This window comes from Zootoca vivipara, chromosome Z, assembly GCF_963506605.1.
Source record: "Zootoca vivipara chromosome Z, rZooViv1.1, whole genome shotgun sequence".
In the NCBI taxonomy this organism is placed as follows: Eukaryota; Metazoa; Chordata; class Lepidosauria; order Squamata; family Lacertidae; genus Zootoca; species Zootoca vivipara.
In genome coordinates this window covers 47,711,335-47,855,513 of record NC_083294.1, presented here as the reverse complement: position 1 = coordinate 47,855,513, position 144,179 = coordinate 47,711,335, and positions in this window count along the sequence as shown.

Here is a 144,179-nt window from a genome sequence, read left to right as displayed (position 1 = left end):
ATTTTGCGCTCTCCTCTTTCACCCTCATTAAAAGGTTCTTTAATTCCTCCTCACTTTCTGCCATCAAGGTTGTGTCATCTGCATATCTGAGGTTGTTGATATTTCTTCCGGCAATCTTAATTCCTGCTTGGGATTCATCTAGTCCAGCCTTTCGCATGATGAATTCTGCAGATAAGTTAAATAAGCAGGGAGACAATATACAACCTTGTCGTACTCCTTTCCCAATTTTGAACCAATCAGTTGTTCCATATCCAGTTCTAACTGTAGCTTCTTGTCCCACATAGAGATTTCTCAGGAGACAGGTGAGGTGATCAGGCACTCCCATTTCTTTAAGAACTTGCCATAGTTTGCTGTGGTCGACACAGTCAAAGGCTTTTGCATAGTCAATGAAGCAGAAGTAGACGTTTTTCTGGAACTCTCTAGCTTTCTCCATAATCCAGCGCATGTTTGCTATTTGGTCTCTGGTTCCTCTGCCCCTTCGAAATCCAGCTTGCACTTCTGGGAGTTCTCGGTCCACATACTGCCTAAGCCTGCCTTGTAGAATTTTAAGCATAACCTTGCTAGCGTGTGAAATGAGCACAATTGTGCGGTAGTTGGAGCATTCTTTGGCACTGCCCTTCTTTGGAATTGGGATGTAGACTGATCTTCTCCAATCCTCTGGCTATTGCTGAGTTTTCCAAACTTGCTGGCATATTGGGTGTAGCACCTTAACAGCATCATCTTTTAAAATTTTAAATAGTTCAGCTGGAATATCATCACTTCCACTGGCCTTGTTATTAGCAATGCTTTCTAAGGCCCATTTGACTTCACTCTCCAAGATGTCTGGCTCAAGGTCAGCAACCACACTACCTGAGGTGTACGAGACCTCCATATCTTTCTGGTATAATTCCTCTGTGTATTCTTGCCACCTCTTCTTGATGTCTTCTGCTTCTGTTAGGTCCTTACCACTTTTGTCCTTGATTATGGTAATCTTTGTACGAAATGTTCCTTTCATATCTCCAATTTTCTTGAACAGATCTCTGGTTTTCCCCATTCTATTGTTTTCCTCTATTTCTTTGCATTGCTCATTTAAGAAGACCCTCTTGTCTCTCCTTGCTGTTTTTTGGAAATCTGCATTCAGTTTCCTGTATCTTTCCCTATCTCCCTTGCATTTTGCTTGCCTTCTCTCCTCCGCTATTTGTAAGGCCTCATTGGACAGCCATTTTGCTTTCTTGCATTTCCTTTTCCTTGGGATGGTTTTCGTTGTTGCCTCCTGTATAATGTTACAAGCCTCCATCCATAGTTCTTCAGGCATTCTGTTCACCAAATCTAAATCCTTAAACCTGTTCCTCACTTCCACTGTGTATTCATAAGGGATTTGATTTAGATTGTATCTTACTGGCCCAGTGGTTTTTCCTACTTTCTTCAGTTTAAGCTGGAATTTTGCTATAAGAAGCTGATGATCTGAGTTACAGTCAGCTCCAGGTCTTGTTTTTGTTGACTGTATAGAGCTTCTCCATCTTTGGCTGCAGAGAATATAATCAATCTGATTTCGATGCTGCCCATTTGGTGATATCCATGTGTAGAGTCGTCTCTTGTGTTGTTGGAAGAGAGTGTTTGTGATGACCAGCTTGTTCTCTTGACAGAACTCTATTAGCCTTTGCCCTGCTTCATTTTGAACTCCAAGGCCAAACTTGCCAGTTGTTCCTTTTACCTCTTGATTCCCCACTTTAGCATTCCAATCCCCTGTAATGAGAAGAACATCCTTCTTTGGTGTCATTTCTAGAAGGTGTTGTAAGTCTTCATAGAACTGGTCAATTTCACTTTCTTCAGCACCGGTAGTTGGTGCATAAACTTGGATTACTGTGATGTTAAAAGGTCTGCCTTGGATTCGTATCGAGATCATTCTGTCATTTTTGAGATTGCATCCCATTACAGCTTTTGCCACTCTTTTGTTGACTATGAGGGCCACTCCATTTCTTCTACGGGATTCTTGCCCACAGTAGTAGATATGATAGTCACCCGAACTGAATTCACCCATTCCCTTCCATTTTAGTTCACTGATGCCCAGGATGTCAATATTTATTCTTGCCATCTCATTTTTCACCACATCCAGCTTACCATTATCCATGGTTCTTACATTCCAGGTTCCTATGCAATATTTTTCTTTACAGCATCGGACTTTCCTTTCGCTTCCAGGCATATCCGCAACTGAGCGACCTTTCGGCTTTGGCCCAGCCGCTTCATCAGCTCTGAATCTACTTGTACTTGTCCTCCGCTGTTCCTCAGTAGCATGTTGGACGCCTTCCGACCTGAGGGGCTCATCTTCCAGCGTCATAACTTTTATATGCCTGTTGTCTTTGTCCATAGAGTTTTCTTGGCAGGGATACTGGAGTGGCTTGCCAATTCCTTCTCCAGGTGGATCACGTTTGGTCAAAACATAACTTCTCTAAGTTATTTAAGCCCCTTTGCCATGACAAGGCAGTGATCCATGAAGGGGACAATAAAATTAAAAACAGTAAAAAGTTAATTGCACATTTATTCAAAATCCAATTAAAACTATTTAGTTTAATTAATTGAACCCAATCAATGAACTTTATCCAGGGACACCTGTTTTTCTAAGCCTGATAGTCATGTATACCTCCAGCTCCCTCTGCTGCCTCTTTGCCTCTTAGCAACCCACTTTTCATACCAAGTGGTTCGTAAGAGTACTTTAACACGGAACCTGTGGGCTGCACACTGCCTTGTTGCACAGTGGGAGATTGGGAAGGGGGAGAAGCAAGGCCAAACTTGATGCCTTCTAGGGGAGCCCAGTGAGACCCCTTTCCATCTTTTAGTGCCAATCTTGTCAGTGCTGGACGAGGTGAAAAATTGTTCCTAAGCCCAGTTGCTTCTTGCTGCTTTAGATGTTAAAGTTTAATGACACCAGGTAATCACTGCAATGACTGGCAAAGCTTTGCTCTAAAGTTTAAATCACTGGAGCTCTTGGCATCATGATAATTACACCTCTTTATTGTTGACTTACAGCCAGCCTTCCTGCTGGAATAGAAGAACTGGGCTTCCCCACCGCCAACACTCCTTTCTCCTGAGCAAGATCCATCTGACCCTTTGGACCATCTCTCACTGTGCAGGAACATAATCTTTATTAACTTTATGAAATAATCACTGTTACAAATCCATTCATATTATTATAATTTCCAGTTATTTTCTTATAATATGTATGATATCAAATATATTTTCATAGTCTAAGAAAAATATAATAGACAGAGTAAATCACAATCATAAAACAAACCTAAGGGGGAAAAATGGAAAAAAGTTCAAAAATAAATAAAATTCTGCGACTTCCCTTCATTCTTCCTACTGTTTCTTACAGTCTTCCTTTTTTTGGCGTTGTATTTTTCATTTTCCATATACAATTTTTATTTTATATTTTATGAATATGCCGAGTTGGAATATTTACCATATTTTAACATAAAATTTCTTAAGGTCTTTATGACACTTGACATTGCTTTGGTCATAGATCTTAAGTTTTCTTCTTCCTCACATTGACTCTTAACGATTCGTGGTGCGGTTTTGGTCTATTTTACTTCCAATTGATTTAATCACAAATTTTATCTATATATTTCATAAATTTACTCCATTCTTTCAGATGGGTTTCATTGCTCTGGTATCTGATCTTTGCTGTTAATTTGGCTATTTCCAGGTATTCTATCATTTTTTGTTGCCATTCCTCTAGTGATGGAAGTTGCTTTTGTTTCCACAACCTTGCCAGGAGAATCCTAGCCCCGGTTGTTGCATAGAGAAAAAATTTGCGGTCGTTTTTCTCTATATCCTCCCCAACCATCCCCAATAAGAAGGCTTCTGGTGTTTTTTAAAGGTATACCTTAATATTCTTTTCATCTCGTTGTAGATGCATTCCCAAAAGGTTTTTAACTTGTCACATTTCCACCACATTTGAATAAAATCCCTATCCTTCTCGCCACATTTCCAACACCTTTTATCTCCTGTCCTATACATCTTTGCTAGCCGGGTCGGGATGAGGTACCACCTGTACATCATTTTGAATAAGTTTTCTTTCAGCATAACACTTGCTGTAAATTTAATGTCTGTGTTCCAAAGTTTGTACCATTTTGCAAGTTCAATATTATATCCAATATCAATGGCCCAGCGGATCATCACAGATTTTACTGATTCATCCTTGGTATTCCATTCTAATAGGAATTCATAGATCTTGGTTATCGTCTTGGTGTTTGATTGGATTACCATTTTGTCCAGTTCTGAGGCCCCACTTTGGAATCCTTTGCTATTTTGTAATCTAGAAAGATATTTTGTCCGACTTATTTTACTGCTATTTTCTGCCTGAGTCGAGTCTGCAACTTTATGTAAGCAAACAATATTTTTATACTCTTACATTGTAGACTTCTGTGTTCTTATTTTGTTTGGAGGGATAAATAAAGGGGAAGATGCTGTCTGCCAAAGGCATCTTGCATAATTATAGAAAGCTGCACAGCTTTGTCCCAAGTTTCCGTGTTAATGCTGCAAAGGATGGCATATTTTTAACCCTGCTAAACTAGACACTAATATTACTGAAGTGAGCAAGAGGAAGGATAATAAATAAATAATATATCATTTTCTACCTTCAAAATCCATCCCAACACTTACAGTCAGTGCCGGATTTACGTATAAGCTAAACAAGCTATATCTTAGGGCCCCACTTTCTTGGGGCCCCCAATTGTTTTTAAAGAAAAATAACCCTGGATGTACATTTCCAAAATATAAGATAAAAAAACACACAAATAAAACCTATCATACAGCAGCAGTGTTTTGTGTTGTGTAGGCTCCTATGATATAAATAATGGGCCCCGCCTGCTAGCCTGTTCCCTAAAATATCACTGGTTTGCTCATTTCTATATATAGGGTGCCTAGATTCTGCATATTTTGTTATGTGCAAATGGCTTTAGATATCTATTAGGTCCATAAATTACCACATCTTCTTTCTTCTTTGGCGATCACTCATAGCCGAGTAAGATTGTCTTCCATAAACACGATTTTAACAATGGGTCCGTAAGTGACTGTGGAGGCCAATTCTGGATCCACACGTCCTTCCACAGTGGGGGCATTGGTTTCCAGGTGGGAGTTGATCACGGTGTGGATTTGCCAAGCATGCCTTCCTCTTAGCATGTTTCTCCCTTGCAGGGGCATAGCCAGGATCAAAACCAGGGGGGGGGGCAAGGGGTGGGGCCAAGGCACGGGAGGGGAGGGGCCACAACAGATGTCAAGGCGACAACAGACAATCCACCAGGGCCATCCCAAGCCCATCCAGCGCCGCGGCGCAAAGGCACCCCCGACGCCCCCTCCCCGCATGGGAGAAACGGAAGAGGGGCGCCGACGAGCGCCCTGACGGGCGCGGCATCCCCCGGTATCCAAAGTCCGAAACGGAGCCTTCACTGGCGCAGGAGCCGCCGAGTGCGCAACTCGCCCCGCAAAGCCTCCCTCGACGACCGTGGCACCCCCGCCAGCGATGCCCTCTGCGGCCCGCAAGTGGCGATCCCGGGCGGCGACTCCGGAGCGGGACCACAGCCCCCCCCAAGCGCACATACCCCCAGCGCAAACCGCGCGGCGGTCGCCCCGCTGGAATGCCAGGCAGCGGAGCGGGAAGCCTCTGCCAGGAGGGCTGCGAGGAGGGCTCCGAGAGAGCGCCCCACCCGAAAGCGCCGCCCAGCGCACGCTCCCTCTGCACTCCCCGCCGAAGGCGCCCCACGAGCCTCCCGCCGGGAGGAAGGAGCAGCGGCCGCCCGGACGCACCCCTCCCAGCTCACAGCAGGCCCACGCCACCCCCCCACAGACAGGGTTGCCCGGGCCGCGGGGGGGCAACCCCTCCCCCACACCCCGTCGAGGAAGGGGCACGAAGAGAGGATGAGGACGCCGCAGCAGCAGCCACCCGCGGGGAAAGGAGCTGCGTCTCCAGGAGAAGGAGGGCAATTCAAGGGAGCAAAACGCAGCAGGGCGACAGCAGCTCGGCTGCGCTCCCTGGCTCCCCGCCCCGCCTGGCCCCGCCGGAGGGCGCGACGGGGAGCTGGAGGGAGGGCGCGGAACGCCGAACCCGCGCTCCGCCGGCCTGCGCTCCGCCTCCGCCCCTGTCCACCAGCGCCGCTCTCACCCACTGGCCCCGCCTCCAGGGGGGCAACTGCCCCCTCCTGGCCCCCTGCCTATGCCCATGCTCCCTTGCATCCTGAGATCGAGTTTCTTCAAAGCCCACATCACCTTTGGTAAAGGCATATATTCAACACATATAGCAGCAACGATTTGTTGTCAACAAAGGACAGCTGGACATATAAACGGCCCCATTACCTTCAGTCTTTACCTTGTTTGCCTTTAGTGCTCCTGCTCAATCAGAGCAAATGGCAATTCAAGTTTTCCTTGGATTAGCATTTGTTCTGATCTAAAGAGTGGATTTTCCCTAGGAAAGGAGCAGGACAACGGGGAAACCGCTTGAATCCATGCTTTCTAGGCACGGCACAAGTAGAAGTGTGGCATAAACATAGGCATAAAGAATTTGACAGAAACAGAAACCCAATTTTGAGTTCTTCTTCTGGCAGCGAGGAGGGCACACTAGTCCTGAGTCTTGTCTTCCCTACTCTCTGGTGTGGGGTGCCCACTGGCAATATGCTGTGCCTAATATAATTTTGCTTACAACTTTACCCTGCCAACTGGCTGAAACTTTGTCCCGGGGCTGGTCTGGCCACAGAAGCAAATGGCAGCTGCTCAGGGTGTCAAAGTTCCAGGGGGGCCTGCCTTGCTCATGCAAATGTTTTGGAGAGAAAGGGAGAGGTGCTGTCTTCAGTTTTTTTTAAAAAATAAAGTGCACAGAAACAGCTCCATACAGCTTGCTGGCAGGATGATCTCCTTCCTGTTCCAGGGAATCCTATCTTTTTGATTCTCCACCAGTTGCCCAAGCCACAAACACAGATATAGAGAGGAGGGAGTAATCAAGCAACAGGCTAAAAAGGAAAGAATGAAAAAAGAGAGAAAGAAATCAGTACCCCAGCCAACTCTGGCTAATTTGATGTGCTAATGCCATCCATGCTGTTCAGCACACAAGAAGATTCAGTGGTGCATGGGGCTGGGTGCTGAATTTTAATTTAACTTAAATCTTGGCTGGCCCTCCCAATGTGGGCTCAGTTCATGAGGCTAGGGCAGGAGAAGGACTAGCTAAGGGAGGAGTTTTGGGCTGACCGAGTAAGGCTTTTGTGGACTGTTCAATGGACGTTTAATGCACAAGACAGAGGAAAATAGGAAGTTGCTTCATAGAGTCAGCTCAGTGGCTGATTCAGTTCTGTATTGTCTGCACTGACTGGCAGCTGCTCTCCTGGGTTTTCAGGCTGGGGATACTCTCAGCTCTAATTTATTGCTGTGGGTTGAGGACTGGAGCCTTTTTCATGCAAAGCAGGTGCTCTACAACACCTGGGTTACCGCTCTCCCCACCTAACCTTTTTTAATTTGGATTTTGCACCACCAGTGCTCTCTCTTTTTGCATGCCGAAGGTCTCTTTGAAAAACAGGCATTATAAGGTGGCCTACAGCTCCAAGACTCTGTGTGCTAAGCTGCAGGGGGAGTGTATTATTACAGGTTGCAGTGCTACATAATGTGCAAAACTGTTTTAGATGAAAGGAGGGTTTGGGTTTTCTCTTTCTTTTGGTTAAGAGCTTGCGCTGCCTAATTATGTTCCATCATAGCCTACACTGTGTCCATACATCTCTTTCTTATCCGAAACAGAAGCCACTGCCAATACAAATTAAAGCCTTCCAGCTGAAGTAAACACACACACGGCGTGGTCCATATGCTCTGAAATTAAGCCCAGCTCTGTATCTAACAATGCACGGCTTTTTCCACACTTAGAATTTGAGGGGGGGGGGAAATCAAAGCAGCACATTTGCATTTTGGCAGGGTGGGCGGGGGGCCAGCAGCGAATCTCTGGGGATAGGCGCATTGTGAAGACACCTTTTACCATAATGTATTTTTTTCTGGTCCCAGCCTTTGAAATCCAAAAGGCAGAGATGTTGTGTCACAAATCCCTGAATAAGAAGTGGAAAGGAAGATTAAAGGGGCATTGATACCTAGAGTCACAACAGCCACCCATGGTTATTACTTCTAGTAATGATGGGTTATTCAATGATGGCATTGCAGGAAAAATGTAAGCATTTCATAGGCAGGGCTGGCCAGAACATTTTGTTGCCTGAGGAGAACCACAAAAGGTGCATTCCTCCTCAGCAGGGAAGAAGAGGTGAGCAAAGATCTACACCAGGAACAAGGGGGTGGGGTAAGGGACGCAGATCTACATCAAAAGCTGCTGCCCTGTGGATCCTGATGCCTCAGCTTGCCTCGCCTCCTGAATGGTCCAGCTCTGTTCGTAGGCAAGAGCAGCAAGGCCCCTGCCCCCAGTATCTTACAACCTGCATTGCAAGTGAGAGTTCAATTCTGAATCTGTATTTGTTGGAACTCAGTCAGCAGTACATAAGTGAAGCTTTGCATGGCCTCCTCCTGCCCAGTCTAGCATTTCGAAATAGCCCCAGTTGGACCTGGACCTGGGGCTGATCTAACCAGGCTCTGGATCCTAAACAATATTGGGGCCCTTGGACAGTATTATGTTTGGGTTTAAAAACCTGATTAAACATGCAGTGGTGTGGGGCAGGGGGAGTGAAGGAGAAAGAAGGCTGCTTCTCCCTCTCTTTGCCAGCTGAACCTCCCACTTTGGCTCCACTCAGAGTGATCTGCAGCTGTCAAGTCTGATTCAGGGTGATCCAGAGACACCTCAACCTGCTCTGGACAAATCCCCTTGGCTCAGTTTGGTTCAGGACCCAGGACTGGGCTGCAGACCACAGTTCAAGTAAGTACATAAGGAAAGTGCTGCTGGATCAGGCTGAAGTCCCATCTAGTCCACTATCCTGTTCTCACAGTGGCTAACTGAATGCTCCAGTGGGAATTCTGCAAGCAGGGCTGAGGTTCAACAGCCACTCTCCCCACCTGTGCTCCCCAAGAACTTGTCTTCAGAGGCACATTGCCTCCAACAGTAAAAGTAGCTCACCTGGGCATTAAGCATCCCTAAGCAACCACAATATGCTTCCTTCCCTGCAAGAATTAGCAAAAGGCAGATAGGCAGTTGCTTTGTGGAGGGTGGGAGAAAGGTGCCAATTGCTTGTCCTGTGGTCCAGGTGCCCAGATGTGGAACTTGCTATAAACCTGCATCCTGCTAAGCCACAGGGCATCATCCTCTGAGCTATGAAGTTGATGTGCAGTGCCTCGGAGTCCCATAATTAGGGTGAGAACGGGTGTGCTGGCAATCATGCCAGACGTCTAATGAATATAGCAATGCTTCTTCCATCTCTTAAGAGGGAGAGCAGTTAGTGCAGCCAATTAGGGAATAGACAAAACAAAACACCCCACAATGACCCAGCTCAAACCAGTGCCACAGGGGCGTAGCCAGGATCAAAACTGGGGGGGGGGGAAGCCATGGCCGTTCAGGGGCGGGGCCAAGGCATGGGAGGGGAGGGACCACAAAGTGGGAATGTGGGCGGGGCTACAGGGCCAGCGGGCCCGAGGACATTGTGGCGGCGGCAGCGGCCACCTTGTGCTTCTGGGGCTGGCAGCGTTGGTGGCTACCCTGCTTGGCTGGAGAGGACGGGAGGGTCGGGCAGGCGAGAGGGGGTGGCAGGGCGGGCAAGGCAAGGCTCCGAGGCATTGCTGCATATCAGCATAATATTTCAACCATGTCGTGGGTTCAAGCCCCACCTTAGGAAAAAAGTCCTGCATTGCAGGGGGTTGGACTAGATGACCCTTGTGATCCCTTCCAACTACAATTCTATGATTCTATTGATATATTACCATAGCATATGCATCATTCTGCTTTCTTGAATTGTCCTACTCCAAGGCATAGCAGCCAACTCCTAGAGGCCTAGGTGCCTCCCCCCCCCATTACTGGTAAATACCGTATTTGAAAGAGTCATCCCCCCATGTTGATGGGCTTTCTATGTGGGGCTTATCTGCCCCCCCCAGTATTTTATTAAGGATGGAAGAGGGAGGGAAGGAAGGAAGAAATAGAGAGAGGGATAACTCATATTTGTGGGTGCCTCTGGGTGACGCTGTGATGCTGGAACTCTGCAGCAAGAGGAAGATACCGGTACGCCTGTACAGGAGCCTTGTAAGCAGCTTTCTCTCTGCTTGATTTACAGCAGGCACATCCAACAGATAGATTGTGATCTACCAGCAGATCACTGGATGTCTGTGGTAGATCACTGGTAGGTCACTGGCACCCCTAAAAAAAGCTCACCCAAAATTTTCCTCCTCCCTAAAGAAGCTGAACTATGACCTGAAGCCCTAAACAAAAATGGGCCTCCCTCCCTCCTAAAAGAAGCTCAACAAGTTTGACCTAAACCCCCCAAAACAGGGCTTCCCTTCCTTAAAAAAACTCAACAGCTTTGACCTGAACCCCCCACGGGGGTAGATCACTCCCAGTTTTAAACTCTGTGAGTAGATCAGAGTCTGTTGGGAGGTGGCCACCCCTGATTTACAGTATACAGATGCAGGAGGGGGGGGCAGACTGGAACACCACTGCTTTTTATAAACATCACTGTGTCTGTCAAAGCTACAGCCCCCCCTTTCTTATTCACTTCCTTTTAGCCTTGCAGAGCCACCTTAGTCAAATTGAATCCTCTGCACCCTCATTAAATCGCCAATAGAACTCTTAATGCGATTCCTGAATGCTCATTAACAACTCCCACTGAAGAACAATAGGGTGAAGTGGTCAGCTATCGAATAAAGCAAAGCCCATTCCACTTCAGTTTTTGGAGGGGAAAAGTGCTGGTTATGGTCTGTAAAATACATTAATTTTTTGCTTCTAGGGGGGGCAGCTGCCCCTCCTGCCCCCCGCCTACGCCCATGACCAGTAGTGGTCTTAATTCTTGTAGTGAGATGGCCGGCAAGATCCATCTTTACTTGTATCGATGTATCAGTATACAATGTTCTGATAAGAAATAATAGACAGCGATCTATATTTGTCTTCCCCAATTTCTGCCACAATGCGTGTCTCGGAATCGTATCAAAAGCTGATTTTAGATCAATAAAAGCAACATACAGTTTTTGCTTCAAATTATGGATGTATTTACATAGCAGAAAGTTCATCACAAAGCACTGGTCCAATGTGGATTTCCTTCTTTGGAAACCTGCCTGGGCTTCAGATATCACCTTATTTGTATCTGCCCATTCTTCCAGTCTCCCAAGGAGGAGTCTGGCATATAATTTAGAGGCTACATCTAGCAAACTAATAGGTCTATAATTAGTGGGAATTTTCTTATCACCCTTTTTATATATTGGGGCAATTATGCTCAGCTTCCACACTTCTGGTATGCGACCTGAGCTGTTAATATATGAGAACAGTTTTGCAAAAATGGGTGGCCAGAAATCCAGTCTTATCTTATAAATCTCCGCTGGGGCTTTATTGGCTAGTTGGTTTATGATTAGCCTCTTAATCTGGTTGGGCGTGACGTCTGGCCAATCTGGCAGTTCTGATAACTGAATGTGGCCAACTTGTGAGGGTGAGTCGGTTCAGGGGCCATATATTCCTGTAAAATATGTAACCCAATCCTTTCCTTGGACTGATGCTTCTAGCGAGTAGCCTAGCCCATTTGTACCTTGGGCGACCAGATGCCCAAATTTCCGTGAATACTTTTGAAGTGCTGCATCTCCCAATGCTTTCCACTGTTGCTCATAATATATTTGTTTCTTGCTTGTAAGTAGTAATTTATAATCATAACGTAATTGGGCTACCTCAGCTTGTATAACAAGATTGTGCTTATCATGTTTTAACTACAATTTTCTGAGTTCCCTAGATAAGCTTTTTTTTTTTTTTACTATTCTGACACTCCTTATCAAACCAGGTATGTCTTTTAAACTTTTTATTTTTTGTCATACTAGTTGTGGTCATTAATGGGCACATTCTGTCAATTATGTTCTCATACAGACCAATTATGTTTCCTGTTTCTAAGAACAATTCCCCCTTTAGTGAAACAAATTCATGGGAATCCAGGATCTGAATCATTTTTTCTTGGACCTGTGCATTCCATTTTCACCTCTTATTTCCAAGTATCAGATATTCCGTTTCATCCAATAATTTAGGAAAAGCAGGAGAAACGAATGATATCAGAGATAACTCAAGTGGGAAGTGGTCACTTTCAGCTCTGGGAATTATCCTAAAGGTGTCTCGGTTGCTGTAGGGGAAATGGTTGGCCGTGCCTGACCCTACAATGCTGCTGCTGCATGGGGAATTCTGTTAAAGGAATTCTGGGGCTGGCCATGCTTTCGTCCGTACCCCCTACAAGGGGCTAGGGCCATGGAAGAGCCCCTGAGAGCAGTTGAGGAGAGGAGAGTCTCTGACCCCCGTCTCCATTCTCTCCTCAATTTCTATTCCTCGCCCTGACTTCCGCAGGCGGGCGGATGTCAGATAGTTGTAACTAATGCCTAAGCAACCACTCACATTTTGTATTTGAAATAAAGTTGTGGCCAAAATTATGCCAAAACCCTCAAACTTAAATTTCTGTTTGAAGTGTGATTTATTGGGGGGTGTTTTGGAGACCTCTACACGCAAAATCGATTTTAAATCACGGACACCTTGGTTCTAAAAATGGTGTTGCCTGTATTGGTGTGACTGATGGGGTCCCATGGCACAAATTTCATGTGGTCCCAGTGCAAAGGAAAAGAGCTAAGATCTTGTCCCTTACTATAATGTCCAAACAAGTTGTGACAGCCAAGAAGAATGATAGGTTTGTAAGGAGTCTTCAATAATTTTGCCAAGGAAATTCTGATTGTTCAGGGCCTAATGCTATTAGCCTCTCTTGTAAATGGAGATCCTTTATGAAATGCATGCAGGACCATCAAGCAAATCTGTACTGAGATACACCAATCACATTTTTACTCCTGGAACTGCTCTGAATCTGACTTCAGGAAGAACGTGTTTGAATTGCACAGTGTTCTGGAATAGACCCTCTGCATTTGGAAAGAAGGGAACTGAGTTCCCTCCCATTTCCCACTTTCCTGCTGTTCCAAATGACCAGTACCCTGGAGTTATGATTTGTCTTGCTGTCAGGATTCTAACTGGACTGTAACCGACCTAAGAATTCTGCAGAGCAGTTGCTGCTGTGGCTGGCTGCTCAGGTGAACGTCAGCCCAGTGGCCAGCAGCTGAGTCTTTTTGAGGCTCAGGAGCACCTAGCAAATACCTGTTCTATTCCTGGCCTGCTAGACTCTAGCTGAGGAACGCATTTCACGTAAGTGTAGGGATTAAACATTCCTCACTATGCCATCAGGTGTGTTTCTGCTCTGTGGGAAAGGATAGATGCAGTAAAAGGTAAAGGGACCCCTGACCATTAGGTCCAGTCGTGACCGACTCTGGGGTTGCGCGCTCATCTCACATTATTGGCCGAGGGAGCCTGCGTATAGCTTCCAGGTCATGTGGCCAGCATGACAAAGCTGCTTCTGGCAAACCAGAGCAGCACACAGAAACGCCGTTTACCTTCCCGCCGAAGCGGTCCCTATTTATCTACTTGCATTTTGACGTGCTTTCGAACTGCTAGGTTGGCAGGAGCTGGGACCAAGCAACGGGAGCTCACCCCGTCACAGGGATTCGAACCGCCGACCTTCTGATCAGCAAGCTCTAGGCTCAGTGGTTTAACCACAGCGCCACCTGGGTCCCGGATAGCTGCAGTAGCAGATAGCAAAACAGCGAAATCACGAGCAGATTCCCATCCACAACAGGTTGCTGTGGTTAGGGCCATTTTCACAGGAACAATGCAACAGTATATTCAATCAGGAGCAGTGTGCTGGAAGAAAGTACCGGTATGTGTGCCGGCTTCTCTGGATCAGATGTCTATACCTAACCAGGCGGTGGGAGAGAGCAGGGGAACTCTTTCTTTTGCTGCTTCTTTCTGGCCAGTAGGGAGGATGTCCTTCAATGACTAGACATGCTTGTTATTCCTCACTGTATGTTGTCTTCCCTTTTGTTTCTAGGATGTCTGCCAAAGTCTCCCTGGGTCCTCTATTCTCCAACCCCCCCCTGCGGGTGAGAGAAGGCTCCCTGGTGGGGAGATTGCTGAGCGTAGTTTCTTGCCTCCAGTTCTGTGGGTTCTTGATGAGTATTTTGGCTTGCATTCTGTGCATTGCAACCACAGCCAGTGTCAACTGGAGAGTGTGGCGTGGAGAGAACGGCTCTGGAAACATCTGGATTGGAATCTGGAATGTCTGTTTTTGGAGAAACCCTTCTGACGACGGCAACTCTTTTTGGCATTGTGAAGGTCTCACTGAGCAATATCCAACCCTCCCAAGGGAAATTTTTATTGCTCAGGACTTAATGGCCTTAGCTTCCACTATGAGTTCAGCCGCCCTAGTATTAATATCATTTGCCTTGTGCAATGTGTTCGAGCCCGGAAAACACGAGGATTTCCTCTTAACCTTTTTAAGGCTTGGAGCGTTCCTGAACATACCTGCAGGGATCCTTGTCCTGATTTCTGTGATATGGAACATGTCTTCTGTCTTGCAGAATGGGAAAATTGACTTCCCAGAAACTTTTGAATTGCCTCCAATTCCCAGCGAGCAGCATATTGGACCTTCTATTTATCTTGGCTATATCGCTGCGGGTTTCCAGCTGCTGAGTGCAGCATTGGTTGGGATGGAGAGATTTTGCATCAGGACCACCACAACAGATCCATATTGAATAGAGATTGCAGTGGTGATTACCCCAGGAAATTCGGTAAAAAGCAAGAGTCTAACTATTTGTGCAAAGTGTGGTTCTCTGCTGGATCTGGTAATTAAAGAGAAATCCTCCACTGTTGAGATACAGGAAAGCCAGGCAGAAGATCTTGACACTCGAAACCAATCCTGCATCGTGGATATACCGGAAAACCAGTCAGAAGATCTTGACATTCAAAACGAATCCTGCATCGTGGATATAGAGGAAAGCTGTGCATCTCCAAGCCCACCTGAAGTTCCAAAACATACTATTATACATGTGACTCCCTGCAACATGGAATAGCATCAGATCCAGATCCACGCAGATCACTCCCCCCCCACACCATTGGGGTGTGGGTGGGTGGGTGTAGAGATCTGCGTGGACATGGATCTGATAGTTTACTATTCCCTGTTGCAGGGAGTCACATGGAGGCCTCTTTTATGTGTTTTCTAGCATTTGTGTCCTTGTTCCCATTAGCTTCCTCCTCTTCTGGATATCTTTCCTGTGTCTACTCATAGATTTACATTTTTTTTATCAGCTCTTTCATTTCCTAAGCAACCACTCACATTTTGTATTTTAAATGAAGTATTTTAAATAAAGTTGTGGCCAAAATTATGCCAAAAACCTCAAACTTACATTTCTGTGTGAAGTGTGATTTATTGGGGGGTGTTTTGGAGACCTCTAGACTCAAAAGCAATTTTAAATCATGGACACCTTGGTTCTGAAAATGGTATTTCACTCCTTGCATTTATTTAATATATGGTTGATTCATCATCACCAGGGGGCTTGCAATTCCTGGGAACTCACTCCTTGCCTTTATTTAATATTTGAAGATGCCTTCTTGCTCCAGCTCTGGGTTTTTTGTGTTTTTATTCTTTATACAAGAAAAAATTGCAAACCCACGGGGTCACAATTTCACGCAAAATCTGATGTTATCCAATTCACTCAAAAATGGTGCCAAACATTGCAAATATTCCCCTTCAAGGTTTGCTGGTGAAAAAAAGGGTTTTTTTAAATCATAGACCCAAAAAAAATAACCCCTGGTGTCTTAACACACGGGGAATTTTTTTTTATTAAAAATCCCTAACCCATGGGGGTCACATTTTCACCAAAAATCTGATGTTATCCATTTCACTCAAAAATGGTGCCAAACAGTTGCAAATTCTCCCCTGCAATTTTGGGGCTGGAAACAGAAGGATTTTTATCAGAGGCAAAACAACAACAACAAAACAAAACAACAACAACAAAAAAAACAAAAAACCATTGGTGTCTTAATGCGCAGGAAAACATTTTTTTGAAAAAATCCCTAACCCATGGCTTCACAATTTCACCCAAAATCTGATGTTATCCAATTCACTCAAAAATGGTGCCAAATTCTCCACTGCATGGTTTGGTGGTGCAAAAGGCATGTTTTATCATAGGCCCCCCAAAATCAGCCCTTGACGCCTTAACCCACAGAAAAAACTTTTTTTAGAAAAAATCCCTAACCTTCCCAATTTCACCCAAAATCTGATGTTACCCAATTCACTCAAAAATACTGCCAAAGTGTTGCAAATTCTTCACTGCAAGGTTTAGTGGTGGAAACAAGAGGGTTTTTTTTTATTATCATAGGCCAAAAAAAATCAGCCCTTGATGCCTTAACCCGTGGAATTTTTTTTAAAAAAAAATCCCTAACCTGTAGGGTCACAATTTCACCAAAAATCTGATGCGATCCAATTCACTGAAAAATGGTGCCAGACAGTTGCAAATTCTCCCCTGCAAGGTTTGGTGCTGCAAAAGTCACGTTTCATCATAGGGGGTGGGAATAAACCCTCAACGCCTTAACCTGCAAGTAAACATTTTTTTGAAAAAGTCCCTAACCCGTGGGGTCACAATTTCAGCAAAAATCTGACGTTATCCAACTTGCGTATTTGACGGGGTGAGCTCCCATTGCTCGGTCCCTGCTCCTGCCAACCTAGCAGTTCGAAACCACGTCAAGGTGCAGGACAGTAAACGGCGTTTCCGTGCACTGCTCTGGTTTCGCCAGAAGTCCTGCTGGCCACATGACCTGGAAAAACTGTCTGTGGACAAACGCCGGCTCCCTCGGCCAGTAAAGCAAGATGAGCATGCAACCCCAGAGTCGTTTGCGACTGGGCTTAACTGTCAGGGGTCCTTTACCTATACCCTTTGAAAAGCACTGCAGCCTGCTTTTAAAGCACGGACACCTTGGTTCCGAAAATAGTGTTTCACTCCTTGCATTTATTTAATATATGGTTGATTCATCACCAGGGGGCTTGCAATTCCTGGGAACTCACTCCTTGCCTTTATTTAATATTTGAAGAATATTTAAAAGGCTTGCAATTTAATATTGGACAGCTGTGCATTCCAAGATGCCATTTCTGAATAAACCAGTCCCAGGTATTTGAACGTCTTTACTTGGTTTATGATGTGTTTGTCCAGGTGCCAAACATGCTTTTTAGGGCGCTTCCCAAATACAATGACCTGCGTTTTATCGTAATTTATGGATAAAGCATTCCTCTTGCAATATGAGCTTATTTTTTGCAAGCAATCGCCTCAGGCCCAACTGGGTTCTAGATACAAGTACTAGGTCATTGGCGTACATTAAAACAAGAGAGTTTCTGATCAAGAATTGTGGCAGGGGCAAACTGCAGGCCCTCCAGTTCTTTAACTATGTCATTAATATAAAAATTAAACAAGAAAGAGGCCAAAATGCATCCCCGTTTAACACCAGTAGCAGGGGCGTAGCCAGGATCAAAACTAGGGGGGGGGGAAGCCATGGTCGTTCAGGGGTGGGGCCAAGGCATGGGAGGGGCGGGGCCACAAAGTGGGAATGTGGGCGGGGCTACAGGGCCAGCGGGCCCGAGGACATTGTGGCAGTGGCGGCGGCAGCGGCCACCTTGTGCTTCTGGGGCTGGCAGCGTTGGTGGCTACCCTGCTTGGCTGGAGAGGACGGGAGGGTCGGGCAGGCGAGAGGGGGTGGCAGGGCGGGCGAGGGCGAGGCAAGGCACGGCCGCAGCCACGACGGCTCCGAGGCGTTGCTGCATATCAGCATAATATTTCAACCATGTCGTCCAGGTGCCCAGATGTGGAACTTGCTATAAACCTGCATCCTGCTAAGCCACAGGGCATCATCCTCTGAGCTATGAAGTTGATGTGCAGTGCCTCGGAGTCCCATAATTAGGGTGAGGTCTAATGAATATAGCAGGCGAGAGGGGGTGGCAGGGCGGGCGAGGCAAGGCTCCGAGGCATTGCTGCATATCAGCATAATATTTCAACCATGTCGTGGGTTCAAGCCCCACCTTAGGAAAAAAGTCCTGCATTGCAGGGGGTTGGACTAGATGACCCTTGTGATCCCTTCCAACTATGATTCTATTGATATATTACCATAGCATATGCATCATTCTGCTTTCTTGAATTGTCCTACTCCAAGGCATAGCAGCCAACTCCTAGAGGCCTAGGTGCCTCCCCCCCCCATTACTGGTAAATACCGTATTTGAAAGAGTCATCCCCCCATGTTGATGGGCTTTCTATGTGGGGCTTATCTGCCCCCCCAGTATTTTATTAAGGATGGAAGAGGGAGGGAAGGAAGGAAGAAATAGAGAGAGGGATAACTCATATTTGTGGGTGCCTCTGGGTGACGCTGTGATGCTGGAACTCTGCACCAAGAGGAAGATACCGGTACGCCTGTACAGGAGCCTTGTAAGCAGCTTTCTCTCTGCTTGATTTACAGCAGGCACATCCAACAGGTAGATTGTGATCTACCAGCAGATCACTGGATGTCTGTGGTAGATCACTGGTAGGTCACTGGCACCCCTAAAAAAAGCTCACCCAAAATTTTCCTCCTCCCTAAAAAAAGTTGAACTATGACATGAAGCCCTAAACAAAAATGGGCCTCCCTCCCTCCTAAAAGAAGCTCAACAAGTTTGACCTAAACCCCAAAAAACAGGGCTCCCCTTCCTAAAAAAAACTCAACAGCTTTGACCTAAACCCCCCCACAAGGGGGTAGATCACTCCCAGTTTTAAACTCTGTGAGTAGATCAGAGTCTGTTGGGAGGTGGCCACCCCTGATTTAAAGTATACAGATGCAGGAGGGGGGGCAGACTGGAACACCACTGCTTTTTATAAACATCACTGTGTCTGTCAAAGCTACACCCCCCCTTTCTTATTCACTTCCTTTTCATAGCTGCCAAGTTTTCCCTTTTCTCACGAGGAAGCCTATTCAGCATAAGGGAAAATCCCTTAAAAAAAGGCATAACTTGGCAGCTATGTTCCTTTTAGCCTTGCAGAGCCACCTTAGTCAAATTGAATCCTCTGCACCCTCATTAAATTGCCAATAGAACTCTTAATGCGATTCCTGAATGCTCATTAACAACCCCCACTGAAGAACAATAGGGTGAAGTGGTCAGCTATCGAATATTGCCTGGGGATATCTGCTCCATTGTCTTAACTGCTTAACTACTGGTAGCCACTTTGGTTTATTTATTTGATGTGTTTTAGTTACAGCTGTGCCCCCCCCCAGGAGACTTATCTGCTCTTGCTAAAGCAAAGCCCTTTCCACTTCAGTTTTTGGAGGGGAAAAGTGCTGGTTATGGTCTGTAAAATAGATTAATTATTTGCTTCTGGGGGGCAGCTGCCCCCTCCTGCCCCCCTGCCTACGCCCATGCAGTGCCAACAGCGGATTTGTTGAATTAACAAATAAACAATGTCACTTATTTGTTGCTAGCTGAGTGGCAGGTTGTCTGTTGGAGTCCGTTCTCCCTTCTGCTCCCTCATCAATCCACTACAGTACCTTCTCTTCCTTGATGTTCTTCCTCAAGCCTCTTTTCAGCTTCTTCTCAACTTTGTTCCTTTCCCTTCCAGCATTCTTCTTCCAGCCCCACCCCAGCAGCCTCTCTTTAACTGACACATGGCTCCCTCTTCTGGGTGAATCTACACACAGGAAAAAACCCACTATAAATAAGTCGGAAATTAAATTGTTGTAACAAAACAAAACAAAAATGCTGTGGAAAATCATGTGGAATTTTTTTTTACTCTCCAGTGCTATCTGGTGTTGCATGTTTATAACACATTCAAAACACAGGTTTTTTAAAAACTAATGTAGCTGAGTCCTTCATCTCCCCATTGCATGGCATTTTGCACAGATTGCATTCAAAGGACTGCATTCTTCCCTGGACAACTTTTCAGAGTCTACCTGCCAGAGGGGGGAAAACGGGTGGAATAAAGGACAGGACTCTTCTCTTTGTATAGGAGATCACATTCCCATCATGTGAATACCGTGAGGTTTCTGCAAACAGACTTCTCAATCCTGACAAGGAAGCAGGACTGGCTTCTTGAGGCTTGGTGAAGCAGTTGCCTCAAGTGGCAGGCTGAGGACAGTTGGGAGGGGTGGCAGATCTGGGACCCCAGCAGTGCACCACACTTGTTGCCTACTCAGAGGCGTACCTAGGAGTTGAGAAACCACAGGCCTGGTGTGTGTGTGTGTGTGTGTGTGCATGCAAAAATCATCCCATAAATTTTGTCTCCTGTTATCTGGGCAAGGCCGTGAGTTTAGACAAGAGCTGGGAGCTGAGCAGTAGGAGAAATGGCAAAGCAGTAGAAGTTAGGTCACCGGAGACTATGGAGCATATGAAGTCTGTGTCCGTGGTGACGTGTGACTGCTGTCATAGCAAGATCAAGTGCAGGAGAAGTGGTTTTTTTTTTAAGGTGGGCATTGCTACACAAGGGATCTTAGCAGGAGAAGTAAGTTTTTTTCTGGGGGGTTTGCTATTACTGTGGGAAAAATCTGCATCCAAAATGACAATTTATGTTTACTGCACAAGTGTATGAAGGGACTAAGACTTACAGAGAGCAGAATTCCTAGAGAGGGCACCTCTGTGATGTCATATCCCTTGAACTTCTGTGGCAGGAAGCTTAGGCAAAGGACTTTAATCCTTCCTCCTTCCTCTTTGCCTCATATCGTTCTTTTTCATTTTCCATTTATCTGCTGATGGGGCTGGACGTCTTGTTCGCTGTCTCCTGAGAGCAAACACCATCTAAGTACTTTTAGTATGCAGAAAGTAACTTATCACTGCCTGCCTCATATTCTTCACTGCTCTCTGCTGAATCTTGGCAATATTTAAATGTGAATAAACATTGTATTTTCTTCTTCTTCTTCTTCTTCTTCTTCTTCTTCTTCTTCTTCTTCTTCTTCTTCTTCTTCTTCTTCTTCTTCTTCTTCTTCTCACTCATAGCCAAGTAAGATTGTTGTCCATAAACACGGTTTTAACAATGGGTTCGTAAGTGACTGTGGAGGCCAATTCTGGATCCACACGTCCTTCCACAGTGGGGACATTGGTTTCCATGTGGGAATTGATCACGTTGTGGATTTGCCAAGCGTGCCTTCCTCTTAGCACATTTCTCCCTTGCGTCCTGAGATCGAGTTTCTTCAAAGCCCATGACACCTTTGGTAAAGGCTGTTCTCCAGCTGGAGCGCTCGCAGGCCAGTGTTTCCCAGTTGTCAGTGTTTATTCTACATTTTAAAAGATTTGCCTTGAGACAGCTTTTAAACCTCTTTTGTTGACCATCAGCATTACGCTTTCCATTTCTAAGTTCAGAATAGAGTAGTTGCTTTGGAAGATGATCATCAGGCATCCGCACAACATGACCAGTCCAACGAAGTTGATGTTGAAGAACATTGTCCCGGTCCTCAAACACTGTGCACTTCAAATGAGAGAAAGCCTCACTCGCAGAGCTCAGGCAATGTTGGATTTTGGCATCAATGTTGGCCTTTGTGGAAAGGTAACTGCCTAGGTAGGAGAAGTGATCAACAATTTCCAACATTACACCACTGAGTTGGATTTGTGGCACTGCAGAGGGGTTATTTTGTACTTGTTGGTGCAGCACTTTGGTTTTTTGGATGTTGAGTGATAGGCCAAGCTTTTCATAATCTTCCACAAAGATATTTAGGATGGTTTGGAGGTCAACCTCTGAGCGTGCGCACACTACGTTGTCATCAGCATACTGAAGCTCAATGACGGAAGTTACAGTAACCTTACTTTTTGCTTTCAGCCTGCTCAGATTGAAGAGCTTTCCATCTGTTCTATATATGATTTCTACTCCGGTGGGGAGTTTCCCGTAGACAAAGTGTTGGATCATGGCAATGAAAATAATGAATAGAGTTGGGGCAATAACATAACCCTGTTTAACACCTGCTCCCACTGTGAATGGTTCACTTTAAGAGCCATTGTTATCCACGATTGTTGCTGTCATATTATCATGGAGGAGCCAAATGATGTTTACAAATTTATCTGGGCTTCACTCACAAGGGTCATAGGAACATGCAAGCCCACTCACCGCGACAAGATGATGATCCAGCGAGTAGGACATGCTTACACAGTCCATCACCCGATTATTTTTGTTGGTGGAAAAGAGGGTGAACCCAGACTGCTGGGGCTGGCTGAATAAGCATAGTTAATGCTAAGCAGCATGCTCTCAAGTGCCTGTTCTTACTCTGCAAAAGGATGGTAAAATTTTAACCAAAACTAAGGGTCTAAACCTCACTCATGTGATACTGGACTGGGGAAATAAATTAAGCTTAATATATCCTCTCCTACTTACCAAAATCTATCCAATAAATTATCTCCTTGCCAAGGGTGCAAGGGACCCTAGATATGCCTCTGCACCCCACTGCTTCCCCTACCCAATTGCTGAATGCTCCTCTCCAGCCCCCTTTTTTCTCCACCTTCAATGTGCTGACACTTCCTTGGGCCACCTCCGACCACCTCAGGTGGCAGTGATGAAGGAAGAGGTGGTGGTGGTGGAGAGACCCCGACCAGCATTTTCTGTTTTGCCTCAAGTGGCAAAATATCCTGGCCTGTTCCTGCAAGAGGAGAGAGCTCTTGTGCTTGGGTCCTGCTTGAGTGTTTCCCATTAGGGCATCTGAGTGACTGCTGTGAGTACAGAATGTTGGGCTAGATGGGTAGCTGGTCTGACCCAGCAGCCTGCTCTTATGTTCCCGTCCTTCAGCTATGGTGGCCAAAAGATACCCTCCTTCACAACACCGTTCCTTCCTCCCTTCCTTAAGCCACCAGCCACTTCAGCTGCATCTGAAAGGATGCTATAAACTTTGCCGCTGTGTCTGCGGAGACAGCCAGGCAATTTGGGAGAGTGCTGTGGCAGCATTTAACATACATCTATTTATGTCACCGAGAGAAACATAAAGAATAAATGAAGGGCCTGTTGGAAAGTTGAGGGGAATTAATGCTCAGGAAGTGGTGCTGGGGAATTTTAAACAATCAATGTTTCTGCTAAAAAAACCAGGGATCTAAATAAGGAACAGGAGAGTTTAAACGGATGACTCACCTTTCAGCATGGGTTTCTGAAAAATAAGTCATGTCAGACTAATCTGATCTCATTTTTTGACAGAATTACAAGCCTGGTAGATGAAGGGAACGCTGTGGATGTAGCCTATCTTGATTTCAGCAAGGCCTTTGACAAGGTGCCCCATGATATTCTTGTAAAGAAGCTGGTAAAATGTGGGCTAGACAATGCTACCATTCAGTGGATTTGTAACTGGCTTACTGACTGAACCCAAAGGGTGCTCATCAATGGCTCCTCCTCATCCTGGAGAGTAGTGACCAGTGGGGTGCCACAGGGTTCTGTCTTGGGCCCAGTCTTGTTCAACATCTTTATCAATGACTTGGATGATGGGCTTGAGGGCATCCTGAGCAAGTTTGCAGATGACACCAAATTGGGAGGGGTGGCTAACACCCCAGAGGACAGGATCACACTTCAGAATGACCTTAACAGATTAGACAACTGGGCCAAAGCAAACAAGATGAATTTTAACAAGGAGAAATGTAAAGTACTACACTTGGGCAAAAAAAATGAAAGGCACAAATACAGGATGGGAGACACCTGGCTTGAGAGCAGTACATGTGAAAAGGATCTAGGAGTCTTGGTAGACCACAAACTTGACATGAGTCAGCAGTGTGATGCAGCAGCTAAAAAAGCCAATGCAATTCTGGGCTGCATCAATAGGAGTATAGCATCTAGATCAAGGGAAGTAATAGTACCACTGTATTCTGCTCTGGTCAGACCTCACCTGGAGTACTGTGTCCAGTTCTGGGCACCACAGTTCAAGAAGGATACTGACAAGCTGGAACGTGTCCAGAAGAGGGCAACCAAAATGGTCAAAGGCCTGGAAACGATGCCTTATGAGGAACGGCTTAGGGAGCTGGGTATGTTTAGCCTGGAGAAGAGAAGGTTAAGGGGTGATATGATAGCCATGTTCAAATATATAAAAGGATGTCATATAGAGGAGGGAGAAAGGTTGTTTTCTACTGCTCCAGAGAAGCGGACACGGAGCAACGGATTCAAACTACAAGAAAGAAAATTCCACCTAAACATTAGGAAGAACTTCCTGACAGTAAGAGCTGTTCGGCAGTGGAATTTGCTGCCAAGGAGTGTGGTGGAGTCTCCTTCTTTGGAGGTCTTTAAGCAGAGGCTTGACAGCCATCTGTCAGGAATGCTTTGATGGTGTTTCCTGCTTGGCAGGGGGTTGGACTGGATGGCCCTTGTGGTCTCTTCCAACTCTATGATTCTATGATTCTATGATTCTATTTTCTGTAGCAGGTGAGGTTTGTGGCTTTCCCCCCTTTTCCCTTTTGAAAAAAGCTTTTCGTTGGAAACAAAACAAAACAAGGTCTCCTTTGCCAGTATTTATACCTTTTTCTGGTGCTTTTTCTTTAAAGCTAGAACATTTGGGAAACAATAGCTTCCGCCAGTGGCTTCCCAAGGAGCTCATTGAGGCCTGTTGATGTCCTTTACAGGCTGCTGTGGCTTAATTGTCTGGCATCAAGCTGCTTGTGGCACGGAGGGATGCGTATAAATTATGACAAGGGGGAATGACGTGGAGCTGCAGCAGAGAGGAAGCTGGCCAGTTGGCCGGATGATTGCCTGCAGTGCTTTGTTGACTGAATGTTTCTGGCAGGCATCCCCAAACTTCGGCCCTCCAGATGTTTTAACCTGAAGCGAACTTTCCCATTGAAAGTAATGGAAAGTGGATTAATCCATTCCAGACAGGTCCGTGGAGTAGTTAAACTGAAAATACTCAAACCAAGGCATACTTAAACTGAGGTATGAGTGTACAGTGGTACCTCGCAAGACGAATTTAATTCATTCCACGAGTCAATTCGTCCTATGAAAAATTCGTCTTGCAAGTCGTGGTTTCCCATAGGAATGCATTGAAACTTAACCAATGCGTTCCTATGGGCTCCGGGGGACTGGCGGTGGCGGCAGCGCTTACTCGCTCGGCTCAGGGAAGGCAGGCAGGCAGGTGGCAACAGCCCCGGCAAGCAGCACCCACTGCGCTTTGGCTCCGGGGCTGCTGCCACCTGTCTGCCTTCCCCGAGCCAAGAGAGCAAGCGCCGCTGCCGCTGGCAGTCCCTGAGCTGAAGCGCAGTGGGCGCTTGCTTGGGGAAGGCAGGCAGGCGGCAACAGCCTGGGCAAGCAGTGCCTGCTGTGCTTTGGCTCCGGGGCTGTTGCCGCCTGCCTGCCTTCTTTCCCTGAGCAAGCGCCCTTCCCCGAACCAAGCACCTGCTGCACTTCAGCTCAGGGACTGCTGGTGGCTCGGGGATTTCCCACTGCTCCAGCACTGCTGTATTGTGGGGGTGTGTGCTATCTGCTTCTCAGCTGAGAAGCGGGAAGCACACACCCCCACGATACAGCAGCGGCAGGAAGTGCGTGGCAGCAGTGGCGGCGCTGAGGGGGCCGATCCCAGGCTGCTTCTCAGCTCAGAAGCGGCCCGGGATCGGCCCCCTCAGTGCCGCCACTGCAACGGGCGTGCTTCCCGCTGATCAGCTGAGAAGCGGGAAGCACACCCTCCATGATACAGCAGTGCACGAAGCAGCGGCAGGAAGCACACAGCGAATCGGCCCCCTCAGCGCTGCCGCTTGCAGCTTGCTACAACAGCAGCGGGTGGCAGTGGATCCCCGAGGGCGAGCGCGGCAAGGCATGTTCGTCTTGCGTAGCACGGCCATATAAAGAAGCACGGCCATTCGTTTTGCGAGATGCCTCCTGCAACGCAAAACTCTTTCGTCTTGCAAGTTTTTCGTTGCGCAAGGCATTCGTCTTGTGAGGTACCATTGTAATTGGTTCTGGAGGTCAGTACTTAACCCGAAGTGTACTTAACCTGAAGCGAACATTCCCATTGAAAGTAATGGAAAGTGGATTAATCTGTTCCAGACAGGTCCGCGGAGTACAGTGGTACCTCGACTTACAAACGACTCGACAACCGAATTTTTCGACTTATGAATGGAGGTAATGGCTGCACGCTTACGAATGTCTCGACATCCAAAAAGAAACTACGACGGTTTTAGATATAGATTTTTCGCCTTACGAATTTTTAGATAGGGTTGCTTCGACTTACGAATTTTTCTGTTTCCAATGCATTCCTATGGGAAATCGCATTTCCAATGGCGTTTTTTGACTTACGAATTTTTCCACTTACAAAGGTGCCTTCAGAACAGATTAAATTCGTACATCGAGGCACCACTGTACTTAAATTGAAAATACTCAAACCGAGGCGTACTTAAACCGAGGTATGACTGTACATTTAAAAGAGAAATTGGTCTAAAATTTCCAATTTGAGCATCTTTTCCATCTCCTTTTGGGATTAAGGTTATGAATGCTTCTTGCCATGTTTTAGGAAATGCTCCCACTTCTAAAATTTTATTCACTAAATTCTGATATGTCCCCACCAATTCTTCTTTAAATAACTTGTAATGCTGATTTGAGAGACCATCTATTCCTGGGGATTTCCCTGGTTTGAGTTTGTCTATGGCTGAATATGGTCTACTTCTTGAATTGTCACTGGGTTATTTAATATTCCCTTTTCTTCTTCACTAATCTTATTCATCTTGCTATTTCTAAAATAATTCTCTAACTTCTCCTCATTTATATCTCCCCCTTTATATAATTTCTTATACTATTTAATAAAGCATCTATGAATATCTTCCAGATTTGTCCATCTTTTCTCTCCATCTTTAACATTCATAATTATTCATTCATTTTGCTTTTTCCTCAATTGTCACGCCAACAATCTCCTGATCCCCCCGATTCAAACGTCTTTTGTTTTGCCCATGTGATTTACTTTTCTATTTCATAACCAATTAACATAGATATGGAATTTTGTAAAATTTTAATTTGATTTGCCACCTTTACATTCTTAGGATTTCCCGCTAATATCTTTTCTTTCTCTTCAATTTCCCTTTTAATCTTTTCTAAATTTATTTCCCTTTCTTTCCCAATTTTGCTTGTTTGTTGAATGTAAATACCTCAGATGAATGCTTTGCTCGCACCCCAGATTATTGTTGGATCTATTTCTTCTGACCTATTTATTTGAAAAAATTCTCTCAATAATTCTTTCACTTTTGCTATAAAAGCTTCATCATTTAAAATTCTCTCATCTAGTCGCCATCTATTTGCCTTTCTGAAATTATCTTTTAATTTTGGGGTTATGATCTGTATACCAACATCCCACATTACGATGGTTTACAAACCATTTGTTGTTGTTTAGTCGTTTAGTCGTGTCTGACACTTCATGACCCCATGGATTATAGCACGCCAGGCACTCCTGTCTTGTTGTGATGAAGGGGCTTGAATCACTCAGAGAAGCTATGAGCTATGCCATGCAGGGACACCCAAGATGGAAAGGTCATAGTGGAGAGTTTTGACTAAACGTGATCCACCTCATACCATAACAAACTTAATTGGTCTCTAAGATGCTACTAGACAATTTTTGGAAGGATACTTTTAAAGATTTTTTTAAAAGGAATTTTTTTGGAAGAGTTTTAAAATAATCTTTTCCAATAATTTATTTTATTTATTTTTTAAAAAAACTTTTTTGTTAAGCACCTTTCATCATCCTCAAGCACCAGCACCACCCAACAGTCATTTTAACCACCAATCAGAAAGAAGTTGCTCCAAAGCAGTGTTGTGGTGCAGAGACAAAAAGACAATCTTTGGGAGCAACCAGATTCTTATGTGTCAAACAAAAGCGCCATGGATTTCCCTAAAAGTCCATGGAACATTAGGTGCTTCTGAATGTCATTTTCATTGGATATGCATCAATATCATGTGCAGCTGCAAAAGTTTGGGGGCTGTCCTACATACTTCCTTTCCCACTTGTCCTAGAACTTCCCAATAATAAAAAAGGTGGGACGGGAGAGATAACACACCCACCCACACCCACACACCCAAACCTCGCAAAGTGGCACATCTGATATTTGCAGGATTCCTTCCACCAGCCCAGACTTGCTCTTCCAAAAGAGAACTTGCCCCCATCAAGAATCAGGGATCCCACTTCCGGTCCGTCGCGCTGGTGGAGTAGGACGCAGGGACTTCGTGGAGGGGGGGAAGTCCGCAGAGTGAGCGGACTCCCCGAAAAAACACCGGGTAGAGAGTCCCGGTGACATAGCGCCCAGCTGCCTGCTCCAGACGCGATTCCTCCGCTGCCCGAGAGCTCCGTAGAGCGATCGAGAGCCAGCGGAGTGGAGTCGCGGGAGCCATTTTTGGGTTTCATCTTACCTCCTTGAAGTGAAGCTCCGAGTCCTCAGCCTGCAAGCGGCGGATTCTTCCAAGAAAATAAAAGACTTGTACAAAGTAAGTCAAATCTCTATTCGGACTTTAAAAATTTCAAATTTGAAGATAGGAAGAGATTCTAAAGCAACGGAAGCCGATCTCTTCCAAATGGTTAACCGGGAGGCGTATTAAACATTCCTAAGCTGAAAGGGGAAAAGTTCTTTTCCAGATTGTGGACCCGAGAGAAAGAAAGACTTTTCCAAACCTTCCCAGCCCCCGGTGTCGATACCCCTTGAGGTTCAGCAGCAACAAGGGGGAGGATGTTTTGACAGCTGTCAAAAGCTGTCAAATTGCTACAGGATTAAGAAAATTGATTTTACTGTTGTGAACTGTAAAAACTGATTGAAGAGGATTCAGAAGTAATTTAAGTGGAATTTAAATTTGAAATGTAATGAAGTTAAAGACAAAGGATAAGATCAGCCAAGATGGAGCCGACAACGTGGTAGAGAGGAATTTTCCAGCATTCTTTGGCCCTTATCTCTGGTCTGCCTGCGGTTAAGTGAACTATGAAAACAAAGTTTTCTCGAGCCTTCCAGGAGGCTGTGTTGAACTATCTACAAACATGGGAAGATATTTACAAGGAACGGCAATGTTTGAATCCAACAGAAATGGAGAATGAGGTGCAAGATCAAGATTTAGAGGACAATTTTGATGCTGAGACTGTGTGTGAGGAGCAACAATTTGAGGATAATTTGGAGACTGATTTGGACCAAAAAAAATATGTGTTGGATGATGAAAAACAAATATCTGAACAAGGAGATGAGGCCGACAAGGAGAAGCAAAGTGAAGAGAAGATTGATGGAAATGGAAATCCTGGAAAGACTGAAATGTGGAGTGGTGTTAGTGAAGGGAGGGATAGGCAGGAAGAGGGGGGTGCAAAGGTCTGGAAGTGGATGTGGGAAAGGACTGGTGTGGGGTGAAAATTTTAGTTTAAGGTTTTTTTTTTTGCTTGACGAATAACGGTGTCTGAATCTTGGCCTGCTAAAGGATATGCTGATCCAATGGGGGGAAGGGACATTGGGAGGTGGGAGGGAGAGATTTTTAAAAGTTTAGGGTTAAGAGTTTTCTGGAGGGGCAAAAGAATGGCTGGGGAAACATGTTAAAGTTTGTTTTTAATGTTTTTAGTGATTAGAGAGGTGTTTGGGTAGAGAACTGCCCATCTTCCTCTCTTTACTCTTGGCATCCAGTGGCAGGGGGTGTCTGGAGGGGAGAGGGAGGGGTGGAAGGAAACTCAGACACAAAAATGGAACCTTTTGACAGCTGAACCCCTCGGGTTACCCTAGTGGCAGGAGGGGACTCGGAGGGGGGCAGCATGAACAAGGAGGAGGATTAAGTTAATATAATAAGAATAAGATTTTGAATTAGATTAGAAAACTCGCCAAAATTAATTAAAGAAGTTAGGAAATCCAGGAGGAAGAGAATCGTGGAAGCCGCAAACAAATTGTTAAGAAAATAAGATTTGTAATTTAGATGTTCTTGTTTTTTCTTTTTCTTCTTTTTTCCCTTTTTCCTTTTTTCATGTTTTTTCTCCCCCCCCCCTATTTGTGGTTTTGTTGTTGAATTATAATGAAGAATTAGCTGGGGGATAAGCCAAACCTCAGAGCTCCTCCGCCTCTGTCCTCTCAGTGGCGGGGGGGGGGAGATGAGGGGGGAGGAGGGAGGGGGGAGGTCAAACCCAGCTTAAAAATGGACCCCTTTGTTTCTCAATGCCCATGGGTATCACTGGTGGCAGAAGTGGTCTTGTGGGTGGAGGGAAAATGAAGGGACAGAGTTTATTGTATATGTTGTGTATGTTTTGTCTTTATAAAGAAAAAATCAATAAAAATTATTATTAAAAAAAAAGAATCAGGGATCCCCAAATGTGGCGCCAAGCAGGAGCAGCGGGCATTCGCCCATTTTCACACATCCGCTCAGTAAGGGGGGGGGGTTCCAATGCCGACTCCTTAAAGGAGCAGATATTTTCCAAGCTCTGCAAATGGAGATGGAAAAATCAAAAGCGGGCAACGGGGGAAGGGAAGACAAAAAACAAAAGCAATAATGTTTATAGACGCTGAAAAAGCCTTTGACAACGTATCTTGGGATTTCATGAAAAAATTGCTTGAAGAAATTAATTGTGGACATAAATTCCTAAAAGAAATTCAAGCAATATATTCAGAACAAACTGCGAAATTAATTGTAAATCAGGTGATAACGAATGAATGCAAAATACAAAAAGGAATTAGGCAAGGATGCTTGTTATCACCGTTGCTGTTTATCCTGGTTCTGAAAGTACTTGCAAGAAATATAAGAGCAGACAAGGAGAGCAAAGGGATAAAAACCAGAAAAAATGAATTCAGCCTTTGCTGATGATTTAGTAATTACTGTAGAAAACCCCAAAAACTATCTCCCTAGGGTAATAGAGAAAATTTAAGAATCTGGGGAAGTGGCAGGATTTAAATTAAATAGAAATAAAACTAAAAAATTTAAAAGAAGAGAAAAAATATTTGGTGCAAAATATTGAGATAGAAAATCATAAAAAAGTAAAATATTTAGGGATATGGTTAACAACAAATATAAATGTGTATAAAGACAATTATGAGAAAGTATGGTGTGAGATAAAAAGGAATTTAGAAATATGGAGTAGAATGAACCTTTTCCTACTAGGAAGAATTGCGGCGATATAAATGAACATGCTGCCGAAAATGCTCTTCCTCTTCAGACAGTCCCAGATAAGGATGACTGCCTTATCTGGCATAAGATGGCAAAAGGACATTTCCAAGTTTGGTGGGGGGTGGGGTGGGGTGGGGAGAGACAAGGATTAAACATATGATACAGACATAAAAGAAAAAGGAGGCTTTGCTCTCCCAGACCTCTAATTGTATTATGAGGCTGCATGTTTGGTTTGGATTAGGGACTGGATAAAACTGGAAAAGGAAGAAGCATTAGATTTGGAAGGTCATGACAAGAGATATGGATGGCACACATACTTATGGTATGGGAAAGGTAAAGTACATAAAGGATTTTATAATCACATAATTAGGAGATCATTAATGAGAGTATGGGAGCGATATAAAGATCTAATAGAAGAAAAAAACACATTGGTCAAACCGCTTGGCAAGAAGGGGGAAGTGGCCTACACATAGAACGCTATTGAGAGATCAAGAAAGAAAATGGAAATTAAAAGATTATGATGAAATTAAAGACCACGTTCAGAGTTGGCTGCACTATAGACAATTAAATGAGATGCATAAGACAACAAAAAAGGGTTTAGTTATACAATTTCTAGATTGCAAAAAGAGGTTATAGAAGAAGATGGGAAGCTACTGCAGAAAGCATACAGTATTCTGCTAGAATGGGAAATGAAAGATGAAGAGGTCAAATCAGTAATGATTAAATGGGAACAAGATATAGGACATAATATATTTGTTTTACACATATGAAAAAACAATACATAAAAAATACAAAATACAAAAAAGGAAAAAGGAAAAAAAAACACAAGAAAAGAAAAAGACAAAAAGAGAGGGTAAAAAATCTAATAATCTTATAACATCTTCATAACATTATAGACTTCCCCGGTTCCCCCCTCATTGATTCCCTATTTCAACTGATCATAAAGCAGTTTTCACATTATAAAATTTTTTAAAATTAAAATTCCCTCTCTAATTATCCCTCTCTAATTTTTTAAAATTAAAATTCCCTCTCTAATTATCACCATTCAATTTTATCTATAAACTCAATTTCTATTAATTATATCTCCCCTTAGCTTAAATTTTTACCAGCAATGAAACTCCATTTTAATATTTCATTCATCCCCCCCTTCCCCTGGACCCAGATTACCCAGATATCTCAGCGAATTCCATATTTCCTACCAGTGTCGGACTTTTTCAATCAATCCAGCCTAAAATCACAAGAATAACCTTTTCAACCCACTCCCACCCTTTCCGAAAGCTTCCACCAACGTTTTTAAAACCCACTCTGCTGTTTCCACACTTCTCTTACTGCTTCCCAACACCCTCCTTCTTCCTTCCCATTTTCCCAGAGATTTCCTTGCACTCCCTCTCTCACTGGGAGTGCAATAGTCCCCCCCTGGTTCTCCCTTCAGGAGTTCTTTATTCAGATCCAAATTCTGTCCCACATCTCCCACTTGTGGGACATTTTGCCAGCCTTCTTCCTCCTCTCCTTTGCAACTTTTAAGTTCTTCCAAATTATTAATACTGTCTGTCATTTGTGATTTTGCCTCTAATTCCTCGGAACAGGTCTCTTCTCTTTCCACATCATTTCCCATGCTGCACCTTGCATCATTTAATTGTTTATTAATTTGTCGCAATTGCTTATTATTCTTGACCAGTTCGTCTTTAATGTCCAAAAGTTCCAGATAGATCTTTTGCCAGTATGAGTCTTGTGATGATGTTGAGTCCGCCATCAGTCTTGCCTTCTCAGATCCCATGGGAAAACAGAAGATAACAAATCTGGATGTGGCAGGAGTCAAATTTCCAAATAGAAATAATTTTAAGTCCAGTTCTGGCTATTCCACTCCAATCCAATTGTCAATAAAATAATCCCATCTTGATAACAACAAAATTATAAATCCATTCACTGATCTCTCCAGGAACCTAGATCCAGCTTCCTGGGGGATTTTTAAAAGTCCAATTCCTGGTAAATTAATTGCTTCCTTTCAATTTCCCAGCTGGGGATCAGGTTACTGCATCACAACATAATCAATGTGGGAGACTGACATTCCGTTTTTAGAATCTCCCACCGTGACCAATTCTTTAAAATTATATAGCCAATCGAAATTTTTACTCACGATGCCCAATGTCAATTCTTTGGGAACAACCCACTGCTCTCCGCTGCCGGCTCGGAGCTTCACTTCCAGAGGGTAACAATGGCGCTTGATGGCCTAGCGACACCCCACTCGCACCGGAGTTCCTGCTGGGGCTTACCGGGGAGTAAATGGGTCGCTTTTTCAGGCTCTGCTGAGTATTTGTCTCCAGAACTGGAGCTCTATCTGGAGCTCTTTCGGGGGCTGTGTCGCTTTCATGGCTCTCCCCTCCCCCTCTCGAAGCCCGTTCCCCCGGAGCTCGAGGGAAATGTCGCCGCACAGTGCTGGCAGTAGACTGGAAGTCGAATATGGGCCTTTCACAGGGTGGGGGAATCACAGGGATGAGACACAACATAGGGAGGGGGGAAACACATAGCCATGGGGGGGGGAGGTAGGACCCTGAGTCAGCCAAAGCAGTGGGGGGTGGGGATATTTTCAGAAACACACATGGGTGGGGGAGTCTTATTTTTGAAACTTAGGGGGGAGTCAGGGTTGGGACAGGGCAGGTGAAGGGACTCTGAAGGGAGACTCTGAAGGTCCATTTAGCAGAAAAACCCACAGCAATGCGTGGCCGGGCCAGATAGTGGAAAATAAAATATTAAGCCTCCATCAAATAGTTCAGGAAGAATCCTGTTTTAATTGCCACATAATATCTAAATCCAGACACATAACTCAGAATTATTATTATTACACATGGACAATAATAATGTGTAATGAGATACTTACAAACACATTACAGGTACAATGGATAGGTGTATGTTTAATAAGTAGCTAAGCAGGCAGCATTAATGAGTAAAGAGAGCAGGGAGTTTCACCGATTAATGCACCTGCAGATATGGTAGAGACCCTGCCCATCCAGGCCCTTCTGGGGGTCAGAAATGGAGCAGGACAGCCCAAGATTTGCAGGATCTATAGGTTTTGTTGTTTTAGAGTTTGTTAAATTGATTTCATTATTTTTAGAGCTTGTATTGCTGTGTTTTAGTCCGCCTGTACAATTTAACACCACTCCAATGGCTTTCTGTTGTGAAGCAGCCATTGAATCACAGAATTGAAGAGTTGGAAGGGACGCTAAGGGCCCCCCTGACACTGTTGGAACCAGAGCTAGATAATCCTTGACAGATGGTCATCCAACCTGTTTAAAAGCCTCCAATGAAGGAGAGCCCACCACTTTTTGAGGTAGTCCCTTCCACTGTCAAACAGCTCTTACAACCAGAACATTCTTCCTTTCTTGTCATTTGAAGCCATTGGTTCGGGTCCTAGCTTCCAGAGCAGTTGCTTTTTTTGCTGCTGCATCACACTGTTGACTCATGTTAAGCTTGTGGTCTAGTAAGACCCTTAGATCCTTTTCACATGTGGTGATGTCAAGCCATGTGCCAGGTGCTTGTGCATCTAATTATTCCAACCTAAATGTAGATCGTTACATTTGTCCCCATGGACATTCATTTCATTGGTTTTGTCCCAGTTCTTCAATCTGTTAATGGTCATCTTGAATCCAGGTTCTATCTTTTGAGGTATTAAGTACCCCTTCCATCCGCAAATTTGATTAACAGCATCACATTTCCTTAAACCAAGCCATTTATATCCATCCAAGTCAATTATTAACTTGTTTAATGAACAAAAACGGTTTTTCACAGTTTTTCATCTTTACTCAAGCATTTGGTGGCTGAAGAATACTGTGCCTGGCAACCTTGAGATCGTTAGATGGAAGAATGTTTTTAACTGAAACAGCTATTGGATGTCTTTATTTATAATTGTTTTTGAATGTTTTATCTGTTTTTGAATGCTTTCCCTTTTTTTAATTTGAAAATTTTGTATCTGTTTATCATCCTGGGTTCCTTGGGAAGGGAGGGTGGGATAGAAAGTCAATAAACAAAATAAAACAACATTAAATGCACATCTACCATTTCTACCTTAGAAATACAGGGAGCATCAGTAGCATAAAAGAAAGTCTGGATTGTGAGGTTAGATAGTTCTGGAAGAGCTCATGTATTATATTCAGTTGGAGTAATGCGCAAATGCCCTTAGTCGCTGCCCTTTCAACAATGCACAGGGGTGTAATGACCAAAGTAGCATCAAATATCGAAAGGCTAATGTCTTCAGGGAAGGAAGGCAATGGCTATATGTGGTGAATGAGAACTTTGGTCAGTCATTTTTAACAGAGACATAAATAATTAAGGCAGGTGCAGTCCCTGGGGCTCGCTAGTGTCAAAGCACATCTATAATGGTCTAAAGTGCTTCTCTGTCAGTCCTCAAAGTTGTCCATGGCACCCCTAAGAACACAAGAAGAGCCTGCTGGATCAGGCCAGTGGCCCATCTAGTCCAGCATCCTGCTCTCACAGTAGCCAACCAGATGCCTGTGAGAAACCAGCAAGCAGGATTTCAGCACAAGAGCCACTCTCCCCTCCTGGGGTTTCTAGCAATTGGCATTCAGAAGCATTGCTGCCTCCCACGGTGGAGGCAGAGCATAGCCAATGTGCCTAACAGCCATTCATCTCCTTCATGGATTTGTCTAATCCACTTTTAAAGCCAACTAGGTTGGTGATCACCACTGCCTCTTGTGGGAGTGAGTTCCATAGCTGAACCAAGCTCTGCATGAAGAAATACTTTTATTTCACCTGTCCTGAAAGTTCCCACTTTCAGCTCTATTGGGTGCCTAGCGTTATGACAGAGAGGAAGAAAAAAAGCTTTGTTCGTCCATTCTCTCCATGCATGCAGTTAAATACAGCCTGGACAGGCTTCCGGTTCAGCGCCAGCGCCGATCGGCGGGGTCCCGTCTCGTCTCCGAGACGGCCCGTCTCTGCTAGGAGTGGGGAGGGCAGCGAGAGCGACGCTGCGCCCCTTAGAACCTCCGGAAGAGCGTCCCGGGGGCGATTTTGCTCGGCAGAGCCCCAATCCGGACTCCCCAACTCTCCGGCAAGCTCTAATAAGAGCTCCGGAGCGAGGAGGGTAGAAGTCGCGGGGGCCATCTTGAGCGACAACGTTACCCTAGCGGAGAGAAGCTTCAAGCCGAAGGCGGAGAGCGCTGGATTCTTCTGAAAAAAAACGATTGGAAATAAGAGTGTAAGTAATCTCACGATTTGGATTATAAAATAATTTGGATTTGGGAGAGAGGGGAAAAAAGAGGAAGCCACCCCCCCCACCGGCAACTTAAGAGACAGTAAATAGAAACCCGAAGCCGTAAATAGAAGATTTCAATTTAAAAGGTTCCCTCAAAGGCATCAAAGAGGACCTCCCCTAGATGCAGGGTAAAAGGGGAGAAAGACTGTGGTTGTGAATACCCTGCAGAAAGAGGTTAAGATCAAGAAAGACCTTTCTTTTCCCCGGGAGCCGGCAGCCCAGACAACCCAGTGAGCTGATCAGGATCTATAAGTGGAATTTTATTTTTATTTCTATTTTTGGACTTTTTGGAAATCTTTTTTTTGGTTATATGCCTTGGAAATGTGAGTTTGAACTTTATCTTTAATAAGACTTGGAGAATGCAGCCAGCTTGTTAAAATGGAGTCGAGAAAATAAACTGTGATCATTTTCCACCCCATGTGACAAGTTTTGACCTTGACAGGATTGTACTATGTCAACAAAAAGGTATTCGCCTGAGTTCCAGCGGACTGTTTTGACCTTAATGTGGGAAGTAAGAATAGAACTATGTCAAGAGGAGACACAACAGCAAGAGTTAAAGCAGCAATTCCAGATGGTGATGGCAGAATATGACTTCTTAGAGGATGAAGCTATTGAAACTGAGGAAGACGAGTGTGAGAATGACAGTGATAGTGACAGTGATTTGGAGGATTTTGACAATGATGGGGACTGTGATTTGGAACGAAAAGATGAAAATGAGGACTGTGACAATATAATACAAAATGAAGCTCACCACAAAAAAAGAGATGATTTTACTCTACAAAAAGTCAGGTGGAGTGCCCCTCCTTTGAGGGGGGTACGATTGGATTTACTGGAACTCCAGAATGCCCACAGGGAAGAGGAAAAAAATAAGCAGAGAAGAAACTCAGGGGTGCTGTATGGAGGCCTGGATGGCAAAAAACTGTAAAAAGGGGGTGGGGTGAAGGGAAAGTGAAGTTGTGATTAATAGGATGGATTACTAGGATTAAAACTGGACTGCTGACTACGGAACTTGCTGGATTGGGGGGTTGTAGCCGGAAATCGGGGATGAAAGGTTAGATTGGGAATAGTTATAGTTTTAAAAGTGAATTGATTTTGGAAAAAGGTGAAAATATGGAGGCTTATAGAGGGGGTAAAAATTAGGCACGGGAAGAAAAAATGGGAGTTTGATTTTTCAGTGATTTGGATATTAGGTGAAAATGATAATAGTCAAGGTTTAAAGTAGTATAAGGTATAAAGGTAATTATCTTATAGAATAAGAAACTGTTGAAGAGGATAAAAAAGGGATGAAAACCGGGGAAGGGGGGAGGTTGGGGAAGCCCACAAAATATGGTTTATCAATTATGAATGGAAAAAAGATTATTTTTTTTATTTTTTTTCTCTTTTCCTTCTTTTTTTATTTTTTATTTTGGTATGAGAATAGATGGTTGGATGGATGACTTCCTGCGTACTGCCCTGGTTTCCTGGAGCTCTCTGGTGGCAGGGGGGGGCTTTGGGGGCAGGGGAGGGGGAGGGGGACAGAAATCCAACCATAAAATGGACCATCTCTGACTGTTCACCTGCGTGGGATACTTCTGTGGCAGGGGAGGTTCCATGGGGTGGGGGGGTGGGAAGAAGGTGGAAAAGGTGTTTATGTATGTACCGTTTTTTGTAATTTGTAAAATCAATAAAAATTATGTTTAAAAAAATAAATAAATACAGCCTGGACATTTATGGGATTAAGCAGTAATCTAAAAGTAAATATCTGATAAGAAGTGAGCAAAGATACATTTTGTGAGTGTGCAAATGAGGACACAAGGCTTATTCTGGAGGTTGGAGGTACTCATGTGGTGCTTGGTGGCATCCAAACCATCATTTCTGCACTTTTTTTGTAGGGGGACTCCTTGACCTCGTGCTGCTCCCTTGCATGTTTATGGTGCTGCTAGGGATTACTGTGCTGGGAGCTGAAACAGGTATTATGAGATATGTCCTGCCTTTTCCCAGAGGCACTGCTTCAGCTTTATCCAAGCATTATGATCAGGGGTGCCATGTGGTGTGTGAGAGGCCTTGCCCCTCCTGAAATTTACAAGGAGGAGACTTCTTTGAAATATCCTGCATTGATGTGGGGTTGCCATCTGTCCCTTAAAAAATGGGATGGTCCTGTTTTGGGGGCATAGATTCCTCATCCCTGTTTGGCCCCCAATTTTGTCCCATTTTTAAAGTCATAAAGAAAAGGCCTTTGTGTGCTCCCCCTAACGTGCTTGTCTCATGCAATGAAACATGCTAGGTGCTTGGGAAGTTTAGCCTGCCCTCCCCTCCAAAGCTGGCTGATTCACACTCCAGGGTAGTCAAGTGGACCCAGCGCCGTCTTAAGCGCCCCTGTCGCCATGGTGCGCCGGATCTCTCCGGCGCCCTTCCGCCCCGTTTCCCAGCACGGTGGGCGGGTGGGCGCGGCGCTGCTGCGCGGTGGGCGGGCGGGCAAGCACAGCGCAATCCCTCCGGCGCCCTCCCACCCCATTTCCCAGCGCGGTGGGCAGGTGGGCGCCGTGCACAGCTGCGCAGTGGACCGGCCGGCCAGTGGACCGGCCGGCCAGCGGGCGGGCGCAGCTCACGGCGCCCTCCTGGCGGGCCAGCGCCATGGTGCCTTGCGCCACCGGGGGTCTACGACGAGCCGGCCCTGAGTGGACCAGCAGTTGTGTGTGTGTGTGTGTGTGTGTGTGTGTGTATCTATGTGTGTATATATATATATATATATATATATATATATATATATATATATATATATATATGAATGAATATGATTTTCTTGGTTTACAAAAGTACATGCCTTCTCTCTACCCCCCCAGGTTGTACAGTCTTTCTTACAAAGCCTTTTCAAAGGGGATAGAAAGATTGTGGTTGTTGGAGGCAGGGAGGCAGCGTGCTGCTGAACTTGAGTAAGGAGTCGGTTTTGTTTTGTTTGTAAGATGAAGCACATGGCCAGGCATTTGGGGAAGGGGGGGGCTTTCTTTCTTTTGATCCACTACCTTTTTTATTAGTGTTTTGTCAGCAGCACCAGACGACCCTGCTCAGCTAAATGCTAGGGTGGATTTCATCCCGTGCCTTGCAGAGCTGGGCCGGTGCTGCCAATGGACCCTGTACCCCTCGGCAGCATCTGAAATCCCTGATCCGCTAACTGCTGGGGTGGATTGCACCCTGCACCTTGCAGAGTCAGGCCCAGAACTGGCGGCAGCAACAAGCAGCTCCGGCTCACCCAGCCCTACCCATTGCCCACCACCACACTTAACCTGACCTGGGGGTTCTGGATTGTGGGATCTAGTGGTGAAAACAGGAGCCTCAGCAATTACCCTCTCGTGCTGGAAACAAACCATGACTGCTTGAAGAAAACTCATGTGGCAAAAAGGAGTATTAGGCCCTGGTGGACTGCCCCCTTAAAGGTAAAGGTAAAGGGACCCCTGACCATTAGGTCCAGTCGTGACCGACTCTGGGGTTGCGGCGCTCATCACATGTTATTGGCCAAGGGAGCCGGCGTACAGATTCCGGGTCACGTGGCCAGCATGACTAAGCTACTTCTGGCGAACCAGAGCAGCGCATGGAAGCGCCGTTTACCTTCCCGTTGTAGCGGTACCTATTTATCTACTTGCACTTTGACGTGTTTTCGAATTGCTAGGTTGGCAGGAGCTGGGACTGAGCAACGGGAGCTCACCCCGTTGCGGGGATTCAAACTGCTGACCTTCTGATCAGCAAGCCCTAGGCTCTGTGGTTTAACCCACAGCACCACCCGTGTCCAAGAGGATAGCCAGCCAATCAGGTTTTTTTTTTAAAAAAAAATGGATTTTTTAAAAATGATTTTTTTCTCTTCACTTCCCACTTCCCTCTGTGGGCCTCCTAGCCTCGTGCTGTAGCCCCCTATTTATGTTATTTTTATCTGTGGCCCCTTGGAATATCTTGGGGACCCCAGGTGGCCATATGGCCCCCTGTTGGGAAACACTGGTTTAGAAGATTTTAAGAGGGGATTGGAAGAATCCATGGAAGAGAGTACCAATGATGGGTGCTAACCATGGCAGCTAGATGGAACCTGAAAGTTCAGAGGCAGTCTGCCTCTGGCAGAATACCAGGTGCTGGGAGGCAGCAGCACAAGAGGGCTATTGTTTTGGTGTTCTGCTTGTGGGCTTCCAGTAGCATCTTGGTTAGCCACTGTGAGAAAAAGGAGGCTGGACAAGATGCCTTTTGGGTCTGATGCAGCTGCAAGGCTCTTCCTGGAAACACAGGAAACAACCTTATACCGAATCAGACCAATGGCCCATCTAGCTTAGTATTGTTGACACTGACTGGCAGCAGCTCTCTGGAGTTTCAGACAAGACTCTTTCCTAGCCCAACTTGGAGTTGCCAGAGATTGAACCTGGGACCTTCTGCATGCAAAGCAGATGTTCTACCACTAAGCTATGACCCACTTTAGCTTTGTGCTTTTATGCCTAGCTGTGAGGAAATGGATATTTTAAAGAGTGCTGCAACTTCCCACCGTGGTTTTTTAATTCTTCAAGGTTCTACAGGATCCTAACTTGAAATATGTGTTTTGTGATAGTACAGATGGGGAGGTTTGCTCTGAACATCTCTTTTTCTTTCCTTACTCGTCTAATAAAGAATCTGTTTGAAGTATTTTCACATGCCTTTGATAACCTAAACTTTCTAGGTTGGGGGTGGGTGGGACAGGAATGTTTTCTTCTGCAAAGGATACTCCAGTTTGCAGAACAAACAGGAACAACTATCTCCTCCCCTCACCCCCCCCCCCAGTTAGGTGGTGATGGTGTGAGGAAAATTGATGTACCAAGCAACAGGTCTGAGTCATCTGGGAATCTTTGATGTTGTAGCTTATCTTGTTTGACTAAACACTTTAAAGCTTATGTTCCATGCTTGGGAAGCTTTGTAGCTAGAAATCTGAAAGCGAAGATTGCCTCCTTTATCTCAGCAGGGCCAGCTCTGAAAGTAACTGTGTGCCAACATTCTCTACTTGAACTAAGCATCTTTTGGGCACACTTTTTACAGTTTTAAGAAGCTGCACATTCCAGCCCTGGATGTTTTCACAGCTTGGTAACTACGAAATAGCTCTTAAGGTGAAGCTGCCCCTTTGTTTCACGCACTTGGCAGTGGTTGTGTGATGCTGAGGATGGTCCTTTCCCAACTACGGTATGATGGCACCTGAAAGGAGCTGACCATGGTCCTGATATATAAAAAAACTGTTGGTTTCAACAAAATAATAAAATTCCTTGGTTTCAATAAAGACAAACCAATGCCGACAGAAAATGGCAGAGGCCAAGTGCAGGTTAAAAGCTAAAAGTGGTATTGCAATGTATCAGTCCCTCTGGTTTCATTCCAGTTTGTTTGGGCTATCAGTTTTCTTCCAGGTCCAATCCAAAGTGCTGATTCTAACATTTAAATCTAAACATTTAAAATTTAAACTAGTAATAAACAAAAAAACACAACATTCTAAGTATCCGAGGAGGCTTTTTTCAAAGTAATGTTTTTAGCAGGTACCAAAAAGAGTACAGCCAATGTGCCTGCCTGATGTCAATACGCAGGGAGTTCCAAAGCGTAGATATTGCCACACTACAAGACTGATTCCTTAGCAATTTGTATCTATGCAAACTGCCAATTCCATAAGCAAGCAGATACAACTGAAACCTTATATATGTTGAATGGACCTTTAGTGCAGAAAGCCTTGCAATCCCAGAGGAGCTGCCAGGCTCTCCCCTTCTTGTGCAAACTTTGACTCCTGTGCAGCTTCTGAAACATTATTGAAGTCAGATCAACAATTCATGTTTTGCCAGATAGGCACATGAAGGGGTTGAGGTTCACAGAACTTTCCTGTAAAATTTGCTAGAGAGGAGTCTTTAAGTTCTTTGACTGTCTTGATAGGAACCTGTAACACTACATACTTCCTTCCTGCCTCTCTCTGTGTGTTCATTATGCCTTCAAGTTGACCACATATGCATGTCTGAGCTCTGCAGCTTAGACACTTAGATTTTGTACTTTTGTAGCTTAGATAGTAGTTATAAACCTGCCTTCATTTTGCTGCTGTAACTGCTGCTTCAAGACATAGATTATATAAGTAAATACTACTTTTACTTCTTCACAAAACAATGTGTGTGATTGTTATTTTGAACAGGAGTCTTTCCTCAGTTCTACCTGGAAATTCTGGAGGATTAAACTTGGAGCCAAGTGGGTGCAAAGCAGAGGCTGTAAACTGTGAGCTACAGCCCTTCTCAGATGGACAGTGCTATTTGAATTGTGATGCTAAAGAAGGCATGCCACTTTTGCTTTGGAGGGCACTTTCATTTAGAAGAACTGACACTGAATCTTGCACAGATGTCAAGAGGAGATTCTCCCAAGGCCAAGTCTTGCTTGAGACCATAGACACCAATGCCTCCTTCTTGCCTGCTTTGACTCACAGAGGGACACCCCCCCCCACACACATATGCACACACACCTGGTCAGTGGTCAGGAAATTATACAGGGAGTGTATAATTCCTAGGGCACTGCAACCCTGGTGTGTGACTGCTCCACTGCAGCTAATAGCAACATTTGAGTGTGTGTGTATGAGAGAGAGAGAGAGAGAGAGAGAGAGAGAGAGAGAGAGAGAGAGAGAGGGAAATGGGAATTGAAAAGTTGGGTAGAGTATGCCACTGCTGAATGAGGCTCAGTCATCTGCTTTGCTAATTCCTAGAGCATGACACAAGCATACCCCTTGGCCATTTAATGCAGCTCATGTATATCTGTTCTTCAAGAAGCACAAGCCATTATGAAGCTCAGCTGGGATTTTTGCAGTGGAGAGAAAATGCAAAGGACTAGAGACTTGTCTGTGACTTCTATAGTAACTCCTTTCTTGTTTTGCTTGCTCTGAAAATGGGCAATCAAGAGCAAAAGTACACCTATTATTTCATATTATTTTTCAGTGGTTTGCAGCATCGGAGAGGGTAATTCATCTAGCCTGACTTTTACGCACACCCAACAAATTTGGTGCAAAGGACATCCTGCAAACAGGGAAGCTTTGATGGTCTGCATGTCTCAGATCACTGCTGTGTGTTGTGGACTGTGCTGAGGCATTGGCACTAGTGGTTCAGCAGAAATAAATCATAATTCCACTGCCCAAAACATTGAATTATCCCTGGTGTTGTGCACTGACCCAAGAGGAAAAAACACAAACCCATCTCATTTATTTTGAAACAGTAGAGCTGTTGAAATCAGACAGCTACTTTTGGAAAGATAATGCATTTTCTTCTTTTGTGTGTCTGCATCAACATCTTTTACTGATGTAAAAAAAAAGTGTCCCTTTGTAGTCATTTCAGGCTTTAAAAAAATATTATTATTAAGTAAGGATTTCTATGACTCAATTTAGACTGGTCCATTGCCGTCATCTGCAACACTACAGTGTTTTTGTGGAGTTTTGCTTTCCATTTACAGCTCTTTGACTGGTTAAATCTTCAACTGGGCTACTGAAACAGCTTAATGCTATAGCTGCCAGAGGTGCCAGCTGTGACAATACACTTCTGGCTGGGAGAAAATGAGTTTTTATTGTTTACCAATATTCCCTGGACTATCTTTGGAAAGGAGAAGCTGAAAGCAATCCAGTGATGTTACTCAGCGCCTCATACTTTACAAACAAAATCCTTACCAGGGCAAAAACAAGATTAATCTGCAGCTGCATTTGGTTGTGTCTGTAATCAAATCCCAGAATAATTTGCAGTGCTCTTATGCATGCATCTGGTTACTAAGAATTTAGCCTCTGGAATATTCACAAGGATGGTTTGATCTGTAGTACGTAACTGGTAGGTTATTCTGGTCTGGGAAACCTCTGGCCACAAATGCATTTGAGTTGTACCCAGCAACTTCACTAAACCCTGGAAAGAGGGAGAAATCTGTTGCCCAGTATGAGCACAATACGAATTATAGGTTCTTTGACAGGTTGTCCCAACAATAACAGTCTATACCAGGGGTCCCCAAACTAAGGCCCGGGGGCCAGATGCGGCCCAATCGTCTTCTAAATCCGGCCCACGGATGGTCCAGGAATCAGCATGTTTTTACATGAGTAGAATGTGTCCTTGTATTTAAAATGCATCTCTGGGTTATTTGTGGGGCCTGCCTGGTGTTTTTACATGAGTAGAATGTGTCCTTTTATTTAAAATGCATCTCTGGGTTATTTGTGGGGCATAATAATTCGTTCATATTTCCCCCCCCAAATATAGTCCGGCCCCCCACAAGGTCTGAGGGACAGTGGACCGGCCCCCTGCTGAGGGACAGTGGACCCCCCTGGTCTATACTTACCCACTGCAGAGCATAAGAACATAAGGAGAATTCTATATTGCATTGAGATTATGGTGGGGCGGTGGGGCAAGCATCTCCTAATCATTACAGAAAAGCAAATAAGAAGCCTGCTAGATCAATCAATCCAAAGGTTTGTCTAAGGGTCAAATGTGGAGAATCTCAGACCTGTTGGATCAAATGTGTCTTTGAACTCTGATAAGCCTCTTCCTTGCCTCAACCACAGCCACCCCCAAGCATTGGGCAACAAACTCCACAAGTTACTTTTGCATGGTGCGAAGGAGTACTTGCTTTCACAAGCCCATTTGGCTGGGTGACTGCTTACACATGCCATGGTGCAAGAAGAATGTCACATAGCATTAGAGAAAGACATGCATATGAACAGTTCATGCACATGAAACCATCTTCACTGCAGCTGCCTCTTTGTGTTCTGCCACTTTGTTTTTTTGAGCTCCTATCAGCCTTTGACTGGGGAAGAAAAATTGAGTTTGGCATTCAGAATTGCTTTCTCTCCAACCCCCCCCTTCCTTTGCATGTTCAACAGAGGGAGGATGTGGGTTCTCTCACTTAATTCAGTGCGGAGTGGCACTGTGGTGGCAAGGACTGGTTCTTGGAGCTTGTAAATCAGAACAGAATTGACACCTTGAAGAGTGGAAGAGACTGCAGGAGGACTTCGAAGCAAGAGACTCTGATTAGAAGTGTGGCAAGCAGTGTGTGTGTGTGTGTGTGTGTGTGTGTGTTTGTGTGTGTGAAAAAGGTCCTCTGAGCTGGGCCTAGATGAAGGGGAAGGGATGTAGCTTGGTGGTAGCACATCTGCTTTGAATGCAGAAAGTCTCAGGTTCATAGAATCAACCGTAGAGTTGGAAGGGACCTTGAGGATCATCTAGTCCAGGCATCCCCAAACTACAGCCCTCCTGATGTTTTGGCCTACAACTCCCATGATCCCTAGCTAACAGGACCAGTGGTCGGGGAAGATGGGAATTGTAGTCCAAAACATCTGGAGGGCCAAAGTTTGGGGATGCCTGATCTAGTCCAACCCCCTGCATTACAGGACCTGCAACCTTGGCATTATCAGGACTACACACTGACCAACTGAGCTATCCAGCATCTCCAGATAGGGCTGAGCGAGGTTTTCTGAAACTCTCAAGCAGAAGAGGGGCACCTTAGACTTGGGACTGAATGCGGCCCTCTGAGCCTCTCTATCTGGCCCTCAAGCTTTCTGTGTGTGATGCCTCTCCCTAGCCACATTTCATGCACCCCCTTCTCTGATGTTTTTGTCAGGCTGGGCTATGTCTATTGAATCTCAGAATGCCTCTTGCTTGTCTGGATGGAGGGCAGAGAACGGTGTGTGTGTGTGTGTGTGTGTGTGTGTGTGTGTGTGTGTGTGTAGGAAACAGCCACTCTGTACAAAGGTTAGATTTACATTCATTGCTCCACCTGCATTTGCATCTGGTCCTGCTCATCATGGGCATGTGGCCCTCAAAATGGAGTGTGGCCCTTGGACTGAAGATGGTCCCTTAACTTTGCTCCAGAGAGATGCAGCCAGTTGGGGCAGATGCTATTGAGCTAGGCGGGTGAATAGTCTGGCTTGGGAGAATGCAGCTTCCTATACAGTACAGACTACTTTAAGCATTAGAACAGGCATAGGCAAACTCGGCCCTCCAGCTGTTTTGGGACTACAACTCCCATCATCCCTAGCTAACAGGACCAGTAGTCAGGGATGATGGGAACTGTAGTCCCAAAACATCTGGAGGGCCAAGTTTGCTTATGCCTGGCCTAGAGGTACAGAGCAGTATGGGAAGCTGCTTTATAGGAGTCAAACCATTGGTCCAGTTAGCTCAATATTGTCTATGCTTCATAGAGGATGAACATATTTATTCATGTGGGTTGTCTTTGCTTGTCACTGGTTGCTGTTTTTGGCTTGGAGCCTTACCAGATTGCCACTTGGCTTCACTGGGAGGTTGTGTGTGTGTGTGTGTGTGTGTGTGTCAGTGCCAGGAGCACAGCGACTGAGGAGGGCAAGGGCTTCTGCCTCTTGGATTTATGTGACTGTCCAGGCTTGTGTGTGTGTTTGTTTCTGGATGTGTGCTCTCCCTGAGGGGCGGGGCTTCTGTGGAGTCAGGTGAGTCAGGTGACTAGCAGTGGGTGGAGCTAGTTGGTGCCTGGAGTTTCTTTCTTCTCTCCCCCCCCCACTTCAAGCTTTTCAAGATGGAGGGTGAGGGAACAACTGCAGTCACCTGCAATTTCTGTGCAATGTTTGTATTCTTGCCAAAGGATGTAGCAGCAAGTGCAAGTTGGTTGCCCTACTAGAAGACATGGTCCAGCAACTTCAGGCCTGTGTATCTACGCTCCAGAAAATTAAAGAGCTGGAGCTTTTATTTGATGCAGCAAAGCACACTGTCTGCACCAAGGAGGAGACAGGGGACATCCCTGAGGAGGAGGTCAGTTCCCAAACACAGGAGCCAGATGTATGGAGGAACGTGACTCATAAAAGTAGAAGGCCCAGGGATCGCTCTGAGTGTTTAGAACTACACAATCAATTTGAAGTGCTCTCCTTTAACATGGAAGATAAAGAACAGACTCCATTTGAAGAGCTCTCCCTCATCACAGTTGATCAGGAATATGAAGACGAGCAGCAAAGTCAGCCCTCTGGGAATATGCAGGTGACCTCGGAAGGGACAGTACATGGAAGAATCCCGACCAAGCCTGTGAGGAGGTGTGTAGTGGTGATAGGGGATTCCCTACTGAGGGGTACAGAAGCAGTGATCTGTGGGCCTGACAAGACGTCTCGAGAGGTGTGTTGTCTCCCTGGGGTTAAGATCCGAGATGTAACAGAACAGCTGCAAGGAATCATAAAACCCACTGACAAATGCCCCTTCCTTATGGTCCATGTGGGAACCAATGACACTGCAATCCATAGCCTCCAGAAGATCAAAAGTGATTATGAGGCTCTGGGCAGGAAGTTGAAGCAATTAAATGCACAAATTGTCATCTCATCTGTCCTCCCAGTTGAATGACATGGCCCAGGGAGAGAGGGGAGAATAGGGGAAGTGAACAACTGGCTTCACAGATGGTGCAAGCAGGAACACTTTGGATTCTTAGATCACAGCCTGCAGTTTCTTGAAGATGGACTTCTAGCAAGTGATGGGCTGCACCTCACAAGGGTTGGGAGGAATGTTTTTGCCATGAATCTCAAAAACCTCATCAGGAGGGCTTTAAACTGACTTATGTGGGGGAGGGAGACAGTGGTCCTGAAGGTAGGAGTCTATCAAGTGCTGCAGATGATCATCCAAATGTCAAGGACCAAATGGCACAAACAGCACGCAGACCTAGTGGTGAGAGGGAAAAAAATCCTTAAATAAGAGACATGGGGGAATGATCAATGGTCTTCAATGTCTGTATACTAATACACAGAGCATGGGAAATAAACAAGATGAACTTGAGCTCTTGGTACAGCAAACTAAATACGACATAATAGGCATCACTGAAACCTGGTGGGATGAGACTCATGATTGGAATGTAGTAATAGAGGGATACAATCTATTTTAGAGGAATAGACCAAACAGGAAAGGAGGAGGAGTGGTGTTATATGTCAGGGATGTGTATACCTGTGAAGAGATGCAGGATTTAAAACTTCAAAGCCAAATTGAGAGTATCTGGGTCAAAATTAAGGGAGAGAAAAATAACAGTGATCTCATTGTGGGAGTTTACTATAGATCCCCAAGCCAAACTGAGGACACAGAAGATGCCTTCCTGGAACAGATTACCAAGCATTCAAAAGGAAGTGAGATAGTAGTAATGGGGGATTTCAACTATCCTGATATTTGTTGGATGTCAAACTCAGCCAATTTCATTGTCCAGAAAGTGGGAGAAGCAACAGTGGATCAGCGATTTTGGATCTGATCCTAACCAATAGTGATGACCTGGTTAGTGGGGTAGAAGTGGCAGGATCATTAGGTGGGAGAGATCATGCTCTTCTGGAGTTTATTATACAGCGGAAAGGAGCAACCAGGCATACTAAGACTCAAATTCTAGATTTTAAGAAAGCCGACTTCAGAAAACTTAGGGAAACACTGGGTGAAATCCCATGGACAGTAATACTAAAAGGGAAGGGAGTTCATGATGGTTGGGAGTTTGTTAAAAGGGAGATATTAAAAGCACAACTTCAGGCAATACCAATGAGACAGAAACATGGAAGGTGCCTAAAGAAGCCAGGGTGGCTATCTAAAGAACTTCTAACTGGGTTAAGATTTAAAAGGGATATGTACAAAAAATGGAAAAAGGGGGAAATCATCAGAGAGGAATTCAAACATATAGCCAGCATGTGTAGAGACAAAGTCAGAAAAGCTAAAGCACAGAATGAACTCAGGCTTGCTAGAGAGGTTAAAAGCAACAAAAAGGGCTTTTATGGGTATGTCCGTAGCAAAAGGAAGAACAAGGAAACAGTGGGGTCACTTAGAGGAGAAGATGGTGAAATGCGAACAGGGGGCAGTGGAAGGGCAGAACTCCTCAATGCTGTCTTTGCCTCAGTCTTCTCCAAAGAAGAAAACAATGCCCAACCTGAAGAATATGGAGCAGATGATTCAGCAGGGGAAACACAGCCCCAAACAAGTAAGGGGGTAGTACAAAATACTTGGCTAGTTTAGATGTATTCAAGTCTCCAGGGCCAGATGAACTACATCCAAAGAGTATTAAAAGAACTGGCAGAGGTGATTTCAGAACCACTGGCTGTAATCTTTGAGAATTCCTGGAGAACAAGCGAAGTTCCAGCAGACTGGAGGAGGGCAAATGTTGTCCCTATTTTCAAAAGGGGGGAAAGAGAGGACCCAAACAAGTACCGCCCAGTCAGCCTGACCTCAATACCAGGAAAGATTCTAGAGCAGATCATTAAGCAAATGGTCTGTGAGCACCTAGAAAGAAACGCTGTGATCACTAAAAGTCAGCATGGGTTTCTGAAAAATAGGTCATGTCAGACTAATTTGATCTCATTTTTTGACAGAATTACAAGCCTGGTAGATGAAGGGAACACTGTGGATGTAGCCTATCTTGATTTCAGCAAGGCCTTTGACAAGGTGCCCCATGATATTCTTATAAAGAAGCTTTTAAAATGCGGGCTAGACAATGCTACCATTCAGTGGATTTGTAACTGGCTGACTGACGAAACCCAAAGGATGCTCATCAATGGCTCCTCTTCATCCTGGAGAGAAATGTCTAGTGGGGTGCCACAGGGTTCTGTCTTGGACCTAGTCTTATTCAACATCTTTATCAATGACTTGGATGATGGACTTGAGGGCATCCTGAGCAAGTTTGCAGATGACACCAAATTGGGAGGGGTGGCTAATACCCCAGAGGACAGGATCACACTTCAAAATGACCTTAACAGATTAGACAACTGGGCCAAAGCAAACAAGATGAATTTTAACAGGGAGAAATGTAAAGTACTACACTTGGGCAAAATAAAATAAAATGAAAGGCACAAATACTGGATGGGTGCCACCTGAGAGCAGTACATGTGAAAAGGATCTAGAAGATTCCATCTAAACATTAGGAAGAACTTCCTGACAGTAAGAGCTGTTTGACAATGTAATTTGCTGCCAAGGAGTGTGGTGGAGTCTCCTTCCTTGGAGGACTTTAAGCAGAGGCTCGACAGCCATCTGTCAGGAATGCTTTGATGGTGTTTCCTGCTTGGCAGGGGGTTGGACTGGATGTCCCTTGTGGTCTCTTCCAACTCTATGATTCTATGACTGTAGTTCAATGGTTGAGCAATTGCTTTGCATGGATCTCTAGCTTGCCTAGGGCTGAGAAGTTATTCTCGCTAGAACCTTGGAGAACTGCTGCCAGTCAGCAGAGGTAGTACTGAGTTAGCTCCACCAATGGTGTTGCTATGTTGCTATGGGTCAGTTTTACCAGCACTTAGTTTGTAATCTGTTACAGATGACCATAAGAATTTACATACTAATCCTTTTCATGTCTGCAGCGAGGAATCTATTAATACAGTATTGGAAAACAGCTACCAACTTTACTTTAGAGGCATGGTGGGATAAACTGAAACATGGCCCTTATTCAGAAACCAGCGAAGCGTCATAGAGCACTAAGGAACATGAAGATCAAATATGATTTTGAAATACATGTTTGTTCAATACACTGGGAAGGACAATGTTGTCTCCTTACCACCAGCTACCCACGGATCACTCCGGGACAATCTGTTAAAACAGAGCATAGAAGGAACTTAACTGCTGTAATCAACGCGTAATATATTACACAAACCTGATTAATGTTTGATGTATTATTCACATTGGATATGCACATATTTTTTTTGGGTGGTGTTAAATGAGGATTGTTCATTGTTAAGTATTTTCAGAAACATAAAAATAAAGGGTGTTTTCTTGAAATATAAAAAAGAAAAAAAGAGATCTAAATTAATTATTCAAGCAGTTAGCAAATCTCTCTCTCTCATGCAGTGAGGGTGCCAGTTGAGTAAGGTGGGCTGTGGTCAGCTGCTAGTCAGACAGTGCTTCTGACATCACCGTGAGATGCATCTCAAGTCTCTCCCTTGTCTACCCACATCAATCATAATGCATGTTTATTATAGAAGCACAATAGCTTTCTCCATTAACACCTGTACAGGATCACACCCTTTCTAGAGCTGGAACAATTAAAAAACAATGCATTTATCACCTTTAGTCTCCTTAATGCTGCTACCAGTGGGGAAAAATGTATCCGCTGCCTTGATTCAAATGGCCAGACAATCAAGATATGAAGTTAAGATAAGCCAGAATGCTCTTGCTGCCAATTGTACTTAGCTTATCCTTCCATACAGAGAATGAGCTTGGCAAGCAGCCTTGGCATTGCTGTTGGGAACACTTGTTCCTTACCTGATCAAAAATGATCACTTGAAGCATGGATATCTTCACTAATGGTGTGAGATCAAGAGGTGCCTGTTCCCTCGGGCCAACTGTTGACCTCTGGAGAAGCTTTGATGGTTGCGGTTGTCAACATGGTAGTGTCCAAATGAGTATGTAGGGAAGGGTCATAAAATAACATAATAAAGCATCTGCTTTGCAACCAGAACGTCTCCGCTTCAATTTCCAATGGCATTTCCAGGTATGAGTGAGAATTTCCCATACCTTAAATCTTGGGGAGCCACTGGAGAGTCAGTGTAGACAATGCTCAGCTAGTTGTCTGACTCAGTGGTCTGACTCAGTCTAAGGCATCTTCCAACTTTCCTACAGTTGCATTTACACATACCCTGTTTAAAAACAAGGTAACTGTTAGTTGGATTTATATCTGGTTGACTTGGGTGCAACTGAACCCCACCTGAAAATAGTCTGGACCCCCTCCTCTGGATGCTTCCATTATTGGAGTGGAAGGGGGCTACCAGCAACAAAGACTTTCCCATATGTGCTTTCCAGCTGCTGATACTTCTCTTCTTTAGGTGTCAAGTCAAAATGGTTTTATTATTTGATACCTCCCTCCAATTGACCTGCACTTTCACTGTTTATTGCTATTTATATTTTTGTGTTTGCATTTCTAGTGTTGACTGCCTTGAACAACTAATTGGAAAGACAGGATAAAAATGTATTAAATAAGTACTTTTTAAAAAACAACAAGAAGGCTGGCTGAGATAGACCCCCCACCAGGCAGTCAGTAGAAATTATAAATTAATATCCAGTTTTAAAACCAACTGGAAAATGACAAACAAATACCCTGAAGTGTTCCTCCTAGGATATTAGTAATAAAAAAATTAACCATGCTTGCTCTGCTCTTGCTAATGAAAAATTAGTTCATGGTAATTAAACATTTCTGACAGGATTCAATGCCCTTGGTACAATTTACAGGGTTTTATATCATAGGCCACGAAATAGTCTAATATAAGGTTACCAGATTTTTTTCAATGAATCCGGGGACACTTTTCAACTTCAATGGATTTTGTATGGGGACTGATGTATAAGTCCAGGGACTGTCCCTGGGAAACAGAGATGTCTGGTAACCTTAGTCTAATAGTTACTTTTCATATTATGTAAGCTACGTGTTCATTGGTGGAACATATTCTAGAATGTTCATAAACATTTCAACTGGTGATGAATCAATAACTTCTTCTCTGTCTAAAAGTGCTAACAGACCAACCAAGTGTATGGTGTACAAGTTAACAGTTGGGCTTTGAAGATGCCTGTAATTTGTACGTCTTGTTCCTTTTATTATTAGTGCAAATATACCCATCTGCTGGAACTCTTGGGAGGTGGTAAAATTGCATGCAAATTTATTTCTGCAGCTATCCAAATTATATTTTCCAAGGATAATTAAAGGATGGAAAGAATCCAGTGTAAGGTTTTTGGATCCATGTGTTCCTAAGAGATTGTGGGGATGGGTTGTTCATACCTCCTTTGTGCTTGGCCTGTTTTGGTTGAATGCTCTCAGAAGTGGATTGTCAGCACTCAACATTAAATGTTTCTGGCTTGTTGGTTTTACCTCCCCTGCCCCCATGGAATCCTAACCCAGCCCCCAAATCTTCTTAGACCCCCCCCCCATTTCTCATCTATGAGCAAAATGGAAATTTGCATTGTTTTTCTACCCTCCAGAAGTATATATGTAGTTCAGGAACAAGCCACATTCCCTGAGCTTAACCCATAGGCCAATGCTAACTCCTATGTCTACTCTGGCAGCACTCTTTCGGGACCTAATAATGTCATCCACAGCCATCTAGGTTTGTTCACCTGCTCACCTTCCAATATGATATTGCTACATGCCACCCCAGTCCCTGCTGAGTGGTAGCAAGAGTCTAGTGGTTCCCGGCCCTCACCCAGGATTGTGTTTCCTTTGAGAGTCCAGACATGGCAGAGGATGTAGCATTTTAAGATACATGGTTTATTTTGAGCCTATATACACCTAGAGTCTTCCATTGAGAGAGCTCACAGCATTACTTCACAAGCTGGGATTGTTTCCCATAGCAGTGCAGCATTGCAGCCTGCACCCACTAACACAGCTATAAAGCCTGCCTGCAGAGAGGCCTGGGACATTGCTGCTGCCTGTGAGTGCCTGGGGGACCGCTCCCCTTTTGCCAATTCCACCTGGCCTGGGGGCGGGGCCTGCACCCACCAACACAGCTATAAAGCCTGCCTGCGGAGAGGCCTGGGACACTGCTGCTGTTGCTGCATATACTCTCAGCAGCAAGAAATGTTTTTAAATGTCTTATATGTTTGAATGTGTTTAATTTGGGTTTGTTTAATTTTATTTTGTTTGTAATTTTTCGTTTTTGGTTTGTATTGTTTTATTGTATATTTTTATATATAGGTTTTATTTTGCTTTTAAGGGGAGGGGTCAGGGCTGCCTAGGAGTGGGTCCCAGCCAACAAAATGGCTGGGGCAGGTTCCGCAGGGGGGGGGGGTGCACTGGGACAACTGATCTCAGTGATCACGGGTAGGAGGAGGAGTTACGCTAAGACCAGACCATGTGATTACTGAGGAGGCAGGCTTAGTCGTTGTTTGAAGACTATCCCTGCCTCCGGGTCTGGCCCTGACCGGATGGATACTGGAATCAGCAAGGGATACCCACATGACCTGAAGGTGCTGCTGTGCAATGCCAGGTCAATGATCCACAAGACCACTGCCATCCACAACTTGATTGTGGATGGAGGATTTGACCTGGCATGTGTGACAGAGACCTGGTTGGATGAAGCAGATGGGCCTGTCCTTGCCGCTGCTTGTCCACCAGGTTTCTCTTACACACAGCAACCCAGGCCATCTGGGCGGGGAGGGGGGGGGGTTGCAGTGATTTTTAGGAAGTCATTAGTTTGCACCGGGCGTCCTATTGGTAAGACCAGGTTTTCTGAGTGCATGTTCTGGAAGTTGGGCAATAGGGGCAGTACAGGATTCCTTTTGGTGTACCGACCTCCCCACTGCACCAAGGATTCCCTGCCCGAGCTGCTTCAGGTCGTGTCGGATGTGCTCCTGGAGACACCTAGCTTGGTTGTCTTAGGGGATTTTAACACCCATGCCGACACAACCTTACAAGGGGCCGCTTGGGACTTCGTGGAAAGCATGGCCTCCATGGGGCTGTCCCTGAATAGGTCTGTCCCAACTCATAGCCTTGCATCTGGTGTTTACCTCTATGGATGTTGGTGATCTGACACTAAGTAAAAGCGAAACTAATGAAGTGCCATGGTCAGATCACTACTTGGTGCAACTGGACTTCTCCGCAACCCTTCCCTTCTGCAGGGAGGTGGGACCTATTCGGATGGTCCGCCCCCGCCACTTAATGGATCCAAATGGTTTCCAGAGAGTGGTAGGGGATGCTTTATCCCATGTTGATGGCCTCTCAGCCGATTCCCTGGTGGCCCGCTGGAATGTGGAGTTAACCAGGGCTATTGACTGTCTGGCTCCGAAGCGCCCTCTCCGATTGTATGGAGCCCAGACAGCCCCATGGTTTCCCCCGGAGCTGAGGGCGATGAAACAGTCGCTGAGACGGCTAGAGCGCCGGTGGCGGAAAACTCATTCTGAATCCGACTGAACATGGGCTAGGGCTCAACTTTGAGCCTACCAAGTGGCAATGGCGACGGTGAAGAGGACCACCTTCACCCTTTCTATCGCATCTGCAGAAAACAGCAGCAGGAGACTGTTCCAGGTGGTTCGCAATCTATCCGAACCACCATCGTCATCGGGGCCTGATAGGGACCCCAATATCTCCTGCAATGCTTTTGCAAAGTTTTTTGCAGATAAAGTCGCTCAGATTCGGAGGGAGGTAGACTCCACTGTGGGAGCAGGGCCGAGGCCGGAGAGTGCTGGAGCCCTGTCTAGTCATGTTGCATGGGATCAATTTCAATCTATTACCTCTGAGGATGTGGACAGCCTGCTTGGACGAGTGAAACCAACCACCTGTCTCCTTGACCCTTGCCCATCCTGGCTAATAAAAGCTAGCCAGGAAGGGCTGGGCGATGGGCTCCGCATGGTGGTAAATGCTTCCCTCTATGAGGGAGTATTCCCAGACCTGCTGAAAGAGGCGGTCATTAAACCGCTTCTTAAAAAACCATCTTTAGATGCGGCTGATATGGCCAACTATCGCCCAGTCTCAAATCTTCCATTCTTGGGCAAGGTGATTGAGCGAGTGGTTGCTGAACAACTCCAGGCACGTCTGGAAGAAGCGGACCATTTGAATCCCTTCCAGTCGGGATTCAGGCCTCATCATGGGACTGAAACTGCCTTGGTCGCACTGGTTGATGATCTCCGGTGGGCTAGGGACAAAGGTGAGAGCTGTTTCCTAGTCCTGCTGGATCTCTCAGCGGCTTTTGACACCATCGACCATAACATCCTTCTGGACCGTCTAGAGGGGTTGGGAGCTGGGGGCACTGTTATACAGTGGTTCCGCTCCTTCCTCCTGCGCCGTGTTCAGAAAGTGGTGGTGGGGGGATGAGTGTTCAGACCCCTGTGCTCTCACGTGTGGGGTGCCTCAGGGTTCTGTCCTCTCCCCCATGCTTTTTAACATCTACATGCAGCCGCTGAGAGAGATCATCAGGGGGTTTGGGCTGGGTGTTCATCAGTATGCGGATGATACCCAGCTCTACCTCTCTTTGAAATCAGAACCAGTGAAGACAGTGAAGGTCCTGTGTGAGTGCCTGGAGGCGGTTGGAGAATGGATGGTGGCTAACAGATTGAGGTTGAATCCTGACAAGACAGAAGTACTGTTCGTGGGGGACAGGAGGCGGGCAGGTGTGGAGGATTCCCTGGTTCTGAATGGGGTAACTGTGGCCCTGAAGGACCAGGTGCGCAGCCTGGGAGTCATTTTGGACTCACAGCTGTCCATGGAGGCACAGGTCAATTCTGTGTCCAGGGCAGCTGCCTATCAGCTCCATCTGGTACGCAGGCTGAGACCCTACCTGCCTGCAGACTGTCTAGCCAGAGTGGTGCATGCTCTGGTTATCTCCCACTTGGACTACTGTAATGCGCTCTACGTGGGGCTACCTTTGAAGGTGACTCGGAAACTACAACTAATCCAGAATGCGGCAGCTAGACTGGTGACTGGGAGCGGCCGCCGAGACCACATAACACCGGTCTTGAAAGATCTACATTGGCTCCCAGTACGTTTCCAAGCACAATTCAAAGTATTGGTGCTGACCTTTAAAGCCCTAAATGGCCTTGTTCCAGTATACCTAAAGGAGTGTCTCCACCCCCATCATTCTGCCCGGACACTGAGGTCCAGCACCAAGGGCCTTTTGGTGGTTCTCTCATTGCGAGAAGCCAAGTTGCAGGGAACTAGGCAAAGGGCCTTCTCGGTGGTGGCGCCTGCCCTGTGGAACGCCCTCCCAACTGATGTCAAAGAGGAAAACAACTACCATCTGATTGGCTGATTCTGCTTCCCTCCTGAAGCCTGATTGGACTGCTCCTGCAGGCCAATCAGTCGTGGCATTCTAGGATCCTACCTGCCTATTGTTCTAGGATCCAAGCTAAGTACATAACATTTCTTCTTCCCAGAAAACCCTTCACCAGAAACCCAAGCTTCCTTTCTATCACCTCACACTTCTCCTCATCAGCTTGGTAACCTCTGCTATGCATACACCTGGGAGATTCCTCTTGAGGTGATAGCAACTGTCTTTTGTTTCATGATAACTTATATTAAACTAGTACCATCATGGTAGTTTGCATAGGCTACACCCAGGAGAAATGCTACAGACTGTACTTTCTCCTTCAATACCCCAGATATTAGCTAGAGTCTGACAGTCTTTGATTTCTTGGGTTTATGTGAGTTTCTCTTCCCCTTAAAACCACTTACTATCAATTACCTTCTGCATGGATGTATGCAATGTATTCTGGATTCAATCCCTGGGAATCTCTAGTTAAAAGCAGCTTTAGTTAAAAAGGCTGGAGGACCACCACCCCGTACCACCTGAGAGCCTAGAGAGATCCTGTAAGAGCACACAAGCCCAACTGGATACATTAGATTCTGCTTTTAATTGCCTTCAGTGCCCCCACCCTTGCTAACTCTCCCACTTTGCATTATGGAATCTTTTAAAGACTTGCTTGCTGTAAGACCCATTCAACCATAGCAATGATCTCACATTTGCAACTGAGGCTCACATCAATTATCTAGATCTGCCTTAATTGATAGCTGTGAATCCTCTTCCAGGCATATTTTTATCCATTGGCTCATTTGATGGGGAGTAAATTGCTTTGTTCTATGAACCCACTCAGGAAAGGTGGTATGTGTCTTGTACATCTGGGATCAACAACATGATAGCTGTGGGCTCAAAGGGGCCCTTGAGCTATCCTGTTGCTGCCTACCAAACCTACGAGTCCTGCTTCATTCATGGCAGCTCACAGTCATGAGATGGTGAGAGTGGTTGTCTTTTTCTCCCTTGAAAAGGGTTCAAACCCTGGAAGCCAAGACCCAAGTTTCAGGCAAACTCTCTTTGGTGAGAGAACCCCAGCAGCAGATTTAAAATCACAAAATGTACAGCTAAGAAAAGTGTGGGGAAAGGCTGTAAAACTTTTAAAAAGTGCCTTTTCAGTGAGTCCCCAAAACATCCCCTTTTAAAAGTTCTTTCCAAATTATCACATTTCCCAGCAGAGAGACAGACCACACACTTAGTAAGTCATAAAATGGTTAACTTACAAAACCTTGCAAAGGTTTGATTCATGTGGTTTTCCATAAAGCAGTCAGAAAAGGTGCACAGGCAGTCAAAACATTACTTAGTTACAAAATGTAAAAGTTTCTAAACTATTAGCAGTTTCAGATTCCATTCTGGTCTGAAACAAAAGGGGCAAGTTAAAGCCACGAGGCTGGCTGGAGCAGTGATATAAGGTCTCAGTTTCAGCTAATTCCCTTCTGGAGCAAATCAAGAGGTCACATAGAATCACAGAATCCTAAAATTTTAGAGCTGGGACTTCAAGGGTTATCTAGACCAACATCCTGCAATACAGGAATCTCAGCTAAATCATACATGACAGATAGCCGGGCAATCCCTGCTTAAAAACCTCCAATGAAGGAGAGCCTACAACAGGGGTGTCAAACTCAAATTCATCGGGGGCCGCATCAGCAGTTTGGTCACTCTCAAAGGGCCGGTTGTATCTGTAGGACTATGTGTCCACTCTTTATTATCATAAATTATTGTCACTGCATTCAATTATTAGTGTTTTTTGTAATAATGTAAGTAATAACTACCTCTGAAAGCAGAAACATAGTCAGAATAATGGCAAGTAGATATTCAAATGTACAATTATTGTACAATTTATTGAAAAATGATTTTTGGTAACAGACAGTATTTTTTTTTTTAAAAAAATACAAATATTGCCAAACACTGTTTATTACACATATGGCAAACACAAGGCATTAACTTTTTTTAAATTTTTCTGAAAGAAGAGTCCCACAGGAGGAGGCATCAATAGCACTGGCCAAGGGGCTCCGTGGAGTGAAATTTGGTGGAAGGAGCACCTTCCAGTGGTCTGCGCCTATGAACTTTTTACAAGTACAGCAGGAAAACAAATGCAAAGGGAAACGGCAGGCGGGCAGGCGCCCCCTTTCGGGCCCGGAGGTGCGAGGGCGCAGAGCGCCTTTCTCCTGCGTTACGGGAACTTGCGCGGAGCGTGAGAAGCGCGCACGGAGTTGGCGCTCGTACTGCTGCGGCGGACAGGGCCGTCTTAAGCATATCTGGCGCCATGGTGCAAAGATCCCTCTGGCGCCTGCCCCCCCCTTTCCCAGAGTTGTTGACCCTTTTAGGGAGCTGACACCACTTACATATTATCTCTGCTAGGCCTCTAGAGCAGGAGATGTTATAATTTTGGCATCTGTTGAAGGAGTCACAAGCAAATGGTAGGGAGGAGGGAAGGCGCTGAGTTCGGTCCTGCCTCCTCCTTTTCAGCTGCACCACCAGTTCTTTTAATTCTCTGAGTCCAGCTAGCAAAACGAAATGAATGATGCTGATATATCTGCTTGGTTTTTTTTTTTTTGAGGGCTCAGGCCGCAGGCAGCCCGGGAGAAGGAGTTGGCAGGACTCGGGAGAAGTAGACCTGGCTGGCAGAGTCGGGAGAAGACTGTCCATGGGAGCGTCAGGAGCGTCAGCCCCTGCCCCCTCCCACACAGCGCGGCTGACTGTGGTGGACTCCGGGCTCCGGCGGGCGCCTCGCGGCCGTCTGGCGGACGCCGGACGACTCCCGACGTTCGGGAGAGACCTTTGAGCTGCCACGCTGTGCGGCCGCCGGAGTCCTTTGAGCAGCCGCGCTCGCGTTGGCGCATGCGCAAAGGACTCCCGAACGTCGGGAACATCAGCGCCTGCCCCCTCCCACACAGCGCGGCTGACTGTGGTGGCGGGCACCTCAGGCTCTGGAGTCGGGCGCAACTGCCTGCTGCCGCGGGCGCCGGACTGCCGCGGGCGCAGCGGCTCGGCGCCGCTGGCAGCCCGGCGCCATGGTGCATGGCGCCACCCGGCCCTGCCTACGGGCCGGCCCTGGCGGCGGAGGCGGCGTCTCCCGGCTGCACATCCGTGCGAAGCGCTCGCCTCTCGCTCGCTCCCCCTCCTCTAGCGCTGCGTTCCTCCTGCACGCCTGGCTGCTGCTGATACCGCCCTCCCTCGTCGTCTCCCGCATCAAACCTCAGGAGCCGGAAAAAAGCCTTGCCGCGCACACGGCAAAACGTGCCCAGCAGCTGCGGCGGGCGCCCCCGACCCACGAGGCCCCGCATCCCGCCTTACCTGCGGGGAGTTTTTCCAGCCCCGCGCCGGCGCTCCGCTCACTGCCTCATATCCAATATGGCTCGATCGGCCCAGGCGCATGCGCCCACCATCTCCCTCCCCGCTCCCCTCCCCTCGCTCCGGAGGCTTTTGGGGCGCTCACAACGCGCTCCCGCGTGCCGAGCCCTGGCGCCGGCCGGCGGCTGAGGACGGACAGGAGTCCGCGGAAGGGGTCAGTCTGACCCTCCCCCCTTCAGCGGCTATGCGGGCCACATGACGAGGTCTCGCGGGCCGAATTTGGCCCGCGGGCCTTGTGTTTGACACCCGTGGCCTACAACCTCTTGAGGGAGACCATTCCACTGTTGAACAGCTCTTGCTGTCAGAAAGTTCTTCCTGATGTTTAGTTGGAATCTCCTTTCTTGTAACTTGAAGCCATTGGTTCATATGCTCTGAAGCTGCAGAAAACAAGCCTGCACCATCTTTCAATATTTGAACCAAGCACCAGCACTGGCAACAGCTGCCACCCCATCCCCCCGTTCAGAGCAGTAGAGCCGGGCAGCACCCACAAATAAGCTTTCAATTTTAAAGGTGCGGCTTATTTGCGGGTGCATCTTATAATTGGACCAATATTGTACCTCTCCTGTAACACCACATACACCCCTTGTATATTATGATTTCATGATATCACACTTTCATGATATCATGATTTCGTGATACAACAGCACAGGGAGGCTAGTTGTGTTTACTGCAGTTCCTTTCTATAGCTTTGGGCAGGGGTGACTTGCAACTGGCATCCATGAGCTGCTGTGAAATATTTGGTTTCCTGAGCCAATCAAAAGTGTATTTTGCACAAAAGCAGGATCCATTTTAGTAAAGTAACTGAGCCAGTCGTTCTTTCATGTATGAGCCATCAGGGTATTCAAGGGACATTTCCCAAACTGACAGTTACTGGCTGGCTTAGGTTAATGAGTTTGCTTCCAGTGTCTCAATGACTAGGCTTATTGTGCATAATCCCGCTTGATTCTTAAAGCCATTTGGCAGCATATGTTCCATGCAACAAAATATGAGAAGGAGCACCAATGAGAAGGAAGTCCAGGTGGGAAATGGACACCTACCCACAGCAGGACTGTTGAAACTGGAGGTGGGTTGCAAGAGAATGAAACTCTGAACAGATACCTGCCAAGCCAAGTCCAGCAGGTGTGTGCAACATGTTGCCATCTCAGAGTTAAAAGTCTGGCTTTCCATTTCTCTTAGATGGAGAGTGATTTCAGAGTTTCCTGCTTTGGATCTTGGAGATTCACAGTGCCAGACTGGCAGCTCCTCCAGACAGGTAAACGCCGATCGCTCAGTGGTGGAGCATGTTCTGTGTTACGCAGAAGGTTACAGCAATAATGTAAGCCTCTTCAGTTAAAATAATCACCAGGAGCAGGACTGGGAAAAGGTCTCGGTCTGAAACCACGATGAGGATCTGTCACTCAGTGCTGGGTTGTTGTATTCAGCATCTAAGACAGATGTGATATGAAAGGCTGCACACGCTCTCTCATTATTGCACAGCTTCTGAACAGGCTACAGTTCAGGAGCAGAGAGCAAGCTTGGCATGCAGAATGTGTCCAGGCCTGTGACGGAGCTTCATGTTCTGGAACTGGGGGGCAGAGAGCAGGCGGGGGGAGGGGGAGGGCTGATGCATGTCCTGGGGGCTGGGTGCCCAGCACAGGCGGGGGGGGGGCAGCCGCAATGGCACCTGCCGGGATCGCGCTGCCAGGGGCAGTGTGCTCCCCCTGCACTTCTCTTCCTCCACCAGTGGTCCAGGCCAATCCTGAGCATTGGCTGAGACTGGTGAAGACTTTCACCAGAGACCCTGGAAAGCAGATACCAGTCCAGGTAGGCAATGCTAGGGTAGATGGACTGATGGTCTGTCTTGGAAGAAGACAGCTTCCTATGAAAATGCTTTTGAGTGGAACATCAGGAAGAATTTGGATCACGTCTGAGTGAAGATTTTGTGTGGTTGTTGGAGGGGGCATACAAAATTGGGTTTTTCTGTCAATTTTGGCTCATGGGCCCCCAGGTGCTTTTCATTTGGCTTAATTGGGCTGCCATCATAGGACTACAGGAAGCTACCTTCCACCAAGTCATACTTTCACTACATCTAGCTCAGGATTGTCTACACTGACTGGCAGCAGACACAGCACATCAGAGTTGGGGACTGAACCTGGGGCATTCTGCATGCAAAGCAGGTGTTCTATCACTGAGCTATGGCAGATCGATAGGAACATAGGAAGGTGGCTTGTAACAGGTCAGACTAGTCCAGTATTGTCCACACTGACTGGCAGTGGCTCTCCCGGGCCTCAGATCAGGGGTCTCTCTCAGCCCTGTTGGGGATTGAACCTGGAACCTTCTGTATGCAAATCAGGTGGTCTACTGGCTGAGCTACATCCATTGTCCTTTACTTTCAAGTGGTGCGATGTTGAGGTGTTTTTTTATGTTTGCTTGCTTGCTTACTTACTTACTGAACTTTCATGTATAAAAACCACAAGGTGGAATCGAAACTATAAACACAATATTATAGTAAAAGCAATTGAAAATTTCAAACTCATCAGGAAAAGCTTTATAAGTTTATAAGGCCTGTCTGAATAAAACTGTTTTCAAAAGATATGTAAAAATGAGTAGGGATGGCTCCTGCGAAACTTCCATTGGCAAAGAGTTAAACGGGGCAAGGATTGCCCAGCTAAAAGTAAAACCCAGCCAAATGTCAGGGGCATATTGGACCACCAAAAGTGCCCCATCCAAGGACCTCTGTGGTTTAGGTAGCACATAAAGGCAATATTTGATGTGTGTGTGTGTGTGTGTGTGTGTGTGTGTGTGTGTGTCCATGAATTCATGCAGCCTTTGGAAAGAAGCCACATTCATTTCAAAATTCCTGGAATCAGAATTCCTAACATGGGGTCCTTGGCTACCCCTCTGTAGCACATTTCAGTTCTGGTATCTAATCTGTAAAAGACACATTGCAAGGCGGCTGTGGCATTTCAACAGACTCTGCTTTTGTTTCTTTGACATGCCCATGAATTATGAAACAGCTTTGCTTGTTACTCCCTTGGAGAAAACAAAGCTGGCAGGAACTCCTTTCAAGCTGCGAATTAAATTGTAGGTTGCAAAAAGCCAAAAACACCAAAGCAAGTACTTTTGCTAAACCTAATAAAAGCAGGTGCTCAGTCTCAGTCACTCACTGGCTGGGGACATGGAATTAAATGGATTAAGGCTCTTCCGCAAGAAACCCTGACTACTAAGGAAGTGTAATGAGGGATGCAGAACCTTGGGTCAAATGCAGTCTTCCTGGCCCTTTTAACTAGAATAGTTTGCCTGGATAGAGAAAAGTGCATGTAGAAACCTCTAACACTTGCAATGCTAAACTACATTCTGGGCCTCGCTGCTGGTTGAAGAGCTCAAACTCAGACTTCTGTTTCTGCCAGATTCTTTAATGCATAAATCTCAGTGGAACATAGGCGAAGGTTGAAGGAGCAGCAGGTGAATTTCATGGCTAAGCCTGAGCTAAGACCTTGACCCAACAAACTCCATGGCCCCTACCTCTTCTTGTTCAAGAGTGGGGTAAGCACTTTTGGGAATGTTAGGGATGTGGATTAGGATATATTATTAGATAGATCCTATCCAAGATTGTGTTAGCAAGCTTCCAATATCACCAGAGTGACATTCCCCTTTTGTGCGCAGTAAAGCATGTGTGTTAGGTTCGCTAGAACCTCTATAACAATAATATTATACTTTATACTTCAATATTACACTTCCTGGCAAAAGTCCCCCTTGTCCCTCTTAAAAGAAATACACAACACAGTGTTTATAAAATAAGATAGAGTTTACTTACAGTTTCATCCTGAGTTAACAGCATAATCTCAGAAAGGCAGGCTTGCTTAGAAAAGTTACAGATATATACATGTGGAGACTACTTGATAAAGTAAGACTCCATTTGGTCTCACTCTTGGCTGCAGGCCAAGAGGGAGAACCATCCTAACTGGGGATGTGTTCCCATCGAAGGAGGAAGTAGCTAAGAGAGCGAGTGACTGTTGGCTGGGGGCTTAACTAATCTCATCTGATTTGCATGTCTGAGGGAACAGGAACTGACCTGTAGTCAGGTGTCCCTCCAGGTGAGTTCCTGTTAGTGGACACTCTAGGAACTGTTGTGACTTGTCTGCCCCAGTGTTCCATCCCACAAGCACAAGTCTTAGTGTGGCAGATGAGGGGCATCTCCAGACAAGCAAATGGGCTCTTCTATGAGTGGGCTGGGCCTGTGTGGTTTGTTCACACCAAAATGGCACTTCCATGTCCTTTTTGATGGACATTCTGGCTCAGTATCTGACTCCTTACTTGCAGGAGGGACAGGAGGGACTGGAAGCGGTGGCTTTTTAGGAGGTGCCTGACTACAGGCAACTGACATAGGGGTGGGATTCCTATTTGACAATCTGCTTGAACTTTCCTTAAGTTCCAGCTCCTGACTCCCTTGGTCCCTGGCCCTCTCCTTCCTCCAGCTCAAACATTTCATGAGGTCCCAGTTTCACTTCCTTCATCCTGCACATGTCATCCCCCTCCACTGGGGCATCTAGCTCCAATTCACTGGTCTCTTCTCCCCTCTCTTTGGGATTTCCTCATCCCGCATGTGACATCTCCAGGGGGCAGCCTACTGAAGAAAGGCAAGACTCACACTTGTCCATGACCACCACTTGCATGAAGCCCCAGGAAATCTGCTCAGGAGTGACCCCAGGGGTAAAATAAGGCTCCCCACTTCTTATGTGGGAGGCTGTGACAGTTTCAAGTCTCTCTTGATCACTTGTTGTTGTTGTTTCAAAAATGTTCTGCTTTTGAACTTCTAGCTGAATATTCTGTGTGCTATGCGACTTATTATGATTCCAGCCTGTGAATTTGTTTTAAAACCTAATTCCTAGTCCCTTCAGTTTGTGGTCATTTGTCAATTGAAAAATAGGATTGTTTGAGAGTGAGATTTCAAATAAGCTTAATGGGAAAAGTCAAAGCTGCAACAAGCACCCCCAGAAATGTTATAGAGCACCCAGAATCCCAGACAGGAGTCATAATGTATCACTATTGATCCATGGCAGTGCTGAGCTTTGGAGTCTTTGCCATATTGGCTCTTTCAGAAAAGCCATTCAGAAACCTTCCAAATAAATCTCTCCCGGAGATATATTTTTAAAAGGTAAAGAAGAGCTATGATGAAATCTGGAGTGCCTTTTCTTCAGAGAAATTGTGTGGTGCACCATTGGTCTCTGCACTTCTCAACACAGCAGGTTGCTGGCTAAGTGAGGAGGGAGGGGTGAGACATGGAGAGTCTGGCATGGCGCATGGTGGTGGAGTGAATCCAATGCTCCTCTACTTCCATGGGCTGAAGTACATCAAGCTCCCCATGTGTCACCCTTCCTCTCTTCCTCTTAGTAAGTGACAGTGATCTACTGTGTTGAGAAGCCAGAAGAGCAACGCTACCCTTGCGCCACGTGCACTGCCTGCTACTGATAATTTCTCCAGTGGTTCTCAGTGATTGAACTGGAATTTAAGTGCTCAGGTGGCCCTTAGGTATCCTGATCCTAGGTTATCAAGGGCTTTGCAAATTGACACAAAGACCTCAAACCTAGCTCAGCAGAAGATGGGCAATCAGTGCAGATGCTTTAATTATGGTGTTACATGTTGTTGCCTCTCCGGCATTTTGGCTGCCACATGCTGCAGTGGCTGCAGCTTTTCGACCTGGCTCAAGGGCAGCCTCACATAGAGAGCATTGCAGTAAGCTAAGAGATGAAGCACTGAAGACTGAGTGAAAGCAAATTTACAGAGGCAGCTTTTTCATGCAAGAGTGAAATCATCTCCTTCTTTTCCCAATTGTTTAATCACCAGAGCTAGAGAAAGGACACTTGGCAGTTTCTGGCCTGAGATTACAGAGGCATTGTCTCCATCAAGGGTACCAAAAAGGCTTGAATACTAGAAGACAGCTTTCCTACCCACCCAGCAGGAGGACAACATGTTCCAAGCTGGGTCATTTCCTGCTGCTACCACTGCTGATTAGCCAGGTAGGATCACAGGTACCCATAAGGGTACATTCCATAAATCAAGAGGGAATTGACAAGGGCCCTTCTGCTGTTATGTGTTTGACTGGTGAAGTGGGGAAAAAATTCATTATCTTCTCCTCCCTTAAATGTATGGCGTTCTGTTGTGCCAGCCCATTTGTCACATTGGAGCCTTATAATGAACAGGGAGGCAGAACGATCCAAAGGGTTGTCCATCCATCTTGGGCTTGCTCCCCTCCCCTTTCAAATTTAATAGACAATCACAGTGTCAACAAGCACATTTATAACTACTAAAGCAATTCCTTCTCCTATTGTGAGAGGAAGTTGGGAAAGCAGGTTGCGGGGTGGGGTGGGGTGACTTTAGACATGTTGTTGTTGTTTAGTCGTTCAGGCTGAGCTAATAATATAAGAAGCTGCCGCATACAGAGTCAGCCCACAGGCCCATCTGGCTCAGCATTGTCTATATACTGACCTGTGCAAACTTTCCAGTGTTCCAGTCAGGGGACATGAGCTACCTTCCCTGAAGATGTGGAGGACTGAACCTGGGACCTTCTGCATGCAAAGCACATGCTCTACCAAGCTACAGCTACTGAATACTTCTTGCACTGTGATATGCTGTCGTTATTGAAAAAGTATTTGGATAACAATGTATCACAAATAATGCTTGTTGTTTAGTCGTTTAGTCGTGTCTGACTCTTCGTGACCCCATGGACCAGAGTATGCCAGGCACTCCTGTCTTGCACTGCCTCCCGCAGTTTGGTCAAACTCATGTTGGTAGCTTCGAGAACACTGTCCAACCATCTCGTCCTCTGTCGTCCCCTTCTCCTTCGTCCCAACATCAGGGTCTTTTCCAGGGAGTCTTCTCTTCTCATGAGGTGGCCAAATTATTGGAGCCTCAGCTTCAGGATCTGTCCTTCCAGGGAGCACTCAGGGCTGATTTCCTTCACAATGGATAGGTTTGATCTACTTGCAGTCCATGGGACTCTCAAGTGTCTCCTCCAGCACCATAATTCAAAAGCATCAATTCTTCGGCGATCATCTCTCACTTCCATACATCACTACTGGGAAAACCATAGCTTTAACTATATGGAACTTTGTCGGCAAGGTGGTGTTCCTGCTTTTTAAGATGCTGTCTAGGTTTGTCATTGCTTTTCTCCCAAGAAGCAGGTGTCTTTTAATTTCATGACTGCTGTCACCATCTGCAGTGATCAAGGAGCCCAAGAAAGTAAAATCTCTCACTGCCTCCATTTCTTCCCCTTCTATTTGCCAGGAGGTGATGGGACCAGTGGCCATGATCTTGGTTTTTTTGATGTTGAGCTTCAGACCATATCTTGTGTTCTCTTCTTTCACCCTCATTAAGAGGTTCTTTAATTCCTCCTCACTGTCTGGCATCAAAGTTGTGTCATCTGCATATCTGAGGTTGATATTTTTTATTAAATTTTCTAAATAAACAAACAAATTACATTTCATCTTAAATTCCCTCTTCTCAATCTTTTTGCTCTGCCGAGCTTATGACTTCCCTCCCTCCCGCCATTCAGCTTTATTGCTCCTCTCAACTCCAGTTCCTTCTTGTAAAAATTAGCAAATTCACATCATAGGATTGATTTCAGTCCCGCAAGTGTCTTCAGACTTCTACAGTTCTTCTTGCCTTGTAGAATTTTAAGCATAACCTTGCTAGCATGTGAAATGAGAGCAATTGTGCAGTAGCTGGAGCATTCTTTGGCACTGCCCTTCTTTGGGATTGGGATGTACAGTGATCTTCTCCAGTCCTCTGGACATGTAGTTCCCCTTAATTGTGAGCTATTGACTCAAAGGCCTTTATGGTTTAAGGCCACCATCGGACAACTGTTTCAGGCTGGAGCCCATGAGGATGTACTTAGTCAAGTACAGAATGAGTCCAGGCAAGGTTTTAGTAATCAGGACCATAGTCAGCTCATTGCTGCAGCTGGTTATAATATAAGGTCAAGCAGAATGGAAGGCAAACTGACAAAGAAATGTGTTGAAACTTTTATCCAGAAATAGCCTGGACCCAGCTAGGAGTGTAGAAAGCAAAGTGTGTATACCAAACTGCCCCCACAGAGGAATTCTTTATTAGTATAATGCTTTAACCCAATTGAACCCAATTAGGTTAAAATTACTGCAGGACCACGTTCCACCACAGGATTTACAAAGAAGTAGACTCACACCAAAGTCTGTCTAGGACAACCTTTCTCAACAATTGGTCTCCAGATGTTATTGAACTCCCATCACCCCGGATCACTGGCCATGCTGGCTAGGAAGTTGTTGTTGTTGTTGTTGTTGTTGTTGTTGTTGTTGTTGTTGTGTCTTTTTCTCCCACTGTGTTCTCTGAGCAGAAACTGACCCAGGGAAACAGATTAAAGCACTATTCTTATTCATCACACGTGGCTTTGTTTGGGATTTTCTGCTACCCTGAAACACACTGGGATTTGGCTTGGGGGTAGAAAAGTACCCCATAACATTGCCTAGGTCTGTTGCTATTATTCATTATTCATATTTTCCACACAAAAGTGACTCAAGTGACTTGGAGAAACAAAGAATAAAAATAAGTTTAACAACTAGAGTAAAAACAACAACAACCTGTATGGTCACCAATATCTCACAGAAAAGGGCTGATTTAACTCAACCCACCCCACAAAAAAGATGAGCAGAAGGAGAGACCATTAAGAGTGTCTGCCTGTGAAGGTTAAATGAGTCCAGGCTTCATTTTGCGGAGGCTGTTGTGTTGGAGGAGGGGCTCCCTTTTGCTGTCCCTGGGCATTACCTGGCAATGGAAATGTGCCCTCTTGACCTGGAAATGATGCTGAGGCAGGGCTAGCCCATCCATGAGACAAGGTGAGATGACTGTCTCAGATGGCACTACCCACAAGGGCAGCAGATCTAGCCTCCAAGGAATGTGTCACCTGCTTCTGCAGCCACAGTAGCATCAACAGCTGTGGCATGCTCTTTGAAGGGTGGATCTGCTACCTCCTTGGCAGCCCCCCCCCATGTTACCTCTATAGTAGCCTCCTGGTGAATAGGAGGCACTGCTGGTCTCCTCCCACCCTTGTTCCCAGTGTACATCTTTATTCTCCCATAGTTCCCAATGCTGGTCTCCATTCACCCGTTCTTCCCTGGTAGAGTTTGCTTTATTGCCATTTTGAGGTTCACCTCAGGTGCCAAAATGTCTTGGGCTAATTCTGTGCTGGGGATAGGTCCTCTGAGTACTGAGGCAGAGGGACATAAATACCGTGTTTCTCACATTTTAAGACATGTCTTATATTTATTTTTACTCAAGGAAATAAGCCTATGGCTTATTTTCGGGGGGTGTCTTATTTTATTTCTTTTACTAACCGGTAAGTTGCTGCTGCTGCTCAAGCACCGACAAAGCGCCCAGCAGCGTGCGCCGCATGGAGCCCCGAGCCAGCGGGACCCGCTGAAGCGCCGACAAAGCTCCCGGCAGCGCTGCGCAGAGCGCCCTGAGCCGCAGGAGGAGCACCGTGGCTCTCGGCCTCTCCGCCGTCCCGTTCCTGTTTCCGCCGCAGGCGCCGCCTCCTCCTGCTCCCTCCCGGGGCGTCCCAGGCTTCGCCCGCTCGGCAGTGCTCCATGCAAAGCCAGGGGCGAGCACAATTCCACAGGAGGTTCCTCCGCGGCACCCGTAGAGACCATAGAGGAAAGGCGCGCAGCAGATACACCACTTCCGACTTCCGTTACCCTCACCCACTCCTGCTGCGGCTCGGGGCGCTCTGCGCAGCGCTGCCGGGAGCTTTGTCGGCACTTCAGTGGGTCCCGTGCCAAGGGGAAAGGAAGGGAGGAGGGGAGAGAGAGCGGGCAGAAAAGGAGGAGGGGAATAATCGCTGACGCTACACGGCGAAAGAGAAAGGCAAGTTATGGCTCCAGGTGGAGCGACTGTCCTGAGATAATTGGAAAACAATCCTGCACTGTGTGAGCGTTTCTGCAGACCACGAGGCGCTGCTTGGCCCTTCCAGTTTGCTGCTGCTGCACGCCACAAACAGCGGAGGGTGAAAGGAGCAGCGCCGGGTAGCCAGAGTAACCTCCACAACCCCACAGCCACGACGTTTCCCAGCACAGGATGATTGAGGCTTTGTCGGCGCTTCAGCTGGGTCCCGCTGGCTCGGGGCTCCACACGGCGCGCGCTGCTGGGTATTTTGGCGAGGTCCTCCAGAACTGCACTTACGGTAGCACTACGGCTTATTTTCGGGGTATGTCTTATATTTTTTTCAAAGCATGAAAATCGTGCCATGGCTTATTTTATAGGGACGCCTTAAAATATGAGAAACACGGTAAAAGAAAAGCCAAAATGTCCATTCAGAATTTTGAGGAAGTCCCATGGGTGCCAGTCACAAAATGGCTGCTGTGGGGGTGTGTGGCATAGCACAAAATGGCTGCCACAGCTAAAGGAATGGGAAAAGATGGAGGGATACAAAATGCTGTGAGCAGCCTCCCCCTCATCCTTTGGATTGTAGATATTTGATGGGATGTTTACAGAGAATCTTCATGATTTCTATAGGAGATACTGGTAAGCTCCAGGCTGGTTGCTGATCCCTTATTAAGAGCGTTCTGTTGTGAATATATTTTAAATATTTATATTTATATTTATTATTTATTAAAGATTTCTTGAATTACAAAGGTGTGTGCAGTGTCACTCATATTTTAACATGTATCATTTTTGCAAATCAGTTTCATTTGTTAAGACACTAAGAAGAAAGAGGGAAAACGAGGTAGATAGGGGACGGGAGGGTGGATGGGGGTGGGATTAGTTGATGATGTTTCTGTTTTGCTTAATATATGTAGGGCTTGATGTCAGCTTTGTTTGTGCTGATACTCCTTTATTCGCTTGTGTTCTTTTGATGGTGAGAGAGATTTGGGTTGGCCAAGGATGTAGTTGTTCATTTGTGATTGACTATTATGGTCTTTGTTTTCATGTGTGAGTGGGGTGGGTGGGTATTTTTGGGTCAGGTTAGCCATACTGATTTGTATGCTGGTGGTAAATTTTTGTCATTATCTTGTTGGGCTGTGTGTGTGATAAAGGGGAACCATACAGGGGTGAAGGCACCTTCTTCTATTTGTCCCTGTGCCAGTTTCAGCTTGTTGGTTAGTTTTTCTAGTAAGGCTGTTTCCCATACTAATTGGTACCATTGGTCCATGCCTACTCCTGACAGGTCTCTCCAATACCTGGTTATGACATTCCTGGTTGCTGAAAGTAGGTGGGTTATGAGGTCTTTGTGATCTAAATGGGCATTATTATCGTGAAAGATGTTTAGTAGGGCCAATTCTGGGGTAATTTCTATTACTTGTCCGGTTATTTTACATATTTCTTGTATGGTTGCTGCCCAGAATAATTGGATTTTGGGGCATTCCCACCACATGTGAAGGTATGTACCTGCGGAAGTGCATCCTCTCCAGCATTTTGGTGAGGTTCCTGGGAGTATTACTGCTAGCTTTCTTGGTGTTAGGTACCACCTGTAGGTGAGTTTTAGGGTAAGTTATTTTCTTTTCATTGATATTGATTTAAAGGGGGGTTTAGACCACATTCTGGTCAATTGGGTATGGTTGATTTCATATCCTATGTCATCCTCCCATTGCGTTTTAATTGTGTCTAGGGGGTTGGTGGGATTTTGGAGTAGTATTTTGTATATTGCAGATAACATTCCATTGCCGTGTCCTTTTGTCATTAGGAGGAGGTTTTCGAAAGCCGCCAGGTGTCTAGTTGTTGCTGATTTTACTGTTGGGTTATTTAGAAAGGCATGAAATTGATGTTGTGCTAACCAGGGCATTGGGATGTCTTCTAGTTTGTCCTGTATTTCTTGCAGGGCCGTCTTAAGTGCCCCTGGCGCCGTGGAGCGACAGAGCCCTCCGGCGCCCCCCGCCTCATTTCCCAGCGTGGTGGGTGGATGGGCGCAGATGCCACAGGTGCTGCTGTGCGGCGCCGCGGCGGGCGGGCAGGCACCGCGCGGTTGTCGAACCGGCGGACCGGCCGGCCAGCGGGTGGGCGGGTGCAGCTCGCGGCACCCTCCTGGCGGGCCGGCGCCATGGTGCCCTGCGCCACCGGGGGTCTACCTAGAGCCGGCCCTGATTTCTTGTGTTGACAAAGGTTTGTTGTTTTTATAGAAGTCTATTAGGCGGTGTAAACCTTTGGTTTGCCAGGTTTTTATCTGGAGGTTTTGTGCTGCATGATGGAATAATGGGTGGTATGCCAGGGGGATTAGTGGGGATGGGGTTGGGGAAAGTTTGCTTATTTCTGCTTTCCATGCTTTGAACATGGTTTGTGTGTATCTGTTGAGTGTTGTGGGAATCTTCCTTAGTTTGTTTGGGAGGAATGGGTATGCTGTGGTGCAGATATTTTCAATTGAGTCCCTCTCTAGGTGTACCCATTGTTTTGTCTTGTCTTCTAATATATATGGGATTATATGGCGTATTTGGTTGGCGTTGTAATATGTGCTTATTCTTGGTTTTTTATTTGAGAAGATAAAAGAGTGTAATTTTCCCTGCCATTTGCGAAGTTGGGCTGGGGGGATCCAGATTGGGAGGATTTGGAATAGGTAGGTTAGTTTTGGGAGGATGACCATTTTGATCATGGCTATTTTTTCTGAGAGAGTGAAATTCATATTGTCCCATCGCTTTAGTTCTTTGTTTATTTGTTGCCACAGGGGCTTGTAATTGTGGAAGTGTAATTTATTAAGGTTTTTGGTTATTTGTACCCCTAGGTATCTGAACTTGGTGTGACAGAATTTTATTTTGGTGATATTAGTGAGTTGTTTTTGGATGTGGGGAGGGGTGTTGGATTCTGATTTTCCAAAGTTTACTTGTAGGCCCGACACCATTGCAAATGTATTGAGTACTCTGATTAGGGAGGTTGCTGTGTTTAAGGCGCCTGATGTTGTTACCATTAGGTCATCTGCAAAGAGCCCTAATTTATAATTACTGCCTTTTATTTCCACTCCCTTGATGTCTGTGGCTGCTCGGATTCAGATTGCTAGGGGCTCCAGGGCCAGGATAAATAGGAAGGGAGACAGCGGGCAGCCTTGTTTTGTGCCTCTTTGGATTGCTATGGTATTTGAGTCCATATTATTGGTTCTGCATTTTGCTGAGGCTTGGGAATATATTTGTTTGAGGATTTGTAGGAAGTTGGGGCCAAATTTCATATTAGTACTGCTAATAGGTATTTCCACTCCAAGCAATCAAAAGCTTTGAGGATGTCTAGGGACATAATTGTCAGTGGGAGTTGCTTTGTTTGCTGTGTTCGATTAGGTTCAGTAGTTTTCTGATGGGGTCTGTAATATTGTGACCGGGGACAAAGCCGGTCTGATCTGGGGCTATTAAGTTGCCTAAGAAATTTTTTAGGCAGTGGGCCAAGATTGTTGTGAATATCTTGTAGTCTTGGTTTATTAGTGAGATCAGGAGGTATGTTTCTACTTTGAGATTGTCCTTCAATGGTTTTGGGATGGAAACTATTTTGGAGTGGTTCCATGTTTTGGGAATAGGCCCCCCTTTCATGATGTCATTAAATAAGTGTGTCATGTAGGGCATCAGGGGTTCTTTGAATTTTTTATAGAATTCTTCCGTGAAGCCGTCTGGGCCCCGGGCTTTTTCTATTTCCTCAGGGGTGATAAGACTGTCCATGAATTCCTGTTCCTCATCTGTTAAGTTAGGCATGGTCAGTCCTGCTAGGAATTTTTTGATTTCCTTCTCAGGTGGGTTGTGGGAGGTGTACAGGTTGGAATAGAATTCTGCAAATTCTGAAGTTATTTTTTGGGGGAGAATGTTATATTGCCATATTTTTTGGAGTTTTCCCCTCCATATTCATAGAAGCGTTGTTTAGAATATAGAATGCTGATCATTGTTTTGTTCATTTCTAAGGATTCTATTTCTTTCCTCTTTTGTTCTATAAGTTTAAGTAGTTTTTTGGATCCTGTTGGGCAGTGATGTCTTGTTCTATTTTGTTAATTTTTAAAGAGGTTTGTTTTTTAAGAAGTGCTTTCTCTTTTATGCAAGCTCCTCTGGTCACAGCTTTCTTTGCGTCCCATAAGAGGGGAGTTGTTATATTGTCTACATCGTTTTTCTTAAAGTAGTTTTGGAGAGTCTTTGTGAGACTTACTTTAATTTGTTTGTTTCTAGTTAGGATGGGGCTGAAAGACCATGGTGGGGTAGTCTGTGTTCCTTCTCCTATTTTAACAGTGACTTCTACTGGGGTGTGATCTGTGATTTTGATGCTGCCTGTGTTTGTTGATTCCACTAAAGGGATTCAGACCCTGCGTGAGCAGAATGCTGTCCAGTCTGGACGTTGTACCATGGCGTCCAGATTGGAATGTGTGGGTGATGTCTCCTGGGTTGTGCTCACCACAAATGTCATAGAGACCCCTGTTTTTAAACATTTTTAGTAACTTGTAAGAGCCCCTAGTTGTTGGGGGTTTTTTTTTTAGGAGGGTTGCCTGTGAGTTTATAGGATGGGTGTTTTTCAGAGTTACAGTATGCCTTTTATATTTAAGTTAAGGTCACCTCCTAAGATTGCTTCTCCTTCAGAGAAAGAGAGGAACTTGTTTAGTGTCTTTTGAAAGAATTCTAGTTGTCTCAAGTTAGGGCCATATATTGAGCCGATTGTCAGTTTAATTTTGCCATCTAGTGTTCCTTTAATGAAAATGAATCTGCCTTTTTTGTCCTTCAGGACTGTTGTGGCGTTGAAGTTTAGGTCCCTACTAAGTATTACAGCTACTCCGCGGGCCTTTCCTGAGCCTCGTGCCACCCATTGTTGACTAAAGCGGGGGTAATTCTGGAGTTTGTTCCCTTTGGTTGGGTGGTATATTTCTTGTAGGAAGGTGATCTGTGGTGTCATGGTATTTATGTATGAGGTGATGCGTTTTCTTTTGATGGGGTTTCCCAGCCCCCTCACGTTTAGTGTAATTGCTTTTAAGCTAGCCATCTTGCGTATCTATTATGTAGGATGATTCCTTGCCAACCCGTCTGGGTTGTCCTATGTCTCTCACTTCGTGTTGTGTACCAAACCATTGGGGTTGCGCTGACATAGGGTGTGGTGAGTGGGGGGCTAGGGGGGTTAGAGGTAGATTTGGGTTCAAGAGTAGGGGGTAAGTTGTAGAGGGTTTCCTGTATGTAGTTATATTTGGGGTATTTTGGACCCTTTGGTGATTAGCCAGTTGGTCCTGGGTCTCGACTGATGTAAAGAGCTGTGCTCAAAGAGAGGCCCTCCCCCTTGTCGTTTGCAATAGGGGGTGATCAGCGAGACGGTGTGCTGCTAGTGTCAAGTATAAGATTCGAGAGCAATGTTGCCAATGTTAATAGCAACATTAATATTGGGAAGGCAGGCAATGGCTTTTTCAAGCCTTGGCTATGGCCCCTGTCAGTTGGAGATGATGTGGCCACTGTGCTCCATGCTCTTGTAAGTTCCAGATTGGATCATTGCAATGTCCTCTAGGTGCGGCTGTCATTGAAGACAACTTAGAAATTTCAATTGCTCCAAAACACAGCAGCCACAACTCACATGGCCCCTTTTAAAAAATAGCTGCACTGGCTGCCAGTTCATTTCTGAGCCCCAGGTATTCATGTTAGTGTTTAAAACCGTAGATGACTCAGGCCCCAAATACCTGAAAGACTGCCTCCTTCCCTACAGACATTATTGAGTGCTAAGATCAGCAGAGGGGGCCTCTTGGTAGCTCCTCTATCCTCAGAGACTCAGGGAATGGTGGCCTGGGAGAGGACATTCTCTATAGCAGCTCCTAAGTTGTGGAACTCCTTCCCCGTAGTAGTACATCAGACACCTTCATTGTACAGGTTCAACTGAATGCTCTTTGCCCTGGCTTTTGATACTTGAGGTGTATGTTTTTAGGACCCACCTTATTTCTGTGATTGTACATTGTTTTAAATTATTTTTATTATTGTAATAATAATTATTTCAATAATTTTATTATTTATACCCCGCCCATCTGGCTGGGTTGCCCCAACCACTCTGGGTGGCTTACAGAATTTATATGTAATATAATAAAGCATCAAACATTAAAAACTTCCCAATACTGGGTTGCCTTCAGATGTCTTCTAAAAGTTTTATAGTTCTTTAGGGAAGTTTTTAATGTTTGATGTCTTATCGTGTTTTTTATATTCTGCTGGGAGCTGCCCAGAGATGGGCGGGGTGGTAATGATGATGATGATGATGATGATGATAATAATAATAATAATAAATATTACTATCATTGAAATCTGAAGGGAAGGTGTCCCACAGATGGGGTGCCACTACCAAGAAGGCCCTCTGCCTGGTTGTGTTTTATCTGTGCTTTAATGTTGGAAGCCATCCTGGGATCTTGGGGTGAAGGGAAGGTTCACCACCACCACCACGCCGCCGCCTACTTTGAATGCAGAATGCCCCAGACTCCATCTCTGGCATCTCTAGTTAGGGCTGGGAAATATCTTTGCCATGCCCTCCAGATGTTGTTGGACTCCAACTCCCCATCAGCCCCACCCAGCATGATCAATGGTGAGGTCCAATAAGGTGGAGAGCACAACCTCAGCTACTCCTGGTGCAGAGCATTCTAAGCTAGATGGCATAACAGCTTCCTATGCTGAAGAAGGCAATGCCTAATCAGATTTCCAAGCCAAGAACAAACATTTTGGTGGCAGTGTACTTAAGCTGAAGACAGACTTGGATTCAAACCATGCTACAGCTGTGAATTCTGGGATCCTTCAAAGATCATGGGGTGAATGCACAGGATGTACAGCCTTGAGTCTGATGCAGCCAAACACCCTTTTCTCACTGCATGCTCATATGTTGTTTATCACAGTCAAACATACATACTCCCTGCTCTGAGTCCACACTCAGTTGAACAGATCCTTGTCATTCACAGTTTGGGCATACCTTACAGTATTTAAAGAGTTTAGAGTGTGCTAGGATCATCTGCCTTCTGTGTTGTTTCCCAGATGGTGATCTCAGTCACATATGCTTTTAGCCAAAGTGAGGAGAGATCTAGGCAAGCCAACAAGGCGAAAGTTCAGTCTACAGTAAGGCAAGGCAACCTACAAGTACCTTGGATAGCTCCAGGTTCTGCTGAGCTGGAGATAACCATAGAATCATAGAACTGTAAAATTGGAAGGGGCCAATTCACTGCAGTGCAGGAATATTTTGCTCAACATGGGTCTTGAACCCACAACCTTGAGATTAACAGTCGCATGATCTATCAACCGAGCAATAGCAGCAGACAAGCCCAGACTGAGTGGCTAGCTCTGCCTCTTCTGGAAGCAGCATTTTCTAGTTAAAGAAGATCTGACTGCTTCAGTAGCAATTTGCTCCTTCAATATGGATGGAGCTGTGGTCCCACTGTGGCTTCCAGACAGGGCCGGCCCTACGGCCAGGCTGGGTGGCATAGGGCACCATGGCGCCGGCCTGCCAGGGGGGCGCTGCACAGTTGTGCCCGCCCGCCCGCTGGCCACTCTGTCACACAGCTGCGCCCGCCTGCCCACCGCGCAATAGTGCCCGCCCGCCCGCCGCGCTGGGAAACGGGGCGGGGGGGGGCCGCCAGAGGGATCCGTCGTGCCAGGGCGCCAGTGGTGCTTAAGATGGCCCTGCTTCCAGATAAGAACCATAGCATTTAAAGGACAGTAGCACAATCTTCTCAGCTTCTAGAGGTGGTAGCAAGATGGCTATGGAACTTACTTCCACCAGGGACAGTGATGGCCACCAACTTGGATAGCTTTAAAAGAGGATTGGACAAATTCATGGAGACAGCAGTCAATGGCTGCTAGCCATGATGGTTATGCTCTCCCTTCATGGTCAAAGGAAGCAATGCTTCTCAACAGCTGTTTCTGGGGACCACAAAAGGGGAGAATGCTCTTCTGCTTGTGTCCTGCATGTGGGCTTCCCTTGGGCCTGATACAGCAAGCTCATCTTATGTTCTTATGATGCAGAAGGGCTTCTGGGAAAACAGGATATATGCAATTATATGTCTCCAACTCATATAATATGCCATGGCAGAGTACAGCAGTATATACAATAACATGTAGAACACCATAAAAACAATGCAAAATGATTAAAAGACTTTGTTAAACAAACAAAAATTTTATCCTGCTTGTTTCCAGTAAAACTAAGACATCATGTTGGAGGGCACCTATGAAAAGGATAGGTATCTCCCATGTGTTGCTGTTGCAGCTTATTGCCAAATGATGCCACATCCCTTTAAATATATTTGGCTTTTATAGGGAAAATGTAGCAATGATCTGCAGTGTAAATCGATTCCTACTGAAGATGTTGGCAAGTTCGGGTTGCTCGTCAATGAATTGATGGCCACTAATGCAATCAAGTCCTTGATCTCAGCTGCTCATCCTCAATACAATCCACTTTTCCTACTGCTTTTTGCAACTGCTGACCTTCTTGCTGGATTAACACTTTTACAAAAAAGATGGAGAGGTCTTGATTTTGGAAAGCTTGTTGATTAACAGCAAGGTTTGCCTCTCTTCTGAGGTATATAAACCTCTCTCGTGTTCTCATAAGATACCAGGGTGATGTACACCGGAATAAAAAATATGCCCGTCTGCTCAGATTTTTGTTTAAACTACTGCATAGGTCTTTCATCTCTCTCTCTCTCCTAATCTATCTTCTTCAAGAGATGCTTCAGAGTCAAAAGGGAGAGTGCCTTCTGCAACTCTGCTGGAAGTGTGTTCCACAACACCCAATTTCTGGTTGGGGTGAGTTGGAGCTCTGTTACAAGGGGAACAATGGACAGAGCACCTCCATATAATTTCAGTGGTTGGGCTGTGCCATGAATCCTGTGGATATGTCCTAGAGGGGGTGGTCAGATCAGGATGGTGGTTGGGAGGAGCTTGAAGAGCATCCCAGTGGATTGGGGTGGGTCTCATCCAGTCCCTAGGAATGTCTAGCTGGCTGAGGGGGGAGGGAGGGCATATGCACAGTTGGATGCTGGGGAAGGGCCCATCCTTATGCCACCAGATGCCTCCAACCAGCCCTTTCCAGTGCAGGTACCACCTCTGGCACCCCTCTTCTGCCAGTGAGCTTGCACCCTCAAAGGAGGTGAGGACAGTGCTCCTGTGTTTGGGTCCTGCTCTTGGGCTTCCCTTGGGGGTATCTGAATGGCTACTGTGAGCCTGTGGCTTGATCCAGCAGGCTCTTATATTCGTATGATGCAGAAGGGCTACTGGGAAAGCAGGGTTGGCTGGGGTATACATATTTATAAAAGCAATTATATGCCTCCATTTCATGTAATACACCATGGCAGTGTGCAACGGTATCTACAATGACATATAAAACACCGTAACAACAGTGCAACATTATTTATTAAAGTTTTTTTATTTAATTTTTTTAAAATACTGTTTGACTGTAGTAAAACCTCTAAGCAGTTACAAGCAACATTTAACTTACCAATAACAAGAGTCTTATGCTCTTTATACAGTAGGCATGCAGCAGAATGATTGTGTGCTTATTGGCTGGATAACTGACTGGCATTAGCTACAGCATGGAGGCTGTGAGCTGTTCATCTGACCCTCCTTCATAGCTGCTGCAATTCCTCCTCCTCTTGAGGAAGCTAGCATTTTCCCACCTTTGGCAGGCAGAGGGAAACCTTTCCCACCCCACCCAATGTCTAATGACTGGGCTCAATCTACCAAGGGAGTGAGGGATATAACAAGATCTGGACTGACAAGTAGTACCCCTTTGGAGCAGTTTCAAGGGGAGGCAAGGGCAAGGGCCAGCTCAATAACGCCATCTCTAGGCCTTCCCTAATTGTTTTAAGAGAGAGACATGCTGTTGCCAACCATCTGGATGCTTATACTAAGTCAGACCATGGGTCGAACTAGCTGAGTATCGTCTATGCAACCTGGGACCTACTGTTTGCAAAGCTGATGCTCTACCACTGAGTTATGGCCCATCCCCTTAATAATGTCCTTCAGGGTGCATTGATGGCATAATTATTTTCATGTATTCACTGGAGTTGTGGAACAGTGAAGACACTTGGCCCAAGTGCTACTGAACTGAACTTGAGATAGTTAGTTTCTGCTGCTGCCGCTGTTGTTCACAGCTTAGGTAAAAAACCCAGGGACTCTGGTAAGAGCCAACACAAGAAGCCCTGCCACCTTTGTGTTTCCCTTTGTGTGGGTAGTGGCAAGGAGGCTCTAAAGGAAAATACAAAGCTGCTATAGATAGTGGAGGCAGAGCTCTGTGACAAACCTCCTGTCCCAGGGGAACAGCAAGTGAAGCAATGCTTTGAAGGCTGTCACTGTCACATAATAAGCTCTCCTGGGGGGTGCCTGGGAGCAGGACTCTCTCAAGAGGAGGACAAGAGCTCACAGCTTCCAAGGATGGCCTGGGGCTTTGCTTCAGCATTGTTTGAAGTCAGTGAAGAGATGCATTCAGTGTTGTGGGTATTAGCTAGAGGGTGCAACCTTCTGAGCAGATGCAGTGGGGCCAGGAGAGCAACTTACTCTTACCTTTAAGGTGCTACTGATGGAATTTTTCTATTTTGCTTCGACTCAGACCAACACGGCTACCTACCTGTAACTTACTCTTACCTTCTTATCTTCTTTCCATCTTCTCTCTCCTCATCTTCCAAAACTTGAAAGCCTGACACACATCAAACCATTTTGTTGCTGTGGATGAGTTATTGTGAGTCGAGGCCCTGCTCCCCACTTTGTGATGAAATAAGACACATGGACACAAGTATTTTAGGTTAATGTGAGTGGTATTGGCTTAGGCACTGGATCTGAACAGACTATACTTGACTCCTCCCCGCTCTGCAGGGAATCACATGAGGGTTAACAGCCTGTAGGGGGAGCTTGTTGATGCGAATCAACTGGAAGCTTTCCCCTAGAGTCACCGGAGGGTCATGCCATGGCCCTATCCGCCACCTGGGCATTGGACAGGTCCAGCGCTGAGGGCCTTCTGGTGGTTCCCTCACTGCGAGAAGCAAAGCTATGGGGAACCAAGCAGAGGGCCTTCTCGGTAGTGGCACCCGCCCTGTGGAACACCCTCCCATCAGAGGTCAGAGAGATAAACAACTACCTGACATTTAGAAAATACCTAAAGGCAGCCCTGTTTAGGGAAGTTTTTAATCTATGATATTTGATGTATTTTAATGTTTGTTGGAAGCCACCCAGAGTGGCAGGGGAAGCCCAGCCAGAGGGGCGGGGTATAAATAATGAATTATTATTATTATTATTATTATTATTATTATTATTATTATTATTATTGGAATACCCTTCAAGGGGAGGAGTAGGTGATGGCCACAACTTTCCCTCCGACACACAATGCATTTTCAATGCCTAACCGCCAAACCTTACAAAGTTGTGATGATTTGCTATGCGGTAGAAAAACCCAAGTGGCTGGAGCCAATCTGACAAATGGAAAAAAATTCTACCAGGTCCCTTGGGCAACCAAGGTACCAAGGTCCATAGCAAGGTCAGGTGCTGAGGCCAAGCCTAAAGGGAAGGTGGGAGGGTGATCTGAGGAAGCTGGGAACAAGGAGGAGGAGCTTGTAGGGCCTGCAGCTGTTTTAAATGGCTATACCATGCCCACCAGTATGCCGGATTGGCTGGCTGGAGTGCATGACACGGGCCCAGGACTCCAATGACGCAGGGGGCCAGCCACGCTCACAACACCTCCCCTCCAGGAAGAGGAGAAGCTTTAGCGAATAGGCCCCTTTGCTGCAAAGTCTCAGATGCCAATTCAAGATGATTTTATTCCAAGAGGCCTTTGCACAATGAATACTGTTTTGATGTTCTTCTTTTCTGGTGTTTTAAATTTTGTGCATGGGCTATTTTATTTTTTCCTCTTTGTAAGTTGCTTTGAGGCATGTGCGGAAAGTGGTGCATACACCATTCACTATACACACAGTGAATCAATAAATGACATCAATCCAAAAAGGGCTTTAAGAAAAAGCCTGTGAGGTTTGTGACAGCGGTTAGGGAAACTGAGGCAGGATCTGTAGGCTTTTGGCAGAGGTGAGCAGCAGGCAGCAGTATGGAGCAAGGAACAGGGCAGCAACACAGGGTCTGGGAAGGCTTGGCTCCATTTTTAAGATCACTGCTCTCCAGGAAGGAGGCAGGGCAGAAGTGGTTCACAAGGTGGGGTGGAGCCGCTAGGCTAGCTTCCCAGCAGGTGGATCACTACAATACTGGGAAAGTGAGGGGTGAAGTGGTGATGAAGTCAGCATGCTGAAAATACATTGGCAGCACTGCTGGGTTGACTCCACCACTGCTTTTGCCCCATGCTGACCTCCCTGCCACCTCCACCTCCCTGCTGGGAAGGAGCAGTGACCCACTTGCAGGAAGGGATACACTAGTAGCACTGCCCCACCTGGCAAGGCACTTCTGTGCAGAAGGGCTTCTTATAGAAGATTTGGGGTTGTTAAAGCCATAGTAATGGATGGCTTAGGATTTGGAAAGAACCCTGCTGAATGCCAGCTGAGGGGGCATGGAAAGGGTGTGTGTGTGTGTGTGTAAAATGAAACTGCCCACTAGGTGGTGAATATTGCGGAATTTGAGACTGGCAGTTTTTTGAGCTGCCTTGTGGAAATTATTATTTTCAACATAGTGCCACCCCATTTTAAGAAAGAGACTTGGCTTCTGAATGCTGCCCTCCAATTAAAATAATTGCTTATGAACTCTGTAAGGTTTGGGAGCAGAGAGGAGAGTGAGCTTCTGTTTAAGGCTATCTCATGGTGTAATCCTAACTTATAATTAGTGGGGGAAACAAGTTCAGGAGGAGAAGAGTGTGAGGGTGTATACAAAGACTAACAACAGAATGAAGCCACTGTGCTATGCTGTCCTGGTGCCAGACAGCTTCTCTGATGGGAATCATACTGTCACAGTGGCCTGGGTGGGCTACTTCAGAGTAACGACTCCACACGGCTCTGCATTTTATCTTTTTATTGGTGCTGCGTATTTACAGTGCTAAAGGCAGTACTATTTACAGAGACACATCTTATCCGCTTGAGTCAGAACCTCCGAATGGCGTTTGGCGCGTTTTTCTCCAACATAACAACTTGGGGAGACCCAGCCTCTTCCCCCTACGTTTTCTGCTCAATTCCGGAGTTGGGGGAATGGGTCTGCCCCCCTTGCTTCCCTCTTCCTGTCCCACCTGGGACGATGGCTCCGCTACCCTGCCTGAGCCTCGGACACCACTTCCTGCTTCCCCACTTGAGTCGGAACTCTCCCTGCTTTCCCCTGTGCTCGGGGATGGGCTGGAACTCAGGAGGGGAGGGACTTCGCGATATCCCCTGTCCCTCACATCCACCCCCCTCCCAAGCCCTCCTTCTCCCCTCCCGAGGGGCTCCAAGGGTGTCGGTGACGACTGAAAGCCTAAAAACTCTGTGCTGTCCGAGCCGGTTGGTGTGAACACCTCCCCCCAATCCCGTGAGCTCCCTCCTTCCGCCTGAGAGGACTGAAATCCCAAAAAGTCCGTGGCATCGGAGCTGGTGGGGGTAAAAATACGCTGCCAGTCCGCCCCTTCCTCTGACAGGGTGGACCTCGGAGACGCCCATACCTCTTCCTCCTGGTCCTCAAACTCCGCTTCCCATCTCCACGGTGAACTGCTCTCTGCCACCTGTTCCCCCTCTCCCTCTCCCTCCCTTTCCATGTGCCAGGGCTTGGGCCTGTGTGGGAAGAGGGCGTGGAATTCTTCTACCAAGAATTCCTCCTGTATCTGAGTGGCTGGGACCCATTCATTCTGGGACGGCGGGGCATCCTCCCATGCCATGAGGTACTCCAGGCCCCCCACCCCTCTCCGTGAATCAAGGATGGCCGTGGCTTCATTGAGTTGCTCCCTGCCTCCCCTCTCCCCCCCTCCCTCGGGGGTCTGTTCGCTGCCTCGGAGCCTGCTGCTTTCCCTGTACGGCGACAGCAGCGATCTATGAAAGACTGGGTGCACCCTCATGTCTTCTGGCAGTGCCAGCCTGAAGGCAACCGGGTTGACCTGTTGCGTGACCGTGAAGGGGCCCAACCTTCTGGGTGCCAGCTTTTTGCACCGCCCTCTTGTGGGAAGGCCCTCCGAGGACAACCAGACCTTGTCCCCCACCCTGATGACCTCCCCCGGCCGCCTGTGGCGATCTGACCCCTTCTTGTACGCTTCCTTGGCCCTCTCCAAGTGTTCTCTGAGCTGCTGGTGCACCGTCTCCAGTTCCTCTGCCCAATCCTCTGCCTGTGGGCCCTCCTCCTCCTCCTCCCTCTCCCTCTCTGGGAAAGATCTGAGGTCGCGCCCGTAGTTGGCCTTAAAGGGCGACACCCCTGTGGAGACGTGCACCGCATTGTTGTAAGCAAATTCTGCCAGTGGCAGGCGATCCACCCAGTCCGTTTGCCTCTGGCTGACGTAGCATCTCAGGTACTGCTGCAAAATGGTGTTGACCCTCTCCGCCTGTCCATTGGTCTGCGGGTGCCGGGCCGTCAACAAGCTGACCTCCACCTGCAGGAGGTTCATTATCCGCCGCCAGAACCTGGAAACAAATTGGCAACCTCAATCCGAAATAACCCTTAATCCATGCAGTCTGAATATGTGGTCAACAAACAGTTTGGCTGTCTCTTCTGCCGAGACTGCCCTGGCACACGGTATAAAATGGCACATTTTGGACATAAGGTCCACCACCACCAACACTGCGGTCTTGCCCCTGGACGAAGGCAGGTCTGAGATGAAGTCCATGGACACTACTTCCCATGGCCTGTGCGGTGTGGCTAATGGCTCCAGCAACCCTGCTGGTGCTGCTCTGACCACCTTTGCTTGCTGGCAGGTGTCACAGCCCCTTACATAGTCCTGAACATCCTCCCGCACCCCTGGCCACCAGAAGTGTCTCATGACTAGGTGAGTGGTTTTGTCCCTTCCAAAATGACCCGCCGTTGGGTTGTCGTGCATCTGCTTGAGGACCTTACCTCTGAGCTGGTTGGTGGGCAGGTACAGCGCTCCCCTGTAAAAAAGCAGTCCCCTCCTTTCCTCAAAGTCTTTTGCCTGCTCCCTCCCCCCTCGCAGATCTCTGAAGATGCGGGTGGCAAACTCATCTGCTGCCGTCAGTGCTGTGAGTTCTGCCTCGCTCACCACTGCTGCTCCGCAGGACCATGCCGACGGGGGAAACACGTGTCGGGGTGCTGGTGGTAACTCCTCCTCCATGTACTCTGGTTTGCGGGAGAGGGCATCCGCCCTGACATTCTGCTCCCCCGGTATGTAGTGGATGGAGAAGTTGAAGTGCGAGAAGAACTCTGCCCACCTTATCTGCCGCTGGTTGAGCACCCTGGCCGTTCTCCAGAACTCCAGGTTCTTGTGGTCCGTGCACACCTGAATGGGGTGCTTGGCGCCCACCAGGAAGTGTCTCCAGTGCTGGAACGCAGAATGGATCGCAAGAAGTTCCCGATCAAACACCGTGTAGTTGCGCTCTGGCTGTGTCAGCTTTCTGGAGAAAAAGGCACAGGGTCTCCACTCTCTGTTGGCATCCAATTGCAGTAAGATTGCGCCCACAGCTCTGTCAGAAGCGTCGGTCTCGACGCGTAGGGGCGCGTGCTGTACCACGTGGAACAGGTTCTGGTCTGAGGCGAACACCCTCTTGAGGTCCTCGAATGCTGCTTGCGCCTCCGGTGTCCACCTGAACTTCTGCTTGCCCCTCAGGCAATCCGTGATGGGAGCCGTAACACTCGAGAAGTTCTTGATGAACTTCCTGTAGAAGTTGGCGAAGCCTAGTAGGCGTTGTGCATCTTTGCGCGTCCTGGGGCTGTGCCAGTCCAGGAGGGCCTGAACCTTGTCCTTGTCCATCGCTAGCCCCTTGTCTGACAGCTTGTAGCCCAGGAAGTCCACCTCCTTGGTGTGAAACTTGCACTTCTCCAGCTTCACATACAGGTGGTGCTCCTTCAGGCGCTGCAACACCTCCCTGACATCCTTCACATGCTGCTCGGGGTCATTGGAGTAAATAAGGATGTCATCTAGGAAGACCAAGCAGTTCTTGAAGAGGAGGGACCCCAGGACGTGGTGCATGAAGGCCTGGAAGCATGCAGAGCCCCCTTGCAAACCGAAGGGCATCACCAGACATTCAAAAGAGCCCAGCGGCGTGAACATCGTGGTCTTCCACTCATCGCCTTCCCGGATCCTGATTAAGTTGTACGCCCCCCTCAGGTCGAGCTTGGTGAAAATCTTGCCCCTGCGTGCCGCTGTCAGCAGATCGTCCACTCTGGGCATTGGGAAAGCCACCGGTTCCGTCATGCTGTTGAGCCGTCTGAAATCCACCACCAGGCGGCGCTGTTGCGTGTCTTTCTTGTCCACCCAGAAGACCGGGCTGCCCCCTGCTGCCTTGCTTTCTCTGATGAACCCCCGCTTGAGGTTCTTGTCGATGAACGCCCGCAGATCCTCTAGTTCCTGATCTGACATGGAGTACAGCTTGGCTGGGGGTAGCGTTGCCCCAGGTATCAGGTTGATCTGGCAGTCAAAGGACCTGTGGGGAGGTAGGTGGTCGGATTCCGCTTCGCTGAAGACCTCCTGCAGGTCCCAGTACGGTTTGGGTATCGCCTCACCCCCCTTGACGTGCATGGTGGCCACCGTGGCTATCGGTGGCCCCTCCCCTGGTTGGTGCTGCATGCAATGTTCCAGACAAAAGTCCGATCCAAACGTGATGCATCTCTGGTGCCAACTGATGGAGGGGTCATGGCGCGCCAGCCAGCTCATGCCCAAGACGATGGGGGGGGGGTCTGAGATGGTGGTGACGTTGAATGCCAGTGTCTCTGAGTGCCTTCCCACTGTCATTCTCATGGGGGGGGTCTGGTGGGTGATGGCCCCTCCCAGCAACTCCCTGCCGTCAATGGTGGAGACGTGCAGGGGAAAATCCAGCTGCAGAAGTTGGATCTGGTGCGCTTCTGCAAATTCCCTCGAAAAAAAGTTCGCTGACGCTCCCGAATCTATCAGACCCAGGATGGTCAGGGGGTACCCATTTGGGAGTGTTAGAGTCACTTCTAGAACCACCCCTGCTCTGGGGGTGGGTGGGCTGGTGCTGCTTCTCGCTGTGTGGGTGGGTGGGTTGGGGCTGTTGTCTGCTGATTGCGCCTGGCTGCTGCCCCTTGTCTCCTGCAGCCAGGCTGTCTCGTTTCCCTGCTGTGGTGCTGCGTCAGTGGGGGAGGGCACAACCGTTCCCGCCCTTCCCTGCCATTCCCTGCGATGCGGGCAATTCTTGACGAGGTGACTGGAGGAGTGGCACAAAAAGCAGTTTCCTCCCCTCCCCTCCCTGCGTTTTTGTGGCGCCGGGGTTTGAAAAGCCCCCCCGCGCGCTCCTCCGATCTCCATCGGTTCCGGCTCTGGGCTTGGTCTGGGTGGGGCTTGGGGTGGGCCCTAGGGTGGGGTTTGGTGATGAGGTCTGTCCTGGGCGCGTGGGAACCAAGGTTTTATGGCACGCGCCGTTTGTTTGTCGTTCCATCTGGATTCCTGTCTCACCCCCACCGCTAGCGCTGCTTTGCTCAACTCATCCATAGTCCGCGGTTTCGGACCTCTTGCAAGCTCATCCTTAACGTCTGGGTGCAAGCCCAGATAGAAAGCTGATTTCACTGGATCACTGTGCAGATTCCACCCCAGTTTGTGCACCAGCATGGTGAATCTCGCCCAGTATTCTCTGACTGTCAATTTCCCTTGTGTCAAGTTATGAAGTTCCTCTTTTGTGGCTTCCATTTCACTGTCACGAGCGTACATTATTTTTAAAGCTTCTAGAAATAGTTTTACGTTCTTCATGCAATCATTTTTTTGCGCGATGAGCGGTCTGACCCATTCGCGGGCGGCCCCAGTCAAATGCTCTATAATAAAGGAGACTCTGTGCGCGTCATCTGGGAATTCCGCCTCATGCAATTCCAGTGCATAGTTTATCTCCGTCTCAAATCCCAGGTACTCTCTAGGATCGCCGCTAAACTTGGTGACTAGGGTCTGTCCCCTTCTCACTTGGACTAGCTGTTGTTGGGGCGCCCCCCCCACCTCTTGTGGCTCTTTCCTCATCCAGCTTTTTCTGTAGCTCCAACACCATTACCCTTAGCTGCTTCTCAGTCTCATCTTTCGTCCTCACCTGCTCCACCAGCTTGTTCAGCTCCTCCCGCGTTCCGCGTGCTTCCTCCTGAGTGGCATGCAATTGCTGCTGGGCCTGCGCTGTCAGGTTCCGTAGCTCCTGTTTCGCTGCTTCGGCCTCCAGCCTCCAACGCTCAGCCTCTTGCGCGCTCATCGCGGCAACTCCAAAGTAGCCAGAAAGATTCGGAGGTTGCTGTCACAGTGGCCTGGGTGGGCTACTTCAGAGTAACGACTCCACACGGCTCTGCATTTTATCTTTTTATTGGTGCTGCGTATTTACAGTGCTATTTACAGAGACACATCTTATCCGCTTGAGTCAGAACCTCCGAATGGCGTTTGGCGCGTTTTTCTCCAACATAACAACTTGGGGAGACCCAGCCTCTTCCCCCTACGTTTTCTGCTCAATTCCGGAGTTGGGGGAATGGGTCTGCCCCCCTTGCTTCCCTCTTCCTGTCCCACCTGGGACGATGGCTCCGCTACCCTGCCTGAGCCTCGGACACCACTTCCTGCTTCCCCACTTGAGTCGGAACTCTCCCTGCTTTCCCCTGCGCTCGGGGATGGGCTGGAACTCAGGAGGGGAGGGACTTCGCGATATCCCCTGTCCCTCACACATACCTTCAGACATCTGTCAGATTTGTGCTTGAGAAACTCAAATCGGCTTGCTTGGCTGTCACAGAGTGAAATGCTGAGCCCGTGGCAGCAACCGAATCTATGGAAAAGCACACACCTGTGTTCAGAAGATATTAAGTTTATGTTTGTTGGGAAGAGGGTAGGTGGAACATGCCCGTCATGTGCCCTCTAGGTGGAAAATGCAGGTACAGTATTTCAAAACAGCTCATCTCTTGAATGAGAGAGAAGGTCAAGGTTGCTGGAAGTTTCATTTTTTATTTTATTTATTCCTGTAGTATTTATAGCCCGCCTTACTTGCATCAGAAACACCAAGGCAGCATACATGTCATTCCCAGGCAGCTACCCAGACCTATTTAGCTTTAGCAAGGTGATGGTCTCATGTGCCTTCAGACCTTTAATGGTAAGGTCTGGTCCTAGGGTATTTTGCCATAAGAGCATCTTGCCACTACATTAACGCCTATAGAGAGATTCTGCTCTGGATTCCATCTGTTCTGGTGCAGGTGGGGGGAACCTTCGGTCCTCCAATGTTGTTTAACTATAACTCCCATCATCCTGGGCCGTAGGCCATGCTTGCTGTGGCTAATGGGAGTTGTAGTGCAGCAACATCTGGAGGGCCAAAGGTTTTCCCCACACCTGCTCTGGTGGGAGATGCCAGAAAAGCACATGCTCTGCATGCAGAACATTGTAAGGCTTGACCCCTGGGAGCTCTAGATACCAAATGAACCTTATCTGCCAGAGACTCTTAAGACGCCATGGCCAATCAGGGTGGACAATATTGGGCCAGCTGGTTAAATGGCCTGACCTGATACAACGCAGTCGGCACCTGAGGGCCCCGGTCCTGCCACTCACCACCTGGCCTAGGGCGGGGCCTGAGGCCTATAAGAACTGCTGCTGCTGCTACCAGTACCAGTCAGTAGGACTCCCCTGCTCAGCGCCTGAAGGCCCCAGTCCTGTCACTCATCACCTGGCCCAGGGCGGGGCCTGATGGGCTTTATAAAGAACTGTTGCCACCGCCGCTGCTGGGCAGAGAGGGCTCCATTTTGTTTTGTTTTTTGTTTAAATTCCTGTTATTTTTTTACCTAAACTGTATTAAGGCTGTATTCGAAGTTTTATATTTTGATTTATGTGGAAATTGTTTTCCATTTGGTTGTGTATTTTTTGATGTGGTTTATGTATTGTTTGTGACTTTTGTAATTGTGCTAATGCTGTATTGTTTTAATATTCAATTGGGAGCCGCCCAGAGCGGTTGGGGAGACTCAGCCAGATGGGCGGGATACAAATAAAAATTATTATTATTATTTCATGTGGCTATGTCCCATGTGGCAAGATCTTCAAAAGAAGCAGACCTTGATTGGGTCCTCCAGCCTATGCCATTTAATGTTGTGTACCCTTTGGATTGCAAAAGGCTGCTGACACTTTTCAGTACCTAATTTGAAAGGGCCTTGCAGACTTGCAGCAGTGTTTCTGCCTCGGTGGTGAATATAGCAGTTAACTTCAGCTGAAAGTGGGAGCAATATCTAGCCCATTTAGCACAACAGCCTTTGTTTGCAGTACAACATATATTTTGTCTTCAGCAACAGAACATTGTGTATTTTTATTTACTAATTTTGAGGAGCGCTATCCTGATTTCTTTCAAAATATATTTTGCCTATAGCCTGTTGTGACGGATTGGCCTGGTGGGCAAAAGAACTCCAGGGTGCAGAGAGTTAAACCCCAACCTCCTGGATAAATGACGCATTCCATTCCTGAGGGGCGGGACTGCCAGGAGTTTAAAAGGAATGGGAGGCAGTTAATTCGGGGGAGAGGGTTGTGGGAGCGAGGGAGAGTGTGGGTAGGCATAGGAGATCTTAAAGTGTTCTGAGGAGTTTAATTGAATTATATTATCTAGCCATTGTTAATTGAAACTAAGAATATGATCTAAGAGCCTGTACACATGAAACCATTACGCATTTAAAAGTCATCTAGTCTAAATAAAGCTTTCTTAAATGTTAGTGGATGTGCTTAGTTATTCCAGCTGGGTATCTAAACTCACAGAAGTGGTGGCTCAATAGAGGACAAAACTTACCTCGGGAATAGAGGCAACGGTTTGTGTCTTAGAGTTACACTGAGGAGGTTTAGGAGGATAACCTGGGGTGCTACAAAGTTGCCAGAGTGGAAAGGGCAAACTTTTGCAGTGGGGAATCAAACTGAGTGAGACCCTTTACTGTAGGCAGGGGGTTATTCCATCAAACAGCCTAGAGTTTCTCATGATACCAGGCCACGTAAGCTGGAAGACTCTCTTTACTAAGGAACCCAAGTAACAGGGGTTTATTTTAAGGCGGCAGGAGAAGTGGGGGGTGGTGGTTTCACCCCTGGATTCCTGTGGCGCATTTTTAGTGATAGAGAGGGAGAACCTTTTTGTTACATTTATTGGTGGCAGCGGTGGGATCTGAACCCGCAACCAAAGTCGAAGTTTGTGGGAGTTTTAAGACAATATTTTCCAGAGAGGAAAATGGCACATTTAAGAAAAGCAAGAGAGGCTAAAGGGGATGAGAGGACAGAAGGGGTTGAAGAGAGCCCAAATTCTGAAGTTCAGCTTATGAGACTAAAAATTGAGATGGTTAGAATTGAAAGTGAAAAGGAGATGGCTAGAATGGAAGCTGAGAGGGAGAAAGCTAGGATTGAAGCTGAGAGGGAGAGCGAAAGGGAAAAGTTAGCGGCTGAGGAGAGAATGCAGTCTGAGAAATTAAAATTGGAACAGGAGAGGTTGCAAATGGAAAAAGAGATGCAGCTGGGGAGGATGCGTTTGGAAGAGATTCAATTAAGAGGAGAGGTATCTCCAAATAGAGAAAATGTGGAGGTTACCTCAGCAAACCTCAAGAGATTCCCAAAATATGTAAATGGGGATGATGTCGAAAGCTTTCTATTCAGTTTCGAATGCATTTGTCAGGAATTAAAGATAGCTGAGATGGACTGGATCATGTATCTGAGGCCTCAAATATGTGGCATCTTGAGTGAAATATACTCAGACTTAAGGGATACTAAACTATCCAGTTATGAGATATTTAAGCAGCGGGTGAGAGTATGCTGTGGGCTAACCGCTGATCAAAGCCGAAAAGCCTTTAGAGAACTGAAAAGAGGTCCTAAAGAGACTTTTTTTCAGCTGGCAAGCAAGCTAGATCGTTTGCTGGACAGGTGGATTCAGGGGAGTGGGGTGACCAGCTTCCAGGAATTAAAACAGCTAATTTGTGTGGAGCAGTTTTATAAACACGTCCCTATGAATCTGCGCTGGTTTATTAAAGACAAAAGGCTGCAGAATGTCTCTGAAATGGCTTTAATATTAGATGAGATTGAAGGAGACTGTCCTGAAATGCTGGTCCCAAGGCAGTGGCCAAAGAACAGGCAGATGAAGCCTTATGAAAAAGGGGAGAAAGCAGACAGAGCTCCTGACAAAGCAGACACTCCAGTAGTCAGAAAAATAGCTTGCTATTTTTGTGGATTAGAAGGTCACATAAGATCAAGATGCCCGCAATTAGCAAAAAAACAAAATGCCAACACGGCTACAAAGTCAGTAAAGTTGCTAACCCAAGCTGAGGTAAAAAAATCACCTCAGGAAAGTAACCCAGAATCAACTGTCAGTGCCTCAGAGACTGTGGCTAACATAAGGCAGGTCTGGAGAGCTGATCAGGGGATTAATAAAGACTTTATGGAGCCAGTGATTTTAAATGATCAAGAATTTTTGGGTTTACGTGACACAGGCGCAGAAGTGAGTCTTGTTAGATCACACTGTGTGACACAGGATCAGTACCTTAAAGACCAAACTTTTAGTCTGAAGGGAATATGGGGTCCTGAGTTCGAGGTTCCGGTAGCAGAAGTGGATATTGTTTATAATGGCGTGAGGAGAAAGTGGAAAGTGGGCGTCTGGGATAACATCGATACACCAATTCTTATAGGCAATGACGTAGCCAGGCCTGAATTTAAGGTTCAAGTTATCACTAGAGCCCAAACCTCAGCAAAAGGGAATCAATTAACTGCCATACCGGAAGGCCAAGCCGATCCTGAGGGGAACGGAATGTTGGGGAGAATGTCAGTTGTAACCACCATAACTGCCAACAGGGCCCAGTCACTAGCAGAACAAAGGGAGGATGAAACTCTAAAGGGACTGTGCGAAGAAGCTAAAGGGCAGTACGGCACAGTGGTGTCAGTAGAAAGGCCCAAGGTTTTTGTATAAAGGAGGAACCATTAATTAGTAAATCTGAGAGAGGCAAAACTGCAGCTGAGTGGGAAAGCAAAGAGCAATCGGTGTTGCCAAAGAAGATCAGTCTGCAAGTGCCGCAATTGGCACATGATGCCCCCACAACAGCGCATTTTGAAATAAGCCAAAAGAGGGAGAGAGTCCAAAACCAAATTTACTGGACTGCTATAAACAAAGACACCAGAGGTTCTAAAAGTGAGAACAGTTTTATGTTAGACCTCGTGGACAGAGCCCTAGGATTACCAGAGGGGATTCCTCTGAGAGAAAACATAAATAAGACTGTGTTAAAAGCCAGTGGAAATGATAGAACAAGACAGAGCTTACCTAAGGAGCTCATAACCAACTTGGGTATGAAGGAGGTGTTGCCACTTGGCGGAGTTAGCTGTGTAGAGACTGCAAATAACTTTCTGCAAGCCAAAGAACTTGGTAAAAAGAAAGAGGGAACAGCAGCCTCGTCTGTAACACCTTATCCTAACCACCAACAGTACAGTGTGGATGAGCGTTGCCAACCATTTGGGTTGAGTTTCGACTTAATTAGTCAGGAAAGCAAATACAGCCCTTCTGAGCTGGTAGATGGACAGCAAACCAGTGCACTGTTACATCTATTACTGTCTGAAAGGAAGGAGGAAGAGAGCGTGGCACATCCAGTGATTATATCTAGCATACTGGAGCTGCTTTGTTATGTGCCAGAGACTAAAAGGCAAGCTGTTAGCAGAGTGATCTTTTTAAGGCAGCAATGTATTTAAAGGTTGCTTGAATGTAGAAAAGGTCTAGTGTATAGTTTTTAGGAAATACCCCAAATTTTAATGGAAAGAAAGGTTTAACCTTGCTATATATGTACATAGGTAGGTATTATTGGGAAAATGCATTCTATTTCTTTTGAAATGTTAAAGTGTATAGTGCGTATGTAAGTGTGTATATCTGGATACAGGTAGGTAGCCGTGTTGGTCTGAGTCGAAGCAAAACAAAAAAATTCCTTCAGTAGCACCTTAAAGACCAACTAAGTTTATATTTTGGTATGAGCTTTCGTGTGCATGCACACTTCTTCAGATACACCTGTTGTATCTGTAGAAGTGTGCATGCACACGAAAGCTCATACCAAAATATAAACTTAGTTGGTCTTTAAGGTGCTACTGAAGGAATTTTTTTGTATATCTGGAGTCTAGATTGACTGCAGGTATAGGTGTAAGTTTAGTAGGGGAATTGAGAGTTGCAACACAGGTTTGTGTAAACAGCGCACCTGGGGGGGGGGAGGTAAGCCATGGAATTCCCGACAATATCTCCCTGCTTCGGCATTACTCTGATATTTTGGAGTATGCCTGTGCAAGGGTTTTCGGGGAAGGGGAGAAAATGTGGTTTCACCCCTGGATTCCTGTGGCGCATTTTTAGTAATAGAGAGGGAGGACCTTTTCGTTACACCTGTGCTAGAAATAAACAGTAAATTGCAAGAACTTGGGCCAGGAGGAAGATGAATTTAAAATAAGTCTTCAAAAGGTTTTATTTATATAATATCATACTGGGATTGATATCATACTGGGATTGATTCCTATTTGAATTCATCATTATATAAATAAAACCTTTTGAAGACTTATTTGAAATTCATCTACCTCCTGGCCCGAGTTCTTGCAATTTACTGTTTATAGCCTGCACTAGGCTTGCTGATTAAAAATAAAAATAAAAACCTTGCCTGAGCATCACTTCCAGATTTGCTCCAGGTTTTTGATGCAACACCAGAAGGACCTTGATCTTTGCCTGCTGTGACAGCTAGACAATTAGCGTATAAATGCTGCCTCTTATGTTTATAAATCTGTAGTACCTGGAGCATGGAGGAAGAATCATAGTATTTAAAAAGCACTGCAGGAATATTATACAAAAGTGTGTGTGAGTGAGAGAGGGAGGGAGCATAAGGCAATGAGCAGAAGGTGGATGAGAAGATTTGCCCATAGGCGGAAAAGTAGAAAAGGCAGCTTTCAAAATGAGCAGCTGCCTGGGGCAACATGAGGCTCTAACCTGGCCCAAAGAAACCCATAATTAAATCTTAGAAAAAATATACGAATGAACAAATAATTAAATATTGGAATTAAATTCCCCTCCATGGGGCCTGAGTTCATGCGTGGACTGCAACTGGCATAAGATCTCTCGATTATGAGCTAAAAAAAAGGCTGCATGGCTTCTCTGACAAGGTTTCCTGCTTTTTTTGTGTCATGGTTTTAGTTGGGTTTGGGAATTTGTTTAATTTTGGTATCTTTGTAATTTTTACTGTTCTTGGTTTTATTGTTTTATTGTGTTTTTGTGTTTTTCTTCTGTTTTTTGCTGCTTTTTAATAGAGGTTTTATTTTGTTTTTAAGGGGAAGGGTCTGGGCTGCCCGGGAGGGGGTCCCAGCCAGCAAAATGGCTGGGGCAGATTCCACAGGGGGGGGGGATGCACTGGGACAACAGATCTCAGTGGTCACGGGTAGGAGGAGGAGTTACGCTAAGACCAGACCATGTCATTACCAAGGAGGCAATGTTTAGTCGTTGTCTGAGGACTATCCCTGCCTCCGGGTCTGGTCCTGACCAGACAGATACTGGAATCGGCAAGGGATACCCACATGATCTGAAGATGCTGCTGTGCAATGCCAGGTCAATGATGAATAAGACCACTGCCATCCACGACCTGATTGTGGATGGAGGATTTGACCTGGCATGTATGACAGAGACCTGGTTGGATGAAGCAGATGGGCCTGTCCTTGCTGCTGCTTGTCCACCAGGTTTCTCTTACGCACAGCAACCCAGGCCATCTGGGCAGGGAGGGGGGGGTTGCAGTGTTTTTAGGAAGTCATTAGTTTGCACCAGGTGTCCTATTGGTAAGACCGAGTTTTCTGAGTGCATGTTCTGGAAGTTGGGCAATAGGGGCAGTACAGGATTCCTTTTGGTGTACCGACCTCCCTGCTACACCAAGGATTCCCTGCCCGAGCTGCTTCAGGTCGTGTCGGATGTGCTCCTGGAGACACCTAGCTTGGTTGTCTTAGGGGATTTTAACATCCATGCCGACACGACCTTACAAGGAGCCGCTCGGGACTTCGTGGAAAGCATGGCCTCCACGGGGCTGTCCCTGAATAGGTCTGGCTCAACTCATAGCCGCGGACATGCCTTGGACCTGGATGCTGGTGACCTGACATTAAGTAAAATGAAACAAAAGAAGTGCCATGGTCAGATCACTTTCTGGTGCAACTGGACTTCTCCAGAACCCTTCCCCTCTGCAGGGAGGTGGGACCTATTCGGATGGTCTGCCCCCGCTACTTAATGGATCCAATTGGCTTCCAGAGAGTGGTAGGGGATGTTTTATCCCATGTTGATGGCCTTTCAGCCAATTCCCTGGTGGCCCGCTGGAATGTGGAGTTAACCAGGGCTATTGACTGTCTGGCTCTGAAGCACCCTCTCTGATTGCATGGAGCCCAGACAGCCCCGTGGTTTTCCCCAGAGCTGAGGGCGATGAAACAGTCGCTGAGATGGCTAGAGCACCGGTGGCGGAAAACTCATTCTGAATCAGGCTAGAGCTCAACTCCGAGCCTACCAAGTCGCAATGGCGACGGCAAAGAGGACCTTCTTCACCGTTTCTATCACATCTGCAGAAAACAGCAGCAGGAGACTGTTCCAGGTGGTTCGCAATCTATACGAACCACCTTCGTCATCGAGGCCTGGTAGGGACCCCAATATCTCCTGCAATGCTTTTGCATAGTTTTTTTGCAGATAAAGTCGCTCAGATTCGGAGGGAGATAGACTCCACCGTGGGAGCAGGGCTGGGGCGGGAGAGTGCTGGAGCCCTGTCTAGTCATGTTTCATGGGATCAATTTCAATCTGTTACCTCCAAGGATGTGGACAGGCTGCTTGGACGAGTGAAACCAACCACCTGTTTCCTTGACCCTTGCCCATCCTGGTTAATAAAAGTGAGCCGGGAAGGGCTGGGCAATGGGCTCTGCGGGGTGGTAAATGCTTCCCTCTATGAGGGAGTATTCCCAGACCCGCTGAAAGAGGCGGTCATTAAACCACTTCTTTAAAAAAAAATCTTTAGACCCGGCCTATATGGCCAACTATCGCCCAGTCTCAAATCTACCATTCTTGGGCAAGGTGATTGAGCGAGTGGTTGCTGAACAACTCCAAGCACGCCTGGAGGATGCGGACCATTTGGATCCCTTCCAATTGGGATTCAGGCCTCATCATGGGACTGAACCTGCCTTAGTTGCGCTGGTTGATGATTTCCGACAGGTTAGGGACAAAGGTGAGAGCAGTTTTCTAGTTCTGCTGGATCTCTCAGCGGCCTTTGATACAATCGACCATAACATCCTTCTGGACCGTCTAGAGGGGTTGGAAGCTGGGGGGACAGTCATACAGTGGTTCCGCTCCTTCCTCCTGGGCCATGTCAGAAAGTGGTGTTGGGGGATGAGTGTTCAGAACCCTGGGCTCTCATTTGTGGGGTGCCTCAGGGTTCCGTCCTCTCCCCCATGCTTTTTAACATCTATATGAAGCCGCTGGGAGAGATCATCAGAGGGTTTGGGCTGGGTGTTCATCAGTATGCGGATGACACCCAACTCTATCTCTCTTTTAAATCAGAACCAGTGAAGGCAGTGAAGGTCCTGTGTGAGTGCCTGGAGGCAGTTGGAGGATGGATGGCGCCTAACAGATTGAGATTGAATCCTGACAAGACAGAAGTACTGTTTTTCGGGGACAGGGGGCGGGCATGGGGGACTCCCTGGTCCTGAATGGGATAACTCTGCCCTTGAAGGACCAGGTGCACAGCCTGGGAGTCATTTTGGACTCACAGCTGTCCATGGAGGCACAGGTCAATTCTGTGTCCAGGGCGGCTGTCTACCAGCTCCATCTGGTACACAGGCTGAGACCCTACCTGCCCGCAGACTGTCTCACCAGAGTGATGCATGCTCTAATTATCTCCCGCTTGGACTACTGCAATGCACTCTACGTGGGGCTACCTTTGAAGGTGACCTGGAAACTGCAATTAATCCAGAATGCAGCTAGACTGGTGACTGGGAGCGGCTGCCGAGACCACATAACACCGGTCCTAAGAGACCTACACTGGCTCCCAGTATGTTTCTGAGCACAATTCAAAGTGTTGGTGCTGACCTTTAAAGCCCTAAACGGCCTCGGTCCTGTATACCTGAAGGAGTGTCTCCACCCCCATTGTTCAGCCCGGACACTGAGATCCAGCACCGAGGGCCTTCTGGCGGTTCCCTCACTGCGAGAAGCAAAGCTACAGGGAACCAGGCAGAGGGCCTTCTTGGTAGTGGCGCCCGCCCTGTGGAATGCCCTCCCATCGGAGGTCAAGGAGATAAACAACTACCTGACACTTAGAAAACACCTAAAGGCAGCCCTGTTTAGGGAAGTTTTTAATCTGTGATATTTTAATGTATTTTGGTATTTGTTGGAAGCCACCCAGAGTGGCGGGGAAAACCCAACCAGATGAGCGGGGTATAAATAATTATAAATAATAATAATAATGGTTAAAATCATTATGATTTGTTTGATAATTATAGCCTCTTTGGAATGCAGTGGTTCAACCAATGAAGTGGCTTGAGAGTTAATGTGATTGTGACTGTGGCTGATAATGAATTCTTCTGAAAACATGCTTCTAGTGGAAACACCTGCTGTGGGGTTGTTCATCCAGTTGTCTTTTAGGCATCACCCTTGTAGTCACATGCTTCTCTGTACAGATAGGCCATAACTCAATGCTAGAGTATCTGCATTCCATGCCGAAGGTCTCTGGTTTAATAGGAACCCAAGAAGCTCATAGAATCATAAGATCATAGAACGGTAGAGTTGGAAGGGACCCTGAGGATCATTGAGTACAAGCCGCAGCAATGCAGGAATAGGCAGCTGTCCCATGAAGGGACCAAACCTGTGACCTTAATGCTATCAACACCATGCTCTAATCAACTGAGCTTTCCACAAGTGCCTTATGTTGAATCAGGCCAATGTCCCACAGGGCTCAATATCATCTCTAGGATTTCAGGCTCTGCTCAACCAGTTGAAGAGGACTGAATCTGGGGCCTTCTGCATGGAAAGCAGATGTTCCACCACTGAAGTATGGTCCTTCCTTGATTTCTGAAACCCTGGAGAGTTGAAGCCAGTCAGTGTAGATGATTCTGAGCTAGAAGGTCTGACTCGGTAGAAGGCTGCCAGGGGACCCAGCTGTTTTCCCTGTGGCTTTTATGTGGTTAGTTCCACTTGTTTCACTGCTTTGAGTAGTCAAGCCAGAACTTTAGTGTGAACTAAAGCAAATTCAGCTTAAAGCACAGGAAGAGCCTGCTGGAGGCATGCTGTTCTCACAGTGGCCAGCCAGATGTCTGTGAGAAACCCACAAGCAGGATCTGAACACGAGAACACTCTCACCTCCAGCTCATCTAATTGAACACCTTGTTCTCAGAGGCCAATCAGATGCCTGTGGGAAACCAGCAAGCAGGGTTCAAGCACACTTGTGCTCAAGAGTTGGTGGCCATCACTGCTTCTTGTAGGAGGGAGTTCCATAGTTTAACTACACACTGCATGAAGAAGTACTTCATTTATCTGTCCTGAAACTTCCAGCATTCAATCTCATTGGATGCCCATGAGTTCCAGTATTACGAGGGAGGATAACATTTCTCTTTCCACTTTCTCCATGAAATGCATAATATTACAAACTTCGGTCATGCCATCTCTTGCTTGTCTTATCTCTAAACTAAAAAGTCCCCAAGGGCAACCTTTTAGTTTAAGCGTGTTCTTTCCCCACTTATTAAGATCTGATAATTTATTCCTTGTTTCATCTACCAGAGACTTCTTTTTTGCCCCAGCATCTTTCTTCAAAAATTGCCCCCTCCACAACAGACTCCAAATTATATAGACATCATAATTAATTGACTGCAAGGGTACAGCGTAATTGCATTGCTCCCCTTCTTCCTATGCAACAGCTGTTGTGTGCTCCATGCTAAAAAATCCCGAGGACTTAATCATTGGTACATCAGAACTACAGCAATGGAGAATTGCCTACTACAGGTTAATTAAATGTAATTGGAGCTGCTCCAAAATAGAGAGTAACTGACTCAACAGAGTGGGAAGGAAAGGCAGTTCTACTCTGTTTTTTAGCTTGACATATAAACTCACAAACTTTGCATAAGGAGAGCTCAATCAGATCAGTTCAGATCAAAGGCCCATCTATTCTAGCATCTTCCTTACACCAGTGGTGAAATGTCTCCTAGAAGCTTAGAAGCTAAAAAGGAACACCATGATGAACACCCAAGGTAGTCCAGCATCTTGTTCTCACCACGGCCAACCATAGTTTTAACTATGCGCTGGGTGAAGAAGTCCTTTTCAAAAATCTGTCCTGAATCTTTGAGCATTTAGCTTCACTGGAAGCCCACAAGTTCTACTGTTATGAGAGAGGGAGATTTTTTTCTTTCTCCACTCCCTCCACATGCCATGCATGATTTTAAACACTTTTCAGCCGGCCAGGGGAAAGAAGGGGCACCGCTCCTTCTGGCACCCAAATTGAGGCACGCACCCAAACGCAGGGCAAAGGGGCTGCGTTTCGGGGTGCCCAGGTTTTTATGCTGGCCCCGAAGCCGACAGGCGCCATTGCCGGGTTCTGAGAGTGACTAGGAGGTCATGTTTTCTGCTATCTCTGCACTGTAAATAGTATGCACAACCAAACCTTTAAAGACACAACGGACTGGAGTGTCTTTACTCAGGAGTAACCACAACAACTCCCTGACAATTATGAATTAACATCTAGATTTAAACAAGATAAAAAGAATGGATTCAACAAAATATATCTAAATTGCAGAGTGAATTAATACAACCCAAGGAAAAAAAAATCTCTAGAATGTATAAATTATTGCTAGACATCTCTAGAATGTATAAATTATTGCTAGAAGGGGAGCTGAAAGACAAAACTACCAAAGATGTGATGATCAAATGGGCAAGGGATATTGGTCATGTAATTGAGTTTGAGAGATGGGAGAGGTTATGGAATAGAGATATGCAATTCACAGCCTGCTCAGCAGTTAAAGAGAACATGCTGAAGATGTTTTACAGATGGTGCATCACTCCTGAAAAGCTGTCAAAAATATATAAAAATCAATCTAATTTGTGCTGGAAATGCAAAAAGGAGGTGGGTACATTCCATCATCTATGGTGGGGGTGTAAAATCATAAAAGGATTCTGGAATGAGATAGGAGTTAAAGAAGTTATTCAAAGTTACATTTCAAAAAAAATCAGAGTCCTTTTTATTAGGCCTAATCTTGGAAGAAATCCCCCCAAATAATATAAAGGTATTCCTATATGCGACAGCTGCAGCTAGATTATTAATTGCCAAAAATTGGAAAGGGGAGAAAATCCCAACAATATCAGAATGGAGAAGCAAATTGTGCGAATTGGTAGGTATGGCAAAATTAACCGCAAATATCAGAGGCCAATCAAATCAAGAGATAATAAAGGAATGGGAGGGTTTAAAGGATTACATGATGATATATTGCTCCGAAATTGATATTTTAGTGGATATGGCATAAAAGTGCAGGGGAAAATAAGAAGAAAAAAGAAACATTATAAGGTTATGAGAAATAGTAACATAGCTGAAGAAAAGGAAAGTAGAATAATGAGTTAATGAAATCACATGTGGGAGAGGGGGAGGGGGGAGGAAAAAGATTAGGGATGGGTTCGATAGATCTAATCTATGCAATTTATGAAATGGATTTGGAGATTGTGTTTGGTTTTATTTTATATTTGTGTAAGAATTTTGAAATTAAATAAAGTTTATAAAAAAGAACATGGGGGCTTCGTAAAACTATCTCAGGGGTAGGGACAGGGGCTCCCATCAGGAGTATTCCTGAACCTTGGGCTGCTCCCCACATCTCCTGCTGCTTCCACTAAAAACAAACAAAAAAACCCACACATTTAAAAACTTTGCTTACAGGGTGGTTGAGCACGCTGCAATGTCCAGCACCAGTGTGACCAACCATCTCAGTTTGTCTAGATTGAAGCACCCTATATATTTGTGCAATTGTTTGCCTTTAGCCTGTGTCCTGAAATCCTATTACCGGTAGTACCTAGCAGTGCTCCTCATTAAACTCTAATAAAGCACCACCAATACTACTACTCTCCCCACCTCCAAGTCATTTCCCATAATTTTGTTTTTCTTTAAAAAAAAATGGCTGTGTGTTCCTCATCTCCAGAGCTAGAGCATACATTATCTACACACATATAAAAAAATGCTGTGAAAATCCTTAAAAAAATAATGTTCTGAAATATATTAAAATCAGGTGAAAGATTTATACGATCTGAAGAGAAACCAGAGTATGTTCTGAAATATATATTGAATTTGCCATAAGCTCACCATCACCATCTGGTGTCACATTTGTATAATGGATTTAAAACACACTTAAAATGTTATCTTTCAGCTGTATACTGTAGTTGAGTCCTTGGAGTCCAATGACATCTGGAGAGTCACAGACTCCAGCTGCTGAACTACTCTTGGCTCAAATTCAGCAGCAGTTTTTGTTTACATGTGCACATCAATATGTGCATGCTCAAATACACAGTGTTGTTTTCTTTTCTCTTATTTTAGAAACCCACCCTCCCCTATAAAAGTTAGTTTTCCCAAGGAAGACTGGCTATCTGTGGACTATCAGGAAGAGTAGAAGGATCATATGCAGCAGCATTCAAGCCTATTAATTAAGTCTGTCACAGGATGAGAACATAAAGCTGTCCCCAGGCCACCCTAGTAATTAGGAGATCTATCTCGTGTACCTCGCCTAAAACTGCCACAACACATGCATGCAATTATATTTAAGTATTGCAACTTTGGTGCTGCTAAACATAAAACCCAGTCTGGAGATCCCAGCAATATATTTAATCAGAGTGAGGGGCTTCCAGTTCACTGGAAAAGAAGCACAGGATGGCCCTCTGGGGAATCCCGAGCTGTGTGGGGCATTTAGAGATCGTGCAAAGCCTCTGCGGATCTTGATAACCTCAGGGGGGGTTACCCTGAGGGTCATGGCACCCAGCGGTGCCCAGTGTGCTCTCCTGCTCTTTGGTTTTTGTCTGTAAAGCCAAGGACAGGGTCAAGCTGCGGGCACGAATGGGGGAAGACCCACTAGCCCTGCGCAGCGCAGTCTCTGGCTTCTGATGAAAGCAGCGAGCTTCCAAAAAGAAAGAATTTGATCCTAAATTTGGATTATTATTTTTAAGATTTGGAACTTAGAACGAACGAATTCAGTAAGCTGAGGGGCAAAAAGAGGGAGTCTGTCCTGGCAGTGGGGAGAAAGATGGTGCAGGATTGAAATCACAGGAGTGGAGTGGCAGAAAGTGAAAGGGCCTGCTGAGTGAGTCATGCAGAAAAGACCTCTGATACTTTGTACAAAGTAGCAAGGCAAATAACTTTGTGGGAGGAATAAGGTTGACAGAAAGAGTTTTAAAGGATACTTTGTACTCTCGCTGGGGTGGGGGTGGGGGATCTGACAGTTTGAGTGGAGAACTTTAGATGTTCGAAGTTCCAGCCCTGAGGGGGATCTCTGCCGACAACGCAGTTAAAAATAAGACAAAGTTGAGAAAGGTAAAGAGAAGGGGGGTGTTTGAAGTAGAAATAGTCTAGCCCGCATTTTAGCAGCTTCTTTACAAGAATATCATGGGGCACCTTGTCAAAGGCCTTGCTGAAATCAAGATAGGCTATATCCACAGCGTTCCCTTCATCTACCAGGCTTGTAATTCTGTCAAAAAATGAGATGAGATTAGTCTGACATGACTTATTTTTCAGAAACCCATGCTGACTTTCAGTGATCACAGCGTTCCTTTGTAGGTGCTCACAGACCGTTTGCTTAATGATCTGCTCTAGAATCTTTCCTGGTATTGATGTCAGGCTGACTGGGCGGTAATTGTTTGGGTCCTCTATTTCCCCCCTTTTTAAAATAGGGACAACATTTGCCCTACTCCAGTCTGCTGGGACTTCGCCTGTTCTCCAGGAATTCTCAAAGATTATTGCCAGTGGTTCTGAAAACACCTCTGCCAGTTCTTTTAATACTCTTTGGATGTAGTCACCTGGCCCTGGAAACTTGAATACATCTAAATTAGCCAAGTATTCTTGTATTACCTGCTTACTTATTCTGGGCTGTGTTTCCCCTGCTGAATCATTTGCTCCATATTCTTCAGGTCAGGCACTGTTTTCTTTTTTGGAGAAGACTGAGGCAAAGAAGGCATTGAGAAGTTCTGCCCTTTCTCTGTCCCCTGTTCGCATTTCACCATCTTCTCCTCTAAGTGACCCCACTGTTTCCTTGTTCTTCCTTTTGCTATGGACATACCAATAAAAGCCCTTTTTGTTGCTTTTAACCTCTCTAGCAATCCTGAGTTCATTCTGTGCTTTAGCTTGTGGGATGGAACACTGGGGCAGACAAGTCACAACAGTTCCTAGAGTGTCCACTAACAGGAACTCACCTGGAGGGACACCTGACTACAGGTCAGTTCCTGTTCCCTCAGACATGCAAATGAGTTGGATTAGACAAAAGCCCTAGCCTGCAATCACTCGCTCTCTCTTAGCTACTTCCTCCCTCGATGAGGACACATCTCCAGAGAATCTCTAGTTAGCATGGTTCTCACTCTAGGCCTGCAGCCAAGAGTGAGACCAAATGGAGTCTTACTTTACTAAGTAGTCTCTAGATGTATATATACTTGTAACTTTTCTAAGCAAGCCTGCCTTTCTGAGATTATGCTGTAACTCAGGATGAAACTGTAAGTAAACTCTATCTTATTTTATAAACACTGTGTTGTGTATTTCTTTTAAGAGGGACAAAGGGGACCTTTGCCAGGAAGTGTAATATTGAACTATAAAGTGTAATATTGTTATAGAGATTCTAGCGAATCTAACGCACATGCTTTGCTGCGCACAAAAGGGGAATGTCACTCTGCTGATATTGGAAGCTTGCTAACACAAGCTTGGATAGGATCTATCTAATAATATATCCTAATCCACATCCCTAACATTCCCATAAAGGGTTATTACGGCCCAGGACTGCGTATTTTTGTGTATTTTTGAAGGATTGCTTTGGATTGTGATTTTGAACTGAGTAGGATTTTTTCAGTTAGAACTTCCTGGTGAGCACATGGTCTATTGTTCTCCAGTGTGCCTAGGGGATTAGCTACCCCTCCCCTCCCTCAGAGTTTACAGCACTGAGAACTCAGAGGCAGTGAAGATTATTTTGCATTTTGAGATATTTTTAGAGATTTTGATTTTGGAATTTTTGGCAAATTTTTGAATTTTGAGAAATTTTTAGAATTTTGAGATTCCAAGATGGCTTTTGCAGATTTTGATAGTGGAGTTAAGCCAGGATTCATGGCTCTAGATGATGACAATTATGTATTTTGGAAACAACGCCTGATAGCATTTTTAGATGCAAGGAATGTTTTGGATGCCATTGAAAAACCTATGCCTACTGGCACAACAGCAGAGGATTTAGCCAAGATAGCAAATTGGAAACGCATGAACAGCGAGGCCAGATACATAATTTTGAGTGGACTTCGCAACAGGCATCTAACATCAGTTAATAGCAAAGATGATGCAGCTAAAATCTTAAAAGATATTGAGCGCAGGTATGGAGCATCTACTAAGAACTCCTACAGGAATTTGATGAGCAAATTAACTGCGCTGAGGATGAATTCAAGAGAAGAATTCACTGACCATATCAGCAAATTTAGTGAAATTGTTCAGAGGATTGATCTTACTACTAAAGCCCTTGATGAAGAAACAAAGGTTTCATTTTTGATAACATCTCTAGGACCAAGCTTCAGTTCATTCAAGAGTTGCATGGATCACAAAAGGGACCTGACTTTTGAAGAACTGATTGATCATTTGAGAGAGGAATGCAGAGATTACCTTGATTCTTCAGAAAGGAATACAGGGAGAAAGGACACTAATTATGCTTCCAAGCATTTCCAAAGGTCCAGACAAACGCCAAAGGAAATAATTTGCTTTAACTGCAATTTAAAAGGGCACATGGCGAAGGAATGCCGGGCACCTAGGAATAAATCCCGCCCCTTTCCACCAAAAGGCGAAAAGAAGGGGGGGCGTGGGCGTGCAATGATATTGCAAGAAAGAAATGTAGCTTTCCAGAGCTGTGAAGGAAAGCGCAATAAGTGGCTTCTGGACAGTGCAGCAAGCAGCCATTTCTGTTATAAAAGGGAATATTTCAATGAAATAGACAATAATAAACAGTCTGAGATTGAATTGCTGATGGAAATGTTATAAAGTCAATAGGTGCAGGATCTTTGAACTTGAATTTCAAAGTGAACAATGAGTCTTTTGATACTACAGTGAGTAATGTTAAGTATGCACCAAAGCTGAACTGTAATCTAATAAGTGTGTCTAGCTTGGACAAGAAAGGTTTTGAAATTATATTTAAAAATGGACAATGCAATGTGATAAAAGATGGTGAAGTGTTTATTCAAGCCAAACTAATCAATGATGTGTATGAGATTGATATTTCAGAGAATGAGTCTGCAAGGGTTGCACAACCCAGCAGAAAGGATCAACCAGATCTGGAACTCTGGCACAAAAGGCTTGGACACAGGGATACCAACCTTATCCTGAAAATGCAGAAGGAAAATCTGGTAAAAGGTCTACAGGTAAAGAATTGCAGTACACCAATGCCAAACTGTACAACTTGCATAACTGAAAAGGCAGTCAAGCCTTCCTTCCCACGTTGTACAGAGAAGAGAAGCACAAAAGTCATGGACACTGTTCATACTGACCTATGTGGTCCGCTGAATGTACCTTCCCTAGGAAACAATAAGTACATTCTGATATTTATAGATGACTTCTCAAGATATTGTGTTGGATATTTTCTAGAAGAAAAGAGTCAGACACCGGAATTGTTCAAACTGTACTTAAACATGGTGAAGAACAAATTCCAGAGAGCTCCTTCCACCTTAATTTCGGATAATGGTGGAGAGTTTTGCTCACGGCAGATGAAGGCCATCATGGCACAAGAAGGCATAGCACATGTAACTACAGTTGCTTACACGCCTCAACAGAACTCCATTGCTGAGAGAAAGTTTAGGTCTATTATGGAGATGACAAGGTGCATGTTAAAAGAAGCCAACTTGTCACAGAAGCTATGGGGTGAAGCGGCGAATACGGCGATTTATTTGCAAAACAGATTGCCTACAAAGGGTGCAGAACGCACACCATTTGAACTTTGGCACGGGAGAGTCCCAAGTCTGCAGCACATACGTGTGTTTGGAAGTGTCTGTTATTACCACGTGCCCAAAGAGCGCAGACACAAGCTTGACTCCAGAGCAAAAGCAGGTATCCTGGTTGGATATGCTCCTGGAGGAAAGGGATATAGAGTTCTAGATCCAAAGAGTGGCAGAGTAGACCCATACCATGTGGTTCATTTTGATGAACTAGGAAAGTTTGATACAAAGAACACTGTTATTGACTGTTCTAGAGAGTCACCAGATGAAGAGTTTATAAGTTTTCCTTTAGCACAAGGAACTAATATACCTTCTAGTGTCACAACACCCCCTACAGGCGACACCCCAGAAGACGCAGAGGTCCAGACCCCTGGCGGCACCAGAGACGAAGAGGAGGAGCTGTACGTGGACATGCCAGCGTTGGAGGAGGATGAGGACGCTGATGCGGTTGCACAACCAGAGGTCAGATGCTCATCCAGAACCAACAAGGGCGTTCCGCCACTACGACTGTCCTACTTTGCAGGGTCGGCGTCTCCACCAGAACCTTCCACTTGGGAAGAGGTAGAGCAGATGCCAGCCACCGAAGCCAGTCTCTGGAGGAAAGCCGCGCAGGAGGAGATTGACGCACTGCACAAGAACAAGACCTGGACACTCACAAAATTACCTGCTGGTAAGAAAGCAATTGGGAGCAAATGGGTGTTCAAGGTTAAAAGGGGTTCAGAAGGGGAGGTGCAACGTTACAAAGCAAGACTAGTGGCACAAGGTTTTTCACAGCAATATGGCCACGACTATGACCAAGTCTTTGCACCGACAGTAAGATACAGTAGCGTAAGATTACTTTTAAGCATCGCAGCATCTAAAGGGATGGAGGTGAAACACATCGATATAGCTACTGCGTTTTTGCATGGGGAAATTTCTGAAGAAATTTACATGAAGCAACCTAAAGGTTTTATAAAGCCAAATGAGGCACATTTGGTTTGCAAGCTTCAAAAGGGACTGTATGGTTTAAAACAAGCAGCCAGAGCCTGGAACTTGAAATTGCATGGAATGCTGGTGAAACTTGGGTACAAGCAAGGTGAAGCTGACAAGTGTTTGTACACTAAGCAGAGTAATGGACAATTTTCTTATATTCTTGCCTTCGTTGACGACCTTTTAATAGCAACGTCAAATGACAGGGATTATAAAAATGTAGTCCAGCACCTCAACAAGGAAGTGCAAGTGAAGGAATTAGGACCAGTTGAGTATTACCTTGGGATTCAAGTGGAAAGAGAACAGGATGGTTCATTTCTACTTAATCAGAAGCAAAAGATAATTGAACTGTTGGAGAGTATGCAATTGCAGGATGCAAAACCCGTCGACACCCCGATGGCTACAGACTTCTTAAAGAACCAAGAGGATTCGAAGCTGCTGCCAAACAACACAGAGTATCGTTCAGCAATTGGTAAACTTTTGTATTTAGTTACCACATGCAGACCTGATTTAGCCAATGCAGTAGGGATTCTCAGCAGGAAAGTGAGTAGTCCCACTGAGCATGATTGGGTTGGTGTAAAGAGGGTGGTTCGATATCTTAAGGGTACAATGGATTGTAAATTAAAGTTACCAGCTGTCAGTGACCCTAAGCTCATTGGGTACACTGATGCTGACTGGGCGGGTGATAATTCTGATTATAAATCCACAAGCGGGCATGTCTTTATGTATGGGGGCGGAGCTATTACATGGGGCAGTTATAAACAGAAATGTATAGCTTTATCGTCTACAGAATCGGAATATGTTGCGGCTACAGAAGCGTGCAGAGAGATTTCCTGGCTGGACCAACTCCTAACAGACTTTGGCGTCGAGAGAAAGGAACCTATAAGCCTGCTGGAGGACAACCAAAGCTGTCTAAAGCTGGCGCAGAATGAGAAGTTCCTAGCACGCTCAAAACACATTGGGGTCAGGTACCACTACGTTCGCCAGATGATACAAGATGGACTTGTCGAACTGTCGTACTGCTGCACATCGGAGATGACAGCAGACATCCTAACAAAACCCCTGCCAAGACAGAGTTTCCAGAACCTGCGTGTCAAGCTGGGACTCTTGGGTGGTTGAATAAAGTTGCTTATGTTTTGTTTTGTATGTAATGAATGTTGTGAATTGCCTGAGAAGGGGTTTGTGGGATGGAACACTGGGGCAGACAAGTCACAACAGTTCCTAGAGTGTCCACTAACAGGAACTCACCTGGAGGGACACCTGACTACAGGTCAGTTCCTGTTCCCTCAGACATGCAAATGAGTTGGATTAGACAAAAGCCCTAGCCTGCAATCACTCGCTCTCTCTTAGCTACTTCCTCCCTCGATGAGGACACATCTCCAGAGAATCTCTAGTTAGCATGGTTCTCACTCTAGGCCTGCAGCCAAGAGTGAGACCAAATGGAGTCTTACTTTACTAAGTAGTCTCTAGATGTATATATACTTGTAACTTTTCTAAGCAAGCCTGCCTTTCTGAGATTATGCTGTAACTCAGGATGAAACTGTAAGTAAACTCTATCTTATTTCATAAACACTGTGTTGTGTATTTCTTTTAAGAGGGACAAAGGGGACCTTTGCCAGGAAGTGTAATATTGAACTATAAAGTGTAATATTGTTATAGAGATTCTAGCGAATCTAACGCACATGCTTTGCTGCGCACAAAAGGGGAATGTCACTCTGCTGATATTGGAAGCTTGCTAACACAAGCTTGGATAGGATCTATCTAATAATATATCCTAATCCACATCCCTAACATTCCCATATAGCTTTTCTGACTTCTCCTTCTGAGTGAATTGAGTGAATTACCTTTCGGGCTGGGGCCTTCTGCAGTGAGAAAAGCTTGCACCAGCTTCCTAGTGTGTTTTGCATCAATGTCAACCTTCTAATGCAGACATAGGCAAACTCGGCCCTTCAGATTTTTGGGACTACAACTCCCATCACTCCTGACCACTAGTCCTGTTAGCTAGGGATGATGGGAGTTGTAGTCCCAAAACATCTGGAGGGCCGAGTTTGCCAATGCCTGTTCTAATGCTTAACACAGTCTGTATCTTTCTAGGAACATTGAAAGCTGTCTTATTCAGAGCCAAGTCCTTCTTCAATCTAACTCAATATTGTCCACACTGACTGGCAGTGGTTTCCCAGGGTTTCAGGGCAGGGGTCTTTCCCAGCCCTACCTGGAGATGCCCAGGATCGAATCTGGGACCTTTTGCATGCAAGGAGGATGCTCCACCACTGAGCAATGGTCCTTTGCCTACATTCATTTCCATGGTCTTCACCCTGGTTATTATTCCTCCTGCTCTGCTCTACATCCATCAAGTTATCTCCTCTGCCTGAAGGAGCAGCCTAATAACACAAGAAGAGCCCAAATGGATCATGGGAGGATAAGGCTGTCAGTGGCGACTAACCCTGATTTCTACATTCTCCCATAACTGTTGTAGGCAGTATGCTTTTGAACACCAGTTGCTGGAAACCACATGAGGGGGAAAGTGCTCTTGCACTCAGGTCTTGTGTGCAGTCAATGCTGCTTTATGGAAATAGTGAGTCATGGGCAACTTACACCTGCCAGGATTGGCGCCTCAATGCCTTCCATATGTGCTCCATATCAGCTGCCTTGCTGGACATCTTCAGGAAAAGAAAATGCCGAGGAGTAAAGCCTACACATATCTGTAGTGGAGTCCCTAAGATGGTTGGATGGTGTCTTTAAAAAAAATTTTTTTTTTATTGAAACTTTATTTACAACATAGTCCACAACAGCTCATACATACAAACAAACCCACCACCACTGACAATTTAATTATCAAAATTAAACTCCTATCCCCTTACACAAAGAAAACATAACATAAAAATAAAAGACTTCCTTTATCCTGTAAATGGCCTCCTTATTTACTTCTTGTATACGGTTTCTTTTATATGTGATAATTACAATTTTTCCTAATTATGACTTAAAAAAACGCAAAGTCTCCTGTAGAAATTAATCGAAACAAGTCCAGGTGTATATTTTGGGGCACTGTTTGGTAAAGTATTCTCTGCATTTTCCCCATTCTTTCTGAAATACTTGTCTGGGTTGTCCCTAATTGTCTCTGTTAATCTGGCCAATTCAGTATAATCTAATAATTTATCCTGCCATTCCTTTTTTGTTCGCACAAATTCTTTTTTCCAATTTCTGGCAGTTAAGGTCCTTGCTGCGCCTGTGGCATAGAGGAATATTTTCTGTTCCTCTTTTGCTATACCTGTGTCTGTTATTCCTAATAGGAAAGCTTCTGTATTTTTCACAAAGTTATATTTAAATTTTTTTTAAAAAGTTTATCATATACTATATCCCAGAACCTTTTGATTTTTTCACAGGTCCACCAGATAAGTTTAAGTGTCCCTTCTGCTTTACCATACCTCCAACACAGGTTTGCTTTTGTTTTATAAATTTTAGCTATTTTGGCAGGTGTTAAGTATCAGCTATAAAACATCTTGATTAAATTTTCCCTTAGTGCTTTGCAGGCTGTAAATTTCTAATTCTTTTTTCATAATTCTTCCCATGCTGATAAATCAATGGTTTTCCCTATATCTAAAGCCCACCTTTATCCTTGACCTGTTCATCTTTAACCTCCCATTCCAATAATGTATTGTAAGTTTTAGATATTACTTTGATGTTATTCTGCAACAATGCATTAATGAAGGTTCTTAAAAAACACACACCTTTTTTCTTATCTGCCCTGAACACTTCATGCAGTTGGTGATACTGGATCCAGCCTGTTAGGTGTTGTTTGATTCCCTCATAGTCTTTTAATATCAATTTATTATCTTTTTCATTTATCAAATCTTATATGTGGCCCAACCTAATTCCATATTTTTCTTTTTTATTGTAATTGCTTCTAAGGGAGAAGCCCACCATGGTGTTTTCAGTTCCAGAAGGTTCTTATATTTTACCCATGTTTTGTATAGTGATTTTCTCTTAACATGATTCATAAATCCCCTACACACTTTCCATTTTTCAAACACCAAATAAGCATGACATCTGTAGCAATTATTGAATCCTTCTAAGTCCAGCAAATCTCCATTTTAGCCAGTTTAGGCAGACCGCATCATAGTATAAATTTAAGTCAGGTAATGGCAGTCCACCTCTATCTTTTTTTTAATAAAAAAAATCAATTAGGAGTTTGTGTTTGATTCTTGGTTTTTTATACTGCCAAATGAATTTTGATGAATCTTTTTGCCATGATCTAAGAGTTCACTTTCCTCCAATTATCGGAATAATTTGAAATAAACACATCATTTAGGCAACACATTCATTTTAACCACCATTATTTTTCCACTAAGTGATAATCTTAACCTATCCCAGATTTCTAAATTTCTTTTGATTTCTTTCCAGGTTTTTATATAATTATCTTTAAATAGATTACTATTGTTATTAGTCAGCCAAATTCCTAAACACTTGGTCTTGTTAACTGTTGTTAACCCTGATATCTTCTGCAGTTCTTCCTTATAATTCAAAGGAAAGGAAGGGGGCAGAATTGGGAGAAACCTCTAAAAGAAATAAGAGAAAATGAAAAAGAATTGGCAAAAAATCCAAAAAACGAAGTATCAAAAAATAATACCAAAACACTGCAGATGTAACTCTGTATGATTTTGAACTACAAAGTAGAACAAAAAATTAAGAATATAAGGGAAAACTCTTCTGAATTTGCCAATAAGCCAGGTAGACTTTTAGCGCGGTAGTTGAAGAAGAGACAAAAGGAAAAAATAATAGGAAAAATAATAGAAGACAGGAAAACAATAGAAGATGTGAAAGAAATTAAATCAAAATTCATGAATTATTATAGTAAATTATATGAAGCAATAAAAGGGAATCATGAGAAAATTGAGGAATATTTAATAGAGAATAAACTTTCGAAAATAGGAGAAGAGAAAATGAAAGAACTAAATCAGCCAATCACAACATTGGAGGTACACCAAGCAATCATGAAAGCAAAAGCAGGATAGATGGCTTGACGGAAACATTATTATAAAATTAGAGGAAATTCTAATAATACCAATGAAATCAGTAATGAATAGAATCCTAAAACAGGGAGTAATACCAGGGTCATGGGAAGAAGCCTTCATTGTATTTATACCCAAACAAGGACAAGATCCGGCGTTAATTAAAAATTATAGACCCATATCACTGCTAAATAGTGACTATAAAATGTTCACCGATATACTAGCCAATCAATTTAAAAAGATATTAAATGAAATCATACACAAAGACCAAGCTGGTTTCCAACCAGGCAGATACATACATAATAATAATATGAGGAATGTAATAGACCTAACAGAATACTTGGAAGAAAGATCAGATAAAAAAGCTGCCCTGATACTGATAGATGTGGAAAAGGCATTCGACCAAGTGTTTTGGGACTTCATGGAAAGGGTCATAAGAGAAATGAAACTGGGAGAAGATTATATTAAAGTGATTGAAGCAATATACAGGAAACAAAAAACTAAAATAATCCATAACAACGAGATAACAGAAGAATTTAGCATAGAAAATGGAACAAGGCAAGGCTGCCCCTTATTGCCATTATTATTTATTATGGTATTGGAATTATTAATGAATGCCTTAAGAAACGATCATAAAATAAAGGTATCTCAATAGGGAAAAAAGAACATAAGATCAAAGCATTTGCGGATGACCTGATTTTGACTATCCAAAATCCTGAAGAAAGTGTACCACAGATAATTGGAAGAATACTGGATTTTGGCAAAGTAGCTGGATTCAAGTTAAATAAAAATAAGACTAATACGTTAGTAAAAAAACATGACTAAGCAGGTTGGATGGTGTCTTGTAAAACCTCCTTCCAGCAACTCCTGCAACCAAGCTGGTATTGCTCTGCTTCTCTTTGGACCACGTCAGTGAGGCTGAGAGGGGGTTTGTTGTCTGGGCAGCCCAGGATCTCCATATACACTACCCAGGCTTGTTCCCTGAAGCAGTCACTTCAGTGCTGCTAATGCAGCAAAAACAGCATGGGAGGCAGCAGTTACGAGTTACCAGTCTCTGCAGCCAAAGCAAGTGCTGTGATTCTCCAGTGGTTTGACTTTGGTCCTGAAGGCACACTCCATTATCTCTCAAGACAGATGTATGCCAACCGCAGGAAGATTTTGGGCATCACATGAGAAGGCAGAGTCTCAACCAAAGACAAGTCCACATTCCCAGCATGTTTGCATGTCTGTCTCAATGATATCTATGCTGTCTTGGTTGGGTTCACAGAATGGAAGATGGCAGGATCCCCAAGGATGTGCTCCACAGGGAGCTGGCTTCAGGCACGAGGCCCATTGGCAGACCAGCTCTGCATTAGAAAGATGTCTGCAAATGAGATATGAAGGCTGGCAACAATAACCCTGTCATGTGGGAATCCTTTGCAGATGATGACAATGCTTGGAAACAGACAGGTTGTATATCCACAGCACTGACCAGAGGAGGAATTACCACTGCAAAGAGTTCAGAGAGAAGAAATGTCATGTGGCATCTGCAGCAGCAAAACTGGATGCCTTCATTTGCCCCAACTGCAACAAAACATGTCTCTCCTGTATCAGTCTCTATAGCCACAGCAGGAGCTATAACTCTCCCACGGTTTGACTTTACCCCCAAAAGCACACTCTTCCATTGACAGATGGATGCCAACTTCTTCCCCCAACACTTAACACACCCTGCTCTCTTTTTAAAGAGCAGGGCTGGACCAGTCTTCAGTTACACCATTCTTGTCCAAGTAGGAAGACTATGCTTCCAAGCAAGTGCTCCTACAGAAGGGGGCCGCTGGATCTTTTTGTGCCAACACAGATGGCCGCACACTTGGTGACAGGAACCAAATCCAACCCTCAGACTCTCCCTCCACCTCCACCTCGGTCAGCTTTGTCAATTGACCAGCTGCCTCTTTGCTTACCCTGGGAAGCTCAGGAGGGGGAGTAGGACTACCTCTCCCTTATAGAAGCACCTGGCAACAGTGACATGGGACCTTTTTTCCATCACTACCAGAATCCCCAGCCTCAGAGTCCTCATCCTCCACCTCTGACAGCTCATGCCATTCGCACCCCATGGTTGGTGGCAACTTAAAGGCAAAGGGACCCCTGACCATTAGGTCCAGTAGTGGATGACTCTGGGGTTGCGCGCTCATCTCGCTCTATAGGCCGAGGGAACTGGCATTTGTCCACAGACAACTTCTGGGTCATGTGGCCAGCATGACTAAGCTGCTTCTGGAGAACCAGAGCAGCACACGGAAACACTGTTTCTCTTCCTGCCGGAGCAGTACTTATTTATCTACTTGCACTGGCATGCTTTCAAACTGCTAGGTTGGTAGGAGCTGGGACCGAGCAACGGGAGCTCACCCCGTCGCGGGGATTCGAACCGGTGACCTTCTGATCGGCAAGCCCTAAGCTCTGTGGTTTAGACCATAGCACCACCCATGGCAACTTAACGATCCTTTATTCCCAAGCCAGGGTGGCAATTACAACAGAGTGTTCACATTCAAATCAGCTAATTAAGCTGGCAAATGAGTAATTATGTTAATTTGTGTATGCAGATAATATCAGCACCACCTCAGTCTTCTAAAACAAACTGGGCTCATAAGACATCATCTGAGCTCTCCCTTTTGCTGACAGTGAAGAGGACAGTGATAAATGAATCAGGGGTGTGGAATGGGAATGGGAGAGCTGGGATTTATATGGGAGAAGGCATACAAGTATAAGGATGCCAGAAGGGTCTTTTTAATCGATTTCTTTCAAGATAGCCATGGGGTGTCCTTCATCACCCCATTTCTGGCTATTTATGCTTTGTGTTTTCGTATTTGCTGCTGCAGCTTTGGTATACAAGCTTGTGGCAGTTATCATCCTTCGGGGATGTCATCAAGGAGCCAGTGATCAGCTGAGATTGCTGTTTATGAGTGCTGAAGCGGAGCTTTGTATAAATGAGGTGCCATCATCACTACAAGGTAACACCATAAATAAGGATGTTAAGAACCTTGACATTTTTCAAAACAAACAGCTCACGAAATGAGCACTGTGCATCCAGGAATCCTCTTGTTGAAGATGTAATGAAGGAAGGGAACTCCTCTTTGTCTTTCCTCCCTCCCTCTTAGGAGACAAGGCAGGTTGATTGCTGCTCCCTCCTCCAATCTATTTCTTTTCCTATATAAAAGAGAAAGTGGTGAACTAGTATGTCTAAAGCATCAACAACTACATGCTAAGCTATTTGAAATGAAATAAAAACCATAGCAACCGATGCAACATCAGAAAGCTGCTAACAGCCCCTTCACTGTGTGGTAATTTTGGTCTCTACAGATGACAAATCTAAGCATGATTTCTGTGTAGCAGAAAAAAAAATCTGACAGTTAAGGGTTGTTGAGGTTTCTTTGTTTTTTGCCATAGTTTCCACTGGAACAACTGCCATGTTGGGATGTATGTAAACTCCACTTCATATTAGCACACAGGACATTTAATGTTGAAGGATGAGTCTTCAGGCACACAGCAAACATATTTACTAAACAAAATGTAATCAAGCATTACAGAAAACAAGATTAATGAGGTTAATAGCATAAAATGTTATAAAATACTAGCATTACAAACCTAAATTATTGACTATTGATGCAGAGCTGAGGAACCCTAATTAAAACACAATTACCTGGATCAGAAAGGCTGAAACTGGGCAGCAAACAAAAGGTGATATAAAATGAGAGGGGTGTGAGATGCTTAAAGGAAGGAATATTTGTACTTTTTTTTATTTGAAGGATATTCTCCCCCTAACATTTCTCAGTGATTGACAGAAGATGGCATTCCACAAAATACCCAACTTCATGATTTGATCATTCATATGCTAAAAGGGACCCAGGTGGCGCTGTGGTTAAACCACTGAACCTAGGGCTTGCTGATCAGAAGGTCGGCGGTTCGAATCCCTGTGACGGGGTGAGCTCCCGTTGCTTGGTCCCAGCTCCTGCCAACCTAGCAGTTCGAAAGCACGTCAAAATGCAAGTAGATAAATAGGAACCGCTACAGCGGGAAGGTAAACGGCGTTTCCATGTGCTGCTCTGGTTTGCCAGAAGCGGCTTTGTCATGCTGGCCACATGACCGGAAGCTATACACCGGCTCCCTCGGCCAATAATGCGAGTTGAGCGCGCAACCCCAGAGTCGGTCACAACTGGACCTAATGGTCAGGGGTCCCTTTACCTTTACCTTTTATGCTAAAAGTACATACGTTGCAACTTCTGCAATAATTTCGATTAAGCATACTTTACTATCATCAAAGCAAAATGAATTCAACAGCTTCAGATGCAAACAACTGCTGTTTTTTTTTTAAAAAAAGTGTATCTGGGTTGCTTATATAGACCTAAATTATGTAAAAAGTGTATTTGGCTCACATTCAAGCATACTAAGAGTACCAGTGTTAAAAACAGCATTCACTGGGAATGCAACCTGTTTATGTAATCTTCACGGCAAGTTGATTAAGTGAGGCCAATTCAAGGCTTTCTTGTTACACCACGAGACATAAGCATATTGTTACAAGATGAGAAATAGTGATATACGAGTCAGGTATGCAGATCTGGCTCTTCTCCGAAGGATGGTACTAAAACAGAGAGGTGCCTTTTATTCTCAACTTGACCATGTTTAATTGTGTTCCATTGTGGTAAGGAAGATCAGCTGTAGGCCCTGTTCTTTTTTAAAAAATAATAATTTTTATTCGTTTTCCATTAACAACATAAAAGAAAAACATCATGACCAAATTACACGCATTCACATACAAAGTGAAAAGACAAAAAGGAAAAAAAGATAGAAGATAAAAAAGACCAAAAAAGAAAAAGAGAAAAAAGAGAAAAAACTAAACAAAAACTTCTTAATTCAAACCATAATCATAACAATTTGGACTCCACCGACTCCCCACACTCTGGTTCCTTATTTATTATCAATTAAGCAGTTTTCACATTATTAATTTAGACCTTTTTGATACTCACAATAAACTTTTCTACTTTACACATAACAATTATACTTATATATTTATCTATTTGTTTTTTATTCTTCCATTTCCCAAACTTAATTTAACTCTATTTTTCAATTCTTATATTTCTTCCCTTAACTTATTATTTTTTACCAGGAATGTATTATATTTCAATTCTTGAATATTCTGTCCTCCTTCCTTCTCGCTAATTATTTAAACTCATCCCCCCCTACTGCTGTAGCCAAATCTCCTAGACATTTCAATCAATTCCATTTATCATAGCCAGATTGAACCGTGCATAAAGGTAAAGGTAAAGGGACCCCTGACCATTAGGTCCAGTCGTGACCGACTCTGGGGTTGCACACTCATCTCGCATTATTGGCCGAGGGAGCCGGCGTATAGCTTCCAGGTCATGTGGCCAGCATGACTAAGCCGCTCCTGGCGAACCAGAGCAGCACATGGAAACGCCGTTTACCTTCCCGCTGTACCTATTTATCTCCTTGCACTTTGACGTGCTTTCGAACTGCTAGGTTGGCAGGAGCTGGGACCGAGCAACGGAAGCTCACCCTGTCACAGGGATTCAAACCGCCGACCGTGCATATCAATCCATTAAAAATATTCTTTAATTATTTATCCTACTCCCACCCTTTTCCAAATCCACCCCCAATATTCTTTCCAAAGCTTCCGCCACCCCTTCATAACTACATCTGTTGCCCAATCCATCCCCTCTTCCTTTGCACTCTTTTTTCTCTCTATGTCTCGAAACCAATACTTTACATTGTCAATCTCCACACCAATCTCTTCCCCCCTTTTTCTTTCCATTTCCCAGTGTTTACCTTGAACTCCCCCTCAGCAGTGTCCACTGTTTCTTTTTTGAGGGCTCTTTGAGATATGTCTACGGTAAGTCCTGCCCCACATCTCCCACTTGTGGGGCATTATATTCTTCATGTTCCTCTTCTTCCAAGTTTTGTATTTGTACATCTTTTGCACCGTCTCTGTCTCTCCATAATTTGTTAGTCTCTTGCAGCTGTTCTTTATTTTCCTTTAACTCCTGTTTAATGTCCAAGAGCACTAGAAAAATATTTTGCAAAACAAGGTCTTGTGATGTTGCTGTGGTTACGTCCTTCTCAGGCATCTCAAATTTCATATGCATCTAATTGCTTGAACAACCGGAAATGGCAGGGATCAAATTCCAACTCCCCAATTGCCATTTTTTTGGCTGAACTTCTTTATTTTTTGAAGACTCCATTTTCTGCACATATCTCATAGAACCTTTGTCCATATCTTTGCAGCGCTTTTAAAACACCACCAAATTGCTAATTTCCAGCTCCATTATATTAGTCCAATTCTTTATTGCTTTATTATTCTCAAGTCCATTCACTGACCTGTCCAGGGACCTGGGTCCAGCTTTCAAGGGGACTTTCTTTTACCAATGTCACTGTTTTACAGGCAATTCCATTAAAATCACTCCTCTCCCCTGTGCCTGCTACAGAGGAGCTTTTAGGTCCACTTCTTAGTAAATTGAAAACTTCCGTTCTTTTGACAGCTAAGGGCTAATTCACTGTCTCTCAGAGGGGGGCAATCGACTTCCTTTTTTAATTACCCCCTGTTGCCAATTCTTCTAATCAGCATCAACAATCCCCCCCCCAATTTCCAAATGATCAAATCCTTACTTTAGAAGAATCCACCGCTCTCCTCCGCCGGGTCAGAGCTTCATCCTGTGAGGGTAAGCTGATGCTCAAAATGGCTCCCGCGTCGCCCATCTCTACGCTCTCCGGGGCTCTTCTCGAGCTTACCGGGGAGTAAAGGGGCTGCGAACGGAGCACTGCTGAGCTCTTCGTCCTCAGAAAGCACTATCTGGGGCTCTTTCGGGGGCCATGTCACTCTCACAGCTCCCCCCCCCCCCGCGAAGCTGGGCTGCCTCGGAGCTTGAGGCGAGTCCTGCTGAATGGAGCTGGTGGCAGACCAGAAGTCCTGTAGGCCCTGTTCTAATGTCTCTGGAACCATTCAAAGTGGATGCAGAAATGAGTGCAGAAGTGGAAATATTTGCGACAACTGCCCCTTAATTAGTCACTTCCATTTTAGTTAAGTCATGAAACAGGGACTTCTTAACTGAAGGAGCAATTGTCACATATGCTGCACTAAGCAGGAAGCAACATGAGGTATGAAAGGAGGAAGTTTCAAATGAAGGGCACAAGAGTAGGGTTGCCATATTTCAAAAAGTAGTAACACCCTGAAAGTTATTGAACTTTGAGAATGCAATGAACTGGCAAGGGCATGTTAACTATAATGATTTAATTTACTGAAATTGGGGGTGCTTAAATGCGTTACTGTGTGTTTAATTCTGGAATGTTCCCCAGTAACTGTCAGGAGTGCGTGCAGGAGCCAGGACCTGTGACCAGTAGGGCTTCGCAGGACTGGGGCTTTCCTAAGTTTGTTCTGAAGAGGCAAGGTGTGGCCACACAGGTGAGGCCGATTGGTAACTCATAGCACCTGGTGGCAAGAGCCAGAAAGGGATATAAGGTCAGCATTTCCTTTTGGCTCTTTGCCACAGCAACACACTCCCTGCCTTGTTGCATTTGGCTCCTTGCTTCCTGATCCTCGGACCCTTGACTCCTTGCTTCCTGATCCTTGGACCCATGGCTTCTTGACTCCCAGCTTTCTGACACTTGGTTTCCGGACTCCTGGCTTCCAGACTCCCGTTCCTGCTCCCACCTCGCCATCTTGCCCCCAGCCCTGACATCCTTAGCCAGGACTTTGACCGCCCATAAACCGGACTGTGACAGTAACTCTTGTGCGATTTGTTAACTCTGGTCACATGGGAGGTATCTTATTGTATTCTCCATTGCATTGTTTTGTGTGTGAGTGACTTGACTGTAATGGCTGCATCTCTGTGAACACTGAAGAAGAGTCCGTGTTAGATAACTCCCCCCCCCCAATGCAGCAGAGGAGAGGAGTGCTAGTGTTTCTGTGTGAATGTATGTGACAGAAAGAAGTGCAGAAGTTGGACTTCTGATCTGCTGCACTGGCTGTCGGTGAGGAAACCTTGAGCTCTGAGGTTCTCTGCTGCGAGGAGGAGGGGGGACCCGCGAGAGTGACGCGACCCCACGGAGAAACCCCAAATCATGCGTTCTGGGGACATGAAAGCTCAGCAGTGCTCCAAAGTAACTCCTCAGCTGCCCGGTAAGCTCTTATGGAGCCCCAAGAGTCAGTGGAGTGGAAGTCACAGGAGCCATTTTGAGTGAATCGCTACCTCCACACAGCCGGCAGCCTGTAAGCAGCAGATTTTTCCTGCCAAAAGAAGATTTGTACAAGTTGGATATCATGAGTAAAGGAAAGATTTATAATTCGGACTGAGAAATTCGGCCACGGGATGAGATTTCAAGGGAAGTCTAATATCTCCCATTGAGTACTTTATGATGCAGTTAACTTGTCTGAAGCCGTGAATTGATAGCAAGCTATATAACACCTAAAAATCAAGCCTAAAAAGCTCTCCCTAAAGCAGGGTAAAAGGGAGAGTTGAACTGTTTATAGAGCCCTGTGAAAGATTGACTTTCTGATAAGGTGGAAGCTCTTCTGGAAGCTGGAGTCGGGTAAACGGGAGGACAAGCAAGCCGCCATTACGACGCCACAATAGAAAAGAATTTGTTTATATTTTGAAGGCTTAGAGCAATTAACACTGGAAAGAGGCTTGACATAAGGTTGGAAAATATACAAAGACTTTCTCAGTGCTACATTTAAGATTTTGAAAAGAAGATCATCAAAAAATGATTTTTGGTTCAGATTGGCTGGTGGTGTTTGTATAAAGAACAGGAATTATAAAAAGTACTACTACTCACTCTGTTATCTGGAGGAAATTTGAGAAGATCAGTACGATGGAAGATAAAATATCTGACTCTGAAGACTCTGAAAACCCATTGTGGAAGCTAATTTTAGAACAAATTTTGGAAATGAGAGATGAGATGTGCAACCGCAATGGAGTAATTTCAACCCCAAGGGAGAAGGAAAAGACCCAAGTTGAAACACCCGCAAATGTAAACTTCGAACAATTAGACTTGGGATTCTGTAATTTTGAACCCTGAAATTAAAAAGGAAGAAGAAGAAAAGACATGGATTGTTGTTCCACCGATGGGAGGGGGGGAACAAGGTCTGTGCCTGACCCAAAAGTCCCTTAAAGAAGAACCAGCACGGAATGCTCCCGGCCCACTGGGGGGGGGGAGCCGGTGACATGCTGGGGACAGAATGTGTTGAATAAAAAAAAGGGAAGAAGATTTAATGGGAGGGGAAATGGAAGTGAAAAGAAGTGGATAATAGTTAAAAAAAATGGGGGACCAGCAGCTGATGAAGAAGACAAAGCAGTGGGTAGAGTGGGTCAGAGTGGGAGTGGGGTAAAAGTTGCTAATTTATGAGATAATTGAATCATAGAATCATAGAGTTGGAAGAGACCACAAGGGCCATCCAGTCCAACCCCCTGCCAAGCAGGAAACACCATCAAAGCATTCCTGACAGATGGCTGTCAAGCCTCTGCTTAAAGACCTCCAAAGAAGGAGACTCCACCACACTCCTTGGCAGCAAATTCCACTGCCGAACAGCTCTTACTGTCAGGAAGTTCTTCCTAATGTTTAGGTGGAATTTTCTTTCTTGTAGTTTGAATCCGTTGCTCCGTGTCCGCTTCTCTGGAGCAGCAGAAAACAACCTTTCTCCCTCCTTTATATGACATCCTTTTATATATTTGAACATGGTTATCATATCACCCCTTAACCTTCTCTTCTCCAGGCTAAACATACCCAGCTCCCTAAGCCGTTCCTCATAAGGCATCGTTTCCAGGCCTTTGACCATTTTGGTTGCCCTCTTCTGGACACGTTCCAGCTTATCAGTATCCTTCTTGAACTGTGGTGCCCAGAACTGGACACAATACTCCAGGTGAGGTCTGACCAGAGCAGAATACAGTGGTACTATTACTTCCCTTGATCTAGATGCTATACTCCTATTGATGCAGCCCAGAATTGCATTGGCTTTTTTAGCTGCTGCATCACACTGCTGACTCATGTCAAGTTTGTGGTCAACCAAAACTCCTAGATCCTTTTCACATGTACTGCTCTCAAGCCAGGTGTCTCCCATCCTGTATCTGTGCCTTTCATTTTTTTTGCCCAAGTGTAGTACTTTACATTTCTCCTTGTTAAAATTCATCTTGTTTGCTTTGGCCCAGTTGTCTAATCTGTTAAGGTCATTCTGAAGTGTGATCCTGTCCTCTGGGGTGTTAGCCACCCCTCCCAACTTGGTGTCATCCGCAAACTTGCTCAGGATTCCCTCAAGCCCATCATCCAAGTCATTGATAAAGATGTTGAACAAGACTGGGCCCAAGACAGAACCCTGTGGCACCCCACTAGTCACTACTCTCCAGGATGAGGAGGAGCCATTGATGAGCACCCTTTGGGTTCGGTCAGTAAGCCAGCTACAAATCCACTGAATGGTAGCATTGTCTAGCCCACATTTTACCAGCTTCTTTACAAGAATATCATGGGGCACCTTGTCAAAGGCCTTGCTGAAATCAAGATAGGCTACATCCACAGCGTTCCCTTCATCTACCAGGCTTGTAATTCTGTCAAAAAATGAGATCAGATTAGTCTGACATGACTTATTTTTCAGGAACCCATGCTGACTTTTAGTGATCACAGAGTTTCTTTCTAGGTGCTCACAGACTGTTTGCTTAATGATCTGCTCTAGAATCTTTCCTGGTATTGATGTCAGGCTGACTGGGCGGTAATTGTTTGGGTCCTCTCTTTTCCCCTTTTTGAAAATAGGGACAACATTTGCCCTCCTCCAGTCTGCTGGAACTTCGCCTGATCTCCAGGAATTTTCAAAGATTATTGCCAGTGGTTCTGAAATCACCTCTGCCAGTTCTTTTAATACTCTTGGATGTAGTTCATCTGGCCCTGGAGACTTGAATACATCTAAACTAGCCAAGTATTCTTGTACTACCTCCTTACTTATTCTGGGCTGTGTTTCCCCTGCTGAATCATCTGCTCCATATTCTTCAGGTCGGGCGTTGTTTTCTTTCTTGGAGAAGACTGAGGCAAAGAAGGCATTGAGGAGTTCTGCCCTTTCTCTGTCCCCTGTTTGCATTTCACCATCTTCTCCTCTGAGTGACCCCACTGTTTCCTTGTTTTTCCTTTTGCTACGGACATACCCATAAAAGCCCTTTTTGTTGCTTTTAACCTCTCTGGCGAGCCTGAGTTCATTCTGTGCTTTAGCTTTTCTGACTTTGTCTCTACACGTGCTGGCTATATGTTTGAATTCCTCTCTGGAGAATTCCCCCCTTTTCCATTTTTTGTACATATCCCTTTTAAATCTTAACTCAGTCAAAAGTTCTTTAGATAGCCAGCCTGGCTTCTTTAGGCACCTTCCATGTTTCCGTCTCATTGGTATTGCCTGAAGTTGTGCTTTTAATATCTCCCTTTTAACAAACTCCCAACCATCATGAACTCCCTTCCCTTTTAGTATTACTGTCCATGGGATTTCACCCAGCGTTTCCCTAAGTTTTCTGAAGTCGGCTTTCTTAAAGTCTAGAATTTGGACCTTGGTATGCTTGGTTGCTCCTTTCCGCTGGATAATAAACTCCAGAAGAGCATGGTCACTCCCACCTAATGATCCTGCCACTTCTACCCCACTAACCAAGTCATCACTATTGGTTAGGACCAGATCTAAAATGGCTGATCCTCTTGTTGCTTCTCCCACTTTCTGGACAATGAAGTTGTCTGCAAGGCCAGTGAGGAATCTGTTCGACCTTATGCTCTTGGCTGAGTTTGACATCCAACAAATATCAGGATAGTTGAAATCCCCCATTACTACTATCTCACTTCCTTTGGAATGCTTGGCCATCTGTTCCAGGAAGGCATCATCTGTGTCCTCAGTTTGGCTTGGGGATCTATAGTAAACTCCCACAATGAGATCACTGTTGTTTTTCTCTCCCTTAATTTTGACCCAGATACTCTCAATTTGGCTTTGAAGTTTTAAATCCTGGATCTCTTCACAGGTATACATATCCCTAACATATAAAGCTACTCCTCCTCCTTTCCTGTTTGGTCTATTTCTCTTAAATAGATTGTATCCCTCTATTACTACATTCCAGTCATGAGACTCATCCCACCAGGTTTCAGTGATGCCTATTATGTCATATTTAGTTTGCTGTACCAAGAGCTCAAGTTCATCTTGTTTATTTCCCATGCTCTGTGCATTAGTATACAGACATTGAAGACCGTTGATCATTCCCCCATGTCTCTTATTTAAGGATATTTTCGTCCCACCACTAGGTCTGCATGCTGCTTGCTCCATTTGGTCCTTGACATTTGGATGATCATCTTCAGCATTTGATAGACTCCTACCTTCAGGACCACTGTCTCCCTCCCCCACATAAGTCAGTTTAAAGCCCTCCTGATGAGGTTTTTGAGTTTTGTGGCAAAAACATTCCTCCCAACTTTTGTGAGGTGCAGTCCATCACTTGCCAGAAGTCCATCTTCAAGAAACTGCAGACCGTGATCTAGGAATCCAAACCGTTCCTGTTTGCACCATTTGCGAAGCCAGTTGTTCACTTCCCCTATTTTTCCCTCTCTCCCTGGGCCATGTCGTTCAACTGGGAGGACAGAAGAGATGACAATTTGTGCATCTAATTGCTTCAACTTCCTGCCCAGAGCCTCATAATCATTTTTGATCTTCTGTAAGCTATGGCTTGCAGTGTCATTGGTTCCCACATGCACCAAAAGGAAGGGGTATTTGTCGGTGGGTTTTATGATTCCTTGCAGCCGTTCTGTTACATCTTTGATCTTGGCCCCAGGTAGACAGCACACCTCTCGAGACATCTTGTCAGGCCCACAGATCACTGCTTCTGTACCCCTCAGTAGGGAATCCCCAATCACCACTACACGCCTCTTCATAGGCTTGGTTGGGATTCTTCTATGTGCTGTCCCTTCCAAGGTTACCTGCATATTTCCAGAGGACTGACTTGGTTGCTCGTCTTCATATTCCTCATCAACTGTGATGAGGGAGAGATCCTCAGGGGGAGTCTGTTCCTCGTCTTCCATGAGCACTTCAAAACGGTTGTGTAATTCTAAGCACTCAGAGCGATCCCTGGGCCTTCTACTTCTATGAGTCACGTTCCTCCATACATCTGGCTGCTGTGTTGGGGAACTGACCTCCTCCTCAGGGAGATCCCCTGTCTCCTCCTTGGTGCAGACAGTGTGCTCTGCTGCATCCAAGAAAAGCTCCAGCTCTTTAATTCTCTGGAGCGTAGATACACGCCCCTGAAGCTGCTGCACCTTCTCTTCCAGAAGGGCAACCTTGTTTTCTAGTAGGGCAACCAACTTGCAATTGTTGCAGGTGTAGCTACCCACATCCTTTGGCAAGAAAACAAACATTGCACAGGAATTGCAGGTGACAATGGTTGTTCCCTCCACCTCCATCTTGAAAACCTTGAGGTCAAGGGGGAAAGAGGAAGAGGCCTAGGTCCCCCCTAACAAACGTATGAGACTTGCTGCCCTAGGTCAAAAAGATGGGTTAAACTGCGCGCGCCACTAGGCGCGCGCCGCTGCACTCCAAGCTCTGACTAGCTCCGCCCACAGCTAATCACCTGAACTTCCTGACTCACACTTCTAGGTGAAAGGTCACAGCCAGAAACAAACAAGGTCACAGCCAAAAACAAACACCCACACAAGCCTGGACAGTCACCCAAATCCAAGAGGCAGCAGCCCTTCTGCTCCTTCCTCAGTCGCTGCACTCCAAGCTCTGACTAGCTCCGCCCACAGCTAATCACCTGAACTTCCTGACTCACACTTCTAGGTGAAAGGTCACAGCCAGAAACAAACAAGGTCACAGCCAGAAACAAACACCCACACAAGCCTGGACAGTCACCCAAATCCAAGAGGCAGCAGCCCTTCTGCTCCTTCCTCAGTCGCTGCACTTTGGATAGATAAAGACAGTCTGAATCTGGATTGTTATAAAGAGCTTGCCGAAACTTCTGGAAACATCGACTCCAAGGGAGGGGGGGGGCTGAAATAGACCTCAATGTATTAAATTTGAATAAGATGTTGAAATTGAGTATATGGATATTTTTGGGTATGAAAAATTGGCTTTGGAAAAATATATAAGTAAAGGGGTTTAGTTGTTAGAGGAGGGTGTGTGTTTTTAACAAGTATTGATATATGTTTAAATGATTATTATTGATAGATGCCCAAGATATAAGAATTGATAGATGATTTAAGAAATATTGTGAAGTGTTTGAGATAAATAAAAATTGCATGATTTAGCTATAATAACGAACTCAATGAGAGGGATGTGAGGAAGCCCATAAAGTTATGAAACAAGATTAAGATGTTATATATTTTTCATTTTCTTTTTCTTTCTTTCTTTTTGATTATATATATATATAATTGTTTTTGCTCTTTTTTGATGTATTTTTTGTATGTTGCTTTAAAATGAATAAAAATTATTAGGAAAAAAGAAATGCAGAAGTTGATGTTCTTCCAAAGAAGCCGGAAGGTGAAATCTGCTGGAAGGAGAAAGTGGAAACCTCTTAGAAAGATCTGCATGGCTTGGCTGGGTCACGACAGAAGGCGGAGTGCAAGGACTGGAAAGAGAGACACATTTGTTTGAATGTTTAAGGAAGAAGCTGTGATCTTCACCTAAGGAAAAACTAAGCCCATGCTTGGATAAGCATGTGAATGTAAATACCTTGCACATATCCTTCTTTAGCTATATGTTCTGCATGTAAAAGGTTTTGAATTTTTTATCACTTTAATTTCAAGAAAAGTCAGAATTGCACATGATTTGGCTTCCTAGCTGCAGTTTAGCTACTCTGCCAACAGGGCATTCTCAAGATACTCCAGCAAAAGTGAGTGAGCAAAGCATGGCAGCTGCAGAATAAAGAGCCAATGCGGAAGCGGCTTGGGTTCCCTGACCATAACTTCCCTCCATGTTTTCAGCTTACAGAACAGGCCTTTCCTTAGTGCAGAATTTGGCTTGTATTATGGCAGCTTTTAATGAAGAGCAGAAAGTGCACCACATGTTTCTGCTCTCTTTAAATTTTACTTAAAGGGGGTGGGTTGGGAGGAAGTTAAGACAGTAGTGCAGCCCACTTTTCACCAGGAGGCAGTAAACAATGCCTGTGGGAACTATTTTTAAGATCTGTGTGGGTGAGCCGAGAGGCTGTGATGCAAAGATGGGCAACAACAGAGAATTAAATTTGCTTTTGGTAAAAACTAGACCGCCAGAACAGATGCGAGGAGACAAACGATTCTGTCAGCATCTTGTTTTCTAGGGAGCACCTTGAGAGAGGGTTCTTTTTTGTTTATGTTGTAGCAGTAAATATAGGCTTGTTGCACTTCCTTCCTGGCTGCTTTTTATGTTTATCTTTAGGATGGTTTTCTAAACTGTAATTCTTGGAATTAGAAACAACTGTTCTCGAAAGATGGAAGCACCTTAACAAAATGTGAAGTCTCCTCTCCAAGGCTGTCCAAGAACATAAGAGCCTAGTGGATCAGGCCAGTGGCCCATGTGGTCCAGCATGGGAAACACATGAGCACGATAACCCACCTCCTGAGGTTCCCAGCCACTGCTATTCATATTCTGCTTTTGACAGTGGAAGCAGAGCATAGCCATCATGGCGAGTAGCTGTTGGGAACCCTCTTCTCAATGAATTTGGCTATTCCTCTCTTAAAGCCATTTGGGTTGGTGGCTGGCATTACCTCATGTGGGAGTGAGTTCCATAGTTCAACTTTGAGCAGTGTGAATAAATTATTTTCACAAAAAACTGTCTTGAATCTTCCAACATTCAGCTTCACTGAATGGCCATGAGTTCTAGTGTTATGAGATAGGGAGAATGGTGCCTTCTCACATTTTTGCTTCCAGTGTCCCCTTGGCCCAGTCATATATAGTGTCCGGTGTAGGGCATCACTCAGCCAAAATAACTGCATGGGTCAAATGGGCAGGCATGATGGGCTTAATTACACCCAATGGCTGGAGAGTCCCTGCTCCTATTTTGGGGCCACTGGTGTGTATCACATTTTGCTGGCCAGTATAAGCAGAAATGGCCAGTTTCTTCCCCATAGTGGTTGCCAAAATTAAAGTTCAACCATGGTGGGAGACAAGAAGAAACCAAGCCTGAAGTGTCTTTGGTCCAGTTCTGGAGATTCAGCTGGCGCCTTCTGTACCAATTTTCAAATGCCTGCTGAAAACTTTTTTATTCCACCCGGACTGCCCATTTGACCCATGCAGCTGTTTTGTCTGCATTGGAATGCGTATGCAGGCAGTTGAGAGTCCATCTCCCACAATGGTTTGTTGATGCATATCTTTAACTTTTGTTGGCTTTTAACTAATTTTAATGTTTAATGCCTTTTGTCTTTTTATTGTTGCAAACCACTGTGATATGTTTTGTGATTTAGTGGTAAATAAATACTTTTATAAACAAACCAACAAACAGAGAAGGGCTGGGAACTAAACCGACCAGGTAAAAGGTAAAGGTAAAGGACCCCTGACAGTTAAGTCCAGTCGTGAATGACTCTGGGGTTGCGGCGCTCATCTCGCTTTACTGGCCAAGGGAGCCGGTGTTCTGGATCATGTGGCCAGCATGACTAAGCCACTCATGGCAAAACCAGAGCAGCACACACAGAAATGCCATTTACCTTCCCGCTGGAGCGATACCTATTTATCTATTTGCACTTTGACATGCTTTCAAACTGCTAGGTGGGCTGGAGCTGGGACCGAACAACGGGAGCTCACCCCGTCACAGGGATTTGAGCCGCTGACCTTCCGACCGGCAAGCCCTAGGCTCTGTGGTTTAACCCACAGCACCACCCACGTCCCTATAACCGACCAGGTACATGTCTCTGATTCTCCATCCAATCCTTTGCATGTTTACTCAGGAGTAAAAAAAATACCTTCTTCAGAGAAACATACTTCTAAGTAAATGTGCACTGTGATACTGCAGTTCCTTTTGATTAGACAAAAGTACATGTCTGCTCAAAAGTAAGACCAACTTGAGTTCAATAGGACTTCTAGGTATGTGAATATAAAATTGTAGTCTGTCTCTTCCCCTTCCCCCCTTTCTCAAACAAGTACTCTCAAATTTTCCCTGTGGTGGTGAAATCTGAGACCTCCCTCAGGCCGGGCTATGTAGGCAGACATGACACCCTCTTAAAAATGCAAAGGGGCAAAACCCTGACCTGGCTTCAATGACATCAGTGACGGCTTGTCATCCTCTTCAACTGGAACATTCCAAATTTACCCAAAGCATCTCCCATCTGCTCCTCTTTGGAGTCTTTCATTTTCTCTTGAACTCTTTGCTAACAGGTCATTGTTTCTTATGCATATTTTTAGCAAGAGCAGTTTTCTGCATTGTGTGTGTGTGTGTGTGTGTGTGTGTGTGTGTAAGTAATTACACAGAGAACAAATTTCAGTGTTTAAGGCACATGTCTGAGTGCTGTGGAATAATTACTGAACCAAGTACACCTAAAATGCAATCTCCTGGGTGACAAAGATGCATTGGTACAGCTAGATAACAGGCAATATGATATAAATATGATATAAACGTGTCAGTTCAGGTTTTTCTCTGCTGGATCCCTGGAGTAATGACTCTCTGTGTGTCAGTGAGGGTGAGAGGCATCACATTCCTCATCCAGTTGAGTAGAAGAACAACCTAACAGGATCTGAGTCAACCAGGGATGGAAGAGGGCCGGTGGTTGCTGGGCTCCCAACTCCCTCACCCCTGACTGTTGGCCTTGCTGGCTGCAGCTGATGGAGCCCAAGAATATCTGGAAGGCCATAGAAGTTCCCATTCACTGGACTAAATCAAGGACCAAAGTGCACATTTACATCCTGTGCAGCATATGTGTATATTTGAATGATGGTTGGTTTACCAGATGTTTTGCACTACAACGAGGATCTGCCTGACCATGAGGTGGACTGAAGCAGCTGCTTCAGGCAGCAGAATCCTACAGGGTGGTACCCCATGAGAGCCCTGCCCATCCCTGGTGCCGCTGGAGGAGAAGCGGCATAGGTGGCTTCTGGTAAGATCTCATGAGATTTTGTGAAAAGCCTCTGCTGCTGTTGTGCAACTCCAATAAGTGAGGCTTGGGGGCAGTTGGGGATGGGGTGTGTGACAGGAGGGATGACACCTTTCTGTTTCACCTCAGGCAGTGAAACAAGACAGGGCTGCTCCATCTACAGTTCCCAGCAGCGCCAGAGAGCATGACCATTTTGAACTGTTTTAGAGTTTCAGTCATCTGGAAAATGTGACTGAAGCAAGGATTGGCCACGAGATGGTATCGGACTGCAACATGTATCAGCCTCAACAATTGGTTTGAAGAACTAGGAGACTGTCACACACTCCTTATGAGAACCAGAATCAGTAGCCCGCATGTGTCCTTGTGGACCTCAGAAGCAAAATGGCTATTAGGCTGTGAGGGAAAGCACATATCTATATCTAAATGACTAGATGACCGTTGGGGGCCCTTCCAAGTCTACAGTTCTGTGATCTCCTCCTTGCTTAGTTACAAGCAGAGTCTTGATAGTATCTGGAGATAATAAAGATGCATTCTTGAAATAGAGCTTTATCACATGGTGAATAAAACCTTCCCATTTTGCTTGCAGAAGGAACAACTTGGATCACAAAGCCCTTTTAATTGTCAAGAAATGTATCTAACCTCAGACACTCCGTGCATTAACCCAGCCTTGCCCAACTTGCTGCCCTCCTGTTGTTTTGGACTGCAAAACAAGAATCATAGACTTCTGGAGTTGGAAGGCACCCCGAGGGTCCTCTAGTCCAAACCCCTGCAATGCAGGAATCTCAGCTCAAGCATCCATGACAGATGGCCACCCAACCTCTGCTTAAAGACATCCAAGAAAGGAGAGTCCACAACCTCCTGAGTGAGATCGTTCCACTGTCTGAAGGGCACAGAATTTGGAAATGCTACTTTAAGGCTATGAAAACAGCAATAAGGAGAAGGGCCACAACTTTGTGGTCCTTACATAATCAATCATAGTATATGTTATTGTAATTATTGTGTATTTCAATGCAATAATTTTGGATGTTTATATTTTAAAATTGTGATGGAATTGCTTTAGTGTATATTTTAATTATGGATTTTTTAAATATATATTTTAATGCTCGTGTGATAGCATTTCCAAATTCTGTGCCCTCCAGACAGTGGAATGATCTCACTTAGAAGCCTATTTTGGCATTATTTGGCATATAAATAAACAAATACAACAATAATGATACATAGCTGTATTTGATCACAGCTTCATTTGCTCCTCTTGCCTCTTACCCCTTTAATAATATAAGAAGAGACTTCTGGATTAGGCCTGTGGCCCATCTAGTCCACCATCCTGCTCTTACAGTGACCAGCTGGATTCCCATTGTGGGAAGCCCACTAGTAGTACCTGAGAGCAACAGGATGACACTACTCTGCAGGATGGCACTACTCTGGATACAACCATATGCACTTTGGACTTCAGAAAGTAATCAGTTTTAAAACTATGGTTTTATTTAATGCTGATCTATTTCTTTTTTTGCATTTCCAAAGGTCACACTAAGTTGAAATGAATGCAATTTAAACTCCAGATTGCTTTATGGTGTTTCCATAAATAGAAGCTCCAAACTTCATTGGGTTTCTATTGATCTCATCGTTCCCATTAAGATTGCATTAAGTATTTGCTTAAAAGAAAACTCCTGCCCTCCCTCACTCTCCCCTCAAACATATAGTTCCCATTAAACTCCCCAACCCCCTACTTAGCAGTTCTTCTGGAGTGTGACCAGTGTGGTGAAGTGGTTAGGAACAGTAGACTCGTAATCTGGTGAACCGGGTTCGATTCCCCGCTCCTCCACATGCAGCTGCTGGGTAACCTTGGGCTAGTCACAATTCTCTGAAGTCTCTCAGCCTCACTCACCACACAGAGTGTTTGTTGTGGGGGAGGAAGGGAAAGGAGAATGTTAGCTGCTTTGAGACTCCTTAAGGGGAGTGAAAGACGGGATATTAAGTCCAAACTCCTCCTCCTCTTCAAAGCAAACAGCTTATTTTTGACACTTTCTGTAATTGCAGCTGTATTTTTCACCTAGAGGGTGACCTTTTCATGAAGACAATACTGGAAAAAAGAGAATGAGAGTTAAAGGTATGTGACTTTTCGTATAAAAAAACTTGAAAATGTTAACGATTTCTTTCTCTTATCCTTGTAAAGGATTCAGAATTGTGGCAGCAACAATTTGAGTTGCTTCTGAACCACCAGAACATCAGGTTTTTAATGAAACTGAAAAATGAGTACATTTGGATGCCTCTTGCATCCCTATTGCTCCATTAAACACCACCTACATTTCTTCTTTATTAGACCACCTTTGTTAATGATCCATCCAAGAGAGACAGAACCCTACTTTGCAATCACAGCATCTAGAGAACTCTCAATGTCCCTCAATTTCAAAATTTGCTGAACAGCTTTTTAATCTGTTGCGGCAGCTTCTTCCCCCATCAAAATCATGACAATTCTGTGAAGATGCTCAGAATTTGCTGCTTTGGAAGACACTTGAGTGCCACTTTGCCAGAAGAGATGAATTTATTCTGGTGGAATAGCACTTAATGCTGGCATATCAGCAGGGCACCTGTGACCTGCTGTGAGGACAAGACTGCTCTGCCTCAGATCTTGACCACTTATCCAAAGACCCACCACCAAATCATACAGCAGCATGATAGATAAAATGGGACAGAACCTGAAATGTAACTAAAACTAATAGCACCATCCATTACCTTATCTAGCGTCTTTTAATTGTTACATGTCTCTCTGAGAACCTGCATGCTTGTGAACTGTGCACATGTCCCTGAAACATGCTTGTGAGAGGGCAAATCTATTATGTGGGTCAGCTTTGCACCTTCCTGGGCATGTGTCTATGTGGAGTCAAGGATCCAGGAATTGACACCCATAACTAGCTGATTGAATGCTGAAGCACCAGGTTTATTGAAGTGGGAAGGGGAAATCCAATTACACACTGTACTATCTGGTACAATATTGAAAGACACATACCCACTTGTGTCTCTCAGTCAATACCCTACTGCACTTGTGTCTCTCAGTCAATACCCTACTGATTTAAAGAGAAGAGAGAAAGGCTACATTCACACCATTCTTTTAAAGCAGCATGATGCCCCTCCAAACAGTCACAGCTTTCAGGGAGCTGTAGTTCATTAAGGGCGGTTAGAGTTGTTAGGAAATTCTCTATTCCCCTCACAGGGCTACAATTAAGTGTGTGTTGATGCTAGTAGCCCTAGGGACCTGGGCCAAGAATTCTTCATCCGCCCAAGAACATACCGTAGTATCTTGGCACAGAGATACCACTGGAATCCTAGTACTTCTGGAATGGGAAGGATTTCGATGTTGAACTTGTGGGTCCAGGCATTGTGCTCCCCAGTCCCCAACCCACAGACAACTAAAGGATCACAATGACTGGTTTGGATTGAAACAGGCCACAACTTTATTGAAAACAGATGAAAAAGGTTTGGCTTGGGCATGGGGCAAGCAAAAAACTTCCAGCCCACCCACCGAAAATGATGCGTAGGTCAAACTAGGTAGGAGGTTCCTAACAGGGCTGTCTTAAGTATATCCAGTGCCATGGTGTGAAGATCCCCCTTTCCCAGAGTTGTCGACCTTTTTAAGGGGGGGGGAACCCCAAGGTTGTTGACCTTTCTTAGGGAGCTGAGGTTTTTCCTTTAAGACTGATGTGGTCAATGGTGCTACACAGAGATGTCTGTTTGTAACCTTGATCTGAATGATAGCACACCTGTAAGCTTTTGTTAATTTGAATAATTGAAGGTAGAGTTTGCTCACTGTAATGTGATTGGGTAATTGACTATTTTGAATTCTGTATTTAAGCTACCCAAATGGTTCATGGGTGTGGTGGTGATGGATTGTGAAATGAAATGAATGGAGTAGAGGAGTGTGTTGTATATAATTGTAAATAAAAGCAAGCAAAGATACTGAAGACGACTTCGTTATTTCGTCGACTCTGCTGCTGTTGCCACTCGGTTGGTGCATATTGCCCAACAACTTACACATTATCTCTGCTTGGGAAAAGAAAACAGGAAACATAAACAAACCTCAGTCAATAAAGCACCAGACTCTTAATCTCAGGGTTGTGGTTTCAAGGCCCATGTTGGGCAAAAGATTCCTGCATTGCAGGGGGTTGGACTAGATGACCCTGGTGGTTCCCTTCCAACTCTGTGAATGGTTCTGTTATTCTGTTGTATCTGAACTCTGCATGAGGAACTCTGTGCCTTAAGGATTTGATGTGTATTATTTTTTCAGCCCTTTTGGAACTCACAAGCTTTGTGTTGCTTACCAGAGAGCTTCCAGGTCTGGTTTCCTTGTGAAGATGATGATGTATATGATGTGTGTGCAAAGAATCCAGCAGAGAGAACATGTGTGGGTGAAGGGAAGGAATAAAGACAAGGCCTTCTCTGCATTAGTTTTGGTGGAGTTAGATTACTCCCCCGCCCCTCTGTGTGTACACACATGCTGATCCTTGGTTTCCCAGCATTGGGTGTTTTTTTTGGAGGGGGCAGGGGGAGTTTGTCCAAGGGTTTGGTTGCATTATAGGTGGGTTTTGTCTTTGGCGAGAGGATGTGCTGCCTCCTGAGGGATAGACTGGATCTTTGTTTTGAAAGGTCAGTCTTTTGTTAGCGAACTGTCAGTTTCTGTTGCATTGGAACACAAGTTGCCCAGCTTCAAACTCTAGTAGTAAGGATAAAATTCAAGGCAGGGTGATTTACCAGCTTGCTTCACCACTATAGCCAAGTTTCCAGTCCAATATCTTGAACCTAATATCTTGAACCTAAAAATGGTCTGAAAATAAAAGTAAAATGGTCATTAAACAATAATAATGTAATTGATATGTCACTTAATGTCAAAATAGGCATTCAAGTGGTTTACAAGTATAAGCACCAATCATTCAATCATTGAAATATAAGCTTCTAAAACACACAGTTTAAACACACCATTAAGCTATGCCACTAAAATATCAACATATAAACATCCATAATTAAAATATGCAATAAAGCACTCCCATTAAATCAACACAACAATTAAAATAGGAGACTGTGTGAGAGATTGAGGGAATGCCTTTGTAAACAGGTGGTCTTCAAAAGCCAGTGGGATGCCAGTGCAGAGGGAGCATTTCATATTCTAGCAGGGACTGCTTTCAATAGCACTGGTGAAAATATTCAACTTCAATGTCTATTTTCTCTAAGCAATGGTTAACCAAAACAAAAGCAGGTGGCAATATTCCTTTGTGGCATGATCAGGGCTGGAATCCTCACCTGGCACCAGTGGGGACCCTTACCATGATTCAGTACTCCCCGTTAACTGCTACCTTGTGCTGCTTTCCCAAGGGGAAAACCTCTGTGAAAATGGAGATTGAAGTACTGGGGAGCAGAGGGTTCCTGGTAGACCTCTCATCTTTCTTAGAGGTAAGCACTGCCAGCATCTTTTACTCAGGGTGGGGAGCTAAACTTAGATTAGTTAAGCATGTTTGTGGGATTTTAATAGAATAGCTGATTGGAATAATAAGGCAACTATTTTGTATTAAAATAATCAGAGAACATCAATAAAACCAGTTACAGGTAGGTAGCCGTGTTGGTCTGACATAGTCGAAACCAAAAGCAAACAAAGAAACAAAAAATGGTGAGGTTGATGGATCACCCTTTCCCACAACCCTTCTGAGTAATACCCCTCCCCACCCTCTGACTATACATAAGGGTCTGGTGACTTCTGTTTCAGTGTATCTGAAGAAGTGTGCATGCACACGAAAGCTCATACCAATGACAAACTTAGTTGGTCTCTAAGGTGCTGCTGGAAGGATTTTTTTATATATATTTTGTATCAATAAAACCAGTTATTCATGTAAATACTAATTAATACAAAGTTACTTTCAAAGTTCACTCCTGGAACTAAAGACCACAGGATAATATATTCCGACGAATTAGTCAATCTTCTGTTCATTAACCTGCCCTTCATTGATTTCCACAATCACATGTGGTTCATTTAGAAGAGTAACATACATCAATAATTCAAATGCAATCAAAATAAAACTTATTGGTACACTCATCAGACATTAATTCATAAAAATTCAATATACAGTGGTACCTCAGGTTACAGATGCTTCAGGTTACAGACTCCGCTAACCCAGAAATAGTACCTCGGGTTAAAAACTTTGCTTCAGGATGAGAACAGAAATTGTGTGGCGGCAGCAGGAGGCCTCATTAGCTAAGGTGGTGCTTCAGGTTAAGAACAGTTTCAGGTTAAGAACGGACCTCCAGAACGAATTAAGTTCTTAACCTGAGGTACCACTGTACATATGGAAGAACTACATCCAATGCATTCAAAAGAAGTGGAATGAATTAATCCTTCAACGGAGCCAAGAAGACAAAGGATCTTTCAAACTGATTAGTCATTTGAAGTGCTTCTTAAAGACTTCCTCAAGAAGAAAAAGGTCCTACACTTTACCTCTCAACCATCTATCACATTCCAAGCAACTCGGTCATTGACCCCTTTTGAAAATATAATATACACTGCTGACCCATTGGGCAAAGGGCATAATCTCTTTAATTTACAGTTCATTAGCCATTTTTTCTTGCAAACCTTTACAGTGGACACTGGTGGGAGACAGATCTGAGCAATACTATCAATGAGGCTTCCTGGAATAAAGTTTGGGGAAAGTTCCCTTTTGGATTCTCATCAGTTAGAGCCAGAGAGAATATGCCAAAAATACTTTATAGATGGTGTATGCACCCTGTGCTACTTAATAAAAAGAATAATTAGGATTGTAGAACTGGAAGGGACCCTAGTCCAACCCCCTGCAGTGCAGGAATCTCAAATAAAGCATCCATGACAGCCAACTTCTGCTTAAAAACCCTCCAACGAAGACTCTCTCAACAACTTTCTAGAGAAACTGTAAAAATGCAGCTTCATTCATCCATATGTGGTGGACTTGCCCAAGGGTAGGTTTGTTTTGGGGGGAACATCTTTAGTGAAATAAGCACTATAACCAAACAACCAATGAATCTCAATCCCAAAATTGCTTTGCTGTCTATATTTGACATGTGCTTAAAACAAATGTGGGACTTGGCATTAATGGACAAATTGACTGGAAAACTATGAGAATGAATAATAACTAAACAAAGAGACAATTTCCAGAAAATATGGTTTGACTTTATTCCATATGTGTATTACAAAGGAACATGGCTACTGGTTGCCAGCAACACAAGGCAGACTATGAACAGATAGCTTTGTTTAGCTTCCTTTTTAAAAGAGTGATCTCATAACTGTAATTTCTTAACATCTCATATGTGAATCTGTTCTGTATAATATCTGTAAAAGACTCATAAAGAGTTTAAAAAGAAGTTCATTAGAGTCCCCTGATCACTGAAAATGGGTTAGATACCTTATGCTTTTAAAGCTCTGATTGAAGTTTTCCGTGCCAGTCCATACAGCAGAGATCAAATTATTTGTTAAAGGTGATTGCAAGAAAGACTCTTAAATAATAAGAAAATGAATGCAGGGAGACCCAGAGTGTTTTAGTCAATAGTTCAAGTTCAATGATCATAATCAGTTAATAATTGAATTCAAAGGCTGACCTGGACCTTCCCAACCAACTTTAATCAAAGCCCTGCACCAGAGGCTGTGTTCATCTAATTGATTGCAATTGAGTTAACATACTCAATTACATGGCTTGCTCTTCTGTCCTGCTCCAAGGACAGATACTAAAAGTGCCCTTAGTGGTCGTCCTTCACTGCTTTCTGGACTGCTCACCGTAGTTTTATAAGGAAAGAAGCAGAAGCTTCAGGGAAGGGAAAAAGCTCCATGGTAGAGCATCTGCCTTGCATACTGAAGGTCTCAGGTTCAATCATTGGTCTCTCAAGGTAGGGCTGGGAGCATTCCTTGTCTGAAACCTTGGAGAGTTTGCTGCTGCAATCAGTGCAGACAAGACTGACCTGGGTGTGCCAAAGCTCTGACTCAGTAGAAGGCCTCATCCACACTCATCTTCCGCCCTGCACTTTTAAGGCACAGGGTTGCACTTTATTTGCTCCAATTTAGTCATAAAGAGTGGGTTTTCATGGGGAAAGTGTCAAGTCTAAAAAAAAGAGTGTTTGGACACGGCACTTTAAAGCTCTGACATGTGCCTAAAAATGCAGCACAAAAGGAAGTATGGATGAGCCCCAAGACAGCTTCCTTTGTTGCTGAGCTTCCTCCTAAATGGTGTGTGTGGAAACTGGGTCCCCTTTTCTTCTAAACCCTGAAGGGTTGGTTGGAATCCATCCACTGAGAGGGGATCTGCTCCAGTTGTCAAAGGATACACTATCTCTTGTGATGCCTCATGCTTTGGCCACTGACTGTGACCTTCTAAGGACGGGAGGGTCAGGCAGGCGAGAGGGGGTGGCAGGGGGTGGCACCATCCTTGGTGGTTTGACATGAGAGGTGGCCTCCTCCCCTTCCAAGCCCTGAAAGACATCAATCCACAATTGTGTGGTTCAGTGAAATTGAACTGTAGGGAAGGATTTTGCTGCCACACACCCCATAGGTGTACCGGGGGGGGCAGGCGGGGCTCTCCCCCCCAGAAGCAAAAAATTAACATATTTTACAGACCATAACCAGCACTTTCCCCCTCCAAAAACTGAAGTGGAAAAGGGCAAACGGGAGACGTGCTTTGCTTTAGCGAGAGCCGCTCGGTCTCCGCTTGCTGGGGGACGGGGGACGGGAACACAGCTGCAACAAAAACACATCAAATAAATAAAGCAAAGTGGCTACCGGTAGTTAAGCAGTTAAGACAATGGAGCAGATATCCCCTTCAGGCAGGATTTTATAGCTCACCACTTCACCCTATTGTTCTTCAGTGGGAGTTGTGAATGAGCATTCAGGGATCGCATGAAGAGTTCTATTGGCGATTTAATGAGGGTGCAGAGGATTCAATTTGATTGAGGTGGCTCTGCAAGGCTAAAAGGAAGTGAATAAGAAAAAAGGGGGATGCTGTAGCTTTGATAGACACAGTGATGTTTATAAAAAGCAGTGGTGTTCCAGTCTGCCCCTCCTCCTGCATCTGTATACTGTAAATCAGGGGTGGCCAACTCCCAAGACACTCTGATCTACTCACAGAGTTAAAAACTGGGAGTGATCTACCCCCTTTGGGGGGGTTCAGGTCAAAGCTGTTGAGTTTTTTTAAGGAAGGGAAGCCCTGTTTTGGGGGGTTTAGGTCAAACTTGTTGAGCTTCTTTTAGGAGGGAGGGAGGGAGGCCCATTTTTGTTTAGGGCTTCAGGTCATAGTTCAGCTTTTTTTAGGGAGGAGGAAAATTTTGGGTGAGCTTTTTTAGGGGTGCCAGTGATCTAGCAGTGATCTACCACAGACATCCAGTGATCTACTGGTAGATCACAATCTACCTGTTGGACGTGCCCGCTGCAAATCAAGCAGAGAGAAAGTTGCTTACAAGGCTCCTGTACAGGCGTGTCTTCCTCTTGCTGCAAAGTTCCAGCATCACAGCGTCACCCAGAGGCACCCACAAATGTGAGTTATCCCTCTCTCTATTTCTTCCTTCCTTCCCTCCCTCTTCCATCCTTAATAAAATACCGGGGGGGGGGGCGGCAGGTAAGCCCCACATAGAAAGCCCATCAGCATGTGTGTGTGTGTGTGTGTGTGTGTGTGTGTGTGTGACTCTTTCAAATACGGTATTTATCAGTAATTGGGGGGGGCACCTAGGACTCTAGAAGTTGGCTGCTATGCCTAGGACAATTCAAGAAAGCAGAATGATGCATATGATATGGTAATATATCAATAGAATCATAGAATTGTAGTCAGAGGGGACCACAAGGGTCATCTAGTCCAACCCCCTGTAATGCAGGAATTTTTCCCCAAGGTGGGGCTTGAACCCACTACATGGTTGAAATATTATGCTGATATGCAGCAACGCCTCAGAGCCATCATGACTGCGGCCGTGCCTTGCCTCGCCCTCGCCCACCCTGCCACCCCCTCTCGCCTGCCCGACCCTCCCGTCCTCTCCAGCCAAGCAGGGTAGCTGCCGACGCTGCCAGCCCCAGAAGCACAAGGTGGTAGCCGCCGCTGCCGCTGCCATGTCGTCGGGCCCGCTGGCCCTGTAGCCCCGCCCATGTTCCCACTTTGTGGCCCCTCCCGTGCCCTGGCCCCGCCCCTGAACGACCATGGCTCCCCCCCCCGCTTTTGATCCTGGGTATGCCCCTGACACACCCTGCTCTTTTCCAAGCATTTCTGATCTTGATGCTGCTGGTTCCTGAATTCTAATTGTATCCTTTCATTTTCTTACTAATATGTAAAACAAGCACAAGACTCCACAGCCTGTGGGCTCTTCAGCAAATCACAACTGATGGAGCGGATTTTATTGCTTTGCAACATACGAGGTGGATATTTTGAGACCTGATTTCTGTGCTGAAGATGCAATAAAAAGGAATGATGCTCTGGAGCCCAACAGCTGGTTATGACTCCCTACAACCCCCATTCATGATCTTCATACCATTGTCTTTCTCAAGGCAAAGCAATAAAAGGTTTCTGATCAATCTACTTTATACGCTGAAGAGGAAATGTTTTACCAAACAGGCTGTTTTCAGACATAAGCGAAGCAATCTGTTCTATTTTAGAGTGTGGCAGTGCTTAATTCTTTCTGGCTTTGGCAGCTGGAATCCTGGTGTTTTTTTTTCTGGAGAGGTAAATGAACACATGCCAATCTTAACAAAAGATCTGTTTGAGAAGTAATATTCATTTATAGATGGATGGATGAATAGATGGATAGCAGAATTTAAATGCAACTGCTCTAAATGTAATTGAACTCAATGGGACTAATTCCTCAGTAGTTGTGCATAGGATGGCAGCTTTGGGTTGTTTCTGTACTGCTTAACATTTTGGACAAAATCTCTAAGTGGTTTACAAAATACTGACAACTTTCAACTTGCACTGGAGTTTCATTCTGGATAGCACCTAAAGACAAAATCACGTATTGTCAAAACATTGGGTTCTAAGGTGGGTGGTATTTGCAAGGGTTTTATCCCCTGGACACCCATCCTCTTTATGCACCCTTTAATTTTTTTATTCCCCCAAGCACATAAAGCTGAATGCACACAAGTTAAATGCACATAAGTTGCAAGTTACCTGTATCACAAAGCATCACAAATAAAAACTGAAATATATGACTGAAAATACTGCCTCCTACTTGCAAGTCTGAATTCTCCATTCTGCATCTCAGTTTTGCTTACTTTACCAAGGACAGTGTTAAATCTGAAAGGTTGTCTGTAGTTTGTTAAGGGTTCTGGGAACTGTAGCTCAGTGACAACTCCCAGGTTTCTTAGGGGACAGCCATGTGCTTTAAATGTATGGCATATATGAAGCCTATGACTCGAGAGTTTCAGCAGGTCTCCTCTGAGTATAACTTAATAACATAAGAAGAGGCTGCTGGATCATGCAAATGGCCCATCTTGTCCAGTCTCCTGTTCTCACAGTGGCCACCCAGATGCTCTTCTCTGTGGTTTCTGACCATGGAGGCAGAACATAGCCATCATGGTTAGCAGCCACTGGTAACCTTATCCTCTATGAATTTGTCTAATCTTTTTTTAAAGCTATCAAGGCTGGTTGCCATCACTGTCTCCAGTAGGAGGGAGTTCCATAGTTTATCTATGTACTGCATGAAGAGGTACTTTATTTTTTCTGTCCTGAATCTTGCAGCATTCAGCTTCATTGAGAGTCCACGAGTTCTAGTGTACAGAGAGAGAGAATTCTTTTTCTCTATCCACTTTCTCCACACATGCATATTATTAACTGCTGTCATGTCACCTCTCAGCAGCATTTTTCTACGATGAAACATTGTTCCAGTCCCTTGATCATTTGGTTGCCCTTCCTCGAACTGTTTCCAACTCTACAATATCCTTTCTGAGGTGAGGTGAGGTGACCAGAACTGTTGTTTCCCACATACCTTTCATAATTTTATACAGTGGTACATTGGGTTACAAACACCTCAGCTTACAAACACTTCAGGTTACAGACTCTGGTAACCCAGAAGTAGTACCTTGGGTTAAGAACTTTGCCCCAGGATGAGAACAGAAATCATGCGCTGGTGGTGCAGCAGAAGTGGGAGGCCCCAGTAGCTAAAGTGGTACCTTAGGTTAAGAATGTTTTCAGGTTAAGAACGGACCTCCGGAACGAATTAAGTTCGTAACCAGCGGTACTACTGTATACCTCTGCTATGCCACTTTTTACTCTCCTTTTCTCTAACCCACTGTTTTCAGCAAATTCAATATTTGGAGGAAGGTGAGAGGATAACTATTATGTTTGTCTAAAAAATGATGCTCATGTGAGTATTAGCAAATGAATCAGTCTCCTTGTTGTTAATAAAGGAGCCCCTGCTAGCACAGCTGGTTCATTGATTCCAGCAGCGATCCAAGCCTTGCTCAGTGTGAGAAAAATGGCACCTTGTAATATTGTGACTACTGAAAAGGGAGGTCAGAGAACAGGAGGAACTGGAGGCTGTGTGTGTGTGCAGGTGTGTGTAGGCACAATATCACAGTGTAGGGAGTCACAATGTCTTGGACTCATCCTCTTAGATTAAAATGACCCAATGCATAGACCCAAACTTTGTACTTAAATTACCCTGGGGATATACTGTAATCTGACTTGGAAATGTTTGTCCATAAACACCTCGGTTTATGATTTTTTGGTTTACGAACGCCGCGGACCCATCTGGAATGGATTAATTCACTTT